Raw genomic sequence first — 126,931 nt, forward strand, 5'->3', positions numbered from 1 at the left:
AGCAGAAGATGTCAGACACCATCTGGCTGTCAGTGTTTTCTACAGTCTTGCCTAACACAACTCGCCACCTTGCCCGCATCCCATCTGGGGCTCCTCACTGTCCCCATGGAGCACTGAGGAAAGCCAGACACCTCTCTCTGGGTGCTTGCGGGCAGGCATCAGCCCTGCGTGACTGGAGCTGGCTGTGAGCTTTGCCCTGGCTAACCACCACACCGCTTCTTCACGTGGGTACTGCTCACAGATCACAGTCCAGCCAACTTTTAATTTGGGCCAACTCAGTGCATTGAGCTTTCATGGTATGTCACTATATGTCATTTTCCAAAACTTGAACACTTCTCAATCCTGTATGTCATTTCTGTGATCTTACACTCCAGCACCTTTTCCAAAATACTGCGGTAACAGCCTCTCAGATCATGCATACAGCTGTACTGGCTCCCTCACCCCTCGCAGACACTCTGCTCATATTCGGGGATTTCACTGGTTGCCCCAAATACAGTATTAAGTTTTAAGCGACCATTCATCACCTTCTTTTTAGGTTGACTTCATACCAGGATGCCATAAAACTGCCTTGAGCCTGCTAATATCCAGCCCAATTACAACTTCCGGACAAGGCGTGGCGTCATTGACAAGAAAGAAGATTTTTAAATTGCATTAGAAGCCAGCTCATGCTAGTCTTTGAATTAGCTCCTCACGTACCCCAGGAAACTGGTTTGAGAACTGGGATGGCCAGTGGCAGGCAGGGGACCGATACAGCTAAAGAAAGCGCATGAGCCACTTCAGAAGATATGTTCCAAGTTCCTCCCCAGGTCTTTTGCCTTTTATTCTCCAATTCAGGTATTACATTTCCACTGGTTTCCACCAGGATTGTGCATGCACCTTGACAGGTTCACAGAAGTTCCACGATACAGAGTTTCACAACTGGGACAGGTCCCTACAATCGGGACACCAGGGTGACAAAACAGATTCTGGAGAATTTCCCACTGAATAGGATGGAGAGAACATAATTACCACATCGTAGCACTACAATGCCTCATAAACATAGAATAGACTAGAACCATTTACCACAAAAATCACAGAAAGTAACTGATCAAAGAATATCTCTTTTATGTAAAATATACATTTGTAAGATAGAATTTTAATACAACTTTTATACTTATTGATGTTGGGTTTGCAACACTGAATTTAAAAAAAAAAAAAAACAAAAAAAAAAAACGAAATAGTCTTGCTGCCAGAATTTTATTTCTCATAATACTTATAGTTTGAGGTAACAACGAAAGAAGACTGTGTGCTGTGAACAAAGTCGGTGATGTTTGTCTGCAGTCACATTTCTCTTATCAAAGTGAAAAGTGAACTTAAGACTTGGCATGTACACTAGAACTCATACGGATATCGGTCATGGCAAACTGAGAAAGCAAGGACTTATGCAAACCTACTTTGTTCATATTTGTGACCTTTGCAAAATATACCGTTATTATGACAGGAGTCAAGACAGATGTAGTTTACATCACTATCATTGTTAAGTGTGTGTCTTTGTATGATCCACAGCACAGCTTACTGCAGGAACCAGGAAGAATACACGCAGGGGTGTGGGTCTTTGCATGGAGCCTTAGCAATGATGACTTGAATTCAGCTTTCTTTGATATAGACAAAAACTGATATTCCATGCACACACGTTTTATTTACAGCTGACTCATCAACAGTGACTAGTCACCCCTTCCTCTGGCAGCAGTAATTACGAGCAGGCTTTAATCTTCTTTAACAAGCTCTACTTCCCGTGTAAAGTCTCAGTGACCTCCTCAAGGCGCGAGTTGTTTATCAGGGCCCATTCAGCAGCAGCAGTCTCTTTCCAGTACAGTCCTTGGTATGGCTAAATTCCATTGTCCCTTTTTCAGCAGTCAAAAATCCATGATAAATTCTGTACAACACTGTAGTTAATATAACAGCAGCACCAGATATTATATTAATTCCTTTGCTAAAAGCTGTTTGCAATTATCTCTCTATTGACAGTATTTTACCAAAACTAAATCAATGTACATCTCTAAATATCAGAAATGTATACTTTGATAAATACATTATTGTACAAGAATTCTGACATGCAGGTCATGCTATTGGGCTAGGCTATATACAGAAGAACATGTCACATGGTCAACAACAAGTTATATTTCTTTTCCTAACAAAAAAATAAAACATGACAATCAGGGATTATTCAACAATCTCAAGGATCTCTTAAGATTTGGGTTGTTATGGTCTTCCCCATGAAGTTCTAAAACTCTATGGTTTAAGGTAATTTGTCCTCACCAGCCCAGAGCATAAAATCTGCCATTGCATTTGTCCTGTTGCATAAACAGAGGTTAATATTGAATGAAAAAGCCACTAGAGGAGATACAGTTTCAAAACTGTAATGAATGCTGGTTGCTAGGAGGAAGATTGATGCAATAGGCAACCGGTCAGTACAATAAAGCCGCTACTAAATCCCACTCGAAAAATCTTCAGAGTGCTCACATGAGTTAGTCTAGATGGTACTAACTTGCACTTGAAAAATATATATATATAGAGAGAGATGTATCTATACACATAAGGATAGTCCATATGAAAAAAAGAGAAAAGGAGAAAAATGTCCTTAGTTAACCTTAAAAGAGGGGGGCATTTTAACAGTATCTCTGTGCTTTATGGAGACAGATGGAAAATACAGTAGACAGGCTGCAAAACAGACAGACAAACAACATATAGGACAAAGCACCTCAAAAAACATTGACTGAAGAAATTTTTGGAAGCTCATGAGCCAGAGGTATAAGGCTGGTCAAAAACCCGACTTGAAAACTACTACCCTCTTACAGCGGTACAAAAAAAGCCCCCAATAATCTTCTCGATTTTACTTGGTACTCAGCCTCTGAAAATGTTGAAGAACCCTGGAGTAGAGAAATGACTACAGTACCAAGCAGCACTTGCTAGCTTAAAATTGCAAGTCTGGATGGCGTTTACCTTTCTTGCATGTTTTGTGCCTTCCCCAAGCCATTAAGAAAGAGATCTGGCTTCTGCTTGCGTGTAACCAGTAATGACAACCTCTTTGCAGTTATCTGTGTGCAAACAACCGGAGACATTCAGAACTCTGATACAGCAATCCAGTACCAAAGTAAGTTAATCACAAAGTAAAGCCATTTATAAACAAGTAGATCGTTAAAAAATAAAGGAAAAGGTTAAACAAAGAAAAACAATCCCACATGCAGACCAGTTTATCAGTGCTTTCATTTCAGCAGGATGGTACAATGCGAGAACAAACATCCAGAGCCCTCTGTGGTCTCCACGATCGGCAACACTGCTTGTCAGGTGATGGAGACAGGATGGTCCATGCAAATGAGCAGACCCAAGTCACATTGTGTGCAACCAAGACACGACTCCAGACATCTTCAGGATGGATTAGAGTCACAAGAAATGGAGGTTCAATGGAGTGACTGATAATTAGTTGGAAGCACATTATTTTAAGTAAATCTCCCTGAAAATATGCTTATTTATTGAATATACTGGCCAACGGCATCCACTATCTGTCCTTTTATTGCCACAGGAAAGTAGGACAACATAGTAGATAAAAGGAGAAGCGCTACCTTAGGTAATCTTTAGAAGCCAAGATAGAAATCTTCAGCTACCCAAGTGGCATTTCTTACTACTGACACTTATATCATGCAGGAGTTATACCATATTTGTGGAGCCTATGGTTAATGCTACATTTATTTCCCATATGTGGTAAACAGTATTTGAATTAATACTATGTAGCCGATTGATGCCATCTGGTTTACAAGATGGAAGGGATGGGAGACCGAGAGCGCCTTAGAGGACAAGGTGAGCTGTAGGGTGATGTTACTGGAGACAGTCGCAGAGCATTGCCTGTCAAGCCAGCTATGTTGTTTAAGCTTCGAGATTTTTCGTAGCCTTGTATGAGAAAATGCACAGACATCAGTTGAATTCAGCCAAAAAAACAGACAAAGACAAACAATACAATGTAATGTAATCCAAGGAGCTAACTGGGATTCAGAGGGAATCTGCCTGCAAAAGAACTCAATGCTGAGACACATTACTACCAAAATATATATTAATAAATAAATCTATTTACAAATTAATGCAGCTATTCTTTCCCAGAAAATTAAAAAGACCATCACGCAAGAGGTCTGACCTGCTCTGCAACATCCCACCTTGCACTCAGTGCCGCTCTTCTGGCTTCAGCAGAGTTGCACAGTGTGCAGGATAAAGGATCTCAACCGGGTTACTGGCTGAGCTATCCGTCTAACCATAATCAAAAATCCATGAAGACAGACTATAAAAGTTATTAGAACTATATAATCTCTGCTAAACCCAATTCATAATAAAGGATGATTTTTCTTTAAAAATAAATAGAACAAAAACCAGATAAAATTGCATACAGTATCTGTAAATCACTTCTGCAGAGGACTGAATGATACTATGGGAAAGAAGCTCCATCTTCAGAAATATTAACCCTAAGACTTTGTGTCTAATAATAAAGTATAATAAGGTAACAGAGTTTGACATATTTGCCTCCTGACTGGCAAATTTAAAACACCACATTTGTGCTCATTCTCCAGCCGACTCAAATGAAATAAAAGGTATTAATCCACATAAGCAAATAGTAAATAAATAATCAGTAAACAAGGCAACCACATAATGCTTCACAATTTGGAGGGAACATTGCACTAGCAGACATTTTTGTTCTCATTCACCGTGAGCTCTAGCTACCTACTTTTTGCTACATGTAGATTGTTTTCACCCTGCAGAGGCTATGCTGTAAAATGTCGGAAAAGCCCTGCTATTCACTGCCTCACTATCTTCGTGCTCAGGTATTTTCAATAGCACCTGAATAATCCCACTTACGAAGAAAAGGATCGGCCCATCGGTCTGGAGAGAGCTATCCGAAAGGAAATACAATGAAGATGAAGCCGAGTAAGACCTCGCTCCTCAAGTACACAGATACATGCTTCACTGCGAGCATGAGAAGTCCCATTGATTTCAATGGCACTACCTATTTCCTTGAAGACAAGTATGCATCTAAGCATTTGCCAGGTTAAGACACTCAGGTATAAATTGCTTACAGTGAAATACTCAGACTTTTCCCACAGAACCTATAAAACGTCAATGACAATACAGCTAAACACTACACAGGATGTCACCAGACGTTTTTTTTTCCTACAGAACCAGTTACTGGCTCGAATTCCAGATCTCCAGATAACAGACAGTTAACAGGCGGTTGTTAGCATCTTCAGGAAAAATTATAGCTTAGGTTCTCCCCTAACGACAATTAACACATTTTTTACCTACTGAGAATTGCATACTATACTATACTATACTATACTATACTATACTATACTATACTATACTATACTATACTATACTTAAAGCAAATGTATAACCTCACGTCTGCTAAAACTTTGTACAATGTTATCTCCAGATTGCAAGGGCAGGCTAGACTGTGATGCTTCACAGACTTCTGATACATTTCAAAAACAGCCTCCAGTTTCTGAGTTTCTATCAGTATTTACACAGATTAGAAAGAATCATGTTTGAAAAGGGAATAGAAGGGAAGCACAATGCTAGTGTATATATTTAAACTCCCCTGTAAACATAAAGCTTACAAAAAAAAAATCAAAAGAATCAGGTAGCTTTTTTTTTTAAACACAGAAACTAGGAAACTATCTTTTTAAAATATTTTTCCTGCTACTTTTCTAATGACAAAAGCAAAGACCCGATAGAGGAAGATGGTAAAGATGATAAAGAAAACAGGAACTGCTAAAAAATGAAAACCAGATACACAAGATGAATAGAGATAGAGGCATGATCCAAAATCAGTGCTTTCCAGGTATTTCAGTGAGATTTGGATCAGCTCTGAATCAGTATCATCTTAGAGATGGAGATAAGGTGCTAATGCAAAAAAGCTCAGAATAAATGATCATTGAACACAACCAAGAACCATCCAAGGAATGACCCAAACAAGAAGGATGTACCAAAAGAAAGAAAGGGAAAAAATAAAATGAAAAAGTAATAGACTTGATGTGTTAATTGAATTCAAGTATTCAAAACCATTTGGATGCTACTTGAAGATGTTTTCTGCTTATGAGCTACCTTCTCTACTCTGTATAAAATAAACTTCAAAGCCAGTGGCTAAAACATTTCACCCTAGACTAAGGTGATCATCAGAGCCAATCAAAGAGCACATTTCTCATTGAGAAACTGTCAGTTCTGAACTCGAAATGAAAATTTTCATAGTGAAAACTATGAAACAACGTTCTCTTGAATCTAGATTTTGAAATGAAAATGTTCTTGGGGTCTCGGTATAGAATATATTTTGTTGTTATATGAATACGTCTTTAGTAGCTAATGGACAACTTCTTTTATTACTTCTGATCTGTTCTAGTTACGGTTGCTGCCAAGAGAACAGCACTCAAACGTTCATACTAGCATTTCTAAAAGTCAAGAACCTTATTTTGCAAGATGCCGTGGCAATCTGCCTTATTCAGGTGTTCCTGACCTCCTCAAAAGACTGGACCCTTATCATTAGAGATACTGTAAATAATCCTAGTTGTTGAGAAGATAGTGAGAGATATACCTTCAGTTGAAAATGTCCTAAATCAGTGCAAAAACATGTTTGCAATGAAGTCCCATTTAATCTAAGCATTATATAGGAATATGTAAAACCCAGGAGCATAGACACAGTCACACTCTTTACAAATACCACACACATCAACCTCTCGTTGCATATCTGCCTCCACAGGTTCAACCTGCTGAGCTCATACTTTTGAAATGTAAAAAGAGCCTTTGCAGAAAAACCCAAGAGAAGTCTTTCAGTGTCTATGGCTGGCTGGGACAGCCGTGTTTGCTGTACACAAAGCAAGTTAAAAAAAAAAAAAAAAAGGCAGAAAAATCTCAGCCAAAAATGTCCAGTGCCACACGGCTACTGCAGACGAGCTCTGAGGTCAACGACTGCACATCAGCTCTCAGGAACATGATACCTGTTGGACCAAGACAATTTGCCGAGAAACCAAAGCAATTCTAATCTAAGGAAACGGCAAGACTACCACTGGCACTGCCGATTCGTGGTCTGTGCCCTGAGGCTGGGCTTCCAGCCACAGCCAGCTGTGGCCTGACGGCATAGACCCACCATCAGTCACCTGGGTGATATATATAACGACAGAAGGATCTGCAAACTCTGCCTGGGGAACCCAATCCCACTGAACAGTGAGTAATAAGATTTGAAGAGGCCGAATAACTAGAAAGGCATTTTTAGCACCTCACAAGATCAAACATTGTTTACTGTAGTTGAATTCTGGCTGGGGTAATCACCTTTTAGTATTAGTGGTGTGCTACAAAGAGGAAGCGTTTGGTGGCATTTTAAACTCAAACTTTTCTTTGAAATAAATCTTACTAGCATCTCATATGGTATCCTTTGTTGTGTTCAGAACAAAGATGTTGCTTACTTCTGACATTTCAACCTTTTAAGTGTAATTTATTCAGCTGCAATTTTTACTAAGTTATTAAATGCAGAGCAAAGTTATTAAATAATTAATTTGTCTTTTAGAATGACAAATGGTACTGAGTGATGAGTGGTTGGATGAGCGAGGTCTGAACTGCAGGCTTTTCCATTAAAGGTAACAGACAAGTGAAGACACAAGTGAAATGAGGGTCCAACATCAAGCACATTTTGTGACGACTAAAGGAGATGAGTGTTTCTAAAAGGAAAACAAGAAAAGAATGTCTAGGAATAAAGAAAAAAGTTACATCGTGAGTACAGTCTTTCCTCTAAGAGCATTGTGCACAACATTTTACTCTAAGCTTGCTCTTCACAAGCACATTGCTGAGTGACCTTTTACGATCTAATAAAAGAAGTCCATACCTTTCCTGATCCCTCCATCAGTAGCACACGTGTAATCACCTGTTGTCAGTAGGAAACATGTTCCCCCTCTTCTGTTTTTGTCTCTGGTACTAGAGCGTCTGATGGGAGGGAGCCTTTCACCAGGTGAGAGTGGCTGCTCACTTCCTGCACTGTCTTCACCTGATAACACTGGTTAAAGCACCATGCCCATTTACAGACAATAATGAATGAGGAAATGAGACATCACAAAGAGCTTACGCTGAATGCCGGATATTCCCATCACTCAAAAATAGTTATAAGGTAAATCATTAGAAGAGAACAAGATTGCAATTCACCATTAATCAGTACAAAATGGCAAAAAGTATATCGTTTACTCAAGAACAAATGAGCTTTTGACTTTCCTGTCTTTCTTTTAAATCTCACATAAAGTTCTACTAAACTAGCATGAAATAAGAAATAATCAAATCAAGGCTCGGTTAGTTGCCTATTATGGACTGTAACTTTTCGGAGGACAGTCCGCCTTGGATATTTCAAACAAGTATTTACTATTTTGGCTATCCTTTTTGCTAAAGAGGAGGTCGTGTTAGTAATTTTTGCTTAAAATATGTTGGTTAGCATACTTTAAAGACAACCCCTCCCCCAGAAGGGTTAAATTTTCAACATTTGGTACAAAAACCTGTTTGATAACACACTTAGCTTTCATTTCTATACTTATCACGCTCGCACTGCTGGTCATCATAAGTACCCAACATTAAATGCTGTCTTTGGTCTGTGTAGTTTATTTTGTCAAACGGTGAAACTCTTACCTCTCCTGATTTGGCACTCCCAAAGGACTCTCTTTTAAAATTATCTACTATTTCAGACTCAGGCCACACGTCAAAAAAAAAAAAAAAACTCTGCTCAGTACAGCACATAGCAGGTAAATGGCACGTTATTGACTTCAGCTTTACCTTTGCATTTAAACCTGAGCATGTGTTTTTCTGAACTGGTAATGCAAAGGGCTATATTCAGCCTTGAAGTTTTGCACAGAATTGCTAGTGACTCTGACAGCATTCGCTACCAGAAATAAAGCTCCTGTGCACGGTGTGAGTGGTGGCACTACTGAAGAGAAAGTTAACACTTTAAAACGGGTCCTTTTTGCCTATCTGCTTTCTCTCTAACTTCAAAGACCAGAGCACCTTGTAAATAAAGCTGCAGACACAGAAAAGCATCTCTTTGCTCTGATCACACTGGGCCTCCTCCATTCCGGAATACCTTTAGTAGGACTTGATGGCAGGAAAAAGCTGTTATCGTTAACACTTGAAAGATGTTGTCTGAAAGTGGGTATCAGTCAAAGCACCGTAAAACTAACTATATTCCACCCTCAGTGTGGGTTCTTTCAAGGGTTTCCATCCTCTTAAATATATTTAGGATGTTCAAAAAGCTGTGTTAACTTTGTCTGTGAACACTCACGGGGAGACTGAACCCAAGCTTCTTTGAACATAAATGCTATTCAGTAACAGAGCAACAGACCAAAGACGGATATTGTTCAGAGACCGATTTTCCAGACTCTTCTTTGGAAAAAATAAATTTCAATTACTGAATGACACCAATCATGAGTAGTTTTGCTCTTATTCTTTAGCAGCCTTTCAACAGGAGCCTAATGACTGGTATGTGAGCTTTGTAATCAGATTGTGCTTGGCTTAAGAATAAATACCTTCAAGAAACAAACAAAAAAATCCTTACTGCTAAAAAATTTGTTTCAATTATACTGAGAGATAAAATTTAATCTTTAATTTGAAGTGACAAGGAATACGGGGCAGTGGCTTGGAGGGGCAGAGGCTGTCATTTGATATGCGTTTTCACAGTGATTATCACAAAATATTCCTTATCCATCATGTGGGACTCTAACAAATAAGGTAATATAAATCATAAAAATCAACACTGATAACGATGATGTCACTAAGGGCGGTCACCTTCATTTTTCTTGACAAACTTTACATCAGCTATGCTATTATCATTCAATTAATAGTAAATATCATGCAATGTCTCATCTAACGCAGACGAAGGAGGTTCTTCTAGCCAGGGAAGCGGAATGCCAAATGGAAAGAGAGCTAGAAAGACAGTTTATTCTTATTTCCTTTGAGTGCTGGGCTTTTGATGTAAAGCACCTGCTCCTTTTAAATGACTGCTTCTTTGTAGTATCTTGCTTAACAGGCCACGATGTGGCACAGGCAAAGCTGACACAAGAGACAGACACTGAGGCAAAACACCATGGAGTCCAACAGGGTGGGACACGGTGGCTGCTCAAATAGTCACAGTCATGCAGAAAAACAAGAAACATCCATACGACGCAACAAACAACAGGCAAAAGAAAAGGTTGATATCATCAGCAGGAAAGCATTCTCAACAGAGCAAGCAAAACTGTATAGACCAGCTACATAGAGGTTTGGGAACATCGCTATACCTATTTTGTCCTCTATGAGACTGACACACGCAAACACTGGAGGGGAGAAGGGTGGGAGCTACGTCTTCTCCTGGCAGAAAGACTGGCTGCTTTCTGACCCCTACCAAACATACTGGTCTATAAAGCGTTTTCAGAGGACATGCATTTCCAGTGGGGTCCTACCTGATGATCTGTTGTGCTCCATCAGCTGGTTGTCCTTGCCCAGGCAGATGTCCCCCTGTGTGCTATTGCAGGCCATGTTCAAGTCTGTCTTGCAGAAGGTGGGCGAGCTGGCTTGAGGAGCAGGAGGGATGTGCTTCTTCCGCTTCCTCGGCAGTTTCTGCTTTGCCATGGCCAGGGAGTAGTACATCCCAAAATTGTTAACAATCACAGGCACGGGCATGGCTATGGTGAGCACCCCCGCCAGCGCGCACAGGGCTCCCACCAGCATGCCTGACCAAGTCCGTGGATACATATCCCCGTATCCCAGGGTGGTCATGGTGACTACAGCCCACCAGAAGCCGATAGGGATATTTTTGAACTGTGTGTGCTCACTCGCTGACGGGTCATTAGGCTGGGCTCCCACCCGCTCTGCGTAGTAGATCATGGTGGCAAATATCAAGACACCGAGTGCCAGGAATATTATTAGCAGCAAAAATTCGTTGGTGCTGGCTCGCAGAGTGTGGCCCAGCACCCGGAGTCCCACAAAGTGCCGGGTGAGCTTGAAGATTCGCAGGATCCTCACGAACCTTACCACCCTGAGGAAACCAAGCACGTCCTTAGCAGCTTTGGAGGAGAGCCCGCTCAGGCCCACTTCTAGGTAAAAGGGCAGGATGGCCACAAAGTCAATGATATTCAAGAGGTTTTTGATGAATTCAAGTTTGTTGGGGGAAAAAACTACGCGTACTAAAAATTCAAATGTAAACCACACCACGCAGACTCCTTCCACATATGTCAGGGCAGGATCTGTCTCAATTTCATACTGTAGCACAGTTTCTGTCCCGTTGACGACCTGCTCAGTTTTGTTTATAATAGTGTTGAAAGCCTCATGCGTTTCCAGGCAAAAGGTTGTGATTGAAACTAGGATGAAGAATAAAGAGGCAAAGGCGATGAACTGAAACAAAAAGAGGGAAAAGAGGCATCAGAACCACGCAGCTCTTCACGTTAATACTAACAATGTCAGTGATCATTATACGTCTTTTACTGATTCATCCCCAAATGATTCACAAATCCATATGCATAAAACTTTGCATCTAGGCCAGAGAAGAGCAGCCGACAGTTCTCACGTGTGGGCCAGGAGTCTGGGAGCAGGAAAAGAGTTGGTGATGAACAGCATGACAGGCTGCAACTCCTTCAGAAAGTGGCAACAATTTCTTAAATCCATGCTAACTCATCTGAATTCCATTCAATTGTGAAGGTACCTTACAAACGGCCCCCATATCCAACCACAGCAAAATTTAAGGTTGTTCACCTCTCACACAGTGGAAAAGAGGGCTAACCCTAATGGTCTTGAGATTATGGTTCAGGAATTCACATCTGCCCTGAACATATCCAAACACCAGGTTTCCCTTGGATTTTCAATGGCTGACAAACACAGGATTTCAATGGCTGACAAACAATGTCTTCTGTGTTACAGGTAGAGGCGGTTGAACAGCCTGTTTAGTTCGCAGTCACCGATCATTCATACTCGCTGGCAGGACTCAGAGTAAACCTAGATGACCCTCTCTCACCACGGTGGCAGAGCTTTGCCAGTGCGTTAGGATCCACAATCCTGCTATCAAAGTTACAAATCCAGGACAATCTGAACAAATAGGGAAACACAAATTCAGTTCTGGCAGGGGCACATGAACAGATAAAATACAGTTAAATCTGGAGACAGCCCTCACAGATGATTGTTAAAGACTTATAAAACGTTTACTGCCTGATCTTCCACTCATTCATCACGGTCAAGCATTGAAGAAAACAGAACACCCAGGACAGGATCTCATAAAAATTAACACTGAGCCAAAGAGCTGGACAGGGTAATAAACTTCCTTATACCCAGTAAAGCACGATGAATGAAAAGGTGTTTTGAGATGATTAGTTTTTCCTTTGCTACAATGGTTAACTTCTTTTAAGTGAAAATACATTACCACCTTGTTAGTGCTCCAACAGCAATGGCACAGTACATGAATAGAGGATGTTTTTAAATGCCTCCCTGAGCCAGGGTTTATAACATGGAATCACGGAATCATGGAGTTTTCAGAGTTGGAAGGCACCTCTAGAGATCATCTAGTCCAACTCCCCTGCCAAAGCAGGATTGCCCAGAGCACATTACTCAGGACTGCATCCAGGCAGGTCTTGAAAATCTCCAGAGAAGGGGACTCCACCACCTCCCTGGGCAGCCTGTGCCAGTGCTCTGTCACCCTCACCGTAAAGAAGTTTTTTCGTGTATTTGAACGGAACTTCCTGTGTTCTAACTTGTGTCCGTTACCCCTCGTCCTGTCACTTGGAACCATTGAAAAGGGCCTGGCTCCATCCTCCTTCAACCCACCCTTTAGATACTTGTACGCCATAATAAGGTCTCCCCTCAGCCTTCTCTTCTCCAGGCTAAAGAGTCCCAGCTCTCTCAGCCTTTCCTCATAAGGCAGATGCTCCAAGCCCTTAATCATCTTAGTTGCCTTTTGCTGGACTCGCTCCAGCAGTTCCCTGTCCCTCTGGAACTGGGGAGACCAAAACTGGACACAGTATTCCAGTTGTGGCCTCACCAGTGCAGAGTAGAGCGGGAGAATGACCTCCCTCGACCTACTGGCCACACTCTTCCCTATGCAGCCCAGGATTCCATTGGCCTTTTTTGGCAACAAGGGCATATTGCTGGGTCATGGATAATTTACTGTCTACATGTTATCAATGTGTTTGTTATTCTGGATTTTCAGCTTAATAGACATTTTCTAGCCACTATTATCCTGGAAAAAAACTCTCCGAAGACTTGAAAATTTTCAAAGGTGCTAGAGACCCAAAGAGACGGAAAGATGCCTAAACAGGTTTTGAAAATAGCTGGTGCCTATGTACTGCCTTACATATCTATCAGCTTGAAATTGTACCATTGCGTGATATCGAGACAGAAACATATTTCTTTCAAAATGGCAGCAAATTGCTAACTCTTTTGGCTTTTGATCTTCATAATTTTAAACTGTCACTAGCTAGTAAAACAAAAATATATGAAAGGGATCTCAGAGCTTGAGGCATGCTCTTCATTCTTTTTAATATTATTTATTTTAGTAAATAAACTTAATATAATTTATGTTTCCCTTAATGTTACTTACAAATCACTCTGAGAATCACCCTTTTAATGTCAATCCCCAACATGAAACCGAGTACCTTAAAGAAGCCCAGCAAGAAAAAAAAATATCACATTGTCTACAAGCAGCCTACTGGAAAAGGCAGCTTACAGTCCGGGTGCCAGTGATACAGGCAAGAGGAAATGTGGCAGCAGGATGCTGGTGGGGTACCACACCAAAATCTTGAATCTCATTGAAAAAATCTAGTTCCAAGGGAGACAGAAGAGAAGCCATAAGCAAGAATGCCTCCGTTCTGTTCCTTTAATCCAGCCTGCAACATTGCAGCAAGATTGATTTTGTGTACTTCAGGTATCAATCACCAAATTTAGTATTAGCACACAGACTCAGTATTGTATGCCACTCCAGTTCATTTGGCCGGGTACAATACTGAATGGTTGCATTTTTCTAACAGAGAACATTAGTTAGACAACAAAATGTTGTCTCTACAACCAGTAGAGAGAATTTCTTTTTTTTTTTTTTTTTTTTTGAGAAACAAGTTTATATTTGCAGTGCAGGCCTGGCAAATTTATTATATTCAGACTCACAAGATATATCTATCTATCAAAAAAACCCATATATCTACCTACATCAGAGATTTGCAGCTTGCTTATGGCTTCCTTTCCTCAATCAATGAAACAAAGTTATTATACCAAGCCCCTCAATTACAAACGCTCTAAATCTGTTATCTTTCAGAAAGGACTGACTCAGGGACTGAACTGAACACTTACCATCTAGTCTGAACTTCTAGTCATGAGCTAAGCAAACAATCTGACACTGTCTGGCTGATTTTTACCGAACCGGCTTTTCTGCCTTTGCCTTAACTATAAAATTGCTGCACTTTCATAGCTCATTTCTTCCTGACACCAACATACACCAAAAACCCTCAGTCTTGCATGGGACTACGGAAGCCAGCAAATACAACCAGGTTCATATTACCTAAGTAAATTAATCTCAGCAGATCTTTGCAAAACCTCTCTGTAACATGGACAGAGAATTTACCAGACTCTAAGCCACCAGTGGGCTAAGAATGACCCTTGGGATGCTCCCAGAGCATCCTAAAGTACCCTCCAGCATCTTTCTACACAGTGAAGGAGGGAAAAAGCAAACGAATCTGTGGAGGCTGAGGATCGCTGAAGCTAAGTCAGTACTGTAGTTTGCAATCTGGATGGAAATTTTTAATAGATAAAATATTGGGCAACCTCTTTAACAGCAACGCTTTAGTGATTTCAGGCAACTGTGAATATTTTTTTATTCGAAAAAAACCCAACCCATAAAATTACATTCAACCTAGCCAAACTAAAATTTAGCAACAACTCAGATATAATAAAGACTAAATGTGCATTCAACAGTGCACTGAATCTAACAGTATGTAAATAATTAGCGCCTGTTTCTGGGCTGTATTTCAGAAAGAGAGTCCATTCTGGTTCAGATCCTTTCTAAGCAAATGCTAAATACCAAGGCATTAAATAGAGGTAGAACTGCCTGACAAGCTATTTATTACTGTTTTGCTCAACATTGACACTGTGAAAGGGCACAGTGCACTTGGCACTCAGCACTTGGCAAAGCGGATCAAAATTTTTTACTGTGCACCTACATTCAACAGCGCTTTATTATCTCAAAGGAAAAAGACATTCAGTCATTTCCAAACCCCCCTCAGTATCCTACTCTGTTATCCTAAATGCAATCGTCTTTCAGTGGTTAGAACAAACAAAGGCAAGAAAAAATGATGAATCTGGGGACAGATTTCTTTATAATCCCACAATTTCCATTCATAGCAATGTAAAACGATGAGATATACACATTTGGCCATGCACACAATAGCATATGCATCACTGATTTTGAGCAAAAACACTCATTCCTTTTATCTCTTGTTGCATTTTGTTTTAAACAGTAAACTCCTTGAATCGGGACATTCTAGACAGAGCTTGCACAGTACCTAGCACGATGAAACCTCATACATTAGACAACCTACAAAGTTACTGTGATAGTCAGAGGGTTCAGACAGCATGCAAGAAGAAAATGCAATTCCAATGCAAGAATGAACATTTTATCTGTCAAAGAAAAACGCTTTGGGATTTACTTTACATTAACAAAGATATTTCCTTAATATTACATTACTTAATACTAGGTAATTGGTTGAAAAGACTCTAGTGTGTGTTTCACAAAGAGTTGTAATGCTAGAAATTAAATTGTCACGTCCTATCCTCACTTTATGCTATCCTTCTGCTTCATCCTAACTCCATCTTCTCTTATTTTGAAGGTAATGAGCCTCTAAGAACACTTCCATTTTTGTTCATGTGGGCAAGCACCACATTTGAAACTCGGTACATATCCAAACTCCCAGATTCTCTGGTGGATGGGAATAACTAAGTTCGCTTCTCAGTCCTGCTAATGTCCATAATAATTGGGATACCACACACAATCTTCTGGGGTTTTTTTATGGAACACACAAATCTAAAAGGAGTTAGCCTGAAAATCGTTTCAAAAAGTCACACGAAGGGACAATTTTTTGTTTGATCATTAGCAACCTTTCACTGTGAGAAGTTCTGAAAACAGGTTTTGACGAGTTGCAAGACAAACTCAGCCCTGGTGTATAGCAAAACAGCTTCACCGAACCCCTTTTTTAAACCAGAGATTGTGGTCCAAGGAAAGAGCTTGAAATTCTTTGAAAAAAAAGTTGAAGAAAAAATTTCAAATACACCCAAAAAATCAGGATCCTTTCCTCATTTCTTAAAAGTTTTTTAAAAATAGTTGTTTCTTGTCTGTTTCAATGGCTGAGATAAAATTATCTTTCTTCATTTAGGTTTTCTTTTTTTCCCCAGAGGAACAACACTTTTCAAAGTGAGAGAATGGTTGCACAGACACTCCAGGGCCACCAAACCAGCCTTTTTCAAAACTGAAATTAATAAAAATTGAATTAATAAAAACTCCAGTCCATTTTTGCCAGAAGAGAGCAGTTAAAAGTTACAAAAATGTTCAGTACGTAATATACAGCATGCAGGATGTTCCTCATTAAGTAGTTAAAGCTCTCAGTAGGCTACTGGTTCCCTCTGCTCACATTCTGAAGGCAGTGTGCACCCAATTTTGTTCATGTGTGTCAGCATCACATTTCAGGCAACGTTGGTACAGATTCCAGCTCCCAGCTTCCCTAGTTGATGGGATCACCAGCCAAGCTCTGTTGCTGAGTCCTACTAATGTTCATGGTAACTGGATTAATCATCTACAACTTGATTTTTAATGAAGCACATAAATCTAAAGTGAGTGTCAGATGCCTGCAGATAACTCGTCGGAAGCAGAAAACTTTATGATCCCTATTTTGAATTCAACATCCCATGAGGAACCGAGTTGCTCAGAGTTTAAAGCAATTTCAAAAATTACAACCCATTCTAGGTCTGCAAATTGAGCAGTCTGTGGATCGCCAGAACTTCTGTGCGTCCAATGCCATGTTTTACCTTGAAGAAATGAAGGTGACTTTAAAAATTGTGGCTGCAAATGACTGGACAACGGTCTCATAGGCCATGTCTGGATTTCACAGCAGGAAAAGGCCCCTGGTCAGAGGATGCTGTGGCTCACACCTGGTCTCCCTGCCCAAGTTCCCTCTCCCAACGCAAACCCAGACATGGGGCTGGTTGCACAACTTGATGGCGTCCTGTGATGGAGCCAGGGCCTGACTTCAGTCATTCTAAGGTTTATCATCTTAGACACAGCCCAAATAAAACTGCAACGGAGACAGAAACTGATCCTCACGCTCAGGTGTGTTATTCATAATCATAAAATCAGACTCATACTACTCCATATTCAAGATATGCTTTCTCTGTCCACGCTGCACCCTTAAAACAGGCTCTCTACTTATCATTTAGTATTCCAAGGTGGACTGATCACAGTCATTGAAGAGGTTAATGCACGGTTAATTGTGGGTAGCCACAGTCACACTTACTTCTTGATTCACAGGTAAGTTTGGTTTAAAATCTCTCACAACGTTTCAGTATTTTCCCAGAAAGAGTCTATAAACTGTCTAGATACAACTTGTTCTGGGGTTGGATCTCAAGACCTCCTCCTCCAACTCCCCTCACTGCGTAATGTATATTTTCTAATGTGAGTATTCAATAGCAGCTTTTAAGGTTCGGTTAGTTCATTAGAGTTTCATTCCAGGACTTAGAAGGCTTGCCCTTGACACACTTGACTACAGAAAAAGAAAACTAATGAATATTTAATAAGCCCTTGGAAATACAACATTTAATATTCTCTGATGCAGGTACAGAATTGCCTTTAAAGAAAAAAAGATGACAATGTTGCTTTAAACAAATATCTTCACAGGCACATTCTGAAATTTGATACATGCATGTTGCTGGAATTTAAAACAATTAAAAAAAAAAAAAAAAGGTAATTCTCCCCATCACACTGAGACCGAAAATACAACTATAGGGAGATGGGCACAGAAAAGAGATCACGTTTTATTTCTTAAACCGGCTTTGACAGCTTGTCTGCTATTGAAACCAAAATCCTGCTTTCGTTACAAAAGATAAGACTTTACTGAACAACTCTTAACTTTTCCTGACCAAAACAAGAGTGGGGGAGTTTCCAGAGTCATGAGTTCTTTGCTTTCCCACCACAGCATTTGTGCTAAACAGAACCCTCAAAACAGAGTAACTTTTCTGTTGATAACAAAATACTTAAAAGGAAAGCACTTTTTTTATTAGTATCATACTCATTTTGAAAAATCAAAAATAACTTTCTATACTTCGGAAATTTAAAAATTATTTCCAGTGACATCTGTTTGCATCTGTTAGTTTAAGCTTTATCTTTTCATAGTTTAGAATATATTACAACTTATTTGAAAAAATAACTGATTCAGTTTCTTTCTCCTACCAACCCTCTGACCACATAAGTAAGCTAATCTATGCATTAAATGCATCCCATCTCATTGTCTGCAAAAATTTAGTCAGATATATTAATTACAAAATGCATTTTACTATTTTTCTTCACATGTCCTCTAAGACTCATTGATCAACACTATTTCTTAGAATAAGACAGTGGTTATACCAAAATTAAATATTCCCATCATAAACATTATAATCTGATATTGACTTTTTTTTCTCTCAAGGTCAGGAAGTAAAAGTTTTTGTTCCTGTAAATCTTCCATATATTTGTCCTGTAATATTCTCCACAAGCCTTTTTTATTCTTCCAAGAATTCAAACACCCAGTTACTTTGTGGAATCCCTGTACTTCTGCAGGAGTGAGACTCAGTAAAACAGGGAACAAAGCCAATGTCACATACTGTTTCCAGTCAGTCACAACTAACTTCCGATGCTGATTTTTAATCTAGTTTTATAGCTGCTTAGTCATTTAAAACCAAAGTCTTGAAAAAAATCCCATAAAAATTCCAATAAATTTGAAGTATTTGGGTGTTCAATGAAACTATGACTCGACTTGAGCAGAAAAAGAAACTGCATTTGTAAAGTACATGGCATGCTTCACTCTAATGAGTAGCAACTAACATTGGAATGAAATCACAGAATTAGATACCACTTCCAGCTTTAAAGAGTTGTCTCTGGATTTAGATTTGACAGATTGTCCTCATTTCTGGTTTTAACAGGATAGACTTTTTCCCTCTGTTTAATTTCATCTGGCTATCAGGAGACTGCTAAAATCATAATGTGATTTCAGAATGAGCTCTTGTGACGACCTCACCTCTCTGTATGGTTTAATGTTCTCTGGGGTGAAATTTAAATATTAACGTTCATTTTACACAAACCCAAATATCTCACCAAACAGATCATCATTCCCTTCATGACTCCATTCCTTAAAATTTCTGTTCTTCTTTAGCTATAAGCTCCCTTGGAAAATTATAATTTCACATACGTTTTATGGCATGATGTATTTTCAGTGTATTGCATCTGGGTATACTGAGTAAGAAACCAAATACCATCAGAAGACACTAACCAAACTACTGGCATTCGAAATATAAACTCAAGGCAAATATACTATCAGTTTGTTTCAACACCCATAAATCATAATCTCTCACATTATCACTCTCCAAAGATTAAGGAATACTGACACATCTTCAAGGGAAAACCAAAAATATGATAGAGGTAGTACCAGGCACTAAAAAAGGACCAATATAATGCCTCTAAAAATCTGTACCTCGTCCTCCTTTTGGGGGATAAGGTGGAATGTCAGCATTAAACTCTGAAATGTCTACATAAAGATTTAACAGCCCAACCTTAGCATCCTAATTGAGAAACTCTATCCGTTATAATTTCTCAAACATTAAGCCACAGTTGGTAGAGTGCTAGCCAGTATTTTAGTTTTCACCCTGTGAAAGATGTCTCCTGTTTTCAAATCCCCAGGACAGTTCCTCCTCATTTGTACTCTCTCCGCTAACATTATTTCACATTCAGTTTAATGGTTAACATTCTGCTGCTACAATTCTATGCATAGTCATATTTGAATGAAAAAATCTATATATCGATACAATTTTATTCATATACTGTTTAAGAACCACCTATAAGTCATATGTTATGCATAGATTTATAGTGAGGGAGTATTTACAGTTCAGACTGGCTACCATCTGTATGTAGTAGTGGGAACACAAATGTTCTCTTGCTTGCTCATTCTTTTCCCATTTGTTATAGTTTTACAAAGCAGTTGTCTTTCAGTACCAGTTGGAGTACAAATAAAATGGCTATGAATGCCTCTTTTCATATTCAGAAATCCAGGTCCACAATTAAGTCGCTCTAACTGAGCTGTCAGGTAAATCAGCAGTCTGACACCAGTTTATCCCAGATACATATCTGACTCAACAAATCTTAGGCACATCTACATTTTAAAGCAGATCATAAAGAAAACCAGAGTTACAAATTATGCTGTATTTTAATTGCATTTAAGTGACATATATCTTCCCAAAGGATTCAAAACTCATTTACAAATCTATCCTGATATATACACGTGTTCTTCTGCTCAGCATGGAAAACTCTGCCTCTGCTGAGCAACTGCAAAGGTCATAGAATCATTTAGGCTGGAAGAGACCTTTAAGATCACCAAGTCCAACTGTTAACCTAGCACTGCCAAGTCCACCACTAAACCATGTCCCTAAGCACCACATCTACACATCTTTTAAATACCTCCAGGGATGGTAACTCAACCACTTCCCTGGGCAGCCTGTTCCAATGCTTGACAACGCTCTTGGTGAAGACATTTTTCCTAATATCCAATCTGAACCTCTCCTGGCGCAACCTGAGGCCATTTCCTCTCGTCCTATCACTTGTTACTTGGGAGAAGAGACCGATCCCCACCTCGCTACAACCTCCTTTCAGGTAGTTGTAGAGAGCGATAAGGTCTCCCCTCAGCCTCCTTTTCTCCACACTAAACAACTATGGTTACCTCAGCTACTCCTCATAAAGACACATTTGCCAGACTCCTCACCAGCTTTGTGGCTCTTCTTTGGACATACTCCAGCACCTCAATGTCTTTCTTGTAGTGAGGGGCCCAAACTGAACACAGTACTTGAGGTGGGGCCTCACCAGTGCCAAGTACACGGGGACAATTGCTTCCCTAGTCCTGCTGGCCACACTGTGCCTGATACAAGCCAGATATGACAGTGTGTTTCAGTGGGAGGGCCACACTTCACGCAGTGCGGGTTCCCAGGACAGGACTGATCTGCTGCCATTCCCTTGTGCTCCTTCCCTGGTTGCCTTGTGTCCACGAAAACGACTAATTTCCTAAATGACTAGTGCAGTTTCCCACCAGGGAAATCAAAATCATCTGACTTTGTTGTCCCATTGAGCAGCTAACTCAAACATGTCACACCGACACACAACATACATCCCACCACCTGTTTTTCACTCCTGAAGACTCAGCAGAACTGCCTGAAAAGCAATTATGCTGCCTCCAGAAACTTCCTTTTCCCATCCACTTGAATTTATCAAGCTTGTTTTACTTGTGATCTTTCTGAGCTGTGACTATCCCAGCAATGTTTTAGGTTTTACAGCCAGCTGTGCTGATTTTTTTGACTAGACTTGGCATTTATATTCTAGCAATCATTTTTTTAAAAGGCATCAGCAAGGTTCACTTTGACCTGGCTGTACTGAAAAGGTCTGCATGGCTACACGGCCTGATAAGCAAACCACTGCCACTCATTCATTAAACATTGTTATAAAACTACGCACTGAAACAGGCAAAATATTTCTAGTGGCTGCAGGAATGCAGTGGATGTTCTTCCTGGAGTCAAGGCAAAAGTGAGAAAAACAAGAATTCTCAGTTCATATTCCGGGTCTGGTATCAGACATTTAGAGACTTCCTATTACTAAGAGAGCATCTTCCAGAAAGAAACCAAAATTCTTTGGAGGGCTGTAGAAGGCAGATTTTGAAGCACCCATTTTAGCCAATCCCAAATTTACATGCAGAGTCAACTTAGCCTCTCTGCTTTGCTTCCCTTCCCTAGACTACCCCCTGGTCACACCATTACAGCAGAGATTAGGCTCTGGGACCTGGCAACTTAAAGTAGTACACAGGTAGTACCTTTCTTTCTGCACTTGATTTGTCGTGAAAAGGTTTCATTTGGTTCAATGGGTCAAAACTGGAAAAAAAGAATCTTCAGTATAATACTATTTATTATTAATAGACTTTTGTACCCATGCAGACAAATGGAGAAAAGAGAGAAATTCCTAAGAAGACAAATTCATGAAAATTCTATTATACTGTAGTTTGCCTAGTACATAAATCTCATGTCCATTAAAATTACAGAAACATTTTCAGCCCGATCATCTTTGTCTCACTTCAGCACTCAGGCTCATTTGTGTCTACTTTTTCTCTCACTCAAAACAAGTTTGATGGCCTAAATTAGAATTACACTTGGGTGAATTTAGAAAACTTTAATATTTTGAGGCATTTTGAATTAAAAATTTTGAATTAAATTTTGAATTAAAATTTGTAATAGAGCCCATCTTAGCTTTCACCAGAGAAGCCTTATAACCAAACTGTATAACCTCTTTTTTGCCACCCCAAATCTAATCAAAACATACTGGAATTATTCACAAGTTTTCTGGGCCTGCGTCTTTCCTGTACAACATAGTAAGACTTCTACAAGCACTGGAATAGAAATTACCACACTACTTCTTAAAAATTGAGGGGACAGAGCCATCCCCAAGATATCCAAAAGCATACGCAGAGCCTTCAAACAGCTAGATTACCAGGTCTCCTTTGACTGGAAGCTCTTTCTTCCTTATACTAATTAAGCAGCATTGGTTTAATTTTTCATACCTACACCACAGTAATACAATACAGTTGATATTAACTGGTAGCCTTGTTTTATGATTGCAAAGTACTCACAGGAAAGCCAAACCACAATGAATAGGCTACCTAGACTATGGCATTGCCTAAATCTTAGCTGCTTGGTATGGTAGTCTTAATGATGAGCTTCCACGCAGTGCTGAGACTTGGCAATCTCAAAGTCCCTGGTTCTGACATGAAAAGCTTCTACGGAGTACAGATTTTTTCCCCCATGTGTCCATAGCTCGCTCCTTTCTGCATTTCAGACTCCAGTTTGCCCCTGCCCTGGTATTGTCTCTTCCCTGTCCTTCGCCCCTTTTCTCAACCCCAGCGCTACTCCTCAGGTTTACAGTTGGATCCCAGACTTTCCTCCTCTCTTCTTCTGAGCAACTTGTTCTTACCTGATTTGTATATCCCTGTCCTGTACCTCCAACCACTCCTTATTTTCATATGCAGCTCTCTCTCCAGAGCTGATGTGCCTCCCCTCTTCCAGGGTCCTCCTCCAGCCTCAGACTTATCTTCACAGGCTGCCCTTGGCTCTTTGTCCCTCGTCATTTGCTCAGTCAACCCCGTTTTCCTCCTAGTCTCAATCTCTCTCTCTTTGGACCTCCCTCCACATTTCCATGGGATCTTCAAGCCCTTCTTCTCTGACATAAACCACGACCACCTCCCTGTTTCCCATCTCCAAAAGCAACTTTGTCTTCCTTTTGCTCCAGTGCTGATACCACCCCATGGTCCCCTGTCCAGCCACTCTGAGGTATTTTTTCTACTTCCACTCACAACCTCATCAGGATTTTCATGCCAATATACTCTCCCTGTGTGATTTCTGTGACTTTTATATTTGAATCTGAAGGGCACACGTGCCTGCAAGCTCATCTGCTTTTCCGAACCAAATTACTGGTCTAATGAAAGATATTACTTCTTCCTTCAAACCTAGGCTCATTTTGAGGCTGAAGCCTTCCTCCCCCACATCAGCTAGATGCCAGGAAAACAGAAGAGAGCATACAATAAATGCTGACCTTAATTAAACAAATCTACCATCTAATAAAATTAAAACAGTTCCTCTTCAGAGGAAGGCTTATGCCTTTCCATAGTCAAATCACCCAACAGTCTATAAAACAAAACCAGTACCTCAGCTTTAACCTGTTCCTAGTTCAGACAAGACAGCGCCCTAGGAATTCCTCCATGATCTCACAGTAGCCTCTGAAAAGTCTTTCAATGCTTTAAAAAAAAATCTTTGAGGTACCTAAATTGATGAACTGTGCACCCTAACACGCTGGTACAGCTGAGAGAGTGATGCACTTGGAGAACAGTTTGAGGTCAGAAGGGCGTTTTTATGCGAGGGGGAAGGGTAAGGCTCTTAAAGCTCCTGTGCATGATGTATGTGAGTATGTTTTAAGCTCACAACACAATCACATAGATCAAAGCTAAATTTAGAGACAGTGAATTATTCATTGCAACAGTAGTCAGCTAGGCTTAGCCGGACTCTCAGGAACTGAGCACATCACCCCAGACGACACAAGTTCATACATACACACACATTGTTTTTTCAGATCTATCTTTTGACTCCATAGAGCTAAAAACTTGCATTGGTCAACCAGTTGCCCAGAATCTTGTTGAAGGTTTTCCTAAAAATAGGTAAAAAACTATCTGTAGCTTACTTGCAGTTCTTAATACATTAAAATTCCCTATCTCCAGGGATGCAGAAATGACAGTTCAATTGAACTCAGAAAGGGAACATAAGAAAGAGAAGAGCCACCAGTACGACAGTTATTAGGATACTCAGACAACTGTGACGTTCAGATTTCATTCCTACCCTGTTCAAAGCAGACACTTGAACTGAGATGAAAGATAGTTCAAGTCCCTTCTCTAGATCCTGAGAGAAGCATGTTTAAGCATATGAAAAAGATTACACAAGTTTATGAGAGGGATTATATGACATTGGGCCAGTGATAACAGAGAATTGGACAGAAAGACCCAAGAGGTTCCTCCAGCCCTCCGTCCCCATGAGTATTTCCAAATCCAATTTACACATTTATTTAATACATAGATTATGTTCTAAGCTATTGCCATTGCAAGCATTAGCATTGAAGCCGCATACAGCAGCATTTCAAATGTATTCCTATTATTTAAAAGCATCTGCATTGCCAACGTTATTTAGCTTAAACATTTTCTTAGAGCTTTATCACCAGTTTGCCCTAGGGACTGACACTAATCCTTAAACTCAGGGTAGGACTAATTAGCACAATAACAAATACCAGCGATGTTGCGCACAGACCATCATCCTGCTGAAGATTTCTTTATCCAAGAGCTTGTTACTGATGAGAGAGAGAGAGCCTGCGAGCAGCAGAGGGGAACCACATGGGACTTGCCTTGTGACCTTGGGAGAACTGAGGAACGAATGGCTGACACCCCAGAGGGCCGTGCTGCCATCCAGTGTGACCTGGACAGGCTGGAGAGCTGGGCAGAGAAGAACCTAATGAGGTTCAACAAAAGCAAGTGCAAGGTCCTGCACCTGGGGAGGAAGAATGCAAAGCACCAGTATAGGTTAGGGGCGGACCTGCTGGGAAGTAGCTCGGAGGAGAAGGATCTGGGGGTCGTGGTAGACAGTAAATTATCCATGAGCCAGCAATGTGCCCTTGTTGCCAAAAAGGCCAATGGAATCCTGGGCTGCATAGGGAAGAGTGTGGCCAGTGGTCATTCTCCCCCTCTACTCTGCACTGGTGAGGCCACAACTGGAATACTGCGTCCAGTTTTGGGCTCCCCAGTTCAAGAGGGACAGGGAACTGCTGGAGCGAGTCCAGCAAAAGGCAACTAAGATGATTAAGGGCTTGGAGCATCTGCCTTATGAGGAAAGGCTGAGAGAGCTGGGACTCTTTAGCCTGGAGAAGAGAAGGCTGAGGGGAGACCTTATTATGGCATACAAGTATCTAAAGGGTGGGTTGAAGGAGGATGGAGCCAGGCTCTTTTCAGTGGTTCCCAGTGACAGGACGAGGGGCGATGGGCACAAGTTAGAACACAGGAAGTTCCGTTCAAATACACGGAAACACTTCTTTACGGTGAGGGTGACAGAGCACTGGCACAGGCTGCCCAGGGGGGTTGTGGAGTCCCCTTCTCTGGAGATTTTCAAGACCCGCCTGGATGCAGTCCTGAGTAATGTGCTCTGGGCAATCCTGCTTTGGCAGGGGAGTTGGACTAGATGATCTCTGGAGGTCGCTTCCCGATTCCGTGATTCCGTGAATTCCTGTGTCAAACCTGTCGGTCCACCATAGCACGTATATCTTCAGAACCAGGTGCTGAGATGGACAAGAGCATTCATCCCAATCCAGAAGGCTTCAAAAGCAGTCTTCCCAACTTGCCAGGGAAAGCTACTGTCTGCCTGCTGCACTTTTGCTTTGTAGAACAACTACATCTCTTTCAGAGGTATAATAGTTAGTCAGAAAATAAATACCTTTATCCTTTCCCTTGTGATTCTAAACCCTGTTTATTTAATTTTTTTTAACTTGCATTAATAGCTTGCTTATGAAAAATCAATAGTAGAATATACACAGTGGACCCATTCCAGGACCTTTTCTATTAAATTCTTCACACAAAGGGGCGTGGGAAGAAACACAAATTTAGTATAAACATTTGGCTATCTTGAATGATTAAAATTCATCTGCAGCAAAGCAGCCAGCAATATCAGTACTTATATTATCGCTTGTGTGTCAGGGTCAACACGCCATTGAATTGGCTGGGGCAGTTCTTGCTCCGTGCAACTAGGATTTCAGGCTCTCTGAAGGAAAACAACTCCAACGTTGGTTACAGTTTGGGCTGGCATCTTTACAACGATCCTCCCAGCAACAAAAGGCAACGTTTGCAGCATGCGGCAGAAACTTCGCATTTACTGCACGCAATTCTCCAGATGGACTTTCTGCGGCAAAGAGCCGAGTCAGGAAATCACGCACTAAAGGGGTTCTTTGGCATGACTTGAGATCGTGCTGGCGATTACGCGCAGAGCGGGAACTCTGGGGGAATGGATTGCCACTGCTGCCACTATCAGGCAGACTATGCTAATTAGGGACTTTTTGTGAACATAATCTGCAAAAGGAGTGGCACGCAACGCTGCACGGAGGCACATTTTGCAGTTTCCATTTCCAGTTTAAGGTCTACACGGGATATTTACTGCTGGCACATTCCTTTCAAGACCGGTTACGTCTGTCTGCATGCTTCTCTTAAATAAGGAGCAGGTTGTTTGTACATGGATTTACAAGTGTTGTCACTGCTGAAATATGCATGTGACACACCAACAAGAGGTCAGTCACTGGTGGCATTTATGAAGCAGCAAACTGGGCTTTGGGGAACTCTGTGTTTTTTATTTAGGGCTTTGCAGTCCTGATTTGAAGGGCAATAAATTCTCTTTGTTTACATATCACTGACAGTCATACAACATCTTGACAAAATGACGCACGCCAAGAAAAACAACTTTATTTAACAGCATACAAGCAGAGAAGTCTAGTGGCAGGCTCAGCCTTCATTTTCACCTTGTTTCTTCAGCTCTTTTTCATCAGTTCACCTACTCACTCTTCGCTTACCATTCTGCAGTTCAAAATGTAGACTATGACGATAAGCCATTTCATCACGAATTTTCCAGATGGTTTCCTTCTTCAGGATTTGAATGAAAGCCCATTTCCCTGGTGTCTAATGAAATTTGCCCTGGTAACTCTTGGGAAAACTGAAGAGAAACCTCAAAAATTACGAGGATGCTAGTGGCAACTTCCCTTAAGATGTTCAAGATTATAACTACTGCATTAAAACATCAACCTTTATTCAAATAGGTGTTAGTGGTCTGGGTTTTTTTTGAGGGGGGGTGTTGTTGGACTGAAGCTACTAGGAGAGATGATGCTCACTGGAATAGCCTAACATAAAGTTATCACTTGCAGTGTGCAGGATTACTTTGCCAAGCAAGAGCAGAGACATCTTAAGAGACTGCATTTGACAAACCTGGAAGGCTGAGGGAAACAGACACAAACTTAAATGCACCAGAGAGATCTTTCTGGTTTGCAGCACGTGGCAGAGAAAGGTCTTCTTTCTGCTCCATTTTGGGAATAAAAGGCTGCTTCTTCCTTTAATAAAGGATATGCTATAATGCACATGTTATCCCAGCCAGTCAGGTATTTTCCCTGCCCTTAATATGTGAACAGCTCAAAAAAATATAATTCACGAGCAGGGTTTACCACGTATGCTGTGTTTATAATATATGCTATTTCCAGTTCAAATACAGATTGCTTATACTGTATAGAATTATAGAACACCAGGCTGGAAGGGACCTCAAGGATCATCCGGATCAACTTTTCTTGGCAAAAGCAGGGTCTACACAAGATGGCCCAGCACCCTGTCCAGCTGAATCTTAAAAGTGTCCAACGTTGGGGAATCCACCACTTCCCTGAGGAGTTTATTCCAATGGCTGATTGTTCTCCTCGTGAAAAATTTTCCACTTGTGTCCAATTGGAATGTCCCCGGGAGTAACTTGTACCCTCATCCTTTCCATGTGACTCCTTGTAAAAAGGGAGTCTCCTTCTTCTTCGTAGCCACGCTTCAAATACTGGAACATAGTGATAAGGTGTCCCCTAAGCCTTTTTTTCTCTCAAGGCTAAACAAAGCCAGTTCTCTCAGCCTTTTCTCATACGGCAGGCTTCCCAGACCTCTGGTGCATGTCTGTCAGTGCAATTATGAGTTCGGTCCCTAGGGAGAGACAGGGAGTGCCAGCTGAGTGTGCTGCAGGACTCATTCAAGGGACCAAGGTTGGGAGCAGCACGTCCGCTCAAGTAGAAGAATGTGGCTACAAAGGGGATTTTCAGCATTGCAAGAAACTTCAGTCATCTTATTTCACAACAGCAGTAGCGACTACTGTCTGCAAATCCAGTTCACCTTTCCTCTAGAGGAAAACAATGAAAGGAGTTATTACTTGCTAAATTAAAATTAAGAATAAAGAAACTCACCTGTACAGAATATTTTCCATCCACCCAGCTCAAGTACTCCAGAATGATCCCCAATATCATCTATACTGTGTGGGCTGGGATTTTGGATCCCAGGTGCCTCTAGTGCTTCCTGATCCTGAGCTCAATTCCATCTCACCATGGGAAGGGTGAGCAGCTCCCAGGTCACAACACTGCCCCAGATGTCCCAGTGCCAAAAAAAGGACTATTTCTAGTTTGTCATATACAACAGAGACTAAAATCATTGAAGTTCAGATAGAAATAACCTGTCTCCCACACGTTGCAGGGAATCTGGTTGCTTCCCAGACCTTCAGAGCTCTGCCACTGCCAGATGAACTGAAAAATTCCTATACAGTGAATGACATCCAGTTATAAGTCAGGGTGTTTGGGTAAGTCCGTTGTGCTTTGGTTAGTTTTTTCTCTTGGTCCAAATATGCCCACTTGCACCTGCTTCGTTCACTTAAAGTTGAACCCTCGATGCCATGGCACGCTTTCTACACCGGTACCACGTACAGCGGTACACAAAAGGAGCGACTGATAACAGCCATTAGGAATTTTGGAATATTTGCACATTACTGAGAGCATTTGGAAGGACCGCATAGCACGTGGCACTTTCATTGGCAAATTCCTGTATGGAGACAAAGCTCCTGTCTCAGGCCATATGACAGACGCCCTCCAAACTTACACACTGGCATATGAATAACACATTTCTAATAATATCTTCCTTTATGCTGAATGTGGACATTGATATGTTACCCTTAATGCATGAACATGGCATTCGTGTCTTTTAAAACTTTCTGTGGCAGTGGATCTTCCAAGAACACTGAAAACTGTCAAACGTCTTCATCCTGTAAGTCTCAATATATTTTTGGGTGGGAGGACATAAAGAGGTGTTATACAACCTCTGGAAATGTTCCAATTTCAAAAATCATAATGTCTGGTCAACTCCCTTAGTTCTAGCACATCATTTGCATGCTGCTGCTTTAATTTCTAAAATAATACAATCCAAGAGGTGAAAGGCTGCTGTTATTCACAGAAAAACTGTTCACAAAATTTTAATTATGAATTCCAGTCTCTCTAGGAGACAATTTAACTTCTGCTCTCCCCCACCTCCCTCCCACAAAACAGGTTTCCCACCAAAACAGTCAGTAGCTGCAGGTTAGGACGCTCATAGAGCAGATGACAGACCACGTTAAAGTCTCTAAGGAGTCAGTGCGTGTCCCAAACTACAGCCTTGGACTGATGTGGTGTCCACCTTTCCTCGCCTTCCGAAGGGCTATGCAACAGACTTCAAACCCCCAAAATTTCATGAAACAAATTTCTTCTTTTCCAGTCAGCCATAACCATGATTTTATCCCAGTTCCTAGTGGGTAAGATTTTCCAACTGTAACACCGCAACATACTCTCTCTTTCTTTTCCTCTCCATTTCTTCTTTCTGCATCAAGTGCCATCTGAAGTGACAGACAGGCAGACAATGCACCAGCCTTTTCAAACCCTGCTGGGAAACGCACTTGAAAAAAAAGTATCAAAACCACCCAAAACCACACACAATATACAATGGCACGCAATTAATTAACCTGTCAAGGGAGAAGCAGACATTATTGTTTTGATAAGCTTTTTAGATTGTGGGTTGCTTCCTCTTGCCAGGTGCAGCTGCAGTGATAGCGGGGGGGGGGGGTGGGGGGGTGGGGAGGCTTGCAAAAATACTACACTGCCAACCCAGAACAAAAACTGGCCTTCAGACAAACGGCCTGACCACGCGTTCACTGAATACAAGAGCTTCTCTCCAGAAGAAATCAGACACAGAATGAGACAAAGCAAGGGTGGGTTTTTTTTTCCTCATTTTGCACAGCTGGCACCAATACTACTTCTATCAAAAAAAAAAAAAAAAAAGGTAGTAATAAGAGTGGCTGGAGTTCAACCAGAGCCAAATATATGGAACTTTTCAGGCTCAAACCTGTGAAATACTGAACACCTCCTGCAGTGGCAACTGAGGATACTCGATAGAGGGAGAGATAGGCAGAACTTAGGACTCGTCCAGTGAGGGCTGTTTGCCCAGGCTCCCTGTAGGAAACATATGAATGTGGGAATCTGACAAAGCTCTTTAGCTTTATGGAAAATAAACCCAGTAGAAATCTCAGTTTGTACACACCGTTTCATCTGACACACTCGGGCTTTTATCTCCATTTCTGTATGGGATTTATAGCAAACAATGTTAGGGTTTCCAGAGCTCACGCCTTGCTGTCATAGCTTTCTAGAATTTTTTTCACTTGATTAACATTTCATCTACTGTTTCTTTGATTATATAATGTCCTGGTGCGGATCTTACAGTTACCCACACCCCAGTAATATCTTTCTTTTTTGACCCAATCTTTAAAAATTTTCTGGGATTCAGAAAATTCTCTGTTACATGGGGTTAAATCAATACCAGTATTATGAGGGCTTGTTGAACAGCTGCCATCGTGCAAGCCCCCTTATCCTGGGGCCCTTCTCGTTCATAAGTTCACTGTAGGTTATTCATAAAATAAACGAGTAGGAAACAGATAATCCCTCAGGTACAGATAATCGCAGTACTGAGATGGGAGGTTCTCTGAAATAAAAATAGTAATTTATCTATTCACTTTTTTCAGATTTCAGTCACAAAATTTCAGTAGTCTCTCAACAGGCGTTCTGGGCTACAGATACACATTATAGCTTGGGAAAATATTCTAAAACCTAGGTTCTGAGTGAGCAGCTGCGTGGTGCTTAGTTGCCGGCGAGGGTTAAACCACAACACGACACTTATGTCCCCAACCCAACTGAAGTATGTGTCAGGCCAGCTGCGACGGAGTCTTGCTCACTGGGTAGAGGCCTACACTTAAAAGATACAGAAAGTTTTATTCGACATGTCGCTTGTAGGGATTTCACTAAGCATTTTGACTGCTAGCAGGCTATCAAATGATATAATGCTTCAGATACAAAGTGATGAGCAACGGTGTGAAAATCTAAGTTTCACAGCTTCATATTCATTAACAGTTTATTTCAAATGTATGAAAAATTATGTTGCATATGACCAGAAAAAGTACTCAAATGTCTGTTATTAAATACCTTTTTATCTACCACTGACTAATGGTCCAAATACTCAGATGTTAGAAACTAAGGATAACAAAAGGTGGCCTGGAAATATTTTTGTACATTTGTAGAGAGGCCTGTGCCCACCGTAGAAGGACAAATCGCTTATATATTACATTACTCTTTGTCACAAATCCGTAACCACATCGGATAACCAGAACAGGAAAATAGAAAGTCACTACCTGTACTGGTTGAATTAAAGCATTTTTCATACATTATTTTACTTATCTGATAATAGTACTATGTGAAAACATGACTATATTTGCTTTCTGCAGTTCTGTGTTACTGAAATATGCACGTTGCAAGAGGCTAAAAAGGCCACAATGTGACATTGCCGTAACTGGTTTGGCACACGAGATTCCTGCGCTTTCCAAGGAAAGACTACAGGGTAGGTAAAAAACATCCCTTATGCAAGCAAAACAAGCCAAAATTATGTGTAAACAGAGCAAGATATTAAATCATTTGGTTTTTTTTTTTCGGCTGCAGAAATGACAGTGCATGTAATTGGCTGATGCAAAATATGGTCATATAAGATTTACACGAAGCAACTGATGCATATGGAGATCAGAAGCAGCCCGTTTGAAAATTTAGGGCCATTAAAGATAATAGAAGGCAATAAGGCAAACAACATGCAAAAGCAGAAGAAGAACATTTATCAGTCAAATGCGCATTTACAAGACGCGCTAGGGAGGCAGCAGGCCATTAGGTAAGACTTAGTGTGGTACACATGGACCCATCTTTGTGACAGCGCATCGACAGCCTGCACAGGCAAAGACCTCTTTCCCTCCCTTCATTCAGACCCAGGCTGCCTGCAATGCTAGCTGGTTTCAGCAACACTCTTCCAAAAATATAAGCTCATTCAGGCTTGCACTCCTTCAGCGGCTCATCATCACCATACAAGACCTGATTATCACAGAATCACAGAATCACAGAATTATCAGAGTTGGAAGGGACTTCTAGAGATCATCTAGTCCAGCTCCCCTGCTAAAGCAGGATTGCCCAGAGCACATTACTCAGGACTGCATCCAGGCGGGTCTTGAAAATCTCCAGAGAAGGGGACTCCACAACCCCCCCGGGCAGCCTGTGCCAGTGCTCTGTCACCCTCACTGTAAAGAAGTGTTTCCGTGTATTTGAACAGAACTTCCTATGTTCTAACTTGTGCCCATTACCCCTCGTCCTGTTACTTGGAACCATTGAAAAGAACCTGGCTCCATCCTCCTTCAACCCACCCTTTAGATACTTGTAAGTATTAATAAGGTCTCCCCTCAGCCTTCTCTTCTCCAGGCTAAAGAGTCCCAGCTCTCTCAGCCTTTCCTCATAAGGCAGATGCTCCAAGCCCTTAATCATCTTAGCTGCCCTTCGCTGGACTCGCTCCAGCAGTTCCCTGTCCCTTTTGAACTGGGGAGACCAAAATTGGACACAGTATTCCAGTTGTGGCCTCACCAGTGCAGAGTAGAGGGGGAGAATGACCTCCCTCGACCTACTGGCCACACTCTTCCCTATGCAGCCCAGGATTCCATTGGCCTTTTTGGCAACAAGGGCACATTGCTGGGCCATGGATAATTTACTGTCTACCACGACCCCCAGATCCTTCTCCTCCGAGCTACTTCCCAGCAGGTCCGCCCCTAACCTGTACTGGTGCCTAGCATTCTTCCTCCCCAGGTGCAGGACTTTGCATTTGCTTTTGTTGAACCTCATGAGGTTCTTCTCTGACCAGCTCTCCAGCCTGTCCAGGTCACGCTGGATGGCAGCACAGCCCTCTGGGGTGTCAGCCACCCCACCCAGTTTGGTATCATCAGCAAACTTGCTGAGGATACACTCTGTCCCCTCATCCAGGTCATTAATGAATATATTAAACAAAATTGGACAAAGTATTGAGCCCTGGGGGACACCACTGGTTACAGGCCTCCAACTAGACTCTGTGCCGCTGACCACAACCCTCTGAGTTCTGTCCCGCAGCCAACTCTCAATCCACCTCACTGTCACCTCATCTAGCCCATACTTCCTCAGCTTCCTAATGAGGATGTCATGGGAGACAGTGTCAAAAGCCTTGCTAAAGTCAAGGTAGATGACATCCACGACTTTCCCCTCATCCAGCCAACATTATGAATGCAGCTGCACTGGTATAACAATAGAATAACTTTGTACGACTCCATGGAGTTTCATGTTATTAGAATCGAGACCGCAAACAAACCCAATGTCATAGAACAGGGGAAATGGGAGAGCAAGCCCAAAAAAACGTAACCTAGACAGATCCTGGCAATGTCAGACCATCTAAGACGGTGACTGTGCGATTCTTTTGAAGTCAACGTGACGACACAGAGGTTTCAATGGGGCACATGCTTAAGAATCTTGCTGACCCAGGAACAAACACGTCGATTTTGGTAAACTGATGCTGACTCTGTGTACCCTGCGTGTGTGTAAACTCACTCAATGTGCACAGACTGCTGCTGTATTGTTCTGCAGCTACTAGGTGTAGTAAAGTTGTGGAAAAGCCATAAAACAAACTCCAAAATCCACTATTACATGATCCAAGATTCAGCTCGTGACAGAGACCTTAAGATCTTTTACTCAAAGTAACTCTGGAAAGGCTCATGTAATTTAGAAGCGTCCAACAATTGTATTCAGTGCAGGATTGTACGATATGCAGACATGCAGCAAGATGTTGGTCTGGAATCATTAATTAATATTCTCTTACATGCTTACCTCAGAAGTAAGCTTGAAATGAAGTTCAAAACAATGATAGTATACATGAGAAAACCATTTCTTCCGTGTCCCTGCTAAATTTCTCCACAAAGCTATTGGCATGACAAAAGTGTTTTTTAAGCCAAATCTGGACAGTATATATGCATCGAGTTATTGGAAACTCTTCATATACAAAGCCAGCCAAATTAAAAGTACTCAGTTGTCACTGTAAACCAGGCACATGCGGACAGGTTGGTGCAATGGGGAAGGTCGGTAAAATAAAACCTACTGAGTTCTCCCCAAGGCACTCTAAGACTGCTGGTTTGAAGATTACCAGCTGGAATGACTTATAGGAGACTGAAAATAGTTGTTGCTATTTCCACTCTTTAGTTTCATAAAGGGACTCCTAATTTCTAAGAATAGTACTAATAATTACACTAAATAATGTAGCTGAGTACAAGAGAAAAAGCAAACACAGCCTTATTCAACCTCTGATAATATTCTTATCCTAGATGCAACCCACGTTGATGAAATGCCAGCAAAAGTGTTTTGAATTAATGGCATTCATCTGATTAGAAGCTTCATTTTGATCTTCAGCATGAATTTACTCTAAACCTCAGGCTAGGTTTGAGAGCTACTGATCCTATGTATGCTAACTAGCTCACGGGGAGACAGGAGGAATTCCCAGGTTAGAAGGGAGGGAAAGGAAGGCTCCCGTACTTGATACTGAAAAATCATTTTTTCAATTCAGTGTCCTATTAATTTTTTTTAAATAAGTTACCTGCAAATAGGGCACTTTGATTTAGTTCAGAGGCTTGCTGCCACCGTGCAGCTCCAAAGGAGCACTTCAGAATTTCCTGTTTCTCCAACACATGTAGTTTGGACAGTTGGTCTAAGTCACAGATAAAAACACTATGAGGCATACATTTAAATTTTCTAAACTTCTTCTCGTCCTGGATGTGTAAGTGTTCACACGTGCGTGTGTTTGTATACTCTGTGCTGTTCTTACATTTTTAACATTTTCAGCCTACGTTGTTAATAAGGAGAAAACTCAGAGAAAATATAATAATCCATTCCATGTTTTGCCTACTGTAACAGAGATTTACCCACAATCACTGAAAGAGGAAATAAATCCCAGGCTTCAAAGGTTTATTTATTTTCTCAAATAGGTAGACTGAGAACGAAGTAAAGATGGAGAAAGAACCCATCAGGACCTTCAAAAGCCACACTAGATGTTGGAATGAAACAGACAAATAGGGTTCAATCTACCTGAGGGAACATGTCTACAGGTGGGAGCTGCAGTGCACCTCTATATGGGCTGTCCTGGGTGTCACCAGCAGTCCACGAGCTCTGGCCCTCAAGTCAAACTGGGCTGTTCTTAGCACAGCAGTGCAGAAACACACCACAAATAACTAATTCATGTTCTTAGAGCTGACCTTCAGTCAGATGGTTATTTATGGTGTTTCCCCTAGGAGGAGCATCCTGATTCCTCAAGCAGACAGCCTGGTTGGGGAAAAACGAGGTACGGGCAGAACATTTGCTCTGATCATCAGTACTGATTTAACATGATAGCCATTCACATGCTTTGGCAGCTACTCATGCCACAGTCAAAACCAAGCTTTCCATAAACATCTACCACCTCCCACAGAAAGACTAGGATGGGATGTGAAATGTGAAGTTTAGACTCAGACCACGTACATCAGATCAGAGGCTTGTTCCATTGCACAGGCATGTCCACAGGTGGCGAGTTAATACTGAAAATTTGTGAGGAAGGAGCTTAGCACAATTACCATAGCTGGAAAACATGAAATGAAACGAGTGTTTCCGTCTGTCAGTGCAACAGCTTTGGGAATTGTTCTTGTACACTTTGCAACAAAGGACAGAGAGAAAGAGCTGCTGTTTAGAAGATAGGATCCCTCCCTGGCAAACACACATAGCTGAAAATATGCCATTGCTATTGGCTTCTCTGCAACTTCCAAAGCATCCTAGTTCCTCTATTTAGGATGTTTCAAGAGTACATCTAAAGAGAGCAGATATTTTCACTAGCAACAATAAAAAAATACATCATCTTATCTTTAACCTGACCATGCCATAGGCAATTAATTTGTTTGCTTTCCTAATGAAAAGGTAAATAAACATGACATAAATATTTAATCTGCAATCTTTCCCTCTTGCCAATATGTGGTTGGTTTCTCATAGCAACAACTGCCATGCCATTGTCAACAACAGGCCACTTGAGTTACTGCAAGCCTGGACTAATTCCACTGAACAGAACAGTCCTACATCTGTCCTTCATCGTAGCTGTTTCCCTGGTGCCAGCTGGAAGGCTTGCTCATGGTGGTTCTGCAAGCCAAGGGTCAGCAAAGAGTCCCAGTCACAATCCCTCCCACCTCCCTTGGCTCATCTCCCTTGGATGCTTCTCCTACAGGGATGCAGGAACAAGTGGTGTTAAACACCCAGATAGCTATATGCTCCCCCCTCCCCCCGAAAGCGTTGACCACAAATAGCTCTGCGACAGTGAAAAACAGGGGGAACAGAAACCCAAGCTTGTTCAGCAGTTTCAGAAGTTAGCCCAGATTCAAAGTGGCGTGGCAGGAGCCGCATTCGATCCACCATCACCTCACTGTGATGACATTAAATCTTTTATCTCATAGACCCCACCGCATTCTCCCTTTTGGCAATCAGTCATGCAAAGTCCCTGATTTCATTCTGCAGATGATCATGCCGTTTGTCAGCGAAGCAATTTTCTGCACATGACCTTCTCCTTAATAACTAGTTGGCCTTGGTCAAACACCCAATTAAAGATTCTTCCTTCATCAGTAAACTGTTTATATACCACATTTTTTAGCATAATAGCACATCAGTCAAGACGCCAGCAGTCACCAAAAGCAGGTTTCACGCTCCATGCTAGGTAGCTGTTTGTTTCTCAAGCTGCCTATAAATTTCACAGCTCAACTAATAATGCATGAGAGCAGCTAAATGTGAGGAAAATTATAACAAACTGAACTATAATAGCTTTTTATTGCAGTTTATGTTGCCAGTGTCTGAAAACCTGGAAATATTACTGATCCAATCACTATTATTGCAAATAATTGCAAGTAACGGTGAATTATTCTCTCTTAATATTTGACTGCAAAAGAAACTGTCTATATAAATTACCTGGAGCAATCCAGAAGACAAGGACTTAATCGGAAATCAATCAGCATATATGCACTTTGAATTTAATAATAAGAAACTGTCAGTGCAGGTAGAAAATTTCCCAAGTTAGATTTCACCACAGTTACTAGCCTGTTAGAAGAATATGAAATATGATTTCAAAAATCCCTGTGACCAATTGACTACATGTGTCAACTTGCCTTGAAAGATTAACTTAATTATGTAGAAAGGGGGAAACAGAGCCGGTAGGATTGGTAGGATTTAAAACTCTTTGATGTATATTTCTTAAGTGCTGAGATAGGGCAGTTGAAACCACATATAATACTATGAAAATGTGCTGTTTAATGTAAAAGTCACGGACACATCATCTTTGAATGGAAAGTGTTATGAAATCCTTGACCAAGCTGGAAGGTATCTCAAAGAGGTCTTATTAAAAGATGTTTTCTTATATCTCGTTATTGTAGGACTAAAGAATCTCATCAAAGTTAGTGGTAAATGAGCTTGTGGTGAAAATTGCTCATTTTTCTGAATTTGCACCTTTGCGTTTTCTATTTCTTCTTAGCTAATAAACTCCAGTTTTCTCGGGTTCCCGGGTTCATGAGGCCAAATTCAGAGGTCTTAGACACCATGTGTCCCACAAACCCACCAAAACTACAGTCTAAAAAAGCCTCCTCATCTGTCACCAGAGCTTGGAGGTACCCCAAATTACCAGCTAATACCCTAGTGTGTCTTTTTCTGGGCATCGGGAGACGTGCATATCCTTATTACCCAGACAGCCCCATTTGGGGAATTTTAAGGGCTCTGTTCTGTTTAAGCTTACCGGGGCTCCAGAAAATAGACACTCCCTTACATTTATAGCATGTCCTCACAGAATTCCTACCTTCTAGCCTCTTTTTATGGTCAATGGAGAGAGTTGGGCAATTTTAAGGAAGCACTCATCTGACCCATAAAGAAGTCTGCTTTAGAACTGAACCACAGGACATGAAAGTGGGCATTTGCCTCCGCTGATTATGAAAGACGACCAGTGTGACTGAACTTCTGTGTAGACACCAACATTTGAGCAGATGAACCAACTTGAAGATACTTCATACGTAGAGAGCAGATTTTGTAAGGCAGTAGATTTATAGTGACAGCAATTCTGGTTAGATCTGTTAGGCATAATTTACCCTAATTTTGAGGAGAGGAGGATAGGAAGTACAGATATAAAATTCACATCATGTGAGGAAAGTTTGAAATGTTGAATATGAGATTTTACATTGGAAAGAAAATTCAGATTTTTTTAATGCTTACATCATTCTAAAAATTCACTCAAAAAAAAAAAAAAAAAGAAAATCAAAGCGAGGAGATTATTTCCCCCACGAAATATTTCACTATGAATAGACTTCATCACATTCTTTAGGTGTCCTTGAATGTCCATTACATTTTTTTTACTTTCAAATCAAATTGTTTGTCTCAAACCCCGAAGCACAACAGAATAGGTTCTGCTTGTTGCATCTCAGGCCATTTGTAGCCATAACATTATATAAAAGGAAAGAATTTTGCTAAGTCAGGCATTAAAGGGAATTATAATGTAAGGGCAGGTTTTAAAATATTTTTTTCCAATGTATTGTTTAAGCCGGATCAGTAGAAATTTTTAGCAAAAGAATAACGTTGCAATTTTATCAGGTCACGAAACAAATGTGCCATCTTAATTTGACCTTCAGCTACACTCTATTTGGTTGAATGACTGGCTGCTTAATCCTTTCTACTTAAAACACAGATATACAACCTGGGGTAGAAAAACAATCAGTTAACAGAAAACCTACAAATGAACTTCTATACTAGAGTGACAAAGTATTATAATGAACAATATTTCTTATTTTAAATACAAACTAAGAAATATTTTGCTCTAGAGAAACAGTGCAAAGAAAAGTTTAAGAGAAAAACATCTTTTATATAGTATGATTTAAAGAGTGCTTATAACCCCAGGGACAAGTGATATTTCCTGCTACACTGGAACAATTTTATTTAACGGAGACAAACCTGGATTTGCTTGCTACCGTTCAAACTAGACATCATGATTCAGAGAACATGAGTTTTGAAGGTCTCCCCAGAGACTTCCCAACAAGACTGGCTTTTCGGGGAACTATTCCTTCATCGGAAATTCAGAAGGTGTCTTAATGTGCACGCTCACATGTGAAGCCTTTCAGAAGACCTCAGGGCTGAGAGCGGGAGCTTCAGAGGGACAACATGCTGCTGAGAGCAAAGGTGACTGTGACATAAAAAACTTTCTTCTTGGGCCGCAGTGCGTTTTTTTACAAACATCACAGCACGCCTTTTCATCTTTGCACGTTTTAAAAATTAAGAAACTGACACTTAAAGCAGTCGAAGGAGTTTACTCACAGGAGGTCAGCGTGGTAGTTTCCCTCCCTTCCCATGCTCCAGCTCCACAGCTAGGTGTAGTTTCCTTGCTAGTCATTTATGTCACTTTGCAGAAGAACGTCTCTAACTTACTAATACTGCCATCACGTGTTCTGGTTTACTCAAACCCAGTGTAATCTGGTTACTTCTCACTTTGACTACTGAGCTACTAAGAAAACTTAATCCTCCCCTGCATTCCCCAGGTAAAATGCCACTAGATTCAAAGGTATGAAAAGGAACTATAGACCATAAAATTAGTTTTATGGGGAAAGAAAAGCTAAAAATACACTCGTTTTCAAAGAACTCCTTCATGTTTTCTTCATTATATCAATGCTTTGAAAATACGCAGTGCTACATAGCTGCTATTACAATTACTGTATCTAAACCCAAGCTATTCAGGTTTTCATAGAAAAACTCAGTCAGAGAAAAGCCTAAAGCCCAATACTCTAGTCCAATAAAAACCACACTCTTGAATGTTTTTATGAACTGGTTTCACAAAATACATACACATATCTGTGATATACAGAGACCAACTAAGGTAGCACATTAATATTTCCCTTCACAATATTTAATGAGTCAATAATAATAGTCACAATCAACCTCCTACTTCCTACATGTGCTGCCATTGCTACATTTTCCTAAGCTAGATATATTTTACTGTGACATATTTTGCATTTCTTGTTTCAGTTAAGTAGGAATCTATATGGATCTAACAAGGGAAAAAAACCCCACACAAATGGAAGTGTCACCTCTTTAATATACTGACAACAGATGGATGATTATTGTATTGCTTAATGAACTCTTCCTATGTAAGAAACAGCAGACCAGTATAAACTAACATGAGCAGATTTATAACCATTGGGTATAGTCATTAGGTGAAATAATGTACCTATGGAGTGAAAAATTAATTTTTCAAAATGCTGACCTTCAGAATCGCTGATCTATTTATACCTTTTTTGAAGCATATGAAAGAACAACTTGTTGCCTGGCATATGCACCTTTAGACTCTACAGTCTCTTTTTTGTTCTGGAACAAATGAAAGAAAATAATAATAATGAAAGTTCAAAAGAAACCAACACTCTATGGTAGATTGCTCTTTAAATCTTCAAAGCTAAAAAATTATTAGCAATTAGGATTAGGAGCATTTAAATAATAAAACTCAAGTAAAAATAATATATTTTTGCCAGCCTTTAAAGGCATTAGTTAACTTCTCTAATATTGAAATACGTTTTCCATAGAATTAAAAAGGATTTGGGATACTTTCCCCTTCACTTTTACAGCCTCACTCTACACATACACAGACTGCATCTTTCCATGGAGATATCCGTGTAAGACAAAGCAAAGCAAAACAAAACCACAATAAATACTGCTTGCCTTGAAAGAGGAAAATCAAAGCAAAATTCAGTACCTGATGAACTCCTTTCCCTATTGTTTCAAAAGTAAGAGTACACCATGGAATAAAGCACTGTTTTCTTATTTAATTCAGTTGCTAAGCCTCCCAAGGGGAAAGGATGTCTGACTTACGAACTAACGGAGTTCTCAGAATTCTTGAAGTATTTAGTTCCTTTACTCTCCTTGTCCTTCATCCCTGATCTTCACATAAGAAGGCTAAAAAACAGCCTGAGTCTTGACAGGCAGGTTTACCTGTGAGTTAAACCGCTGCGGCTTTCATGTCTTGCTTCTCACATGACAAGTGGGGATTAATTATCTATATCTTTAATGGTGTGCTTAGAAATAGTATCAGAAAAAAAATCAGGCAGAAGATAACACCAAGGATGCTTTTTTCAGCGCTTTTTTTTTTTTTTTTTTGCAACATAATAATGGTTGCTGTAGAGACCTGGAAGCAACTGCATTTGGGGGGCATATTTTTGTAGTGTAGCAGTGCAACGTTGCTTGGTTTGACTCTTAAATTTCCTTTCAGATATTGAACAGTTCTTAAGTTCAGTGGCATTCATTTTCATTTTAACTGTAAAGTAAAACTTCCATACATTTACCATAATTCTGCAAAATCTTTTTCTCCTTCTAGGGTGGTTTTTCTTTACCTCCTTTGTATAGATTGTCTCCACCTGCTTACGAATGTTTAACAGTAATCAATAGACATTAGAAGGCTAGATGCCTTCCTTTCTGCAGAACACAAAATATGCCAAACGTGTTCTTGCCCTTTAAGACATAACTATACACCATAAGGGCTTTTTGAGCATGCTAAATGAACTAAGAAAATCAGAAATTTTCAGCTCTAAAATTTCCCATGAAGAGCTACTGCATTTGTAACACCCTTTACTACCCTATTCTCACCTTTCTCAGGGTTTGTGGGGTTGAGGGTGACATTTCTGACTGACTCCTGAAACCAGCAGGGAGACAATGGAAAGGAAGACATCCATTACACCTCTTATACTCATCATGGAATGCTAAACCAGCATTTTTTCCTTTGTTTCATCTGCCACCTCTCAATGAGAGTGCTGAGGAGTCTCTGTACGTCACTGTTCAAAGCTAAGATGATCAAGAGAAAGCCCTCCATGAACCTTCTCAGTGCTTTTCACCTCTGCAGAGCAAAAAGGCAAACTTACTTGTTGTCAGACAGGTTATTTCTCCTCACCTTCAGGCACCCCTTTCTTAAAATATGGTGGGCAGGAGGGAAGGGGGGAAAAGTAACTTGCCCTGACATTCAGCAAAATCCCTGTTTTTTTACACAGTCCTCCTCCAGAACCATGTTGTCCTTGCAGGTCTTCTCAATGAAACAGGGACGGCTGGTAGGTCAGGGAGCTGAAAAGAGTAAAAGGAGGTCAGAGAAGCCAGGAACAAGGGAAACTGCAGCAAAAGGAGCACTCTCATGGAGCAGTAGCATGTAACAAGTACAAGCCGTCCATGACTGACTGTCATTCAGAAAATTCAAGCAATGAGCAGTCTGGAGGCACGGGGAGTGAAAAGCATGTCCCACGAAACAAGTACACAGGATGTGGGGCACACTTCAGCCCATAAAACGCCTACACAAATGCCCATAACGTGCCACCATCTGGCCCTCAGAGTACATTACTACAGTTGAGTAAGATAATTCAGCAGTAAGGTTTATAGTCCACGGTGGATGCTTCACAGCATAGACATGACATGGGTATGATAACCGTAACACCATCGGAATCCCTTACACAGGAGACCATGGAGACAGGGAGGTCGCCATTCTGGGAACATACACTTCACTAAGGGACTGAAACTGAAGAAGTCAGATGGACAGCATAAATGGAAAAAAAAAAAATTAAAAGAAGGCAGGGAAGTGTTTCTGCCATTGACTATGAAGGTTACATACAAGATACTGTTTAGAGAGAGCTTCAAATGACAACAGATGGTGTTTACACAATTTCAATCCTACTTGACTCTTTTATGGATATATCACTTATCTATTGCTCCATTTGCCATATAAACAAAGAATAAATGAAGAAGTTTAAATATTTGCTTTGATTGTGCATTTTCTTTTCGGTATTGCAATGGCTGCTGTTCATAACTTCATACTTCAGTTGACTCACTATGATGCTCATTATGAAATAATAAAACTATGAAATAATAAGTTATACAAAACATACATTTCTGTAATGTTCCTTAAGACACACGCTTGAAGCTAGACATAAAATAAATTCACCTTTCTGTTTAGAAGGTTTTGGCAGAATTATATTTAAAGTTGAGTAATTTCTTCTAAATTGCTTGTTAATGCATCAGTACAAATAAAACCACAAGGGTTAAAACAGGAATACAGCATACCATTGTGAAGATTTACAAATACCCGTACGTCTCTATTCTTTCCTCATATCCTCTTTGTAGAACATTCTATAACATGGGTTTGAAGTGACAGCATGTACCCCATCATATCCTGAATCATTCCAAATTACCATATGTACATGGACATGTATACATGCATATTTCACACTTCCAAGAAAACTTGTTATACATGTTCTGGTATAGTAATATTTGTAATCCTAAACCAGTTGCCTTTTCTACATGAAACAATTTTTTCTCTCTGCCTCTACTGTATTAGGACAGATCCCATGGTTAAGAGAAAGCAAAGACAAGAAGAAATGCTACTGGCTGATTTGAAGTTACTGATGAGCATTGACTAGGATGGACCCATAATTTCACCTACTAGGGAGATCCCACGTACCCTCTGCAACGTATACAGTCAAAAGCAGCCTTCCTTCCTAGCAACTGAAGTCATAACATGTCAAAAAGTCTGATAATTGATTATGGGGAAGAAAATAAACAGGAAACCACACTGTTTTCTTCGCCTCCTTCTGACAGCGTGGGAAGAGCTGAATCCGTGGGCTCTCTGCTGTGCTTCCAGCAGGGAAGGGCGTATTCGCCATCCCCTCACCTTGGACGGCAGCTCAAAGCCACGGTTTATTTTTAAACACTTTAATAATAGAAGGCTGAAATAACCTTCTGAGGTTTGAACGGGTCGGATCCAGTGCGCGCATCTGACAGCATGATAACTAACACTGCCTGCACAGCTAGAAACAGCCAGAGATACTTTGAAGTAAACTTGATTGAAGTACACCAGTCAAGCGCTAGGTGCGTTTTGAAGGCAACCCCTCAGGCTGCGGCTTCTCACTGCTCCTCTGCCCAAAGCGCCGGCTCGGTGAGCAGGCTCTGAAGCAGCTGCAGCCGAAGCACGGTGACTATTAATTGTGGATAGAAAAAGCCATTACAAGTGCCAGGGGAAGAAGAAAATCTCTGAAGTCTCAGGGCATGGGGAGCTGCTAAAGGAAAAACACAATAGCTTTAAGCTGCAGTATTTTCCTCTCATAAAGCACAAAGAGAGCAGGCGCCGGTGAATGGAAAAATCAGTAACTGCAAGAAAAAAAATCTAGTTTGCGCTCTTGCCATTGATAACAACTTGGTTTGCACAAAATGCACGACCCTACGTATTCTCTGAGTATAGGAAGACTTGTTAAAACAAAATCTATATTTAAATCTACAAAGAAGGGCAATTCAGAGTTAGGGCTCCTCCAAAAATGTCATTCTGTAAGGCACTTTCGCACCAGTCACCTTCCAGCCAGTTCCCTCTGTAGTGAAAGGAGCACTATCAAGGAAATCACTCTCTCCACTTACTACCCAAGGTTCCTCAGAAGACTATCCTTTGAATTTGGCTGTGGTTTCCTAAGAAGCCCTGCCATTCTGACTTAAATTTTCCTCTCTCACACACTTTTAAGTCATCCGTTTCCAAGTCCAGTTCCCAGCACAGCTGCACAAGGCTTTGTGGCAAAACAGCAGCAAAAGGAGCAACGCAGGAGGGGCAACAACAGGTTGGTGACAAAGCAGGACTACCACAGGCCAGTATCGTATGTATGGCTTTGTCTGATAAAACCTTGGCTGTGGTTGGTTAATGATATGTCTGAATTTGGGTGATGAAATCTCCTCTCCTCCACCACCCCACACCATAGTGGTTCTGGGTGGCAAGTAACACAGCAAGCCTCAGGGCCAACAGGAGTCACTGTGTTAGGAGCCTGCCCCTTTCCCACTGCAGCCAACCTGTACAACCCCTATGGCTTTCCACAGCAACACACATCCCGAAACACCCAGTGAACAACAAGAAACTGAACAGTCATATTTCAGTAATGTTTACTGGAATAATCAATCTGCCACAGAATGATTAGTACTCCCTGTGCAAAATATTGAGCATGTTACGTTCCCTACGCTGACAGGGATGCTAAACACCGTGTTTTCCCCTAACAACAAGCACCTACAGCCAGTGAGAAATAATAATTGTCAAAAGGGATATGATGGAGAAGGGTCCGTGAACAAACAAACGTAACCAGACTTCTTCCCTCCAGGATGAACCAGATATGATTGTGATCAGGAGTCACAGAGGTCTTAGTCCTGATTTAGTACAGTGAAAGCATCACCATCATCATGCTGCCAGGCTCTAAGCAGAAGAGATGGAAGGACAGAAAGCCACAAACAAAATCTCTCTGAAAATCACACACGGCATCACATGGGGATTTACAAAAGACAATTATCTTTCCCACTGCTTCATGCAAGGCATCTTTCCTTAGGTCTAGATGTGGGGAGGCAGTGAACGCTCACACGGCTCCTTTGGGTTTCAGTGCTAGTTGCCAACACTCAACACATTCAAATTGGAGGCCTTCGAATTGGAAATGGACAGCTAAAGCGGCACCTTTTTCACTTTACTTCACACCACTTCCAGCGTTTACAGTATCACCTCAAAGGTTGTTGACTCCCCTTAGCTGTACGACTGGAGATGGGACAGAGGAAAGACTGACTGTATTTTTCCTTGCTAATCAAATTCGGTAAGGCCTTAATTTGCATCAAAACAACTTTTCATTGATGAATAAAGAGGGAAGATTTAAACACAGAAACAATCCAGCTCAAACAGCTTATTCCAGCAATGGAAAGTGACAGCATATGCACACATATAATCACATGGGAAATAATAATAGTACGTCCCAGTGCACTGCATAGCATAAGAAAGCCAACTGCCCAAGGGATATGTCAAGAATGATTTATTTGTGTACAGGGCTCCCTTTCCATGTGTCACCGCCTGATTTCTTCAATGGAATTACCAAAACCTCAGTGGGAAAAATAGCTACAGTGTCTTTTCCTTACCTTATCTCTTGTCATTTGAAAGTAACTTAAATATAGTCCTTTAAAAGAAACATAGGATCTTTCTCAGTAGTTAAAAAAATTAGAGGAAGCTGTTTAAAAAGACTTTGCTTCCAACTGACATTCACACACAAGTAAGCAGATAAAATGTTTAGATTCTACTGAAAATGCCAGTATTTTGAGCTGAAAACCACATTGCTAATTCAGAAACTGATTGATGGCTTTCCTTGTCTCTTCCTGTAGATATTATCTCACATAACCTTCTGTCTCAACATTGTCCAACTTTTTCAATGTGACTCTTGCTTCCGTATACCCATTATTTAATTTCAAACTGGTCAGGTGTATAGATAACGTATCCATAGATAGTAGTCACAAAGCTACTATCTTCTCCTCACAAGACTATTCTCTTCTTACTATCTCTGGATACCTCTTCTTTTCCCACATCCTCCACTGCAACTTCCCTGGAAAAGTTTAAAGGAATCAGTATCTGCCAGATAAGGAACTGAAAAACAGACAACATAAACATCTAGTGGTATCATGGGCCTTTCCCTGTAAAAATTGCTTCTGGAAGAGGACGGTTAGTCAGAACTTTGCCAAAGATTTAGAAACACTACCTGCAGTATGAGCATCATCCAGTGCAGAGGAACAAGCGGAGTCTGAAACAATGCTGCCACATCCAGTGGCCTGACGTTGGATATTGTGTCAGTGGCCTGATATAACGGATATCGTGTTTACAAAACTCCAGTAATATTAACACTTAAGAAATCACAATCACTCCAAAGGCAAAGGCAGTGCTTCTGAACAGGATCCCAACTGTTCCCATTACTGTGGGACTTCAACAGTTAGTCCATCCTCCCCTGCATCTTCCTGTGCTCTGCCTGCCGCCAAAGCCCTTAATGACACCATCTTGTTTCTCATGCTATTTCTAGACTTACTGAAAACTTGAAAAAGTGCAAGTTCTTAAAATATTTCCAGGTGACTTCTGAAGATCAGTGAGCTTCAACTACGGCCTGGTGAGATTTTGGACAAATTAATGAAAATATTATGAAGCAAGACCACCTATGACATAAAAATGATGAGATAGGACACCATTATGGTGAAACAGAACGGTTTGCAGGAAGATGAAGTTGATCTCAGCACAGCCAACTAAAGTGTGTTGTATGAAACACATCGATCAGTAGCACTGAATGGCACAGATGACAAATTGCATTAAAGAGCTTTGTTTTCACTGATTTACTCGTTACTGTCAAGGAAAGTAAGGACAGAAATTTTACACAGACTCATAAAATGACATAACATTGACCACAGTTTGACCTAGTCATTAATCTTGATGGATAGAAATGGTCAATGCTTGATACAACACAGCATTTTTAAACAGGATGCATTTGGTATTGCTGTTGAATACAAGCAAACTATTGCTATTGTTTGCTTGACAGCACCGAAAATTGTCACCAAAGCAGTCCTTGGGCAACCATAAATCTGGTGAAAGAAGCTGCGAGTGTTAAGCACGTGTCCAAGTCAGAGGGAAGGAGCAACAGTGCCGCTCTCTGAAGCGAGACAGGAAGGCACGTGCAAAGTTACAGTCCAAGTGCCACACAGTGAGCGCACAAGGAATACGCCGCAGCACGTAAGCATAGCTCAGCCACCCGGGAGCTGGAGAGTTTCCCGATTCCCCTTAAAGGCTTGTTCATCAGGGCAGGAGGCGGGATGTACCAGAAAATACAAAGGCAGAAGAAACCCAGCAAACAGAGGAAGACACCGTCATGGCGTTATTCGGAGAGGCAGAGCAGAGACAGAGCGCCTTGACGTGAAACATACTGAAAGGTAGAGGTCGGAATTTCTACATAAGCCCCCACATCCAAAGTACTTCTAACATTACTTCAACAGTATATTTGACACAGTATGACTAGGTAGTGACAGATTTATTTCAGCGGTAACAATTACTGCCATTCTCCATGCTAAACTGCAGAAAAGAAACCAAAGATACAAACATTCAGTCAGGTTTTCTGATGAGCTCGAGTTATGCAGGGTAGAGGATTTCATGTCTTATATGTTTTCAGTTTGTCTACAGAAAAAAATACTGCATTCATTTATCATCAGCCAATTTGCATAAAGGAGAACAAAAGCATAAACAATCATCGAGCATTTTTATTTTCAAAATGTTGCGGTCACAAGCCTCTCTTGCAAATTTCATAACCTGAGTTATTTTCCACCCGTATTAGATAAGCGAGACAGGGATGATTATGCATTATACAAATTGCATTAGACAAACCTCTAGAACGAACTATATGTTCTGAGCTAATGCCTTTTAATCATTGGCCTGCATCAGCAACTGGGAAAAGTCACCCAGCTGGAGAGAATGACTGGGGTGTGTGTCAGGAGACTCAGCCCCCAAAAGTCACCTTGCCTCCTGGACCGCAGAGGCTGAGCTGAAGAGGGTGGGAAAACCTTCCCCGAGGCCCATAAAAACGTATGAGTTGCAAAGGCCAGCGGCAATTAATTTCTGCAAGGTTCCTGATGCTCTGCAGCCCCACGACAACCAGTCTGGAGTCAGTTTTGCCTCCCCTTTCCATATCCCCAAATAACCCGAAAAGGTTACCTGGAAGCCTGAAAATAAACCAGGTGCATGCAGCTCTCCGAAACACGCATACACCACGGAGATTGTGCCGAGGGCTAGCACTATAAACGTACCACGGTCAGGATGCAATCAGGAACGGGTTTGCTTTATTCATAACAAGAACCACATCACCTCACCACGCAAACACGAATCTGTGGTGAAGAGAGACGTACTCTGTGCAGCGTTAGTTACGCTTAGTAAGTCATTTCCCCCTCTTCTTGAGCTGTTTTTAAGAAGCTTGGCATAGACATCCGTTCATTTTGTTATTTGACTGCTGCTAAGCAGACAATAAGGACTTGTAAATACACATAAATAGTGCAGTTATCAGTTCCTCTCAATATGGTTATGAATTGCCACCGATTCAGTACGGAAGACTTCAGAACCTAGTATTCAACTGTCTAAACATCACGTTCTTTCTCTCCATAACTACCAGGACTCATTCAAGTACATATAAACCTAGATCATTACCTAAAAGATTTCTAAGCTTTAAGTCATTTTGCTTGTTTATTTTTTAATATACACTGTCCTGGCATTTAAACAGGCTTTTTATTTCCCTGAGAAATATGAAATATTTCACATAAGGCAGCAAAATCAGCCTGTATGAAAGTAATATTTCTTCAGAAACAAGCAAATGTATGAATCTTATGGTTTTACAACACCTTCTATTACACAGGAAGATGCAAATTAACATGTCATATTAGTGAAGTACCTGTGGAAGTAAAAAGAGGCAATTGCCAATTTTTAAGAAAGCGCTGATAACATTTGTCATATTCAGAAGAAACAAAGTAGAGTCCTCCATAAATTATTTAATGCACATCCTAAATATATGAAATTAAAAGATTCCTATCTTCTGCTATTAACTCAATTGTAGTAGTACCAAAACCTTCAATTGCAATGAAAGCAGAATTTTGCAAACATTGAGCTGACAAGTCCCTGCCCAGAGTTTCTAACATAATTTGAATCCGTGAAATCAGTAATGGCTTAATTGCTTCAAAATTTTAGCTGAAGAATATAAGTATCTGTTTGATGAAAGCATGGAAGAAATTTCTGAATGAGCTTAGTGAAAAGGCTATTTAATTAATTATAAGAATATAGCTTTTTGTATAGTTATTTCTTCTTGCATCAACTTGGATAGCCAACGAGCTTTAATTAGTTGCAGTTTTGACAGAGCATGATCTTCAGGGACAGTGGAGTCATTTTACATTACAGCAATTAATCTGTTAAGCCCTGTAGCTGTATGCTTAAAAGGTACATAATATTTATTACTCATGCAGAATGGAAGTAGATTGCATGGATTATGTGAAAATAACACAGTTGCACAGTAGTTGATGCTCTCTCTCTAAAATAGATACATACATTAAGGTTACATATGTAAGTATATATACATTATAATTTACGTGTTCTAAATCTAATTATGTGCATTATATAGAATTTATATATACATACACACATACAAGCATTCGCTTATTAATAAGGACAACATTCCTTGCCATTTCAATCAGCTAACACAGACAAAAATGAGAATTTGGGTTCTCCATGCTCATTCTGTCAACAGATTCATAGAACCCGTTTACACAAACACTGGCACTATGGACACCCACTTTCTTCCCAGCTATATAAAGTCAGCTTTCTCTCCAGTCAAGTAAAGCAAGACTTTGCATAGTGTCCTATCACAGCATTTAACCAACAGGTCCTGCCAACCAGTTGTTTCCTTTTCATGCTTAGACCTCATCAATTAAATGATACTAGAATAGTAAATCTGGAAAAATTACTCTATCCTTTATTCTTACGGCTGATGCCACAGTTTCTTTGGATCATTGAGCTATTTTATACGGAATGCAAAAAGAAGGCAACTAGCACGTGCAGCATTATGCGGGCATCAATGTAGATGCCTGTACTGCAGACATCTAAATCTAGGTTCTCTTCATAGACCTAGAGAGAAATAAGCGTTTGTAAGAGGCACAGCATCTCGGCCCAAAGTAAAGATTTTCTTCTGCTATTGCAGCCCAGAGGGGCACGAGATAATAGTCGTGGCACACGTAAACTTTTTGATGTACTCAGTTCTACAGAGAAAAGCTGGGAGAAGTGGGAAGCTTTGCCGGAGATGTTGTCTTCTGTATGTGAAAGGTACATGCAGACAAGTGCAAAGAGAAGCAAACACGAGGGAACAAACGGGAATGGCTTCAGGGGAAAAACTCACAGATAAACTCACACCCACTGAAACGCTGGAAAGGGCAAAGCACGATCTAGGTCCGGGGTGGTTTAACTTCATCAGCTGCAGAGGTTCTTCTCAAAGCAAAATGCAATACAAGCACCAGTCACCACCAGGCAATGTACCTACTAGAAGGAACTGTGGGTTCTATGGATGATAAAGAAACCCAACACATTAGCATTTCCTTTCATTTTCTAGTAAATGGACCTTCTGGGGTTTGCTGTGTTCCAGACAGGACCAGATGAACGCAACAAGGAGGATAATTCCACAACTCTCCTGCCACCAAGTAATAAGGACAGGAACTATTTTGCCTTTTAATTCGCCCTTGGGACTACTTTATACAGCCATGACGTCTGACTGATAGGCACTTTGGGTGCCGATATTAACATTAGCTTCCTTACTTTTATGGACTGTGTTGCTAAGAGACGCTCATGTGCAACTTTTACTCTAAGGTTACAACTTTTTTTCTTTCATTTTTTTGTGAATTTTCTCCGAGTTCTCACTTGCCATGGGACCCATGCCATAAACTGAACTCGGTGCTGATGCTGAACTTCTCCAAAGCCCATGAAGTAAGCAGCTTTTGTCTGGAAGCTTCTCTGCTTCATGTGACTTTAAAGAAAAAAATTCAACCGGATTTTAATAAAGCACCAGTTTTAAGAATTTATTTACTGAAACTTTTAACTTTACTTATTCAGCATGACCAATGCAGACAGGAACATATACAGACATTGTGCATCAGGATTCAGGGTGAAATGGTCAAAAACAATAGGTAAGCATGGAATTGTTTCCATATTCACTTAATGAATTTAATAAATGACTGAAGGTCAGTTATTCTTTTCTTATGCCATACTGAAGAGGGGAACTACACATGGGAGGTCAGAGACTCAATTGAGTTTCTTGTTGGATACACTGCATGGCTGCATCAAAAAGAAACAGAGAATTATTGTTAACACAGAAGCGCTCATGGTCCTGTCTTTTCCCACAGCACATGTTTTAGACTGAAGAGTAAATTATTTGGTAATTCCTGCTAATTCTAGGGAGTAGAAATATTGTCACTAAACTCAACTAAAATTACTCAAAACCTGTGTATTTTCTTAATGATTTTTCAACTCCCTGGCCAACGAATAGTTGGACACGTGGAAACCTCATGTTGCTAATGCCTCCTACCAGGAACATCAACACAGCCAAAGAATTTTCATGGGCTGTGAGTAAAAGTATCATTGAAGTATTTAACCAAATTGATTGCATATATTTCTGCTGTGCCAATTCCTACATCTTTTCAGGCTGACTGGTACTTGGTTTTTCACTAGCACTCTACTCTGAAACGCTGATTATTTTTCAAAAGGCACTGGATGAGCCTGCAGAGAGAAGAACATAGATGCTAATAAATCCTCAATGAAATAATTCCTAGAAATTTGTATTTTAAGTGTTTTCTTAGGAACAAAAGCAACTGAAATGCAAATTATAAAGACTGCATTCATACATTTTTAATAATTCTTCTCAATTCAGTATCAATGTTTAGATATTTAGATGCAATAAATCTGTGTCTTGGAATCTACACAGTCTGTAGATTTTAAAAGTAAAATTTAAAAATAAAAATCTGCACCTGATCTGAGGGTGAACTAAATATTCAGCACAGCAGACAGCCTCAGAAACGTTAAAATGGTTATTCATACATAACACTTGCAGCTCAATAAAATAAAATCCGAAGAAGGGAGTGAAAGTCACAGCTTCCACGTATAGCCCAAGTCCAAGCCTTAGAGCAGAATTCCTGCTAAAAGTAGCACTATCCTGCCAGTCCTTGTTTTCTTAATAGAAAGATTTTCTAGCTAGCAGAAATCCCCAACCATCGTGTGTTTTTGCTTTAAGCTCAGATTTTCACAGGCAACATCTCATTTTGAGTCTAACTTTAGCCAAGGGTTACCTTCCGTGTGTTCTAGTCAATCTTAGGTTTGTTGCCACAAGGGTTGCAGGCAGCATCTCCCCTCCAGCACTTATTGTCCTTATCGAGGGTAGACAATTAACATTTGCTTAAGGGACTTCAAGAGAGCACTCAGTTCTCCCCTTTCTCGGTAGACTGCAGTTCAGCTAAACATCAGCCCTCAGAAAAGTTTCAAAAAAGTAAATCTTAAAACTTTTTTCAGAGGAAAAGAATACTCTAGTTTGGTTCATAGGCTTAATGGTGTATTAAAGAAAAATTCTTCTCCATTTGACTAAAAGGCTTCTGCATATTAAAGCTGTGGCTGAACTTGGGGCTGGGAGTTTTCTGAGCTCATGGGTCCAGGAACTTGTTTTAACTTGTCCTAAAACTGTGCCGTGGTCAAGACCCAGATGTGCAACAGTTCCTTCTCTTCCCCCCTGCAGAAGGCTTCCCCAAGAAGGAAAGCCAGTCATGCAAAGCTGGGAGTCCTGGGAGGATCTGGCATATCCAGGATCTCTTCAGGCAGAAATTGTTCAGCCTCAACATAGCCTGAGGCACCCACTCAGCTTGCCAGGAAGAATTATTTAAATCTTGCCCACAGTGTAATTATCATACTCCCGGCATGCAAAACTCTTTTTTTTCCTCTGTAGCAGTAATTTCAGCTTCTCCAGAATCCTAACGTTCGTATATTTTAAAAGAGTTTCTTGTACTCATCAAGAAAAAAAAAAAAAAATAAGTAAACCTGCTGAAAGGCCCTTCCTACAAGAAAAGGCACTAAAAACAAACAAAATCAAGGATTTGGGGAGTTTCTTGCAGTACCCAAAAGTGCAGTTGCACTACAGTTAACTTAAGAGCATCCATGACCTGTAAAATGTTTGTAATGTTGTACATTATGTAAACAATGTGGTTACAAGAGAAGAGACAGCAAATAAATAGTGTCAAACAAAGATGAAAGGGGTTAGCGGAGGCTGGAATGACTAGCAGACAACTAAGGATCTAGCAGACAACTAGTGTGGAGAACAGAGAGCTGAGAAGCAACCGGAGAAAGCCTACTTGCTGCAGATAGGCTTCATTTTGAAAGAACAAGGTCTGCACCTCAGGTGGGAAACATGTTGATTTCTTCCAGCTAAGGAGTAATGCACACACCACAGTGACCGACCTTCTGGCCTGGATAGGTCTGCAAGAAGGGGTACACTGGGGGACAGGATGGATCTGGGTCAAAGAGCCTGAAGTACCACAATAATCAAGCTCAAACAAGAACAAAAGCAGGAAAGCAGATACACTAGTTTGCATTTCGCACAGTATAAATCCAGGTAGGGCTAATACATCCCCTTGGCTGTTCGAATATAGATCTGGTTCAGCATAATACAGGAAAAAAAAATCAAGAAGTTGGGACAAACACAGATACTTTTGCCAAACATCATTCTTAACCAGGGATGCCTTCAGGGAAAGCAATATGCTGGATGAGGAACCAAGAGTAGAATTACTCTTCTACAGTCTATGGAAAGAGAGAAGTATCTGAGCAGAGTGAACCATCTTATCCTACGGTAACTCTTTTCACTGATTATGGCACGAGTGCAGACACAAGCCAAATGCAGACAAATAATGTTTAGATGGATTAGGCTAGGCAAAAAGAACCATATACTCATAGACCATTTCCAGCACCAGTTATTCTAAATCTGTACTACCCTGTCACTCACGTATTGCTGGCTGGGATCAGCGCTTCAACAGGCTAAGTACAGAGACTAACACATATCAGTGACCTGCATGCAGAATGTCACACAATCTATACCACTCCAGGAAGCAATTTTGCATGGTCCCCAGCCACAAGCCACGTAAAATGATAAATTAGGAGTTAAAAATCTACAAGAGAAATTTCAGCTTTTCTTCATTATGTTTCCACCCTGCGTGTATCTGCATCATCATCATTAGAACACACTACTGTTATCGTGAAGAGATTTACAAGAGGTTTAAGCATGTGATATTCCAACGAACACACCCGCCTCTGCCAAATAAAGAAATATAGAGCTTCAGGGATAGTTTCTGGAAGTTGCAATGAGGGTAAAAGATGAACTATCAGAAGGTCTTAAAGACAAAAGTCAGCTTATTTTGTTTTCTGGGAAGCATGATTAAAATCAGTAAGGTTCTTCAGACTTTCACCTATCTGATTAAACGTTCTTTTCCACTGAAGACTCTAATACTAAGCCTGTTCATGCTTGGCCTACTGGTTAAGCACAACTAAGTCAGATGTATGGGACTCCATTGGGATCCTACTCCATGTAAGCAGAGGACTTTCTTGTGGAAGTACTTTCTGAAAGGTTTCACGGGTTTCAGAGGTACCATAAACAATTGTGGTTTGGACCAAACTGGCCACTGGGTGACCAACAGCTGCTTCCCCCAACTCACCTCTCCAAAGACAGAGGCAGAGGAGAGAGAGAGAGAGAGAGAGAGAGAGCGACTTACGAGTTTAGAAGGAACCAAACTACTTTAATGAAATATTAAAAAAATAAAAAGAAAATAATGAAATATATACAAGAGTGTATCAAGCTCCCATGATGATAATCACATCACCGGCTGGCACTGGGGAAGTCCCAGACTGGACTCAGTGGCAGACAGGAACTGGATTATGGATCTGGGTTCAGGATAAGGATCAAAGCCAGACAAACAGACAGAGTCCTCCTTGGACATCAGCCATTGAAGAAAGAGGGCTGACCCTTTGATCCCTCAGCTTTTATACTGAGCATGAGGCAGATGGGATGGAATACGCCGTTGGTCAGTTTTGGGTCACCTGTCCTGTCCGCTCCTCCCCACAGGTGGGACCCCTCTACGCTTTTCCGCTTCCAACTGTCCAACGTGGCAAATAACAAAGTTGGTTGTCCTTGGGGGTTATGGCAATAAGTATAAGCAGGAGCCTCTCTGCATACCATGCCTGGGCATCAGCTATAAACATAGGTCTTATCACTCATAGCGAACAACGTCTGCACACTGTGCTGTTAATTTCAGTAGTTAGAAGAGGCCCAGCTAAAAGTTAAGTTTCTGAACAAAATTGGTCCTGTTTTACCTCAAACCAGGACATTCCACCCCTTATTCCACGCTATTTACATCTTACTCAGATCACTATTACTTTTTAACTATGAAATCTATACACACACAGATGTGTATATATATACACACATGCAGGTCACTCACACACTCTCAGCACGTATTTCAGTTTATTTCCTAAGATGAATCTTCACCCTGGAGAATCCAGGAGAGCTGGTAACTCCCACTAGAAGCCAGGTGGCTGGAACTTTAAAAAGCAGGACAAATCCTGTTTGCCCATGAAGTTAATAGAAACATGGTGAAATCACTGGTTCTCCAGCGTAGGCAATTACCCTGCTCATTGAGCTAGGGTCATGGTGCTGTTCAATCCATTAGGAACAAAAAGGAAGAAAGATAATTGAAAGTCCAGTTGTCTTTCAAGCTCAGTGTGAATCTGTTATTATAGTTCTGGACGAGTAGGCGAAAGATGTTTCACAAGCCTGACATAAACTGCTAAGTATAATCCCACTCCCATTCATAGGAAATTCTTGAATCCTCTTTCCAACAGTTGTCACCCAGATATCTGCCTCATAATTTTTGTGTTTAAACAGGGGGGGGAGGACACATTGAGAAGGCTGAAAAATCTCCCCCTGATGGATTTCTTCTGAATTTCTCTAGAGATACATCAAAAAAGGTGGCTAGAGGCAACTGCCTATGAGTTTACATGATCATTCAGCTAACTTTCCGTGCGTATTCATACTAGATGGTACATATGGTGTTTCAAATCTTTCTGCCTGGATAGTCTTCTACAGTTTCATGCAGCACAATATAAAAATCAATGTGGTTTCACATACACTTCAGAACTACCATTTTTAAGGACAGGTTCTCTACAAACCATTTTAACTTGCATGATTTTCCCCTTAAATAATTGTTTTCAAAAGAAATTTGGTTTAAGAGACCATATATTACTAGCTAATAGAAACTTTTCTGGTCAGACAAAAAACTTTATGCGCAAATAATGATTGTTTCTTTTTCCAGGAACGACAGGTTTTCAAATTCCCATTTTGAAAAGCCAACTTGAAGTTCACTTGTTTTGATTCTTGTCCAAATTAAATATCCATGATTTTCAAGTCTCTACTAAACAGGACAGAAATAAATATTTTTAAAGCTAGGGTTTAGGTAATTAAAATTCTTCTAGTATAAACTTTTAAGACATTTCGACTTTTGCACAGTTAGCTTTAAAGATGTAAGAGGAAAGTAAATCACTTAGTCCAACCATTTTTTACATAAATGAAGCAAACGTCCACAATTCTAAGAACTGAAGAAACAGAGACAACGAAATATTGCACATTTATTAAGCCAGAGAGCTACACAAACCACCATCTTTAGCCCATAACTTACACTGTGAATCGTTATTGGATTATATCTTAGCTGCAGCGAGAAATTTAGCTCTGATAAGACAGCATTTTGCATCTATTAATCAATTGCTTTATCTGGCCAGTATACTGAAATAGCTTTAGAAGTCGCAATGCAAAAACTGTAAGAACCAACACGCAAAGCACGTAAAATAAGTGGCAAGAGAAAAGCCTCAGATACACTTGATCAGTTTTTTTCCTTTAAAGAGTTGACAATGTCGAGACATAGTAAATTATACACATGCAGGAATGCCTTGTGAAGGACTGGGATTACTGGCTCAAAACCCTAGATCTAACATTCAAAATCACAACTTCTTTTCTCGTATAAAAATAAAAAGATTGGCACAATCCACCCTTCTTATCACCAGAAGGCTGGGCCAAGTCACCGTACCGATTCATTCCTACTCTATATATTGTGAGGAGTTTGGATCATATGCCTGAAACTCACTCAAAGTTACTGCCAGGGATGGAGGAGGCTTCATCTTTTCTATAAAGGCAGATTATCAAAAGGTGCAACCAATTTGGTTACTACCTCTTCCTGAAATCTACACAGGGAGGCCTGCACTCCAAAAGGTTGCTCATTCCTCTCTCATATATTACCTTGCAATGGGGTGCCTCGGGTTCTTGCAGACTTGAAAAGAAATGTTAAAAGAGTTTCTTTCTGGATCTCAAAAAACATCTTCCTTTCACCTGCTTTACGTATCTGTATTTCTTAGCATAACAAAATTAGTAATAGCCATCTATTAGGAATCATATTCTCAAATATACAGTATTGGCCTAACTCAACAAAAGCTTATCTCTTAATTAGAAGAAAATCAATCCTGATACTTCCGCTATTTTTTCCTAGATGAAAACCCAATTTGGCTCCAGCTTTTTCTCCTTTGTATTTGTTCCCTGGGAGGTTACTCGTGGCAAAGACAGTATCTTCCTACTGGCTGATTTTCCATATCGTCACCAGGAAAATACACACAGCATTTAATTTTCTTTTCACTGAGGTAATAAACCCTTAGAGACACCTTAGCAAGTAACATGCATCTCATTAATTCATTATTCACTTATTTTTAGCTGTTTGTTTCATTTGCACAGACTGGCTCTTATTTCACCATGGGACAATAAATATTCTCCTCCGGAGTAAATAAACAACAACAGTATGCTCAATCTTAATGGGATGGATATTTTAAAACATAAAGTTGTTTTTCAATAACAAAGTTACTTGAAGACAGTTCTATTGAAGAATATTTACTTTCCTCATACTCTAATATGAAATTAAAACAGATTCAAATTTCAAAGCCAAACACCTCACTTCAACCATCTCAACAAAAGTATGTCCAAAGAATTTCAGCTCTCTACTCCCCCAAAAAGCAGGACCTCTGGGGAACTCCAAATTTCCAAATTCAACTTTCCAAAAATCAAAATTCCCAAAATTAAATAGGTAGGATGGCCAAGAAGGGACAGACTATCCATAAAAAAAAATGTGCAAGTTAATTGAACTTAGAGGTTTCCCGATACACTTTTTGAGTTCAAGTAATCAGGATTTCTAGATTTTGCTTTATTTGAATATCTATGATCATTTCTTTTCTTTTGATAATGCCTGAGAATTATTGTTGTTGCATATTCCTAGTAGAAATTATTTCACATTTGGAATAAAATAGAGACTATCAGATTTGTGTCTCTTGTATGACATGAAAATGAGATTAGGTTCTCACTCTTCCACCATTTTTTATATAAGTTATCATTCTGATACACATGGGCTATTCAATAGTGTGCCTTATGCTCTAGATAAAAAATTCGTCAGCTTGGTAATCAAGTAATTTAAATAAGATAAATTTTCATACTGAAGTAAGTTGCAGTTGTTTCCATCTGAGACACCCACAGGTCTCTAAACACTTTGCAGCCTGGAATTAGCTTAGGTTTCCTGCACACCTTTATCATGCCATTTTACAGATGTGGAAACAAAGACGTGCAAAAAGGTTAAATAATGTACTAAACCTTCTGCCAGAGCTGGAAAGAAAGACCATGCCTGACTCTTATTTCTTTGCTTTAATTATGAGCCATTTCCTTTTTCCTTTAAAACACTTCTTCATAAACACCATTTCCAGCATTTTCAAAACATTCTGCCTTATCTCTCATTCATTGTTAATATTCCAGTTCACCACTGGCTTTAGTGTTTCTCTGTTTTGGGAGACAGGAAAAAAACAACACTGAACTATTTTATGAAAAAGGAAAAAAAAAAAAAAAAAAGAGAGCCTGAAAGTGCAGTAGTCTCATCAAAACCTGTCAGTTTCGTGATAAAGACATTGGAAGTAAATTGGCTGAGTGTGCAGGGAAAAAGAACAGTTCATGAACATAAACTCAAGTATTTTAATATAGCTTGTATTCACAGATTTTATATTACTGTATGTCTTTATTAACTAGTTAGCAATAGCTAGTGCTGGAAGCAATTAGTACATGTCAAATCTACCACATTTCACTTGCCACTTATGCCTAAAATCCATTCAGTCACTATGAATTTGTTTAGACTATTTCACCTTTTCAGAAAAATCCTTTACAGCAACATTTTTGAGCAGTTTATTGTCTATGACTTTACATAATGTACTCTGCAAGAAACATTAAATGTCCAAGAACCAAAAACACCTACTTGAAGCCGTTACATTGAAACCACCTGACTCTATACAGATAAAGACAATGCGGTAAATTCCCTCTTTTTGAGGTCACATTGAATAATGGATTAATTTCATTTTGTTTGAGAAAAGAGACCTCAGTCTTCAATTCCAGAACACTTCCACTGGTGGACTGACGGCACTGAAACCAAAGGCAAAGGTTGGTCTGTGTATGAAAAGAGGCTGGGTGTTCCCACTGAAAACACAGAAACCACATTATTATTAGTTAATAATAATAACAATAACAATAGTACAAAGGCTTAATTGCAGCCTTGCTAGAGCCTAACTTACACAAGGTAAAGGGCACATTACGTCAGCCGTTGCAGGACATTGCCGCTCTAACTGCTATGCGTACCTCAGCCTCCATAACACAAAGAAAAAGCTGATACTCATGGACTTGAACCTGTAATAGTCCTGATTACTATATTGTCACCTCACCTTCCACACTCCAGAGAAGGCTTAAACTGTGCTGGGTTTACACCCGAATGTGTCTGTGCCACACCAGAGTCATTTTGCTGGACTGGAGGACCATGACACGTGGAGTTCAGACTCGATCCCTACCGCCTAGCCCTATGTTTTTAAAGAAATATCTTTATTCTCTGTATGAAATCAAATCTTTTTAATAGATTCTATTTAAATATTGGCAGACAGGGTACTGTTCATACGTAATTTTCCTTTCAACTATGGCAGCATGTAAAAATGCTACCCATAGACCAAAACACCGGTAAATTAGCTACCATATAGGCATTAGAGAAGAGAGTCTTGCTTTGATAGACAAGAGGGATCTTTAATAGACAATGTCACAGTAAAAAAAAAAAAAAAAAAAAAAGGCATGGATTGCGAAGGTAAAGCAGCAGCAAAAAACCAAAAGAGCTTGCATTTCCATTTGGCTAAAAAGCTCAATACCAATAAACATTATTTAAGAACTTCATTCATACTTGCATCATCAAATCTCTTAACTGCTAAGGGAAAACGTCTTGAAGAAATGCAATTGATTGAGCAATTACATGCACTGTAATGAACAAGCAGAAGGGGGCAGGTGAACTTGCGTGGGCTGCTTGAACTTTTGCATGCCCTGACTTTTGAAGTGTGCAAGCTTCACCACTTCCTTCTGCGATCACACGCAGCAAGCAGCCTGAGCATCCCCCTAGGCTTTGTGCGTCCCTTTGAAGCATTACAGGCCTTCTTTGTGCATAGTGCTATTTAGAGTAATCTCAGAATGATCTTAGAAATCTCAGTGCATCGCCAACACTGAGAATTGAAGATAAGTTATGTGCTGCGATGCATCGGCTTTTTTAGAACAACCTGTTGAGCTCCAACAATTTCATCATGCAGATCATGATGATGACAAGAGGTCACCCTTTCACTAATCTGAGCTTTTTAAGAGTTGCCAGTCATGTATGTGGTCAGCCTTCCCCTCCAGCTCAGCACCCGTACCGGGGAAACTCTCCCAGAAAAGCATCTGTGAAAACATTCTTGCAAGAGGGGTGTAAATCTCAAGCAGAGAGCAGATTTTTTAGGAGAGTGTTCCTCACAGTTGATATCTTTAGCTGTCTAGTATTTTGCAGCAGTTGTTCTACCTTTTTTCCTTCTGCTAACAAAAATACATTAAAAAAAAAAAAGTTTACCACAGGAAAAAAAGGTCATTCCCCTATTTTACCTATACTACTTGACTTTACCTATACTACTTGTCCAGTTTTGGGCTCCCCAGTTCAAGAGGGACAGGGAACTGCTGGAGCGAGTCCAGCAAAGGGCAACTAAGATGATTAAGGGCTTGGAGCATCTCCCTTATGAGGAAAGGCTGAGAGAGCTGGGACTCTTTAGCCTGGAGAAGAGAAGGCTGAGGGGAGACCTTATTATGGCATACAAGTATCTAAAGGGTGGGTTGAAGGCGGATGGAGCCAGGCTCTTTTCAATGGTTCCCAGTGACAGGACAAGGGGTAATGGGCACGTTAGAACACAGGAAGTTCCGTTCAAATACACGGAAACACTTCTTTACGGTGAGGGTGACAGAGCACTGGCACAGGCTGCCCAGGGAGGTTGTGGAGTCCCCTTCTCTGGAGATTTTCAAGACCCACCTGGATGCAGTCCTGAGTAATGTGCTCTAGGTAATCCTGCTTTGGCAGGGGAGTTGGACTAGATGATCTCTAGAGGTCCCTTCCAACTCTGATAATTCTGTGATTCTGTGACAATATTCCACAAATTTTCATTCAAAAGCTCATAATTAAACCAGAAGATGGGGCTGAAAGTCATCCTTCTCCTCACCTGAAAGGATTTTAGTTCAGCCTACATGACTTGTATCAAAGGTTTTCGAACTTAATATGAGATATCACTTATCTGCTCAGGCAGCTTTTACAAGCCACTTTGAAGAGGGTTTCATAACCTCTAGTTATATGCTTTCCATGGTTGGAAACCCTGACGCAACACTAAAAAAGGACACTGAAAATACTATTTGCTACTTTTTCTGTCTAAAAGTAAAATGTGTATTTGCATCTTTGCAACTATTGAGCATTTCTTGTACATAGATAAAATGTGGTATATTTCATGTATGTAACTTTCTTCTCATTTAAGCATCAAACTTTTAAAAAAAACAGTTCCCCTTTTCTAGTGAAAGAGATCTGCTTGATAAACTTCCCCTTCTGTGCACTGTAGATTAGATCAGTACATACTGGTATGAAGTGATTTTAACAAAGATATAAGCAACTGGAAAAAGGGATTTGTAATGAAAAATAACAGGTGATACAACTGCAGGTTACAGCAATGGGTTTCTTTGATATTCATTGTGTTCAGAGAAACTGAACTGATTCTCTGTGTGCACAGAAACTTATCAGCTTTGCTAAATGAAAAGACGACATTACAAAAGGCTGCAATGAGAAAAGGCTAAAATAATTTGAGGCATTGTTGGCCAGAACAAGGGGAAGAGCTAATTATGGAACAGGTCTGGGTGAATCTTCATCTTCTATTCTGTATTTTGTCTGTCTACTGTATCTTTTTATTTTCTAATTGAAAAATATATATTGCTAAGAGAGAGAAGCTGTGAGAATGAGAATTGACATGTAAGTGACTTACTAGAACTGACTTGCAAAGGAAAGAAAGAAGAAAACAACTCTTCTTTCCAAGTATTCCCATGCTGGCAAACTAAACAAAAATGTCCAATCTCATGAGTTTGCCAGCTCAATAGTACGTACCATGGCTGAGATGGCAGGAAATCGGAGCAAGTATGCTCATATTTACTCATATTCTCGTCCTTCTTTTCTCCCCCCCCCGCCCAAATTCCCAAATCTGGAAGGTCTCCAGATGGTAAAGCCACAGGTGCAATGCAAGAAATTGAAACCTAGTCAACTGTATCTGTAATTTTTTCTTTCGTTTGCTCCATGTCTCCATTTGCAAAAAGAAATCCTTAAGCATTACAGAACATCATATGCATTAATGTCAAAATCTAAACTCTGATTTTCTAGCTCTCAAGAGGAATAGACAGAATTCCACCATATAGGAACATACCTGGAAACTGTATACATGGAGTTTGACACGAATTAGAAGTTTAAAGCCAGTTTCCAAGTTACTTTGTGCAAAAGTTCACAGAAGTCTGAAAATATGAAGCAGAAGTACTCTATTTTCTATCTCAGAATTAAGTACAAATTCTCTCCACAAACTGTCCACTAAAGAGTTTAAATATGATAAATTATTGCAACATTATTTTCAATGTGCTATGCACAGCTGAAGAGAAGGGATTTGAATAAAACGTCTGTCTCAGCTTTAATTACAGTGTCATTTCCTCAAAGCTGTAATAAGGTTCATTTCCGCAAAGCAGCTTTCCATTTTCCCCCTTGCTTATTTTATCTCAGCAGCAAATGCACAATTAAAAAAATTCTTAGAATCAGACCAAATGTGCCATGTTACAGAAAGATTTAACAACTCCTACGAAACAGTTCACAGGTGAAAATTAAGAGGGAGAAGAAAAGAAATAAACTCAACACAAAAGAAGAAGCTGCTCCACTGTAAGTGTTGGAACAAAATAAACACTATTGGTTCATTTACATACTGGAAAAGTACTTGTAATACAATTTTTTCCTAACTATAAATGGGACAAAAATCACTTGGAGTGAAGGTACTTGCATATTTGGCACACAAGGGCAGATAACTACATTAGCACACCGCAAATGGTTCACACATCTATTTCAGTTGTTTCTTCCACCTTTTTATCCTAAATCCCTTGTGAAGAGCTGGTGAAAAAGGCTTTGAATAGGCTAGAAGTACTCTGGACACTTTATGAAGATCTTACAAAAGTCTGAATCATCATGCTCGTGTTTTGGTTGAAGGTTCTCCACAAAGCAGACAAACACGGTGCCAACCAGGGAAAACCAATTGGACTTTGGCTCTTTTCTCATGTTAAGATAAGAGGACTACATCCCTTGAAACAACCCAAATAAGCAAGGTAATACAGAATTTGAGGCTGAGCATGAACTTAGGTCTCAAGCTAGTACGACTAAAGAGACTGCAATGCATAGGCATTACAGTATAGATACAGATTACTTAAAAATGCATCACACCCAATATGATGGTGTAGATCAGTTAGTTGTCAGAGTCAAGTCACCAGCAGACAAACATACAGGTGGCCTTTATGCCTGAAGCTGATTTCTGGAGTTTGGAAAGGAGTAAAAGAGGTTCGCAGAAAGCACAGTGAAAGAGAACATAGCTGACTTCTAACCTCCTGCTTCCTAGCGAAGGCAAAAGGATGGAAAAAGTAGATCTTCTAGGTGGGTTAAGAAAAAACAGAAGAAAGGCTTGGCAACAAGAGATTAAATAATGCAGGAGTGAACAAGGAAGACTTTGTGTCACTGTGAAAAGCAGAGAGAAGGTTAAGGAGGAGTACAGGCTTGGGGAAAAACCTGCTGGTGTGGGGTACAGAACTGACCACAGCACACAGATTGGAAGTGCTGTGCGTTGATACTGGGAATTACCCAATTGCGTGCGCCATAATGAAACTACCGTTCTGTGTTCATCCAGAGGACCAACTCTACGGACCCCGCACTGCTGTCCTCGTACTTCTGAACTCCTTAACGCAAAATCTGAAATCTCAGGTAACTGAGACCAAGAGTAAACTGCAATGAAAAACATTTTTCATTTGAGTATTTGATGAAGTAAGGCTAAAAACACATTAAAAATTAAAATTACTGTTTTCTGCACCTGTCACCTGAGACATCTGGCCACAAATTGTTCAAATTAAGGTTCTTCTACTGCTTCCTAAAATTGAAAAGAGCTAATTTTTCTTCTAAAGTACAGTGCGGCATAGTAGCTAATAAACATCACAAAACTGCATGAAACCTCTTAGTGGCTAATTTATTACTCCAGGGGAAAAGTCACACACAACAAATATTTTTATATGGATGGTTATTTTCTATTTATATTTACATTTTGGCTAAATGCACTAATCACATTTTAAATGACCTGTGATCAAGAGCAGGATGTATCACATTGCGTTACTGTCAACACGGAGAGGTGGACCTCCAGAGTACGCAAAATTTAGTCCTCGCTTCTCTCCTGCCCTCTTCACGCACTGCGCTGCAGCACCATTGAGGCAGGCATCATCACTCTATGATGACTCTCTGATTTACTCTCCTTTTATGAAGAAATAAATAAAAAACCCCCAACATTTTCAAGATTTTTTTTTTAATCAAGACTCACAGTCTATCAATCATTCTGACCAAAAATTTTGAACATTACAGCAACATAAAGCCTGTGAACAAAACAAATCCCTTCTGCTGCAGGAGCTGTCTAGTGCTAACTTAGCTGTAACATAAAAATAAGGAGATAAACTTGCAAAAAAGGCAAAAAAAGCACCTGAACAGCAAAGAGGTTGTACAGCAATTTGTAACTGTCATTAGGGTTTGGTTTTTTTAGTATATTTAACTGGAATTTTCTCAAACGTAATCTCTTACTAACTGGACAAAAATACTGTATGTTAGGAGAAACGTTTCCAAACGATGCTATATTGCAAAGCAGAAAACAGTTCTATCATCCTATTTCAGATTAGTCATTACTCTTTCCCATCAATTCTGGCCACAGTTAGTCTTTCGTTACTTATTTCCAAGTCTGTTGGCTGCGGCGTATTAGAGCTGTGCTGTTGGACAAGCAATAACCAGACAGTCCAACTTCTCTCCCAAACACCGCACTGCCGTTCACAGCGAACACGACAGAGAAGGCACCACAGTCAGCGGCAACGTTTGAAACTATTTACATCATTAGCTTAGTTTTTCGCTGCCGAATGCTTATTTGGGAGCACAGTACCAGAAGGAAGGCGTGCAGGACGCCCAGCTGCGGCACACCGATTTCCTCTGAAAGCCGATCGCTGCAACAAACGTAAAAGGAAGAAGTTGAGGCTACAACCAGACAGTCCTTCCAGCCCCACCGTAGCTCAGCCCAGCCCAGCCTCGCCGTCGATGTTCAGCAGAGCTCTTCTGCTTCTTATTTGGACGGTGCCCATTTCTGACACACGGCGGTTTACATGATGATGACAAATGTGAGTGAGCAGCTGTCATCAGCGCTCCTCATTTGTGCATCATGCAGTATTGGCAGTCAAACACTCCCCTTTCGAAGGGGAGAGGGGAATAAGTGTTTTCAAACCACCAAAATCAAGACCTAAAATCATTCTCCCCGACATAAAAACAGCAAGAGGAAACAATAATCACCACAAAGTAGTGACCGACGAGTTAGGGAAGAGATATCCTCAATGGTTTTGGAAGCTACCAAAGCGGCTCAGTGTTACCACTCTTCCCCAGGCTCCTTGTTACTCGTCCTCCCCTACAGCTTACCAGTCCCACAGGGAAATAAACAGCACATAAGCACCCTTATTTCATTTCAAAGCGAAGCTCTTCATCTTAGCTCTAAATACCTTCCTACAGCATTTTGGAAGACACAAATGACAAATAGATAAATAACTCTTCCTTGTGGCTAGTATCCTTTGGTTATAATAACCTCCATCCCGGCGATAACACGCAGGTAGCTATAACACGGTCTTTGATCTCTGCTAAGGGCAAAGGCGGATCCCCTTTCCTGCAGACAAGGAAACTGTTTGTCATTCAGGTTCCCTCCTAACAGCCACACTTCAGCGTTTGTTATAGCTCTGCATTCACACTGAGGTCAATGCACTGACACTAGTGTATATAAGGCGTGCTTGGGCTCATTTTTTTTAGCTTTTGACTCTCCCACACCAAGAAGAAGAGAAGCTATAGAATTAATTAACCGCTGAACATTAATTTGCCAATATGTACTATTCCTATGTCTCTTTACATATTGCTTCTTTTTAGTAAGTCACCTACATGGCCACAAACTCTTCATGCTTACAAGAAAACATGAAGTAAATTAAAAGATTAATTTTCCCACCTTAGTTATTGTCTTTTTCTAGGCTATCAGATACCCTGCAATATAGTTTCTTGTGCTTTTGGGATAGTATTATGAACCTGGGTTGGCACAGTGTCTTTCAAAACCAAAATGTAAGTTGATTTTTTTTAAAGAATCTCCCATCAAACTTTCTTTTATAGCTGGACCAGTTAAGAAGAGAAGCCCATCTCCTGTCTGTGAATAATGTAAATATAGTTAGGCAGTGGCCAAATAATACACCTGTCATCTGCTGCTTCCTATCTTTTCCAGTTCATTCCCTTGAAATCAAAAAAAGAGTCATTGGAGCTTTAGATTCTGCCTCTCAGAATACAAAAAAAAAAAAAATGGAATTTCAACAAACAGCCATTTCAAGCCAAATCAGGTTCTGATTAAATGTAATCTGCAAAATTTAAAGTGGTGCCAATATACTTCACACATTTCACTCATGTTCATCTTTCATCATCCATTAGCATGCAATGTGAAATGCTTTACTTTCTAATTATCCTTATATTTCTCAACAAATAGTTGCTTCTTTTATCGAGTTCCATGGAAAAAGTGCAGTCTTTCAGCTGAAAAAAAAAAAAAAAAAAAAAGTGTTTCGACCTGAATTTATAGCCATTCATTTTTTTGTTCAAAGCCTGATCTGATTCCAGATGGCAATTTTTCCAGCTGAAAACCACAATGGAGAACAGGTGTACTTGAAAGCACAGTTAGCGAATTGAAGCAATTGTAGTCCATCTACGCAGCTACCCGCTGCGTAGTACCCACCCACCCACATAGCCATTAGCTCATTTGTCCATTAAAATGCAGGAACTTAATAAACTATAATTTTGCATAATTCATAAGCAAACAAATTCCATCTGTTTTACCTTCAGAGTCAGTGTTGATTAGGGGGCATGAATGTAATGAAGTAGCGAATACTCGTGGTACTCTCCTGGTATAAACATACGCTGAAAGAAAAGCCTAAAGGCTTCAAAGATTTGCAATAGTTTCAAGCTCAAGCGCCAAAACAAAAGCCGTCAGGACTTGAAACACTGAAGGAGGACTCGGGGAGTTCCAGAACACCCTGCGATGATATGCCGCAGCATTTAATCCTCACAACCACCCTTTCAAGAAAGGTATGCACACAAAAAAAAAAAAAAAAAAAAAAAGGAAAAGCGCAAATGGAAGTGTGTAGTAACATCTTTGTAAGTGCAATGCTCATCTTTATTGATAGATTTGCAAAGCAAGAGTTCCTTCAAGGGAAGCAAGCCCGGACCCATTTGCACAGCCTTCTTTTTAGACCATGTGAATTGGAAGAAAGGCAGGAGGCTCAATGCGTTTCCTGCTCCCAATACAGTTCAACAATACATTATCTCTTCAACAGGCTCTTCCCTCCTCCCACTGCTGTATGCGTAGACATACACATTTTATTACACGCAGTTCACAAACTCTAGTGAATTTTTCTTAAGTATGCAGTAAATAGTGTTTCCAATCCTCAGTTCCAAATGAGGAGCTATGGACATTGCACGTGTTTTCTATGTGTTTTAGCTTATCCCTTCTTCTGATTCACAGGGATAACACACTTAGAATACTGTTGTATATTTTACAATTTCCAGAAATAAAACACAGATCTATGACAAATCTTCAGCTGGTGCAAACCGCCTCTTTTGCATTGGTTTCTACCCCCTCCCACCAGCCATGGACTGCTCAGGTGCTCTTGGCTGTCCTACTGCATCTGTTTTCTGCTCCAAGGGACCGTTTTGGAAATTGATTACCATTTACGAACATTTTTTTTTTTTTTTTTTTTTAAATGGGAAAGACATTTATTCAGTTGCTGGCCCTTTACAGAAGGTCTTCTGGCCACCTCAGAACTACAGCTGCAGAATGATTGCCTGGTTTCAGCATCTGTACTAAATAAATGTTGGCAGCTGCTGAAGGCTTTCCTTTCCGCTGCCTCCAACTACAATGCATATAGATCATTTCTTTACTTCTGTTCTAGATACCGTGCATGTGATATGACATCTGGGGAACTTGTACTGGCACGTTCAGTTAACTTTCCTGACATCTTGCCACAGAAAAGAGAACTCTCTGATTAACACAGAAAAATGAGAGCGAGATGCAAGTTAAGAGGGAGGGAGGGAGAAAGGAAGGGAGAGCGGGAAGGAAAAAAAAAAAACAACCAACCAAGGGCAGAGGGCAAAAGAAGCTCTCAAGAGTCATTGGGGGGAGGGGGAGAAGCCATAGAACAGCATTTTAAAAGTGCATTATAATAATTTGAACAAATGCCTGTCAACAAGCAGGAAAATAAATTCCAGCATGGTACAAAATAATTGCCCAGACAAAAATTATCATGCGTTTCCCCTAACATACCTGTAGACTTGAAGGAAAATCTGTATGTTAGCAAGTTTTACCAGCCTAAGGCTTACCTCCTCCAGATCAAACAGTATGATCCATCACAACAACGCGCTCTGCACCACAGGTAAAGAGAATCCTTTTCTCTGAATTGCCTGGAAGATCTACATAATTACATTCACGGAGACTGCCTTCAACCCGTACTATCTCTGTTTTTTCCTGTTTCTCAGCTGAACAAGGGCTTACGCAGCCAAAGCCTTGCCCATTTCTTCCATCTATGCCTCCTGATGTAAGAAAAGAAAAGGTACTATATTTCCACCTATAAATCATATTTCTCTTAAGTTTTTACTCTAGCAGAACTACAACAGCCTGACGACCAGAACTAGGACAAACACCTCACAGAGGAGGGCTGGTTTCTCCTCAGTTAGTTGCTCTGTCAAAAAGCCCATTTGCCAACATTCCAGGTTTCTGCTTTTGTCCTCAGTTTAGAAGGGTACAGAAAATTACAGTTCTGAGCAGCAGGAAGGGTTCAAACTATATTCTAATTCTGGCATTCTGCTTTACCATTTCAAAACTTGCCCTCCCCCCCTTTATTTTCCCCAACCATAAACTGACCCAAGACTAAAGAAACAGTCACGATCCGCTGCGTAGCTCAGTTCTTCACTAAGCGAACCCCCAGCTGATGAGGTCTGCTCTCAGCTATGAGTACTACTAAATTGATGGGAATAATTTTAGAAGGTTTGCGGGAGATGAAAGGCTGATTCACCCATACGAAAACCAAAACTAAAAAAAGGAATAAACAAAATAAAAAATGTAGGTCTTGTATGTTTGCTACATGGTTACTTTTCATCTCACAGAATAAAATATTCATGAGCTTTCCAACACTAGCTGCCTACTGCTCAGGAAAAACTGTTAAATATGTAGTAGGATGATATGCTGTGTGAGCTTTATACATTTAGACATTCAATTTTTTATATGATGCTTTTAGGATTTTCATGTATTCCACAGTTCTATGCACCCCAGTTCCGTGCCAACGCCTCTCACAAAAGGCATTATATCACACGGAAAACAGGCCAAAAAGATTGGAGGATTTTCTCTTTTTTTCAATTCAGGCAGAAACACTGCTAAAAAAGGCTGCAGAACAGTGTCAGACAGCAGAGCAAAATGCAAATAAAGAAAGCATCTTTTTAAATGAGAATAAATATTGTAAAGTAAAAAAAAAAAAAAAGATGGGAGGAAATTTAAGCTAAGAAGAAAAGTTTAGCAACCCTTTAGACTGCAAAACACACAGAATTTAATATCTTCATCTTACTTCTCATGAGAATTTCAATTGTATAAGGAATACAGGAGAAAACTGTACTTCTCACTTTACCATCTATATCTATCCACATATAATATATCAATGTGCGGTAAGTACTTTCAATAAACTGGTCATGCTATCAATGTCCAGACTGATCTCTGCCCCAAGGAAGGACCGGCCTCGAGAGCCTTGCCGTGACATTTGCACGTACAACCCCTGCGAATTCGGGTCAGACCACAGCACACGCTTTTAAGCCCAAGAGCTCAACATCTTTCACGCTGCCTCCTGTATCTCTGACAGCGTGAAAGATGTCAGTTTCCAGGAGTTTTACAGATGGATGCTAGACAGTATACTAAGTAATAAGATAATACTGCAAACTTTCTGAAGGCAGCAGCTTTATTTCCCATGGCAAACACAGCCCGGACCAGTGCTCCATTCAGAAGATTTTGAAGCAGTTTCTCATGTCTTTTGAAAAGAGAAAATGTGTTTATCTGATAAACACTCTTATAGCTCACAGACAATTAATAAATACCATTTGGGTAAACGATTCCTTCGCTGATGTACATGAAAAAGCAATCATTAGTCAACTCTTCATAACAGCTGCAGCCTATGTAGTGGCAACAGAAGTTCAAAATTTCTCATTAAACACAGAATCTGTTAATATATTTGAATAAAAGACCTATTCAGTGAAAAGGTACAATATTTATGCGCTACCTCAGCACAAAGTAAATTTGCAAATGTGTAAAAAGAACTGACTATTAAATCAATTTAATGTATAGAGATTTACCTTTCTTGAGAGAGACCTACCTCAGGACTAAAAACGTTTTTTGAAAGATGTGTTTTGTGAGTGACTGGAATGTAGCTAATGAAAAAAACTGTTGAAGCAGATGCCGGTTGTTTTTCTATTTTGTTTTGCTTAAATGCAAGACCTAAGGTAAATACTTCATCTTTCAGAAATTATTACTGTCTAATAAATACATTGGTATAAAAAGGTAAAACTGCAAGAGGAACACCACAAGTATTCCACACTAATGGAAAAAGTACCTTTCGTATCATCTTTGTAGATATTTCCTACACGTGAAAGTTGCTTTTTTTATAACTAAAAAGATTTTTCTCTTCAGTATTTTTCAAAAAACAATTTGCATAAAGCAATATTCTGTATTACATACTCCACTCATACGGAAATATATTAAAAAAATGTTACTTAGGTCATTAAAAATCAAAATGCAGAAGCTGGAAATGACAGGGTCACTTGCTCAGCCCCCATTCACAGGAACAGAACGCGTTACCAATGTGATCGAGCCTCTTTCCTCACAGGGCACGTAGGCAATAGATTTTTTTTTTTTTAATTTTTTTAAAGAAGTGACCCCACATTGCTGCTAACAAGCACTTTACAACACCCTATTTAAAACAAAACAAAACACAACACACCCCCCCCCAAATCCAAAACATTATATTTCTGTCATAGAAGAGACCTAAAGGTCCAAGGAAGTGGCCCAGACCCCATTTTGCAATGAAATTAAAATGATAACCAACCAATCCACGACTGACTTCCAAACCCAGGTAAGAATTGTCTCTCAGATGTAAATCTGGTGGCAGGTCCAAGCATGTGAACATGACAAACCATCCAGGGACAAATGACATACTGGTACATCTCACAGCATCAGCAGATCCCATCAGTGTCTCCTATCTACCTATTCGCAGCCACTCTTGCATGCTTTAAAAAAAAAAAAAAAAAAAAAGTCCCAAGAAGACAGGATATGCAACGGAAGGTCAGGGAACAAACCCAGTACGCTATGGGTTGTGATTCATATAAAAATGGTACAAATGGATGCTGTCAACACCAATCACGCCTCCTTTGGGGATACCACCAAGCTGGACACCTATGGACACTAGTGGGTTCAATTTCTAGCAACCTTGTCTCCCTGTTCCATCCATAAATTTACCAAGCTCTACCTTAAATGAGTTTTCATCTTTGTTGTTGGGTAGCTTGAGTCCTCCTAGCTCCAACAAAGCCTGCCTATGTCACATTGATTTGCCATTAGAGCCCATGAAAGAGCTGAAATGCATAAAAACAGTGGTCAAACAAAGGAAGACGAGGATATACATTTTCTCCTTGCACCCACACTTCCTAAGCCTTACACCCTTGAGCACTCCCACTCACGTGTCCTCTTCATGAACGATGCCCAACTGCTTCCAGATGAGCAGATGCTCAAGCAGTGCCTAGTTTTGTTAACGTTTCAAAGAGGGTCGAGGCAAGAGGACGAGGGAGAGAATTTTTATTCTCAACTCAGCACATACACACAGGCATATATACTCCTGACCAGCCACAGGGCAGCATACATCTTGAAGTCTAAGGGCAACTTTCAGTCTGCTTTGGGTACCTCCATCCTTAGGAGCCATTTGCACAATCAAACTCCAGACAGTTTAAAGGAGTAGATTTTCAGGCTCAGCAGTCAGACTGGTTATAATCCAAGGCGATGGTCCGTGATATCTAATCATATATTCTGTGGCTGCTGAAGAGAGGGGATTTTTACTCCCCAAAAGAACTTTAATTGTCATCCATAGGCAAAGTTGGCAGACCTTGCAGAACAATAACCGCAGTAGCTAATGTCCTATTGCCTTAACTTTTGGACAGTCCAAGTGAATGTGTTCTTCTCAAGGAGTATTCACCTTAAGGTACATATGTCCTATTAGGGCAGCAAAAAATTATTTATATAAAACAATACACCCCTATACAAAAGCACAGGCTTAAAATTAGCCAACCATGATATAGGCAACTGATCTTCTACCTAACTTCTTTTTCCTCTTTAAGTAATAATTAAGCCATGATTTCTACTTATCTGGGGGGGAAAAAAGAAAAAAAGTACGGGAATTTCATGTGTAATGCTGTTGAAGCTATAGAAGAGCAATTTCATGAATAAATATTTTTCTTTTAGCAGAGAACATGAACTGGCCAAGTCTGCAAACCTTGTGTTTAAACGTCTTAATGACAGAACTGTTTATTTTCCACGAAACTGGATTCAAATTTGACATTTAGTACCGATGAAACTAAGGCTGTTGCTCTTAACCTAAGCACTCAGATGAGAAACACCCTCACAGCAGCCTTTTATCCTTTCACCGTAATGCAAAGCCTTCCAGAGGAGAGACGATGCCGGGAAGGGCCGGGGCCACTGGCTGGGGTGAGGCAACACAGCAATCCGTGGGAAGCGCGCAGGCTTTGAACCCAAGCCAAAGCCAATCTCTCTCACTCTCAAGAGCTTTCAATCAAAACCAAAATTAATTAAAATCTAATCTTGTTGCTAATATACCTTGTCGATCATACTTCAGAGCAGAAAGAACGTATTTAGCATAGTAACATCCTGAAAACCATGACACAATGGCAGCGCTGACACATCCTGAGTTGTTTGAGGCCACAAGTAGCACTGCAATTGCTAAATAAGCTTCCAGGCACTGTTTTAGTAGTTTAGAAACAACAGTGAAGAGTAGTGGTAGTGGTAGTAATGCCACACACACCAAAAAAAAAAAAAAAAAAAAAAAGTTGTCTGGACAATAAAATTTTCCAAAGGTCACAGAGGACACCAAACACAAGACATCAAGACTTGAGCTTTGGCAATAGCCACTTGCAGTCTCTGAGTTCAGTCTGCTTCAAATTGTTGTTAAAATTTTCTACATAATGGGGAAATGTCTTAGCACTGAAGAAACTATAAAGGCAAAGACTTCTTATTAATCCAAGCCCGGTTTCTATCGCTAGTGTGCCGTGCTCATAGTTCACAGAGATTTATTGAAATGTTTGCTGCTGCGAAACAGGAGATTTCACATGCGTTGCTCGGAGAGTAGGCAATTATGAACCCATGAAGGCTACACAAAATTTAAGAGAGAAAAATGGTCTCACCCTTCGGCACAGCAGGCAAGGTTAATAAGATTGTTCCCCATGTTGTGAAGTAAACATCTGGACTTTTTCTTTTCTGTGCTGTATTTCTTCCTTGCTGAAAAGCAAAATACCCCACTCTCCCACTGGCTGAAAGCCAAAACCAGCTGCTTGTCTTGTGCGTTTTTAACAGCAAATTCACCTGTAAATGACAATGCAATCATTTAGACCCTTATTATTAAGCAGCCATTCTGTGCAATCAATTCTTTCTGCCAAAAGTGACACTCTACAACTACAGTGTTTTATAAATGCATATTAATTTTATTTACTGAGCTAAAGACTTCTAACAGACAGCAGAAGAGAATATGTGCAATAAGAAGGTGCTGCTTCCTCTGAAACAGAAATTTACTTTTCTTCTAGTATAGTCAATGTTTGTTTCTTTATTTAATCAAATGAGTGACAATTTATTTTAAATACTGAAAATTCATCAAAATGCAACACTAATAAACCACACCAAACAGAATACTAAGAATACTGTTTTCCCATATGGTCTTTGGGACATCTAGAAAATCTGTATCTTAATGCTTTAAGCCTCTCCATACGAACAGTTGGAAGCAGGTACGTCACGATGACTCAAGCCAAGTTTAGGGCTGACCCAGCTCAGACATGCACCAGAGAAATTGAAAGATGGATGGTCAAGCACTGGCACAGGTTGCCCAGAGAGGTTGTGGAGTCTCCATCCTTGGAGATATTCAAAACCCAACTGTATGCAGTGCTGAGCAACCAGCTCTAGGTGGCCCTGCTTGAGCAGGGTGGTGGACTAGCCAATCTCCAGAAGCCCCTTCTTACCTTTGTGGTTCCACTGGAATTTCTTGGGATCACTGATGACCTGTGTCATCACCTCAGCTCTTGTGTGACCTTGTGTGTGTGTCATCACCTCAGCTCTTCTTCTAGCCTAAATAATGAAGCCTTTTGGCTTGACTGTGACTTAGAAGCACCTTCATGCTCTTGACTGGGCCAGAACTGTAAATAGGGCAATGCTACGGGAGGGAAATGAAGAGAAATCTGGCTTAGACTTCTGACTATAAGTTAGGAGAAAAAAACAAAAAAAAAACCAAATAAATAGTAGGGGAAAAGACTTATTGTACCATTAAATTATACAAAGAACTATCAAGATAAGAAGAAACACCATGAAATCAATATCCTAATCAGGTCTAGGAAATACTGCCATCAGTTGTGACAGTGACATTTAACAAAAAGTTAATGCTAAACCTAGAATTGTTCACAGTCCCAAAAAAACAGGACTACATTTTGGCTTCCATCCCACATTAAATTAATATCTAAAGCTTTCCAGATACGTCCAGCAGAACCTCATGCCAAACTATTAATCAACTGTCTCTCATGCACTTTATTTGGGTGTAATATAAAACAGTAATCTTCTTTTCCCTCACAAAATTAAAATATTCTCTCAAGCCAATTTTCCACTGAATAGTTAAAAGCAGCAAATACTTTTCAATGTCTGATCCATAGGCTGAAAACTAAGGATGTGACTATCTACTTAATAAATATTATCCTACTTAATAAAGGATAGTAATATGGGGGAGGGGGGGGAGGAGGGGGAATTAAATAAATGAAGAAAGAATAATAATAGCTTTCTGATGCATCCAGTAAAGAAAATAAGGGAGCTTCTATTGTAGCATAAACAAGAGTTGCTCCACTGAACTACACCAGTATTCATTAAACCCAGTTTACAGCAATTTACAAGATGGGCGATATATTAGACTATTGACATCCGTCAACCAGGATTCACAAAGCAGTTTAACAAGTAGAAACATTATTGGCATGCAATACAATTTGGCACATAGTTTTTCTCCTTTGAAAACCGCAGCTCTGAGCCATGGAGAACTTCAGCAACAAAAAGCCAGAGTATCATTTCATTCTTCTTTTGGAATAAAGGAAGTCTCAAGTGAGAGCAGTTTTATTCATTGCATGTAGGTTAAAGACAATCAGTCAATACTTCTCTTAACTCCAGAGCTGTGGATGCAGCTAGATCCACAATTTCATTCCTCAAATGTTTCCTTCTCAAACATTTCAGCGTTGAAATAAGCAAATTTGTTCTCAGTATATACACCTGATCCAGAGCTAAAAAATACAACTACCACAGACCAGAGAGTCATGCTGCATTCAGAACACAAGGAAATAACACTTGCGGATCATAATGCGACTCCTCCTGCAATTTCACTGGGGGTGGTATTCTTTTGGCACGTTTCACAAACCTAAGGCTAATTTTAAAGCTCGTATCAGGAAGACCACATCATTCACCTCTACATCAACAGGAGGCCTTCAGTACTCCTGTGTTTGGACCTAATCGCACTACTTGCCTGGTAATGGAAACTTAACATGCTCTGGGTTCGAAGACAGTGATTAATACCACAAATTTACAAAAATGTTTTCTCCTACTCTTTTACGCATTCCAATACTCCCATCAGCTTCAACAGGTCAGACATTCTTACTTTGCCTCATCAACCTCTGTGGCATCCCATCTGACCAGCGACACATTCAAATGTCGCAGTTTTAATTTTCAGTTGTGTCCTGAGACACTTGGCATTCTGCATTTAATATTTCCACAAGGAAATAAGGCTCTGTGTGATTGATCAAATATATCATGTCACAGCAACTTGCATTTCTAGCTCTCTCTCTTCCAGTGGCACTTCATCTACAATTTAAAAAAAGTAGTAATTTGGAAATCCCCAAATGCCTGATCTGTTATGGTGGAAGTTTAATTAGACCTAAAACTAATTTGAAAGTGTCAGCAATATCTTTTCTGAAGAGCATTTAGGTATACTCCATTTAATAATAACATGACATGAAGTAAGTAATAAAATTATTACCGTAGGAGTGAAAATTGTTCTAAAAGAAAGACTATTATTCATACTGAATACCAGATGTTTAAGTGACTGGCATTGCATTAATAATTATAGTAGTTATCACTCTCCATTGAAGAGAAAATATATTCAGATTACTAGCTCTATTATATTATAGAAAAAAGAGAAAGAAGACAGACTTAACAAATGTTATTGCTGAGTTGGGGTAGTCATTTGCCAAATTCTATTCCCATTATTAGTAGCCAATTTGTTTTGAAGTCACTGAAAATCTGAGTAAGAAAACTGTTATTCATACAAATGTATTTTAGTGATGGAAAGCCAAATAGATACTAACACAGAATGAATTTAAAAAAAAAATATGCATTTTTGCATCTCTTTTTGGTTTTGTCATCTTACTCTGTCTGAAATACAACATACGTTAAAAAAATTAAAAGCTTATTCTAGTTTCCATTGGTTTATGACAAATATTTTCTATGTAGGAGAGATGGACATCAAAAATGCTGTTTCAAGTTCTGTTTTCTGTCACAAATAGTTAGATAAGCTAGAAGCACTTTTGCCTTGGCAGGCTTCTTCAAATAACTATTTCCCATTATGACCACCCCAGTTTCCCTGGGACTGGAAGATCTCTAGCGCTTCTACCACTTCCCCATTAGACAGCTTAGTATTCTTTAAGTAGTTGTAATGCCAATAGGTCCCAATCAAAAGAATGGCCGCCTTGGATACATGCCGAAATTGCATATGGAGCAAAACACCATCTCTATTGTCTAAAAAGCTATTGGTTGCACCCATAGCAGTTATTCACTGATGCAAAATCAGATTCTTCTAAAAGGAGGGCTAGTTCATCTTCATATTAGAAATCCTATGGAGCAGATTCAGTCTATCACTCCTAAAAAACCTGTCTCGAACTGTTTGTTACTCCTGGGATGGACAGAAGGGAAAGCAGAGGTGACCTGTTTTACCCTTTCAACCAACCATATGCATTTCCTAGCTACCCTTCGTGCCTCTTTCCTCACCACAGATATTGTAACCCTTCCTCTGCCGAAAAAATGCCTCCTTAACATACTACACAATCATGAGGTTCGTTTTGCCCTAGAAAGCCCCTCATGATGCATATTCTGAAAAGTCAGTTCAAAAGGTCCGTGTGTGGGTCACTCCTCGGCTTCCTCACTACCATATATTCAAATGGATTCAGTGTCTGGATTTACCTGGACAATTATTAATTTCTAAGGCAGAGGAATCGGTGAAGGAAAGAGGACATAAAGACCATGTTTCAAAGCCCCAGGCAGAAGACTACGAGCTGAATGACCCCACTGAGGCCAAGGTGCCCATTTCTGCGTAGCTGCCAAAATAATCCCAACACTGCTCAAACTCGGGGCTAATTTGAGAAATCAGCATATCAAGTCACAGTTTCCAGGGTGGGTTTGGTATTTTCAAGGGGCTTTTTTACCCCCTTTTTTTGATTGAATTATTTGCTGCTTTGATCATTCAAAGAACTTTTTGACCTCAAATACTCAAGACACACGCTTTCATTATTTCAGCATTTCTTTCTCCCTTTAGTAGCACTGCTCTGAAAGGAAAATTGTTCTATAACATTGGGAGTTCCAGGCAAACACACTGCTGCATCTCTCAGATGAAATCCTTCCAGCAGCATCAGAAACTTCGCACTCCTGGTAAAACATCTGCTGGAGACAGTTAACCTTGACAGCCCTGCGAGCAAAAATATTAATAACAAAACCAGCCTACGCTGTGGGCACATGTGTCCGCTGACGTTCCTGTACAAAAGGCCTTCACCTCAGACTCTGTCCATCTTCATTACCACGTCAGACAGATCGCTGAACTAAGTTAACTCATATTTCAACTCATACTACAGGGATTGGGAAACAGCACTGAGCACAGCACGCATAAGGACTCAAAAAAAATTACGTTAATACTAGAAAAAAAAAAATTCATAGAATTAAGGAATTTTTTTGGCTGCTCTTTCTTCACACAACACACCCTTTGTGCCATAATTATGCCAAAGGGCTCCTCGTACATCTGCAGGGAACGCACACAGCATCACTACTCCTCTAGTATAAGGCAGCCAGCAAGTTGTACAAACTCTTCTTCTCCTCAAAAACTTCTTTTCCTGCCATCAGTAACTACTCTTGCAAAAAAACAGTCCTGGTCTAAATTTCTGACTAGTTTTATAACTTTTTCCTCTTGCTGAGCAATCACCACTTAATTGAAATAGCATTTCCCCTGCTTTGAGTTTTCAAAGTGAAACAGCCATTTAAACCTTGCAAATGGGATCGGGACTAATTAGCTCCACCAACAGAGCCAAGTCAAAACCGAGTGCTGCGCAAAAGTCTTCTTACCACGTGCAGAGAGCCAGCATGTAGGACGTAGTCCCCAGTTCTCCCACGTACTGGAAAGTCCCTCTCTATACACAAGGAGGTCTACAGTGTCCTCTAGAAGAGAAGAAATAATCACACAGGTCTGCAAGTTGACATCACGCCAGCCAGGTGTGACTCAACGGAGGAGTCTTGTAACACCGGCACTAGGTAACTCGGCCCCCACAGGACAGCTGATATTCACGGGGCCAGGGACGAACCTACGCACTTGTACAACAGCTCAACCATCAGCTGGACAACAACATTTACACGCACATCTTCCTAGCGTTGTAAAAATGATGCAACACAGCACAAATTACAGGACCATAAAAGAAGAAATTGAGTAAGCATTCCAAATAGCAGAGCAAAAGCAACCGATTTCTCTTGCAGAGATGCCTTTTAAAGTGTTTTTCGTTTTATTCCAGTGCGCGTCTAAGGATGATACTTCTTTCTCCCTTTAGATGAAAAGTCCTTCCCTTGCCTGCATGCAGTCATACTCCATTAGTGTACAGAAGAGTTGCTGTTATGGAGACGTTAACCGCTGTCATTTCTCACATTGAAACTTCTATCATTCTTCTACACTTGCTTTTTTGTTTCAATAAAAGGTAAAAGTAATCTGGATTGATAATATTTACTTATACCTCGTCTACAAAGAAATTCTCTTCCCTTTCTGCTGGTAAATGGGCCATTTCTGCTACAATTCACTTACTAATTCAGCAGAACAAAGCTCACCTTAGTAAGTTATGCATATTAATAACAGCCTATTACCCATGTCGCCTTCTTATGAATCAATTAAGTCTAATGTTCAAACTTTAAAATGAGCAGAAGAGACATATTTCTGCATAATGAACTCTGTTAAAAAGCCAACAAATGTTCATAAAGACTCACTACCTCTATCTACGCAGGTTTTTAATGTAAGATATTCATATTTATACAAGAAATCTCATCTACCAAATTTTTCTAAAATTTGCCTCTACTTAAGCCTGAGATGTAATGAACTCAAGACCACCAAGCACGCCAGGTTTTGGTTTGGTTTTTTTTGGTTTTGTGGTTTTTTGGGTGTTTTGTTTTGTTTTTTTTTAACTCTTTGCACATCTCTTACTGCTGGTGAAATGCTGAGCCATGACTTCCATTTTCCCCTCTCACAGGACAACTATCATTCTGAAATTAATGAACCTTCCCCAGACAACTGCCGTCAGAGCACACACGGCTTGGACGAACCGGTACCCGTCTCAGGCAGCCTGAGCACACGACACCGACTTCTCCGGCCTGAGCAGTCTGTCAGTTTTGCTTTGGGTGTTTGACATCCAGGGGGTTTCGCCCTTTAATGCTGCTATTGTAAGACTCCTCCAGAGAGCTCTAAATTCTGCCTGTTTTCTTCTCGCTTCCCTCGAAAGCCTTAAATGTCTAACCAGGGACAGTCACTTGAGCGGTAAAAATAATGGGCTTCTCAGTTTGAGGAACACACTGAAATACTAAACGTTAATATAGATCAGTCCATAATGGGAACCTTTCTGTTTTTTCAGGGGTAAGGTGGCTTTTTTTGACTCAACAAGTTCAACAAAATATTTAAACCTATCTTACCCCTTTTTCAATTTTTTAAATAAGAATTTAAATTAGAATTTAATTTCTACTGAAGATGACATTTCAGAATTAACAGTTGATAAAAAGAAGTTAGCGCCTTAAAAACATTGCCCCTTCCCATTATTTCTCCTTCCCCATATCTAAATTGTTTAACATCAAAATTTATGAATAGTTTCTATGTCCTCTAAGCTGCAGTTTGGACGAATTTATTACTGGTTAAGTGATAAATACTGCCCAGCATTTCAGCTGCTTTTCATGCATTTGAATGGACTTCCACATATGAAACACACACCCCCCCACAGGAAAATATTACAGCCCTGACTCAGAAAAGCATGTCAGCACATTGAACAGGCAGTTATCTGCATAAGCACGAACATGAAAAGGCCTGACATCAGGAGTCATGACAAATTCAGAAGGAGAAACAGTTGAACGAGTATAAAATATAGGGAAGATAAAATCTGGTTGAGTTCAAGGTTGTGGAGGGTATTCCAGATGTTTTTTATTATTATTTTCAAGTTTTCCAAAACCTATTGTCAGATCTTGTTTCAGATAAAAGTCATGCTACTGTTTTCCATGAGAAAAAGACAGCCTTCTCAATAAAGACGCAGTATTTTTGGCACAAGCACACACAATAAGTGTTTCTATTTTCCCTGTGCTTATTTAGATACCTCATTGGATTATTTATAAACTAGTATAAGTCTTTCACATGGAGTGTAGATACAGAGGTACAAATTGGCTGGCACCTCCTCTTATGTAGAAGAGGCTCCTAAATCTTTGTGTGACAGAAATCATAAATGATGACTCTGGATTTGATGTGGCCAAAACAACAGGATCTGGCACCTCCTTAATCACCTTTCATAGACCACTTGTAAAAAAAGCTAAAGCTTGCTCCATGACCAGAAACGGTGCAGCAGAAATTCATGACTGCAAATAGAGGCTGTAGAGCAAAAACATTCCAACTTCTCAGCCAACTCTTCCTGGTGGACTACTGCTCTCTTTATCATCGCTATTGTTACACAGCTATTTAAATATGATCACAAAATAGCTTCAGTCTACACTGCCTGACTTAACAATTCTCTTAAGCTACAATCTTTTCAAGTTAATGGACTTCACTTTTTTTTTTTTTTTACAAGATTACACAAATAACCAGAAAAATAGTATTTTTTTAATGTGTTCATCAGTTAAAGGGTTAACCTGGTTTCAGCAGCCACTGAGGTAGATGAGAAACTTTATGCTTTTCACATTATTGTTTACTTTGCCTGGCTCCAGAATAAACAAAACACTGCTTTGGATCCACAATCAAATCTAAACTCTACACCAGCCAAACCTTGGAAGAGTGTATGTCCTCAGAGGTGAAAATCATGAAACATTAATTTCCCTGCTAAGTCAGATCCTACAGCGGTTACAAACATTTGAAAGTGTAATATATCCTACTACATTTAGGAACAAACTTAATTAAAGAAATCCATCATTATGAGGTAACGCACCTCAGAAGCAGCCACGAGCCAGTAAAGTGCCAAAACTTCTGGTTCTCACAGCTTTTCTCATTTGATGGAAACAAGCACACAAGTACAAAACAAAATACATTGAAGCAGTACCCAGCAGCCACACGTTGCACAACCAGGTTAGAGTCCCAACAGCAGGACCTGTTGCTCTGAAATTCAAAGCAAGGGGTTTTGGTTGGGTTGTTTTTTTTACATATTTATGATATTTCTCATGACATTTAGTCAAACAATCAATCTCTTTCTAGCGCACTACAAGACAGTTTCCTCTCAAATGGGTGAAGCCAGTAACTGCAGCTGAGCAAACAGACTTGGCTTCCAGCTCCTGGAAAAACTAAATAGCAATGGGCAGCTGTCCTTCAGAAGCAGTTTTTCCATACTGCTTTGTTTATTCCGGCAATATTTGGAGGGCAGTTCTTGGCCCTTGACAGGAAGTCTCTATTTCTTCTATAGACTCTTTGCCACTGCTGAACGCTACATTGCGGTAAACTCTCCGTTCAGACCAGTGCATACTTTAGTTAACCTGAACAAAAAGCCAGCTTGGATGGATACAAATCCCAGCAATGCCCACAGCAGTGTTGAGAAGGTAGTTTAGCATGCAGTGAGGAAGCCCAGGTGGTCTTTACAGCATCACCATGTTATCCTTCATTTAATCTCTGAATCTCTTTCTTTCAAACACACCCTATAAAAATTGCATATTTCTCAATGACTTTCATTTCAAAGTTACAAGAATATTTTCACTTCCCACAGAGGCAGAATAGATATAATCCAAAGAAAGGGAAACCCTCTTAGCACAAAAGACGACACAGTGGTCCCAAAGGAATCCAGTTCACAGTCCACAGTGGGATCCTTGCTCTTGATTACACCAGATTGCCTCATCTATAGATACTGAATGTGTTACAAAGTTTTCAAGGATATAAGGATATGACAAACTAACAGCTACCTACCAGCATGTCTATACCATGCAATGGAGCTTGGTGAACAAACTGTGGAGGTAGCAACAGCCCTCCCTGACAAGGTGAAGAGCATCACCCAGCACTACGATCTTGTATCCTAAATAAGGATGATGTTACTGACAAATGCTGAATTTTAGTATTCCCTAATTCAGGGTACTAGCTGTACAATTTTAATATATGCCTTTTACTGTAATTTCTGCATTTAAAGGCTATATATCATCCATGAAAGTATTTCCCATACAAAAAAGCAATGACAAAAAGATCTTGAGGTTTGGGGCTTCTGTTCCCCAGACAGACACAGACTGAGTAAAGCATATAAAGCTGCAACTGTAGAACATCCTACCCCGCTCAACACAGAGGGTGGCATTCGTTTCCTCAAAATGAATAGGGGTATGTAGCACCAGAAAGATGTTTAATGAAGAAGAGCACAATGGATAAAACGCAGTCCCAGTAGTTTCTTTGTCTATCAAAAATTAAAACAGCAAAACTAGAATTTCCAGTTATGGAATTTGTTCAGCTTCATAAAGTAGAAAGCAACTAAACAGAGCTCCCGTGATGCTGCATAGACACGTAGTGCTTTCCACTTGAGCATCACTTCAGCACTGCTGAGCAGGTGTGTGCCCGCTGCAGCCGAGCCCGAGGCTTCCCGCGGAGCCCCTGCTTCACGCGCCCTTTGAACCGAGCCTATTTATAAACTTTTTAAAATGAAAACGTGCCGGCCTCCTTTTCGATTGTGACTGCCATCTATTGTTGCACGTAGAAAAACAGCTTTTAAGGCTGCTGATGCTCTGGGGTGTCTCTTACTCTATCACAAAAAAAAAAAAAAAAAAAAAAAAAAAAAAAGGCCTGAAAGATAAAAACCAGGCTGCACCTGCATGGACCTCCACAGGTCCATTCAGGCAGGCATCCATGCCCGTTCCTTCAGTACCACTCTCACTGCCTCAAACGGCAGAGGACAAACAGACCTCACCCTTTGATCCTTCTGCATGCCACCCCACCGCAAAAACACAAGCCCGCTATTTACTACCAGAATTTCTCTGCTGACTCCGAACACATCCCAGCTTCACGTCAGTCCTCCAGTGCGGCGCAGCCATCCCATCCCCTGCTCCCCAGCCTGGAAGGGCAAGACGCTGGGGTGTGCTGAGGGCAACAGAAGTCACTACTGTTGAAGTAACAGATTTGGAGGTCTGCCTCGACTGCGTTCATGCAGCCACAGCATGTCCCAAGAGCATGCAGTAGTTCTGCTGTGTGTTTGAAGGGCACGGCAAACAAGGAGGGAATTCAGGACAAATGTAAAGAAGGAAAAAAACCATCACTCGGTGGTTACATGATGTTATAAAATTGCAATAAGGTATGCTGGCAGCTGTCACAGTTCTTCCCCATTAACATTAATAAGACACGCTAGAATGGAATTAAGATGATTTTACCGACTTCCTTAAAAAAAAAAAAAAAAAAAAACAACCAAACACACAACACATTCAAGCTCTCAAACTACACTTGACTTTGATGAGGTCACAAACTTGACAGCGAATTGCATTGGGAACTCATTACTATCGCTATCGCAGTAACAACGAGGGAGGCCCCTAACTGACACTAAGGCTCCTGCCGTGCAATCCAAGACGTGCACGAGTCAAATTCGTGGGTATGTACAGAAACAACCGTCGGTGCTCACAGGGTACTTACAACTGAAAGAGAGCACAGCGAGGAGTAGGAACAGAAAAGTACTAAACACAGGCAGCGAGTGGCTCAGAAACAAGGATGTGAGTAGCTGAGTCTCAGTCCAAACTGATTTCACGCAAATACTTTAATTTCAAGAAAAGCATTGCGTACTGAAAGCAAGCATATTTCAGGCACATCAAGCATTCAGGAGCAAAACCGATAGCTCCAGGCATACAACAGCGGTTTCCTAGAATATCTCATGAGAGAATGAACACCTTAATACCACAAGTGGCTTATGCAGAAATCACACAGAAATTGCACCAATTTAGCTAAACTGGTTTGCAAATTGACTTATTTACATCAGAGCCAGCCTCTAGTACATTCCGCTAAGTGTGGGAAAATTGGTTTGGAAGCCAAACTGAGCTAAATGAGTACTGGGCACTCTTAACCTAATTGAACCATGGTCATACAAGCTTGCTACACTGATTTAGGTAAATCGGCTCTAGCAAACAATTCAGTTAAATCAGTTCCAATTCTGTTATTTAGGCGACAAATACGATTCACTCTTTTTCCACTTTTCACTATGCTTATTTCTCAGTAGTACAGCGTACGTGAAAACAAATGTATCACAATGAAATAGAGAGCACAAATGCCTATTTCAGTCACACATGTAGCAGAATTATATTTAAAACACTGAAAAGGGGATATACACTGGCCCAATCTATGCATCTCTCTCAGCTATTTTTAATGATCTAGGCCTATATCTCTAACTATTAAGATGTGGAACTTGGATTCCTAGTTTCAGGTGCTCTGAACTGCACCTCCTGACCGTCTAGCTTTAAAAATTATATACCACAACATGAAAACTTTTCAGGTAGAAATTGTGCAGAAGATTATGTAATAGGGATATAATGGATCTGCAGATTGGTTAAAAAGAATCAGAGGCAGTTCTCCCTGCAGTTTTAAATTTGTAAGTCTAACCGTGTATGCATAGAGAAGAATATTGTTCATTATATTTAACAGTCCTGAGCTGTGAGTCTATAGAGATTTATTTTTATGTTAACCACTAAAAGGGGGGTGGGGGGGGAAAAAAGGGTATGGACTCTGCCCACAAATTCTGTTTTGCAGGATCATATATCTAAGTTCATGAGATGTACAGCTATACAGATGCAAAGACGCGCCACTTAGGGAATGAAGCCTTGCTGATGAATCTTTCTACAGAGGAGCAACAGGTTACTTAAATTTAGAAACTCCTCAAATCATAAGAAAAAACAAACAGGGAAAAAATAAAGAGGAAAGACAAGTGAATTAGAAAAATAGGAAATGGCCAGAAGAAGTTTGCTCCAAAAGTTAACAAATTTATGAAATAAGGATGATAATGATTCATATACTAAAATAAAAATATAAAAAATTAAGAAAAATCTCTGACTGTGCATATCTAGACAGAGTTTTTCTTTCTACACAATTATCAATAAGACATTTCAAAGCAAACCTCTGATGAAAAATGTCATAAAAATCATCATTCACACATAGCAATTTTAATGTTTGGTTGTTCCCTTTCTTCCTGTTTGTTCCAAAATAATTCCAATTTTCATAAAGCAGTCTGATTACGAACACAGACAAAGCAGTTTATCAAGACTATCTGACACTTTAATTTCCATCATTTATAATTCCGTAAATGGGGTACCACAAATCTCCAAGCTTCATTTTCCATTTTTACTGCTCTTCCTCTGGCTTTCTGAATCTTCATCTTAATTGAATGGATACAAAATAAGTCTCCTAAACCCAGTAATAAAAAAAGTATCCTAGAGGTCAAGCAACACAGCATTGCACATTATTTCAAGTCGCTTGTTCTCCTGCTCATTTTTGTCTCTTGTTCTTCATATCAAACTAACATTAGCTAATAGCATTAACAGTGCTATCTTTAAAGACAGAAAATTGATGACGCAGCCAAGGACAATGATTTCACTTTTTTATGTATTAATCCACAGCAGAAACAGTTTACTGTGAAATGCCCCTTGAAAATAATCTAAGACTCCTACAGCCAAGCAATGGATTTTCAGTTCTAGATTACTTACAAGCACGACTTCTTTAACCAGTATCAGAATTAGAGGCATGTTAAGTGAATGATAAAACAAAACACCTCTTCTTCATTGCTCTGAGTATAAAAATACATTATAAATCATAAACACTACACATCACAAAAACATTTTTAGTGTCATAATAAGTTTACCACCAAAAAAAAAAAATCTAATTAAAAAAAAGCTTTGGATAGCTTTTAAGACACTAAAAATGAGTAATTAGCTCAAGCCTAGCACTCCAGAGGTCATCATATCCCTGTATTCTACACAATGGCTGAGAGAAAAATTAGTCCTTTCCATTCTACAGAGAATTTTTTTTTTAAAAAGAGGGGTTTGTTGAACAGTTTCTTCTAGACTTTACCTTTTGACCAAAAAAAAGCATGAGATAAGATCAAAGGAGGAATAAGGGATTATGAAATATGTTTATTAAGCTTCTAATTCATTCCTATTTTCCCTTATTAAAAGGAGGAGGAATCCCTGCACCAGGAAATGTTGAAAAAAATTGACATCATCTTTTAAAAAGTTCTGCCCCATCATTTATAGTTGTTGTCATCTTTTCTCTGCAGAGCACGACGTTAGCCATTCTTGATGCTACATTCTGTGTTTCTCTCCCAAAAGAGCAGAAACCACTACTAGCTGATACCACATAAATGTCACTTTTGCAGAAGAGTGCCCCACAATAAACTACAGCTCACCTATTTTTCTTAGCCTCCAATAACTTTAAAATGTTCTCTTTGTTTAAAAAAGTAGAAGAATCACCTGGTATTTGAGGTTCCTCAAAGTCTTATTAGGATAGTTTCTTACTGTTGCAGTACCAGTGTTCTTCCATCAACTGCCCAAAGAAGGTTTTGAGATGGAGAAAATGCCTTGATTTGAGTATGTCAGTTCTGAACGTACAGTATAGCCTCCCTCAGAATAATTGTCTTTGAGACTATTTTGTAAAAAACTAATGAGCTAGAAATAAAGGGAAAAAAACATTCTCTATGCTACTTAGTGGTTTTCCTGAATTTCAAATATTAAACACTTATCTTAGTAGCCTCTTCTCTTTAACATAACCTATTTTTCACTTTCCTATGAACTGAAAAAAACGGTGGTTAGTTTTCTTGAAAAATCACTGTATTATAATATTTGTAATATTGGTACATACGGGTATATACTTAAGTCTGTTATGTCCAACACAGTTACACCTCAATGCCATACATGTTACATATTTCCAGGCATTTAACTTCAAAATCTCCCACCTAAAAAGCTACAAATACTGCAGAACAAGCACCACTTTTGATACAGAGGTTACGCACGAGCACAGTGTTAAGATTGTGAGCTACTGACTCTAGAAAAATAAAAAGCAAACCCATGTACAGGATCACATTCTGCAGCTTACAAGAGGTGCACTGAAATTTTGGCATTCAGATACAGCTTCAGAGAGATTCACGGTATACTGAAAGATTTTATATATTGCTTTTCAAAATTAAAGAACGAAGTGTATAATTATGCCTGAAGAGACTGTGTAGCTCCGTACAAATGGGGATTGAGGCTTCTCCCTGTCCTTCCCCTTTTCCTTCCCCCTGCCAATACTTTATTCTAATCAGCTAAAGAATTCCCAAGGACTGCGACAAATGCAAATATTTTCACCCTACAAAACTGTTAACATGTATTTTTTTCTTCCCTAGACAGCCGAATAAAACAAATCCAGAAGCAACTATAACCAACACAGCATACATTTCAGGGCAACCCCAGTCCCTAATTTCCCGAGCCTTACTTACTTTGCGGTCTTCAAACAAAAAAACCTCCCCAACACGCCTTTCTTTTCTCTCCCCTGACCTTTCTTTTTATTTAATTGCCATTTCAAATGTATCATTTTCCTTCAGCACCTCCTGATTAGATTTTTCCTTCAAGATCCTCTCTCCTCAAGGTCTTAATGCATTTTTTTTTTTCAGATCGGTTTCCTATTTATAGGAGCACTCAAATCCTCTAGCACACTTAGGTTATCAATTTGACAATGCTGTTTGTCCAGGATTCCCTGCATATTCTAGGAAATCCTTTCCTGATTCGGAGATTGCCAGCCTAATACGGGAAGCACACTGTCCTTCTTTTAGACAGAAATACCCTCAATTCGAAAGAACAGCACTGCGAACTCCGATGTTTACCAAGAGCAGGGTAAGTATTTAGCTTGATAAGTCTCGAAAATATTTTGAGATATTAGGGTTTTCACTCTAACAAATATCACAGCAGTGAAGGGGGACCTTCTTAACATCTAGTGCCAAATCCAGTTTAAAAAGCACCGCAGCTGGTTGTCGTGGCTAACAGCTCATAGCTTTTTAAGGGCCAAAGTAGTCACTCGCGCCAACAATTCACAATTACCACTAGGAATACACAGAACTATTTTTTCACGTTAAACTCCTCTAATGGAAGGTTCGTTTTTTAAAGTTACTCGGTGAACGTGAAACACGATCTGTCCTACACCCCCGGGTCAGAACTAGCTTTGCCAAATTCAGAACCTTGCGCAACATCAGCATGGTGAGCACAACAGAAAGCATACGGGGCAGACTTACAAAGCTGTTCTATACATTTTCTCTTGCTAAATACTTTACCGTTGGTTTATTGCTTGGGAATGTGCATTCAATTCTAAATAAAATCTTGTCTATTGTTTCAAGATCAGACTTTACTCTGTGTAAGGAATCATGCCAAAATCCAGCCCTGCCCGATGCAGCTATTAACACCACACCAGAGAAGTTTTCAAGCCTCAAAAGCCTCAGAAGAAATCCCAAAACAGCAGCTTTCTCCAGTCAAGGGTATAGGCAATGCTCACTTCAGGTAGCAGAAGAAACTGAGCTCGCTTGTTTATCCTGCATCTTGTTCCAAAGCAATTAACTGAACGAAGAAATTGCTTGCCTGTCCACGATCACAGCAGACTTAACACTCATCAACTGCCGTCTTAATTCAGCCAACAGCGTCACGTGCTTCAAGCACGTCCTCAAATCTTGGCCAGACATAGCTAGATTATTTTTTTTTTCCTCCAGCACAGAAACACAGCAGTTAAGCTACTAATGAATTTCCCGTAATAATTCAGCATAGCTTCACAGATATGTAAAAGTAATGTAATGCCGAACCGGGAAGAGGTGTTTGTGGGGAAAGAGGGAAAAGTCAAACTAAGATCGTTGGTGCCCCCAGGCATCTGTAAAGGCAGATCTTCAAAACGCTTCAACAATTTTGAGGGCAATGCCCTTGCTCTCCATGTAAGGCTTCCACCTTACAGAACAACTCAGGTTTCTGATCAAGTTAGCAAAACGTTTGGATTTGTTTCACAATAAACTGTTAAACATCATCTTACTCCTGAAAACGCATTCACCTATATAGGAAGGATTCACTCATCTCTACAGGGAGAACTCACAGCTAGAGTTCTCGTACATGAGAAGGAAGACACAAAGATGGGTGTTATTTCTGAATTAAGGAATGGGTATTACCTATTCCTTTGGCAAAATCTCTTACCAAAGTTTACAGTGACTCAATTACAACACTGCTGTGTGCTTGGCCAATACTGATCGTCAATATAGTTAGGCACAACTAACCAACCTACTAAAAACCGGCAAAGAATAGCGACTAGCTTTCACTAACCAATGCAAACGCTCCTGAAACAAAGTACAAAATTAAGTGCTACCATAAGTATTGCTCACGCTGGGCATTCCTTTGGAACCTTGCCCCCCCCTTTTTTTTTTTTTTTTTTCTTTTTTTTTTTTTTTTGTAAGTCTGATAAAACGTATCCCCTAGAAGTCCAGCCTGCAGGCTCAACCATACCCCCCATATCTGGTGGCGAAGGCTCACCGTCAATCTACACTTCAAAAGCAGCTACAGAACACAACCAAGAATCAACACGAGATCACTGAAAATATTTAACAATCTCTCTAATATACTGCAGACTGAATTGGCAGCAGAGGCAACTGTAAAGATTGACCAACATTTCTCATTTTGAGACTCTCTCCTCTGTTGTGCCAGAGTTTAACTGCACAGGCCGAACGCCAAAAGTCTCTGCATTCAGCAATCTGCGAGAAAGATACAGAATCACATTGTTTCAGGTGTACTAAACTCTGGAAACCTTTTATTTCAGAAATGGTAACGTAAGTTTTGGAGGAAAACCTTTGACAAACTGTAACTTTGTGAAACCCCACCTTAATTCAATCTCCTTGTGGTCACATCCTACAAAGCATTTTTTAGTAAAGTGACTGAATAGTCTTCTCCCGTGTAGACCCTGCCTCAGTCAGTGCACAAAATGAACAATGTTTTCTTACTGAAATCAAAGTTTCCTTTTCTCTGTATTGTTCAGGCGTGGGATATATTCCTCCTTCTCTGAATACAGCCTTCCAGCTCTGCTCTGCAAACAAAATTATCAAAATTATCAAAATTATCAATAGATTATGAGGATTTCCTCTCATACTCATTACTGCATACATTACTGCGTATATGCAAATGACTACACAGTCCCAGTTTAACATGGGACCATGAGATGATTACGTATGCTTAAATCTTCGGGCACAGAAACCAGCAAACAATCGCCAGCCTCCTTTAAAAAGTACCTAAGCTCTCTTGTGCACTATATTTGACAGTCACCAACCAAAACACAAATCCCCTTTCTATTTTTACTTCATTATTTGAGCACTGCACAATTTTTTAAGTTATTTTTTGTTTTTTTCTAAGGTAAGAGAACGTTTGTACCTTCCCATTTTGCAGGCATGGCGGTGTTGTGAACCACAGAAAACATTACAGCCTAGCAAATACATCAACCTGGATCTCCAGAATTCCCTACTAGCACTTTAGTCACCGAGCCCTCTTCTCTCTGTCCCTCCCAGACTGACCCAATTAGTTTATCATAACACAATCCCTACACCTTTCACTGCACTATAACTTTGTGCATCTTCCGCTTAAATGTTTTGTGGTTTTGTAATTCTCTTTATTCAGTATTCCTCACAAGAAACTGAGATGTATGAACTTTAACTGATCCTCTCTTCTTTCTATAAAAAAAAAAAAAAAACCACACCACACCAACTAATGAAAAAGTACAGATAAATGAATAATAAAGCAGGTCACAACACTTCATGTTGATAACACATACCATGACTTTTCATCTTTGACCTGATGAAAATTCTTGCCAAATCTGATTGTATTTAATATACCCCCCTACCAACATCTGAAGAAGGGAAAGCTGCATCCCTGGGAGACATGGCTTTATTAAAACGTCTTATAAAATAATATAAAGAATGTATAGGCTTTTACAATATAAAACTCAGTAGGGTTCTAGTGCAATTCCAGATAATTTACCAAAAGGACTCGACCCGTTTATTGGTTTTTGAGCCATTCTGTGTAACTCTATAAAAGCAATATAATTATATAATTACTTGTATTTTAAAAAAAATAATAATATAAAAGCAGTATCATTACTTGTATTACGATGTTTGAAAGAAAGTTGTAGAAAGAACAGTCTCCTTGTTTCCATTTTATAGGTGCTTTCCATATTGTTTTGCTTCGGAATAATTAGGTATTTTTTAAATGACATAACGGGTGTCATAATGCAGTAGCGACTGCACAAAACACTGTAAAACAACTTCCATCTTGATTCAGTGCTCCTTGCACAAAAGGCAGAGCTCTCAAGTGTGGAAGGATTTCCTTACATCAGTCAAACCCCCTCCCAGTCACAACAGCCCTTCAGCCTCCACTCGCTCTTTTAACCTGTTTTGAGCGTCATTTACTCCGGCAGAGTTACTCTTCCTGATGTAACAAGTGTAAATGTAAGTGCTTTCTTGAGAAAAGATGTCCTAATCCGTCAGGACTCCCAAGCGAAAAGCAACTTCACCTTTGTTTTAGTTTGGTTTGCAGTTTTGGTGATTTTTTTTTTTTAGAAAAAAAAAAAAAAAAAAAAAAAAAAAAAAGACTTAACCAATCCCTCACCGAAGAGCTCTGAACTAGCTGGCCATTTATAACAAAGTCAGACCAAAGGATGGAGATTTTGAAAACAATTAATCTCTACAGGATTGTCAAAATAAGGGGCCCATTTAAGCAGAAAGATCCAAAACCTTCAGTGAGAAGAAGCTGTAGAGTGAGTTCAGAATCTTCTAACAGCAACAAATCTGCACTCAAAGGAGACTTTGTAATATGCCAAGTGCAGGAAAAAGTTTAAGTGGCTCTCAGTCACCCATAAGATGAACATTCACAGAAAGCAAGATTTCTTTAGTTACATACCTGCTTCGGGTTCTTCCCATTTTTAGTGAGATTAAATTTATAAAGAATGGAACACCACTTCTATCATCAAACATGATTAACAAAATGCTGTAAGCCAGTATAGTAATATATATGTATATCCAGTAAGATAGATCTATCATAGCCTAATAAGGCAAGATATTCAGACAGCTCACAAAACTCTACTTGAGCTTAGAGCTGGGAGCTGAATTAAACAAGTAAAAGCAAGAACACTGAATTAAGTCATGAGATCTGGGATGCAGCCTTCTTCATGAAAATCTTCAAGGAGAAATGGGAAAAAGGAAAAAAAAAAAATCTTCTTGACTATCATAATTACAGGTTAGGAACACCAATATATGCATTTGTTTAAAAATGTATATGTGTGTTTGCATATAAATCCATACATATATATACACACAAAAAAAATTGCATCCATATTTATATATATGGACAAAACCTCAACCTGAAGTTTGAAAGCGCTAGGACCACAAACATTCTCCTCCCTTGCCTCAAACTCACGTTCCACCCTCATTTTTGCAGTGCACACAGTTGTCACACTGTACTTGTCTGAACAATAGAATTGCAATGAAAAATTTAGGTCACGCATTTTCCTTTAGCCTCCCCTATCGCCAAGACTTTCCCACCCAGAGACAAGGCTTGGGTTTCCAGAGGCAACATTGTACTCACAGTATGCGTAGGAAACTGTAAGAATTACCTTGTTACCTCAAAACTGCATTGCCAGTATACAAACAAAATAAGATTTGCAAAGTTTGTTCATTATAATTACTAATACACACCTCCCGATCTATATTTTCGAGGAGTACACAAACAGTAGTAGCACAAGACAGGAGTTTAATAATTTTCCTTGTGCTATTTTAGAAAGTTAGCTACTGGTATTTGAACAAAAACAGGCATTATTTCAAAGATGATTGCCTTCATCTCATAAATCTGTCAGGATGGCAGTGAAAAGCGGGTTGCTCTAATGAAATACAAACCCAACATGAACTTCATCTGCACTTCTCTAGAGACTAATGGGTACATTCCTGCTACCGAATTTAAATGTCTTTAAATTGTTGAGAATACAAAATCATTGAAATTTTGCTGGGTTTTCATTTCAGTAAGTGATGCATGCCATCGCGCTTTAAAAGAAAAGCTGCTAACACAGCTACTAAAGGTAGTATTAACAATCAAGTGGTACCTATAGCTATCACTGTACTTCAAAACACAGCAGAATGGTTGATTTTATTACAAAAGCATTGGAAAAGTCATGGATTCAGAAGAATTAGAACAGCCAGCCATTGGCTCACCAACAGTGCAAGATACTGAATGCAACGCAGCGCGGCTGAAGAGTGAGGAAACAGATAACCAAGAACCAACTCTGAGAGCCTCCGGAGATAGTTTTGCAGATGTCACAGCTCCTGGATTGAGGTGGAGACCAGCTGCGAGACTGTACCTACCTACAGTAGCTGTTTCCAAGATGCGATAAACATAGTCATTAGAGAAGACGTTTTGAAAAGATCAAAGCTCCCTTCTCACTTTAAGATTCAGGAAGTGGCGACTGCAACAAGAAGCACAAACTGAAGGTTTATCTACTTAAAGAAAACCAACATCTTCCATCCTTAAAGCGATGAACATCACTCAAAAAACCCACAGGTGCAATACAAAATGCCTTTGCCAGTTTTAAGGCTTGGCTGGCTATGTTGTGATAAACCAAAATAACGAAAAGAAGCTCTTTGCTTCAGTCCATAGTGGCTCATTTTTCACCAAGATGTAATTCTCCCTTTTATCAAATATTTTCCCCCAGATCATTTGTTCCGCTATCAAGGCGCCAACTTAAAACACGCAATGACTAACCAAGGAGACCCTGTAGCTGCAATGCATCAAACCAATTTTGTTGACCATTCACGGGTCACTGCAACATCAGCTTCACATGCCTGTTTTGGAGACAAATGACAAACATGACCATTTCTTTCTCCAAGCTGTACAGGTATATCATCTAGGCAAGCGGGAAAATGACTGCTGTCAAAAGTCTCAATCCTCAAATTCGAAACTACATTCAAATAGCCTCGAATATAGCCAGTAATAAAATTTACTGGCCAAAGGGTAAAGATGCCCAAGGTGTTTAAATCTATTTGTTTAACATAAAGTATCTGTTCATTATCTGGTAATAATAAGTTACACAGCAGAGCTGATGTTCAATAACTGCACCAAAATCCTATCCCACTTGATTTCTACCCAAAAAACCAACCCTGATGTTATTTATTATGACACTTACTACATACATTTTATTTTTTAAACCATGAAAATATGAAACATTATAATTATTAAATATATTTAATATAATATATTGTATTAATTATAATAAAAACAATATAATTATTAAGGACTTAATTTTCCATTGTAAGGGAAAAGAAGGTTGGAAGACCAGAATTTATCTATTTAGAATAGACTAGACTATTTCAGTTGAAAGGGACCTACAATGATCATCTAGTCCAACTGCTGGACCAATTCAGGGCTCACCAAAAGTTAAAGCACATTATTAAGGGCATTGTCCAAATGCCTCCTAAACACTGACAGGCTTGAGGTATCAACCACCTCTCTAGGAAGCCCGGTCCAGTGTCTTACCACCCCTTCAGTAAAGAAATGCTTCCTAATGTCCAGTCTAAACCTCCCCTGGTGCAGCTTTGAACCGTTCCCACACGTCCTGTTACTAGATCCCAGGGAGAAGAGATCAGCACCTCCCTCTCCACTTCCCCTCCTCAGGAAGCTGTAGAGAGCCAAAACTGAGTTCCCACTGAGGTTTTTACAATTTGCTTAAATATCCTCCCAGATAATGCAAGAATGTTCAAGATGAAATCTAGATGTCCTTGCACAGCAATTATATCCTAACATTCAAATGGAAAACTGAAGGTGGATATCAGAGCTAGAATTGAAATTGCAAGAAAACTCCTTTGCCAAATGGAATCAGAAACCAGGAAGACAAATAAGGTTCTCCTCCAAACCATATCTGGATTAAACTTACAAAATTGCAAAATACCTGTCAGAAAAAAAAAAAAAAGCTGCATAACACTTGGGATGATATAAAAAAAGATCTAAGTCAACTTTTTCAACTCCTAACAATCACTATCCTGTGAAAATTAAGATACTCCTGAAACCAACTATTAAAAATAATTGCCATTCATATGAGTAAAGGATTACCAAGTGCCACTGAAGACGATAAAATAGCACACTTGAAACGTACAGAGAATTTTTGAACACCTATGTAAAAATAAGGACTCATGAGGACATCTCCTTTGGTATCATCTAAGAACTAAAGCAAGTTTACACCCACACATTTGTATACTTTAAAAACAGCCTTTACATTGCCCTATAATAATTTTTACCACTACTTTAAAAAAAAAAAAAATCTGCTATTGCACAGGCTTTATATAAAACACTAATTACTACATACTTGACTACCCTCAATCTTACAGTAGACAGCAGATAAAAACCTAATGTATTTTGTGAGCATTTATGATCTGAGAAATTAAGTAGGCCAATCGAAATATGATTAGAAGACATTATTCTTCCTTCCACTTAAGAGCACCCGCCAGCAGGATGCCACTGGGGATGGTTAAGCACTCTCTGTGCTGCGGCACGCACCAACACGGTCCGCTTGCAAAATCCTCAGGAACTCAGCCTGCGCTCCTCGTTATTGCAACAACGCGCACACAGAGTTTCACAGCACTGTTCTGCAGCCCTCTTTTTCACTCTTTTTTCACTTCGCCTCCTCCAATCCAATTCACTGAAAAAGAATTTTCTCAGCCGCTAATTGAGTTTCAGCGTTTGATTTCTGTTGCTTGAAAATCCCACGTACTATCAGACCCTTAGTACTGGAGTAGCCCTCTGCTTTTATCAAAGCAAGTGTTTTAGTGTGGTGGAAGTCATTCCTCAAGAAGAATTATTTCTCTTAGGATAAGGATTAAACAGTTAAAAAGAAGATTACTGCTACAGAGCTGGTAGTCTACAAATCATCAAAACCAAACCCACAAACTTCAAGGGATACGTACCCTTTTTCAAAGACTAGGCACAGTAAAAAAACAATATAATTTTGTATGCTCTACACTAATGAAAATGTGAACACTTAAGAAACCATGCTTATTTCAGAAATAAGACTAAATGATATTGTGTGGTATACTCAACGCATATTAATGAACTTTAACACATGATTCAGCACTAGGGTAAGAGACTGTTCTCTCCTGTATTTTGCAGGAGCATATCAAAGACCCACTATCTAAGGCTCAATTAGAAACACTAAGAAACTTCAAAAGGCTGTCTGTAATAAGAAAGAACCGAATTATTACACCCCTGTAATAATCAACCTACTGGTAAAAAGACCAAAACCACAGCAACATCTCAGAATTTTCAACTTAAAGGTGGGTGGGGAAAAACAGCACGTGATTATAATATATAATTGGATAATTCGGTCTTTAAGCTTCACTTCACCACTTCACTCAAAAACTCTGTAAAGCAAATCACAAGAAATTGTATTTCATGTGATTAGATGGCATTCTATTTTTAACACTACTGATTAACAGATGGAAGTGGAGTTTTTTCCTTCAAAAGTGCTTTAGTCATCATAAAGTACCAACAAAGATGTTTATTAAATATATTTGTAGAACTAAAAAAAGAAAAAAAAAAGTGTGATTTCATGTTCGTTCTCTACAGCTATTTCTACAACGCTCTCTGACATTACCATTTAGTTATATCAACATACACATATGTATGTCAGGACAAGAAAACGTACCAGGTCATCGCTACAACTTGAATCCCTTTTATCATGTTGACAAATATCGCCAATGCTAAGCTTATATTAGTACATCCATACACGTTTCCACAATTGTATATTGTGTTCACCACTACTTCTGATGTGTGAAATAGCCTCATGTTTCAAGCCCTTATACCAGGAGAAATAACAGCACACGTAAGTAAGAGTGGACGTAGCTCCCCTATTCAGTCTCCACTTAAAATTCTTCAATAGCCGTGCTTAGCATTGCTTTGAAAACAAATTTTTATTCCTATGCAGTTACTAATTTATACCAAAAGGGTGTATGCTTGTGAAAGAATGAGTTTATGTAACGAAACTGTATCACTATAAGAAATAAACTAAGCAGAATGATAACCGATAGTTTGATATTCCAAATATTACCATATCTATATTTTATTTGCCTAACTACTTTACTCACAATTAAAAAAAAAAAAAAACCTGCAGAAATCCCCACAAGTTTCTACACTGAATCAATAAGCTTATGTAAAGCACATTGCCAGAAGCGAGGTCTAAAGAGGAGTTTAGTAAAGAGAATTAAAAAGTAACATACTATCCCCATCGGGTGCTAGATACAGAGAGCATAAACCCTTTTCTTCCCAGTTGTGGCTGAAGGAAACCGTGTTTCCCCAAGACGAGCCAAGAGCGTGAAGCGCAGGACGAGCGGGAGGAGCCTCCGGAGAAACAAACAGTGCTGAAACAGCACTTGATAATGAGATGAACTTGTCTCTTCCATCTTCAAACTACTGGACAGCACTTCCTAAGAGATTATTAAAATATTAAAAATCTATATAGGGATGCCTTTCCTCTTCTCTGATCCTTCTACCCCAATTGCAAGGTAACTTCTTAGGAAGAGAACAGTCACTTTCTGCCAACGATCACTGAGGGAGAAAAGGACAAGCAAGTTTGACACAAATTTCCCTTAAAATATCTTAAAAGTTGCTGCAGCAAAGGAAACTAATGAAGGATTTGGGATTAGTCCGAGTTCTGAACTTCTTTGATTATGACTCAACACCAATTCACCAAAACAAGGGAAAATGCTGACTTCTTTGCATGGTATTTATGGATACATTTACCATGGACTAAGTACCAGACACTTTAAGAATATAGGGACCTCAAAGCTATGAGTTTTCTTACGTCGCTTTTTTCGTATCCTGACTGCATCACGTGACAATGGCATGATAATGCGATACCTCATCGAAACCTATACAATATTCACCAGAAGCTGTGAGCTGCTCCTCTCACCACCATCTTAATCAGTTTGAAGATAAGTTCTCATCCCCAAAGTAAACCATTTAAGAATTTTAGCACTGTAAACAGACGTGACAGATAGCACATTGCATATTAACTATATAAGGGAAGGGAACATGGTCTGCCAGATTTCTCAACCAAAAATACTTCTCACACCGTTACTATCTTGGGCTGTGTATGTGAAGCTGATTTCCACTTCCAGTTACACCAAAGCAAATTCAGCCTAAGTCCATTAACTGAATTATTTGAGAGTCACTGGAAGACAAATTTGGCTGTATGCACCTGCACATACATGACAGCACCTACTTCTAAAATGATAGGACAGATCATCTCTGTGGCATTTATGTCACTGCCATGACAAAGTGCTTTTCCCAGATGAATAAGTGACAGCGAGAAGGCTGTTTTCAATGGGAAGAGGAAGCCAAGAGCTGGCTTGTTTCCATGGAAACGCTAGCAGCATCAGGCAGAACAGCTGTAGAGGAAAAGGCAGAAGTTCGGGAGGCAGAAATCTTGCTGATTTTACCTCAGCGATATGTCAGTACCATCAGAGACCATCTACATTTAAGGTAGATCAAGCTAGTTTATGTCGAATATGTCGTGTATTAAGCTACAGTTTCCAATTAAGACTTTAAAAGCCAGCACGCCAGAAGTAAATTAATAAAAGTTACTTACAATGCGATTTAGTCAGCCCATGTATAGGTGAAGCTACAGAGTGTATGAATATCTGTAACAGTGATGCATCAGGATTCTTGTCATTAGAAACAGATCTTGCTGTTTCTTTAAAAACGACAGCTCCCATAGGCTGAATGCTTCAAGCAGAATGACTGGTTTTCACCAATTTAATCTAATGGACCCTTTTCCCACTTAAAAATAAACTTAGTGTTTTGATTACTAACATGGCAAAAGGAATACCCTCTTTGGCAGTTTCTTTACCAACCTTGACTGTTTTCTTTGTATCACTTTCAGATAGAAGATTTCTGCATAACTCAAAATTTATTAACTGGTAAAATCCAAAGTATACTTGCTTTCCCTGTTGAATAAAAGCCAGAGAGTAAAGATATCCACTTATAAATTAAAGGGCCTTTCTATTTGTTAAGAAAGCAAATAAACTTTGCTTTTCACTATTAATCTACAAACCTATATCCTGAGATTAGCAGATCTTCACCGCTCCATTCACGGCATCTCAGACTCTCCCAGCAGCGTTGCTTTCACCAACAATAAAAAATGTCTTGCATCACGAACAGCCAAAGCCCTAAAACATAACCCACTCCAGTCATTCACCATAATACACGACAGGTATCTAGGTACCTGGAGAAAACCTAAGCAAGCCACCAAATAAAGGCACAAGTTATCTGTGATAAGAATGCTCTCCAATATGACTTCTGTAGCTTTAACCTTTCAAGGGGATCTACGAAATCCTATTTTCTCCCTCCCCCATCTCATTCGTTTCAGCTGATTCTTCCTACAACCAACCCCACCGAATGTTCAAAGCTGGTGTAGATGCTCCAGGACACTAAAAGGAGTCTCTGACAACATTAATTTCACGTAAAGCGGCAGATGGGAACTCTGTATTTCCATCCAACGATATTGCTCACTGCTCAAGTCCAGCTCCTCACGTCACAATGAAGCAGCATAAGACCAATATTTTTAAGAACGCTTGCAAGGCGTAAGTATCTTGATGCCTGGGCTGCAAGGCTTTTGTGGGTTTATGTGCATTTCAGCAAATACTTACTTACTGCACACTTTGCAAATACTTGCTAATTAGTTTTTATCCTTCCCGTGCAAGCCAAGCAATTATGATCTTTGCTATAGATAAAGAGCATCCAGCAAAGGGGCTGTGTGAGTGGCCTCTGGCTGCTGAGAACGGCAAGGGGGTCACAGGCAGCACCAGCTCAAGTGCCCTGGGCCACGCGGACTCCCGCGCTGCTAAGCGACCCCACTTCGCAGGCACTGTCCCCTTATTCATGAACAGATTTACACTCTTCTCCAAAAGTGAAGGATATATAGCTATGAACTTTGTGAACCCCGGGGCCATTTCCGAGTTCCTGCAGTAAGTACACGGGTAATCTATAATCCTCAGGAAAAATCAATGACAAATACTAATTACTTCTTTAAGCAGCATCATGTTTCAACTATTATTCAAAAGTAAAAGGCCTTAAAAGCTTAATTAATTTGAAATATGATATCTGAGACTAGCGCTGACATCCTAGGTCCTGCTGGGCATCTGCAGACACTCTTTTAAACTCTGCTTAATTATGTTTCTTACGCTCTCTATTCAGATGTATCTTTGCACTTTACTAAGCATAATGAGTACTTTGCACTTATGAGCCATCAAAGGATATCAAAATCATTTACAGGCATTAACTAGCGAAAGTCACAAAATAGATTTGATTCAGGTAAGAATCAGGTAAGTGTCTGTTTCAGAGATGCTCCAACCAACACACAGAAAGATTTAGTTGCCCGATGCTTCTCCTCCTATGACAGTATCCTACGCCAGTAGCTTTCCATATCTACATAACAGCATTCTGTCAAAGAACAGTTTGTGAATGATTGCTCTATTAAGAGTGGAGTGAAAGGTGGAGTGAAAGGAGCACCGCTGTACTCTTTAGTTTCATCTCACAATCTATGAAATCCAAAATGATAAAATGAAAACAGAAATAATATTCAGATGTAACTCCTGAACTTGAGAAACAAAGAAAAGTGTTGCAGGTTTCAAAGCAATTCTATGTACACACATTACATTTTATATTTGCAAAAACCATGTTTAGTAGATGTCTCGATCTGAATATCAACCTGCATACACTAGAAGTTGAAAATTTTTTTTTAGAATCTCAAATAAAGGAAACCTTCGTGTCAACAAACTAGTTCCACTATTTATATAACATCACTGGATGGTCTTGCTAGAATAATCTTGTGCGTGCACTATCCCCCAATAGGTTACCATGGCAACTTATATTTGAATTTCTATAAATTTCTATTTTTAGAAATCACAGTTTAGGATAAAGAAAATCACAAATATTAAGTACCATTTCATTAATAGAAAACATCCCATTTTTATCATCATCATACATCCCAGAAAAGACATTGCTGAAGTTAAATCAGACAGTAATGCCAAAAAAATAATTACCACAGCTATTAAGAAAGTTTATCACTAAGCAGCTTCACCATAATCTAAGCGGTGTATGAGTCAGTAGCTAACACTATATAGCAAAGATTGATGTTCTCAGAGTTTTGTCTTGATTTCAGTAAGGCCAGAATTTCACTCAAATGTTTTTAGAGTTAGTCATCATTTCAGCTGACACAAAACAAAACTGTATTTACCAGAATACTCAGAAAATAATGTCTTTGTTTCAGGTGTGGGAAAACGTTGAATTGACAGTAACTCTTCAGTTCCAAACTAAGGTTGCCATCACCTTAAATTACTGTGTTCAAGAGTGCTTACTAAGTGCATGCTAGTCCTTAAATACAAATTTACTTAATGCTTTAAAACTTGTCAGCAATTCTCAAAGTTTTCTCCCTAGCTGAAAGATCAAGGTACAGAATAGCAGCCTTGAAGAAAATGAAAACATTGATACACACTGTTGTTACAGCTCTGACACTGCCTTACTCTGGCTGCCTGGGGTTTAAATCAGGATATACAGTTTAAAACCAGTTTTTAAGTTATAAAAAGGTAAAAACCGTATCTTCAAAGAGACAAATATTGCCATGTTGCCATTTTCTATTACAGTGTTAATTACGGCATTCATTTTGCAAGCTTGAAATATCTTTTCCCGACCCACTGACGGTTCAGGATGGTTTAGTACAGATGAAAAAAAATCTGGAAAGCAAGTGCCTACAGGCTCTGTCAAAGAATGGACCAAAGTGGACTGAAAACCCAAGTGACAGCTCCAATTCCAGGACGCAGTTGCAATCAGCACGCCTACCTTCCTATTTCTCCTGGTATCTTCCATTTAAAATTTACTCTGCACTCCTCAGTTCTCCAGCAAAGTTGGGTGGAAAGATTCCCTATCCTAAAAGCTGCAGCTTCGACACTATCAGCAACTTTCCATGAAACAGTAGGTGGAAGACAACCTGCGGGGCAATCGCCTCACACACTACTGTTTTGACAGGTAACTGACAGCCAAATTTCCTTTAGGATTCAGACAGCTAAGATGTGAGCAATGTGCATATGTCACTGATGAGCAAAGATAGATGCTTCTGGTAGTTTTTCCTCAGAACCGATCCTTTATTAAAACTATTTCAAGCATCAGCTGGAGCCAGCTGTCAAGGGAAAACGTATTGGTGGGCAACCTTCAGAAACACAAAAAATTCCAGCACTCAGCAAGTGACTAATAACAACAAGGACTTTTACTTTCTGTTTAACTCACCTCACTACACTCACCGGAGTTGCTAACTTTCACAGAAACTGCATCAGGCCAGAAGGTACAGGTCTGGAATTCACTTAACTGCACGCTTATGGTCACATCTATGAGATTGACAGTGAAATCAGTGGAACTGCTCAGATGATGCCCCCCCCACCATAACTGCACTTTCTGCAGGATGAGGCTTAGCTCCGAATACATCATGGCAATCCTGGTAAATATGCTGCAAAACACTTCTTATCGTTTTATAATCAAACATTTCCAATTAAAATCTGTATTTTCTTGTATTGCAGGGAGGATTTGCTGGTGGCTGCTTTTCTCATTGTTAAATTTGGGGCACCACTGTATATTTGTCTCAAAGGAATTATACCCATTTGTTTGCTCTGAAGCCCTGAGTTGGGAAGTGAACCCACATCACCACTGACAACAGCAACTAAAAGACATAACTAAAATCCAAACCATCAAAGTAGAAAGCAGTCAGCATCAAAATCCAAAATCTCTATCTAAATAACGGAAACTTAGTACGATCGTTTACTGCCTTGCACCCGTACCCTCTGCCACAGAGCCAGTGAGGGTCACCCTGAGAAATCAATGGAGGAAGAGCCAGGGTGACCCCCTGTCACACTTACTTTGTTGAACTCAGATCACCTCCCAGCTCAGACAGAGTGAAGCTGGGAAAAGGCTGAGGTCACTCTCCTGCATGGCTGTCACCACCTCACCCCAAACAGCTGGGGGAGGGATGATGGCCTCCCGGTGGGGCCAGCTGCCTCGGCCCCAAACGCACCTCCATGCAGGTGCTCAGAAAGGACGAGGGCACCCAGGGGACGTCCCTGCCCACACACACAAACAGGTCCCCCATCGAGTGCGCCTCCACACCCCCACCCAGGCCAGGGGGGTGAGCGTGGTTCCCTCGCAGTCTCTTCAGGGCACAGCTCCCACCTCACCCCGCATACACTCCCACGGGGGGACGTTGGCACAGCGGGACCCCCTCACTGCCTGCAGAGGCAGAGGGGACAAGCACCACCGCCTCACAGGTGCCAACATCACCCCCACGCAGCCGGCCCACCACAGCATCACCTCCGCATGCCCACCCCAAGCAGAGCGAGCACCCCCTTGACACCCCGTACTCCTGCCTCCCAGGCAGGAGTGCACACCCCCGGCAGCCCCTCGGCCTCCCCAACCGCCCCGGGCGGGAGCGCCGTCCGTCTGTCTGTCCGTCCGTCCGTCGGCGCTTACCCTGGCGGCCCGCGAGGAGTAGGGGTCCTCGAAGAGCGCCCAGACGCGGGGCTGCAGCCGCCGCCAGCGCCCGCCCTTGCCCTCGGCGGTCGCCCCCACGTCCTCGATGCCCAGCCTCTTGGCGGCCAGCTCGTCGTCGTCGCCGTCGGGGGGCGGCTCGCCCGTCAGCAGGTCGGGGGCCTCGAAGATGTCGAGGGCCTCCTCGGCGTCGCGGTGCTGGCGGTAGGTCATCCAGCAGCAGGGCTCCACGTCGGTCTCGTCGATGCCCCAGAAGGCCAACTCCTCCTCGAAGAGCGGCCCGCAGACGTCGGCGGGGCAGTGCAGCTTACCGGTGCGGTAGTAGTTAAGCACATAGGCGAAGACCCCCGGGTGCCGGTCGAAGAAAAACTCGCTGGCGCCGCCGCTGCCCCGGGGGCTGCAGCCGCTGCCGGGCTCCGGGCAGCCCCCCGCCGCCGGAGGAGGGGGTGGGTTGGGGGGGGCAGGCGGCGGCGGCGGCTCCTCGCCGCCCGGGGACTCGCTCTGGGACTCGCAGGCGAGCAGGGCCAGGCGGGTCCCCGGCAGGGTCTTCAGGGTGCTGCGGTAGGTCTCGTGCCGCGTACCCCCCACGTTGAGGATCACCCTCTCGTTGTCCTCGAGCTTCCCCATCGCTCCGGGTGGGACATGACTGGGGAGGGCGCGGGAGGCGGCAGCGGGGATGGGGGGGTGGTGGGGGACAACCGGTGGCGGGCAGGTCCGCGGGGGACGAGCTTCTGCCTTAAACGCAAACAGAAAGAAGACATCAAGGAGAAGCCCCCCCCCCAGCATCACCCGGGGGGAGGGGGGGATAGAGATGGGGAGGGGAGACTATTCCCCGCCTGCCCCAACCCCCTCCATCTCCCCCAAATCTCCCGCCGCACCGCACCGCCGGGAGAGCCCTCCCGGCCCGCCGCGCTCCTCCGCGGAGGGCTCTCCCTCCTGCTTCACCACCACCCCCCCCCACCACCGCCGCCGCCGCCGCCCCGGGGGTCTCTCCCCGCTTCCCCCGAAAGCAAGCTACCGAAATGGCACTGCTGCTTCTCCCGCGTACGGATCTTCCACCGTCCCCACCCGCCTCCTCCCTCGCTCGGGGGGTGCGTGAACCGTGCTGATGAAATAGAAAGTGTGCGGTTAATTATTTAATGGGCATCTATCTTTTATTATCCTAACAGCTTAACGGGGGTGGGGGGGTGGTCAGAGGGTTACCTCACCCCCCCACACCCCCCCCCCGCCTCTATTTTGGGAGGGAGGGAGGGATTGCTTTGTGGGAAGAAACCCCGAGCCCCCCCAGCAGCTCGGGCAGCAGGCACACCCTGGGAAAAGCTGCCTGTGCGGAGCCGGGCTCGCTACTTTCTCAGACAAATCACGCCAAGACAAGCGCGCATCTCAGCGAAGAGCCGGTGGTCCCAGCGCCGCGCTGCCGTGGGTTCCGCCGCGCTCCCCTCACCCACCCTCCTCCCCGCCAGCCCCCCCCCCCCTCCTCCCCGCCGCCCCTCCGCTACCTTTGCCAGAGGAGGGAAAGCGACTCCGCTTCCCAGGCGGGCTCCGGTTGTGCGCGGCGGCGGCCACCGATTCCCAGCCGCTCTCCGCGCTTCTCTGCTGGGGGAGAACTACTTGTTGTTGTGATTTATTTCTTCTTTTTTTTTTTTTTAATTTTTTTTTTTCCTCCGCGTTCAGGTAGCTGTTTTACCTCCCTCCGTGCTCAACTCCGAAAGGCGTACCAGCGGCTCCCGCCGCCCGCTCGGAGCCCCCGTTCCCTTCATGTTACGGGGGAGACGCCGCTTTTCCCCCCGGGGGCTGCCGGAGAGGGCGGCAGGCGGAGAGCAGAGCCATGGGCGGCGGGTCGGGGCACCTCGGGGAGCGGCGCTGCCGGAATCCCAGCGCTTCTCCGGCAAAACGAGCCCAAAGGTGAAAACGCACCTCATTTGGGGCTGAAGCTCCTCCCCGGGGCGGGGGCAGGGGAGCCGTCCCTCCGTACCCCTCCCCACACCCGACCCTCCCCTTCCCCCCTTGCTCCCAGCCCTGTGGGGCGGAGGGAGGCGATAGCAAAAACAAATAGCACATCTCCAGCCGAAAAAGGCAACGCCACCTCCGCTCCTGCTACGTGGAAATTTGGTTCACTTCAGGAAAACACGCGGGAAGGGATCGGGGCTGAGAAGAGCTTTTTTATTAGTATTATTTTATTTATTTATTCGGAGGAAAAGCAGCGCCTAGCTACAGGTGACTGCGGAGAGAAGCTGCTCGCCCCTCTCCCCCCCCCTTCCCCCCGCTCCGGAGAGAGTCCTTCACCGGGCAGGTCGGTACCTGTGACACCCGGGTCACACAGGGTCCGCAGCCTCGACGTGCACAGTGCTGGAGGGCTCAAAGCGAGGGGACCCAACTTTTGTGTCAGCTGGAAAAAAAGAACACCAAACAGATACGGTGTCGCGGGTGTGCTTCATACTCCATAGGCTTCGTGCGTTGGAGGTTGGGGACGGCAGGGGGGGTGGAAGTTGAGACTCCTCAATAATATATAAGGAAGCCCAACACTTGTGCCAAAGTCTCTGCCTCCAAACCAGACGAGTTATTTTCTACAGCCCATTTTACTGATGAGTGGTCTCAGCTGTGTTGGTCAAAGAGAAGAAAGAAGCTTCCGGCCCCAGAGAGAAGATACACAAAATGAGAGGTGATTCCTCTTCCCACTTCCTCAAACGAAAAGTCTTCCTCCACACCAAGGGTATTCCCTGGCATGAAGTAGGGTAATGAGTGGAATAACGATATCTGAAACGCTCCCCCTCTATGTCAGAGCCTTCGGCTGGGCACTTGCTGGCATTGGGAGGGCAAAGCTCTGCTGGAAGCGATGCTCAGAGGACACTGTGCTTAGACCAGATTGCTTTAACCCAGATCTGTCTGTACGTGGCATCCATGATGTAAACACAGACTCCCAAAGCAGCAGCAACTTTAAGAAATGGGTTTCAAAAGCTTTCTCCAGATGTACGTTTTGAAGATCCTTAAAAAAAAAAAAAAAAAAGAAAAAGAAAAAGAAGGCAAAATTAAATTTATCCTGCCAAAGCAGATACAGTCAGTTAGTGAAAACTCCCAGAAGCCAAAATTAATATTCCATTACATAGTTGTAAATCCAGTGGAAAGGATTCACCCATCCTAAACCAAAGCAACGCTGCTCATGCCATAGTCGCTTTTCTTTGCAGAGGGAATTTTTCTGAAAGGGGGACGTAGAGAAGGAGGGAGTAAGACAAAATGAATATTCATTGTCATCTTCTCTGACTTACGAGAGGTTTCTGGAGAGGTGTAATGTATTAAAGCTCTGCAGCATTCATCCATTATGGAAAACCATGGGGTGGCGGTAGCTGCCAAACACTACACTAACTACGGTCACAGAATACCAGGACTTCCCTCTGCACTGTTACAGTCTGCTCAAGTCCCACATCTGTGCTCAAGTTACAAGAGAAACACTCCCCTGCACAGAAAAAAAAGAAGCCCCAAACCACCACAAACAAAAAAACCCAAAACCAAAACAACAACAAAAAACCCCAAACACAACCGTCCCCAAAACCCACCGTCCCTAAAAACACCCACCACAACTCGCCCAACCACCTAAGAAACCTAAGGATGGTATAAGAAACAAGGATGGCATCTCATAAACAAAAACTTTAGTCATACCCTGTAATGTCAGTGCCATGACAAAGGCACGTATTATGAGAAATCTGTTTATGCTTCAGACTTCTTAAGCACACCGGGGGTTTTATTGCACGGGCAAAAATAAGGCACAGAAATATTTTTTCCAATTAGTAAGAAAAGGAAGGATCTCTTCCAGAATATAATAGTCCTTCAGTCACGTCAAAATGTCCATATTCTACCACGTGTCTGTTACTAAATATAATGCTATTAATTTCTCTGTGTGTCACTCTTCCTTGTCTTTTCAGCATGTGGCAGACTTCTCAGTAAAGGATGAAATTATATTAGACATTGGCTTTCCAGAGCTGACATTTTCTTGAATGACAATATTATACGTAGGCAACTGTAGTAACATTTATGAATTAATTTCCCCCCTACAAGAGACTGACCTGAATTTTTGCACTCCTCAGTGCTTCCAATAAAAGTGGAAGCAAGAGACATATGTAAGAGAGAGAAATGAGCCTCCCAAGAGAGTCTTACCATCAAATATATCTGCAAATGAAAAAAAAAAAAAAGACTAAAAACTATTTACACATACTCTCATATCATGTAAAAGTTAAATGGATATATTTCTGGAGTTACGGATTTGGAAGTATCTTTGAGGAACTAAGTGACACTGAGCAACGCACAACCAATTTTCCCTGCTGGATAGGTATGACTAAAGGAAAGGTCCTAAGTTATGGTTTTGACCAACAAAGTAATAAAATTAGATGTGAAGACCGCTATCGGAAACCCAAGCCAAATGAACGTTTTACTTACTAGCAGCAATCATTCTTCTTGCAAGCTTGAGCACTGCAATGCAAAGCCATTGGGTTACCAGCTGTCTAACGATAAAGGAGTAAATGGAAGAAAGGACTTGTGGAAAAGCAAAACAAATCTGAGGACTGAGCGTACCCCAGTTACAGCCATGCTCCGAAGTGGAGGAGCTCTGTCCCCGTTGACTAGGGAGTCCCTGGGAAGGTTAAGCCGCCCAGCTACCATCTGTCTTTCTTCCCGAGGAGAACATGAGAGGCAGAAGCCACCACATTTCTCTAGCGCAGGTCACCATTTCCTATTTTTCATATGATGCTGTAATTGGAAAACAAGACAAAAAAAAAAAAAGAAAAAGAATCAACTTTATAATGGAGAATTATAATTGAAGATAGCGCAACACAGCCAAAATATGATCAATTTTTATCAGCTTAGTTGATGATTAAGTAAATGAACTAATTATTTTAACTATCCACTGTCATTAACATTTTATTAAGCTTCTGCTTGTTTCTTTCACGTATTTTTCAGTTCTCCCTTATTATTTATAATCATCTCTACTATTTACAATTACATGTACTAATTCATTACAGATTTTGCAGAACATGACAGCCACATTATACTGAAATACGTTTACGGTAAGTCAGAATCTTACTCTGAAATTGCAAAAAAAGAATTAATAGATTAAGTAAATGTCTGTGAAATACGACTGTAAGGAGCCACGATGTAGTTAAATTGGACAAGGCTGGAAACAAAGCCAGCAGAAAGTTGTCGTTACTTTTAAATTCTAAAGCATGATTATATTTTTAGGTAATGCAGTTGAAATACAAGCTTGGCCTGATCAATAACACAGAATTGGTGAAAAGAGGTGTTACTGTAGAAAAATATAAATAAAACTCGGATTGGACCAGACAGATGGACAAAATGTGGACATTCTCATGAAATCAGTCTACTGTTACTCCCACAGGAGCAGGCAGGAGTCCCCCATATAAGGCACTGCATACACACAGGTGTGCTTCATCTTCCTTCCCCCACCCCAGATCTTCAGTTCTCTGGAATTCTGGGGAATGTGGTATCTCTCATCTAAAAAAAATGACAATCTGGAAAAGTTCCTTGTATGTTATATTTATCAAGGAAAAAAAAAAATAAGGAAGTCAAGATTGGGGTCTCCTGAGAAGACACATGACACATTAGAAAAACCAAGTGAGCACTAATTGCATTGCCTAATTAGTGATCCACAGCACAACCCATGCTACACGGTTAAGTCATGGCCTTCCGTAGGGGTGGGGAGAGGGGGGTAACGTGTACAGTTTCACGTACATTAAATTTGGCTTCAGGTTTCTCTTTTCAAACGAAAGGGGTGTTGGGAAGGGCGGTGTGAAGTGACACCACTGTAGAGCTGAGACTGGACCGTTTTACCATGTGTTAACTCCAACTGCAGCCCTGTGTCACACACAGCTCCTGTCTCAGCTCTGAATCACACAGTTGCATTTTCCCTCAAATCCTCATATTTCCTATAGGTTGAGACTGTGGAGAACACCAACCTGTATGTTCTCATCTTCTTCTCAGTTCTCCAGTCCTCCCACAGGTGCTCAAAAGATTTCAAAGCAACATCCCTCCTCATGAGCATCTAATATCACAAGCTACACTATTTCTCTGACCTTTCCAAATTCAGGCAGTTCCAGTGCAGGATCTGCCAGTTCTCTTTTGGGGGCTGAGGTGGAGCTGGTCTCCTTTCATGAGGTGTCCGTTCAGATTCCCATACACACACAGAGGAACTCATGCCTGTCCAGTTCCGCATCCCAGACCTCTCTGAAGACATCTTTCCCCATGTCTTTCATGGCTTTTCTTCTCCTCTCTCAAATTCTTTCCACATTTCCCTGTTCTCTGAAGCTCTCACTAGTGCTGGTACGTGCAAGTTCAGCAACCTGCTTAGCCTTGCCTCTGTGGCAAACCACACCCCGTCAAATGAAACCATATTGACTAAGAGTATTGGGTGCAAACAGCAGGGTTTGGGCAACAGGACCATAGGGTGCCTGCGGGGAGGCAGCCATGAGCTCCCTGGTGCCAGTCCCATCCATTTCCAGCCAGGTCTGACCTGCTGTGAGCAGCGTCCTGTCCTCCAGAGCCTCAGCCAACTGGGAGCCCTGGTGCCTGTCTCCAGTGTGGTTAAGGAAGGGGCAGCAGCTGGTAGGGACAGGAGATATGGGCAGAGAAACAGAGGAACGAGAAGGCATACAGAGGAGACATGTTAAAAGCCATGCTTAGAGAAAGGGAGGGGACATATGAGAAGAAATGAGAAGAGACATGGCTGGAGACGCACCCTTGGGAGGAGGCGCTCCATGCCAGAGGAGGCACCTCTGAAGGACTATGGCTGCAGGCAACCCATGCTGGAGCAGGGACACCCCTGAGGAACCATGGCCATTGGCAACCCACACTGGGGCAGGGACACCCTTGAGGGACCGCAGCCATGGGTGACCCACGGTGGGGCAGGGACACCGCAGAGGGACTGCGGCCTGTGGAGGAACAATGCTGGAACAGGAACGCAGACTGGCTCAAAGAAGAGGAGAGCCCCCCTCAGGAACGAAAAGCAGCAGAGAAGCCCTGACAAACAGACCTCAATTTCCTCTGTTGCCTCAGGAGAGGAGCTTGGAAGGTTTGGGTGATGGAAACAAGGGAAAGCAAGGCTAGGGAGCAGGAGGAAAGGTGTTCCTGTAAGTGTTTTTTTAAATTGTTTATGCTTGCTTTATCTTAATACCCAAATCCTTGTTTAGAAGTTTGTGTTAATTGACAATAAATTAAGTGAAAATTCCCCAACTCAAGAGCATTTTGTCCACGACGCTACAAGAACATGTGTATAATGTGAGTAGAGCTGTTCCAATCAATCAGCTCCTCCAATCAGCCTCATAAACTCCCAGACCTGAAGTACCAGTTCTCACAGGGGGCAATCCCTTAGAAACCATCACCCCCCACTTTCGAATCCAGAGCGGGCACTAAATCAGGAGTGGATCCCACACGCCCTGTGCCCAAACGTCAGCCACCCCAGAATCTAGCCGCTGCCTTTTTCATTCATGGCCCTGGGGTACCCTTGGCTCCCCCAATTACTAATGCCAGAGCTATTAGCAATGCAAGATGGTGGAAAGAAAGATTACTCACCTGTTTCTGCTGTAATTCAAGTCGCTTTGGCAGCGCTGATTCACAGTTGTGGGATGCACATTTTCTCAAGAGATATAGGATATTACATGCTGCTTATAAGAGGAGGAATTGCCTCAGGTTCTGTCCATACTTACTTTTTTTTTTTTTTTTTTAGTGCCCAGTGCTGAAATAGAGGTAATGAATTTTTGATCTATCCTGCAAATTTGTTTCAATTCCAGTTAAAGGTCAGTGATGTGTCTTTCTCATCCATAACTTGCCAGCACACAATGCCACTTCTGAGGGACTGTCACCTGCCAGCAAGATAGTGACTTTGTAAAGATGACGAATTAAACAGTGAGAACAGTACCCAGCTCCTCAACAGGTGTTTACATTTTAGTTCAAGTAGAATGTAAATACATGGACTGAGCTTCTTTTAGGTGCTCTATTATATTTACAGAAACCGAAAAAAAAAAAAAAAAAAAGGTCTTGGAATGACTTAGTCAAACGTACAGAGTCCTGAGAGACAGGGAAATGGATGCAGTACCTCCAAACTAGTTTCAGCACTTGAGTACAAGCATCCATCATTCAAAAGGGGTAAATCTTTCCATTTGTAGTCGGAAAACACAGATATATGGAAAAATGGGGAAATGCTCAAGCCACATGTCTTTTCTTACAGCACAGCTGTCTGAGCCAGCAGAGACGAGCTAGCCTCCACTGACCTGCCTTCTGCTTCCTGCCACAGGAGCGCAAGCCTCATGAAAATTTTGGGAAAAGCTATTCCCAACATTTCTGCAATTTTATTTTTTTTTTTCTTTATCCATCTCATTCATTTTGACTGAAGTTTTTGAGCAACACATCAATAATAAAACTTTGTGTCAGCATAACGAGGGCCTCATCTTGTCGCAAGGCTTAAGCACTCCCATAATATAAATAATCAACAATCACCTAGAAGATACAGGACAGTTAGTTTCCTTCAGCTACAGAAGGGCATGCCCTGAAAGAACTAAATCTATCTAAACAGAAGTGCTGCCTTAGCTATTTTAGCAGTCTCTTCAGAAAAGAAAAAAAAAACACAACCAACCCAGATCTATAACTTGGTTTGGTCTGAAAAATCTGTTATTTTCACTAAAGGCTGTGTAAGAAAGAGCTAATTTACAGGAGCACTGTACAAGTAGCACTAAACAACCTTACAAAGAAACTTAAAGCAATCTTTAGTTTCTAAGTCTCTGAAGCGATCAAATTGAATTGGCCATAATTTGATGCCTAGGGAAAACAAAAGGAGAGACCTTTGCATTTTTATTTTGGTAAATGATATTATCTTTCATCCAGCACGCACACTATCTACTACTTCAATCGATATTCAAACTGTTATTGAACAGCTAGTCTACATTTTTAAAAGAAAAGGTCCATTTACTGAAATTTTCTGGGAGTAGTTTTACTTAATGTTAGCTTTAACCGATCTTCTCCTAAAATCACTTCAAATCAGATATATAACCCACATATGATGTTGATTTATCTAAGGAAGTCAGCAAACCCTCCCTCGCATGCCATCAAAATCAATGAAAGCGCACTGAAAGGACTACAATGGTTTTCAGATGACTGTGGCACTGTTCCACCTAGTTTCTGCACTCCACCAAAGTTTAACTGGAAACCTACCTCATCTATCATTTTCCTCCTTTCTGTGACTAACAAACTCCATTATTTTCATCAATTTTTAGTAAGAGACCATACTGTATCTACCCCAAGAAGGCAAGGGATCTGCTTTAATACCTTATCTTCTGAAGTTGTTCACACTGACGATCTTCGATGCCTCCCTGAAAAAACAGCTGTTTAATTGATCGGTCTGTCCGTGTATAGAAGAGGTATTGTAGTAATAGTTCGTTCTCTACTGTTGATTCAAAGTTTAATAATTACATTTTGCAATGGGTTTGTCTTCCCTCTGTGAGCACTTACAGTTCACCTGTCAGAAGGGAAACTCCTTAGAGTGCGAGTGGCAGAAACATCCCACAGAGTCTTGCTGACCGGGACAGGCAGATTTTAAATCCGATGCTTTGGCTGTGCAGGAAGCAAAGAGGTTTCGTCTTAGTGTCTGCAGTTCCATATAGCAGACCCAATCTCAGTGTATGCAAGCTTGATTAATTTTGACTGTCTCCATTCAGCTGCAGTCAAGTTTTTCTCTCCTAATTTTTTTCATGCTACTTTGCAGACAAGATTGCCCAAATCTGGACCGAGCTGTCTACTGCCATGGAAACAGAACAGTATTCTCAAGAGATAAACACTGCATCTCCTCTGCTTGTGCCTCAGTCTTGCTTGCAAAAGTTAGAGGTGCTGGTGTACATTTCTGCTACAACCTGTAAACGGGACTTTTACCCTACCTGGCAGGGGACACCCAGCTGGGAAATACCAGATCCGTCGTGGGTGGCATCGTCAGCATTTCCTCCTCGGAGGGAAGGTGCCAGTGAGCCTTGAAGAGCTGTGCAAGGCCATGCTCAGGTAGAGAAGCCTTGGCAGACGCAGCCTAGCTAACTCCCAGTTAGCAGCCTATCTCCGTATAAGGAAAACAAAAGGAGGTTGTAAAATTGGAAATTGATTTTTTGGGTCCCTGCATGTTTTTGAACAAGTCAGCTTATATACTTAAGTGCAGAGTAAAACTACATTGGCCATACTTAGTTGTCAAAGAACACACCATGTCCACACTAATTTTGTAAACATTTCTGCAACCTTTGATACCCTTCAGAGCTCCTCCCAATTTGTTTCCGACTACAGTGCTCTACTTGCTCTATGTCTTCCTTAAAGGAAAAAAAAAAGAAGAAAAAGGCCGGTTTGGAGTAGCTGGGGGAAGGTGTAGGCCCAGGGGCTGCTCTCGCTGCAGATGCTGCTGAGGGGCACCCTGGCTGAGTGCAGCTCCTGGGTCGGGGAAAGCAGGTACAGCACAGCCAACAAGACACCAACCCCTGGCCACGTGCCTGTCCCGTGCACGTGGGGTACAAACGGAGCCGAGGAGAGATGTGTGTGGACTGAAGGAAACGAGGCCCTTAGGGCATCAGCAGTCTTGTCTAAGACCTTGCGCACGTCCCACCGCAGGAACCCAGAACCAGAGACAGTTGTTAGGTCCTGGAATGTCCTGATCCAGCAAACCACAGAAACTACAGCAGGGATCAATTTATCATGTGTCCCATAGGAAAGGTGAACACCCTCCTAACTTTCACCGGTCAGATAAGATACGGTAATTTCCCTCAACTTTTACATATTCAACAGGAGAAAGACAGATGTCTTTAAAGGTCTGGAAGACCCCGACGTCTCTGCAGAACAAGCAGACAGCCCGAAGACTGCAGCAGCACAACAGAGGTGCCTAAAACAGCTGCCTAAATTTAAGGCGCACGCTCCCGCCTCTGACTAACCGAGACCTCACCACAGTGACCTGTGGCTCTGCTTCTTGAGACTGGGATGCCGTAACACCACCTTCATCCCCTTACACCTTAAAATCATGCAGGATAAAATGAGCCGAGAGTTTTACACCCCTCTTAAGAAGACGATTTCACTCCGAGATCACAGCGCGTGTGCGGCAGCGCGGGTACAAGCTCACCGCCCGCCTCCGGTGGGAATTCAGGGTGTCAGGTTTGTAACCTTCACCCTTCTGCTTAGCTTGCAATTCGGCAGTTAGTGGGACTGGCGGACAGACAGAAGTCAATCTGCCATCGCCGCAGAGAGGAAAGCTGTTTCAGTATGCCAGACAGCTACTGGCAAGGCACGCACGAGGAAGTCCCTTACTGCCACTTTGTTCCACTCAGGTTCTCATCTGCTTTTTCCCAAGGTGGAGGTTAACAACAACAATACACACACAAAAACAACCACAACAAAATCTTTCCTATTACATTTTTTAGTAAATGTTGACTGTCAAAATGGAAGAAGCACTCCCGTATCATGTAATAATTATTTTTTTTTTTTTAAAACCTTCCGCAGTCAAGAAGCACCACATGGGAGATTCAAAGGGCCTTTATGGGTTCTAAAGATCTTCTATTTGGGAGTGGTCTGAGCAAAGAAAATCCTCATAATATTCAAACCCCTGCCTATCTAGAGCTCTACGTTAGCGTTCCTGCTAACCAATGCAGAGATGAAGATTTGCTCTGACTTTTCAATCATCTTTTCATTCTACAAATTGCTATCATTGATATTTCTTAAGCATGAGGCAACCTGAGGTGTTTGTTGTTACACTAAATGTTAGCTGCTTGTGTCATTAACATAATATTCCGTCTCCTATCCTCATCTCTTCTCTTGTACCTTTTCCAACTCAGATTTTACATTTTCTGAGGCAAGGATTGCATCCCCAAGTAATTGTTTGCATACTGCCCAGCTCAGCCCACGGCTCAGTTAGTTTGTAGGAGCTTCAAAGCTCGAAAACACATTAATGAAACAGTAACTGACATACGTCCGGGCTCAAAAAGTTTCAACATCAAACGGAGAAGCACAGTGGAAATTAAAATGCAAAAAGAGATGCTCGGAGAACAGACGTGCCATCTTAAATGTACCTTTAAGCTTCTCCCAATGCTGTGACTGAAAGATTGCTACCCCTCCTCCAGAAAAGGAAGCTCTAGTTTAAAATCTAGCCGAATCATAATTAATGTGAATATTACGCTAAGCTTGGGGAAAAAAAAATGCCACTACTTATCAGGTTCATTTACATTTTTTAATAACTCCTTGGCTTAGGCTTTTAATATTAATTTCGAAAAGTGCTTAGGAGGTTCCATGTGTCAGCTCACACCCTACAGCCACACAGCCCTTCCCTGGGGCAAAACGCACTCAAGAATACAGACGGGCAAAAAGGCCCCCGGTCTATTGCCTCTCCCAAAAGAAGAGCATTGCCTTGTCCTGTTTTGGCAACAGGGCATTCAGCTTCACAGTACAGAATTGACATAATGCACTTCCAGCAGCGCACAGACATGTCACCAACCTCCACTTACATTTTATATCACTAAAGTGATATCTACCCTGCCAATTTTTGTTCGATGCTTCTGAACGTTTTCTCTCAGGATAGGTATCAGGAACCGGCAATTAAAACTCAGCCTACACAGAGCATTGTTATGTTATCATTCCGTGCTGCTTTTTTAAGTGTGAGAACCATCTTTTTTCCACCTTTAAACTGCTCATAGGTATGAGTGATGAATGCACAGTCTACATTAACTGCTGCCATTAAATACTCTTTACAGCCCAAGAGCACAAGCCTAGCAAGTTATCAAAAAGGCCGTCTTTGAAGTAAAAGTGCAAAGGAACAGTTTGAAGTCTATGATCATTTGGAACTAATACAGCCACTGTTTTTACTATTTCTTTCATTTTAGTGAGAGAAAAACGCAAGCCAGCCAAAAAGGTAATACTGAAAAATTAGTAGTCTTGATGTAATCCTGACTAGTGTCTAAAGCGACCTTGTGGTCTGCTCCTTCAGGGTGAAAGGCAGTTCATAATTTTATGAATTATTCATGGCAGTTAATTCACTGGGGAGGAGGGGGAAGGCACTGCAGAAATTAATACAGTGGTAAGTTAAACAGGGGCTGAAGAAAATTCTCACCCGCTAACAGTGCTCTTTCACTATGTTTACAGAACAAAACCTTTCAGTTCACCGAGTTAGTGACAGACTAATTTAAGTAAAAGAAGAAAGAATAGAGCAGCAGGAAATAATAGAAGTCCTACATCTTGAACATTGTTAAAGAGAAACAAGGTTTGGCTAAGGAATTACAGTAAAGTAACTGCAGACTGAAGGTGGGCTACCTGTACTTCTACGCATCAGACGGTAGCAGGGATTAATATGCATATCAAAATCCAATAAATATGCGTTTCAGCTGAGACAAAAGATTTTCCATATCACATCAAATATAATAAATGAGAAAACCTATTCTAATAAATACCTGCATACATTATTATATTACATTACATTTATTAATTGCATTGCATAAGACCCCATTTACATACATTGTCTGAAAAGAGCTGCTGTTAAACACCTTACATTTTGGTTCAGCTTTCCTTTACCTGCCCCACTCCCACCTCCACCACCCCTAGCTCTTAAAAAAAATAATTAAAAAACCCCCAAACCATTGTATGGGTCTTTATTTTCCATTATATGATTCCATGCTGATGCTATGGATTTCACTGACATATATCCTATGAAGCAAAGCTAGGAAGGAGAAATAATACTTCTAGTCTCAGGTAAAGCTGATGAGAGATGCTATCTATCTGAAAAGAAGCGTAAGCACAAAGGTCCCACGCAAACAAGACACTCAAGGCCAGGTTTTCCAGCAGAAACATCTCCCCATATCTCATAGCATGGCAGAACTTCACCATTCCTCAAGTGAAATGACGCGAGAAAAAGCAGTTCTTGAGAAGAAAATTTGTGGGTTAAAACTCATCACAACCTCAACAATGCTTAATAAAATCTGGTTGTTGCCAACATAAATTAAAAAAAGAAAAAAAGAAGAGAGAAACGCACTGACAAATAAAATTTGTAAGACAAGTACCACACTGGCAAGACCTTAACCAGAGCATCGTGCCTAGTGTAGGGCATCACATTCAGCACAAGAAAGGCACCAGCCAGCACTTAAGGAAGAATAATGAGAACGGACTAAACATGTCCAGTTAATGTAATTTTCCTATACAGTCATATTTAACAGACTTTAGATCAAAGGGGATGTAGTAATAGTTTTCAAAGCTGTTGCATAGGGAAAGGATGGGATAGCAGAAACAGTAATCAGCTTAAACTGGAGCAAGAAAGAGTCAGGTTAACCAGTAGGGAGCTGCTTCACACATGAAGCGCTCTGAAGCAATAGAACAGATTTACCTGGGAGTATGGTGGAGTCTCCATCACAGATGAGAAGGCGGCACACACACTATTTTTTCCAGATAATATAGAATAATGGAGTCAGCGACCTCATGAAATCTCTTCCAGACTGATTTCTTCTGACTGTATGTGAAGGAAGAGTATTTACACTGACCTATACTACTGGGTAGGCTTTTCGTCACGGCTGGCGTTCCAGAAGGAAGAGTCAAAATATATGAAAGAACAAAAAATACTAATGAGTAGTGATGTCATGTGGCGACTGAGGCAAAAGAAGGGTTAAGTGTGGTAGAACTAATAGGGAGGAATAAGCAGCTGCAGCACTGTGTGAAGCAACTCCCTAGATAAGGAGGTGCTGCTTTGCAAGGAGGAGAGATTCCATTTTTGGTGGGAACGTGATCCTTTAGAGTACGGGATGGTGTAAACAAGTAAAGTAGAAAATTACTGGCCTTGGTAGAAAAGTATATAAAGAGCACGCTTGCTTAATAAAGCTGATTTCGATCCTGCATATCGGAGTCTGTGTCTTTCAATCGCCACAATGTCATCACAGCTACTGTTTGCTTTTAGCTGCGCCGTCTCCTATCCTCTCCCCCAGGGATTTTTGTTGCTGGGTGTTAGTTCATATTTTGATTTATTTCCAAAAAGTCTTTAGTGTTATGGCTGTTACTGAAGAAGCTAATTTCCAAGAAGGATGCTCCCAAAAGAAGGGAGTTTGGAGGCATAGCAAGATAAAATTGGAAAGAGAACTTAGAAATCGCATAGTCTGAAAGAAGGGGTAAAGTACCAGAAAAGAAACAGAGGGAATATGGAGAGTAAATTATCTGGCACTGACAACCAATTCCTTTCTCACTGTCTTGGTTTTCATAAACAAACAAACAAACTAACTACCTAACTTTTCTGATTGCTTATTTCCCTATGGGTATTTGGATCTATTCAACAATAATACCTAGAACAGGTATTTCTCAAAAGCATATTAAACCCATAAAAAGCGAAGTATTATAACTTGGTTTAAGTTATGTTGCTATATCGGGCACGTCCAAAATGCTGGTTTTAAAGGGGAAAGAAAAAAAATTAAATTTTAGCATTGGTTTGACCTCTGTTTCTGTTCTCTTTGGTCATGAAACAGTGAGAAAGGAGAAGAATTCAAGAACATCTAGTGGATGAAAACAACTGCAGGATTCACAGCTGAAACCTGCGGTTAATCACTAGCATCTGCAAGGCAGATACTATTGTCAAAAGAAATTACTCAGGGGAATAATTTTACCAGTGTGAGTGCAGGATGTAATTCATGCTAAGACAAATCATAGGATCCCAGAATCAGTCATAGGAGCGTGTTCACGTGCATTCACAGAGGTTATAAGAATGAGGAATATCGCTTTAAGATACATCCCTGAAGCTGCTATTTTACCTTCCACTGATTTTAACCTGTGCTTCCCTATATCAGCCTGGGCTTTCCCCAGGTGAAGTGTAAAGCAGTGCAAAGCAGGTATCATCCATGGCATGCTCCTCCCAATGCAAGTTTTGTGAAAGCCTTGGCCAAAATTCTCAAAATAAGAACACGAGCAGACTTACCGCCACAAAACTGAGATAGATAAAAACAGGACACCAGAACACCAGGAGGTATCCTTGGAACAGAGCCCCTTTGAACCTGAATTAATCAGTTCCTGCCAAGTTTCACTCGCAACTTACAACCAAATGCAAGATGCAGCATAAAATAGAAATATGGGGAAAAGATAGAAAAGCTCCACAAATCCCTGCTGCAAAGGAGCTCTTTGCCATCCTCTGCTTTTTCATCTCCCCCACTGTCCCTAAGCGCTACCGTTTTATGTTTTCTGCCTGTCCTTTCTTCATGTCTTCTCTCCAGTTCATCTCTGTGCAGCCTCTGCCTTCTCCATTACACTTGTCTGCAGCTAACCAGTACAAATCATAGAATGGTTTAGGTTGGAAGGGACCTTGAAGATCATCAAGTTCCAACCCCCCTGCCATAGGCAGGGACACCTCCCACCAGACCAGGTTGCTCAAAGCCCCATCCAGCCTGGCCTTGAATGCGCCTGGGAACGGAGCTTCCACAACTTCTCTGGGCAACCTGTTCCCGTGCCTCACCACCCTCAAAGTGAAAAATTTCTTCCTAATATCTAATCTAAATCTACCTTCTTCCAGTTTGAAGCCATCCCCCCTCATCTTTTCGCTACATGCCCCAGTAAAGAGTCCCTCCACAGCTGTCCTGTGGGCCCCTGTTAGGTACTGGAAGGCAGCAATAAGGTCTCCCCGGAGTCTTCTCTTCTCCAGGCTGAACAATCTCAACTGTCTCAGTCTGTCTTCATAGGAGAGGTGCTCCAGCCCTCTGTTCATCTTCGTGGCCCTCCTCTGGACCTGCTGCAACAAGTCCATGTCTTTCCTCTGTTGTGGGCTCCAGTGGCTGATGTTTTGAAAAGTTCCTATAAAGAGTAGCTTTTCCATGACAGCAAAAGCTCTTCTAGCTTGGCACGTAGGTAGATAGCTAAGTGCCTGCAAGAAGCCTCCTTCCCACAAGCCTCTCCCCACCAGGGTTACGAAAGGAGGCCACTGTCACGGCAGTTATCAAACAGCCCAGCAGCGAGGCAGGCCGACATCAGCACTGGGACCGAAGCAGACACCTTCACCGCTCCCAGCCATGAGGTTAGACCTTCTCACACGTGCTTGTGAGGGGCTGCCTGCTGACCTCAGCTGTCTGAGAGGAGAAACCTCTCAGGTCCTTGTCTACTTGGAAAGAGTCCACCAAAGAGGTTCTTTGAGACTACTCAAAAGGGCAGTTGGAAAGCATTGTCAAGTTTTTACAGGGAGAATCCTCATCAGTTAGATACCTAGACAGCACACCTTCTAAATACCATTTTTTCTACCTTTTCCAGAGTTTCTCGGGTTTCTCTTTTCTCCTAAAACTGGGAGGGGAAATGACAGCAAAAGGTCAGAGGAAATGAGCTAAAAAATACACAAGCCAGCAAAAGATCCTAAAATATGAAACATCTTCCATGAGAATGCAGCTTGCAAAAAAATCAAACCACAAAGAAGTGGTTATTACTTTTCTTATTTTGAAGCTGCTCCTCTGGGGATGCTGGACACACAAAATTCTGCCCTTAGTAACAGACAAAGAAGTTGCCATGCACAAATCCAATTAATTCCATCCAAACTATAACATGAGTGAGGAGAAAAAAAGCCAGCAAACAAGTACTTAGATACTATAAATTCCAGTTAAACATAAAATGCTATAATAAACATTAAGAAACCTGTGATAAACAGATTTTTTTTTTTTTTCCTGAAGGGTACTTTCTCTCTATCATATATAAGCCTCTAGTTTCCCACAATCAAAAAGGGGTGCAACAAAAGTATAGGAGCCACAAAACAACGTATTTCGTAGGGTCATCATGTAGGTACCGTCTTACCGCATTTCTTCCCCAAGTACCTTCCAGTTCAGTTAATATTGTGCATGTTCTCTGTGGAAAAAATAGCCTAAATAGGTCTGGAAGGAAATACTACTTGCCTCTTTCATCACTGGAGATGCCTCATGATTACAACAGAGTCCTTCTGACTCAGCTTCTCAAAGACGAGATGGTTAACAGCATGAAAAGCAAGTACAGAATTATCTCAGTCTCTTGAATTGCCGAGTATGAAGGAGAGGAAGGAGAAATTACTGGAGTAATATCCAGAAAAAGTACATGTGATATTCTACCTTCATTTTTTCTACCACAGAAACTTACCTGCTTTGTTCTTCCATGGACTTAACAGACCAACACAGAAGAAATCCGTCCCAGACTTTCTCTTTTATTATCTAGAGATAGCATGCTCAAAAAAAGAAAATAACCAACAAACCGAACAACCAAACCCCCCAAAACCCACATGACCAAAAAAACCCCAAACAAACCCCCAGATCCCCAAACCAAACAGCGCCTCCATACGAACACAGTGGTAGTTACATTTTTAATCTTTTTGCTTTTCTGGCCCCAAAAGACCCACCAAATTTGATCAGCTGGCAGTGACTCTTACGAAAGAGAAATAAGTTTGTGGGTGTGAATCAGTAAGAATATCTCCTCTCCGCAGCAACGCTATCCCAGGTGAGGATGCTGTAGTTCCATTAGCGGAGAAAGTGAAGCTACTGAAGGTTTGCACGTGTACTTGTGTTTGGCTTTTTTAAAAATGCTCTTGAACATTCCAGCTAACATTGTGTCGCGGCCTGCACAATATGCTGTCAATTTCAGTATTAGAAGAGGCCAGGCTAAGACACAAAGTTACTGAACAAAATTGGTCCCGTTTTACCTCAAACCAGGACATATCGCCAGTGCATACTCATTTGATGAAGTGGTCATAGACCTTGAGAGTGAGGAGTTACATCACTTCATTAATTTTCACTTGTCTTCTGGGAGCATGCATGTAGAATCATAGAATTGTCTAGGTTGGAAGAGACCTTTAAGATCATCGAGTCCAACCATCAATCAAACACTGCCGAAACCACCACTAAACCACATCCCTCAGCACCACATCTACCCATCTTTTAAATACCTCCAGGGGTAGTGATTCCAACATTTCCCTGGGCACCCTGTTCCAATGTTTGACAAGCCTTTTGGTAAAGAAATTTTTCCTAACATCCAATTTAAACCTCCCCTGGCACAACTTGAGGCCTTTTCCTGTTGTCCTATCACTTGTTACTTGGGAGAGGAGACCAACACCCACCTCGCTACAGCCTCCTTTCAGGTAGTTGTAGAGAACGATACGGTATCCCCTCAGCCTTCTTTTCTCCAGGCTAAACAACACAAGTGCATCTAATAGGAGAAAATACGTCTGTAGCATAATGCACTTCTGATATTCTCTTAATGCAGGTTGCTAAGACTGTGTAGCAGAAGCGTAAATCAGGATGGCACGAAGACAATTAGGTTTATTAAGCTGTGAGTTTCAGGAAAGAAGCCAGCCAGCTTCTCTGAGAACACCACTTCTAACTAAGAACCCATCCTAATTCAGAAAACATGGGAAATTCTGAGAAAGGTAGCAAACGTAGAAAAAGTTTTGTTTGAAACACATTTAAAGGCAGTAAACCCCAGCAGACACCTCCAGAAAGTTTTAAAGCTACAAAGCATTGATCCAAGAAAAGGATTCATGTTCATCAAACATTTACAAGCAAATAAGAGCAAATCAGAAGGCAATTAATCAGGGCATTGAGACCAGTGTTAATGAAAAGAAGCCAGACACGACAGACCCTGGTTTGAACACAGTTTCTGTTTTCTTCTACTAACTGTAAGCACGGTGGGCCAGCATTGGGTAGAAGTTGCTTTGAATTCTTTGTTACCATCTTCAGTTTAACAACGAAAAACAGTGCGCAGATGGGAAACTACTTTTGTGAGCTCCATCAAAAATTCACTGTAGACATCATACCTGATGTTTTGAGGCAGCCACTGATGCATAACTGACCTCATAATTAACAGAAATTGTATACCTGGCAGGTTTTATGCAATTACCAGAGTACCTACTTGTATTTTCAGGAAATTTCTGACCTTTAGAATTTATTATATATTACCTTGTTAAGGATCCGTCTTCAATGCATGACTACCAAAGCTATGGAAATAATGTTCTTATAACAGCACCTCATTTTAGTGATAAGAGCAAAATAAAGAACGCTTAATTTGCAGTAGATGTAACCTATAGAGCCTTTGCTGATAAGCAGGCCCACAAAGGATACACCCGCTTGTCATCAATTTTTCCATTCCATAGGATAATATGGAACAATTTTCCTAAACACATCGCAAAAAAAAAAAATTAAGTATGGCACAAATAAATATGTCAATACCTCATTTCACAATCACTTTCACATTTATTAAACTGAGCTACAATTTTATACGTTGGTACAACTCTCCTAAGTGAACAAGTCTAAAGAGAGTAGGTGTTTTTTTGAAAAACTAATAAAAGTGTCACATGATATTATTCAGTTACTTGAACAGACACATTAACAAGCAGATCCCTGTAAAACCAACTGAAGTTGCCCTCCTCAGAATCACCAATTCCAAGAACGCTAATTAATAAAATTGTTCCAGCAGGAGAA

At 40.8% G+C, this 126,931-nt stretch overlaps 1 protein-coding gene across 6 annotated transcripts; it reads right to left on the reverse strand.

Annotated features, from left to right (window-relative positions):
* Positions 1 to 1,815: 1,815 nt before the first annotated feature.
* Positions 1,816 to 107,117, reverse strand: KCNC2 (potassium voltage-gated channel subfamily C member 2; the record flags this gene model as incomplete). Of its 6 annotated transcripts, XM_082496950.1 has the most annotated exons (5): positions 3,791 to 3,927; positions 7,895 to 8,062; positions 10,024 to 10,155; positions 10,482 to 11,412; positions 106,473 to 107,117. In XM_082496950.1, the coding sequence occupies 5 exons, from the start codon at positions 107,115 to 107,117 to the stop codon at positions 3,791 to 3,793; spliced, it is 2,013 nt and encodes a 670-aa protein (XP_082353076.1). The 6 variants fall into 6 exon arrangements, with proteins under 6 accessions (XP_082353078.1, XP_082353080.1, XP_082353076.1 ...); XM_082496952.1 differs by lacking the exons at positions 3,791 to 3,927; positions 10,024 to 10,155 and adding an exon at positions 1,816 to 1,925; XM_082496954.1 differs by lacking the exons at positions 3,791 to 3,927; positions 10,024 to 10,155 and adding an exon at positions 3,016 to 3,077.
* Between the last annotated feature and the right edge of the window lie 19,814 nt (positions 107,118 to 126,931).

The sequence above is a fragment of the Vanellus vanellus genome, assembly GCF_965231255.1.
Source record: "Vanellus vanellus genome assembly, chromosome: 1".
Taxonomy (NCBI): Eukaryota; Metazoa; Chordata; class Aves; order Charadriiformes; family Charadriidae; genus Vanellus; species Vanellus vanellus.